This window comes from Eucyclogobius newberryi, unplaced genomic scaffold (assembly GCF_026437365.1).
Source record: "Eucyclogobius newberryi isolate DKJ021-1_F unplaced genomic scaffold, fEucNew1.0.hap1 SCAF_13, whole genome shotgun sequence".
Lineage (NCBI taxonomy): Eukaryota > Metazoa > Chordata > Actinopteri > Gobiiformes > Gobiidae > Eucyclogobius > Eucyclogobius newberryi.
This window is the reverse complement of record NW_027315757.1, coordinates 30,351,646-30,477,485: the sequence shown is the minus strand read 5'-3', so window position 1 is coordinate 30,477,485 and position 125,840 is coordinate 30,351,646. Positions and strand designations below refer to the sequence as shown.

General features: G+C 41.9%; 9 protein-coding genes across 12 annotated transcripts; 2 read left to right on the top strand and 7 right to left on the bottom strand.

The window, feature by feature from the left end:
* Positions 1-4,895: 4,895 nt before the first annotated feature.
* Positions 4,896-6,639, bottom strand: pvalb8 (parvalbumin 8). Its single transcript, XM_072443427.1, has 5 exons — positions 6,303-6,639; positions 5,865-5,930; positions 5,437-5,569; positions 5,149-5,258; positions 4,896-5,003 (listed from the first exon to the last, which is right to left on the bottom strand). The coding sequence occupies exons 2-5, from the start codon at positions 5,923-5,925 to the stop codon at positions 4,978-4,980; spliced, it is 330 nt and encodes a 109-aa protein (XP_072299528.1). The 5' UTR covers positions 5,926-5,930; positions 6,303-6,639; the 3' UTR covers positions 4,896-4,977.
* Positions 6,640-9,090: 2,451 nt separating this feature from the next.
* On the bottom strand, positions 9,091-10,731 carry LOC140358533 (parvalbumin beta). Its single transcript, XM_072443433.1, has 5 exons — positions 10,574-10,731; positions 10,226-10,292; positions 9,882-10,014; positions 9,439-9,548; positions 9,091-9,355 (listed from the first exon to the last, which is right to left on the bottom strand). Exons 2-5 carry the CDS (start codon positions 10,284-10,286, stop codon positions 9,330-9,332), a joined length of 330 nt encoding a protein of 109 aa, XP_072299534.1. The 5' UTR covers positions 10,287-10,292; positions 10,574-10,731; the 3' UTR covers positions 9,091-9,329.
* Positions 10,732-11,861: 1,130 nt separating this feature from the next.
* Positions 11,862-13,841, bottom strand: LOC140358534 (parvalbumin beta-like). Its single transcript, XM_072443435.1, has 5 exons — positions 13,693-13,841; positions 13,048-13,116; positions 12,659-12,791; positions 12,356-12,465; positions 11,862-12,136 (listed from the first exon to the last, which is right to left on the bottom strand). The coding sequence occupies exons 2-5, from the start codon at positions 13,106-13,108 to the stop codon at positions 12,111-12,113; spliced, it is 330 nt and encodes a 109-aa protein (XP_072299536.1). The 5' UTR covers positions 13,109-13,116; positions 13,693-13,841; the 3' UTR covers positions 11,862-12,110.
* A 1,474-nt stretch (positions 13,842-15,315) lies between these two features.
* Positions 15,316-17,205, bottom strand: pvalb5 (parvalbumin 5). Its single transcript, XM_072443432.1, has 5 exons — positions 17,040-17,205; positions 16,702-16,778; positions 15,756-15,888; positions 15,459-15,568; positions 15,316-15,382 (listed from the first exon to the last, which is right to left on the bottom strand). The coding sequence occupies exons 2-5, from the start codon at positions 16,760-16,762 to the stop codon at positions 15,360-15,362; spliced, it is 327 nt and encodes a 108-aa protein (XP_072299533.1). The 5' UTR covers positions 16,763-16,778; positions 17,040-17,205; the 3' UTR covers positions 15,316-15,359.
* Positions 17,206-18,691: 1,486 nt separating this feature from the next.
* lmtk2 (lemur tyrosine kinase 2) lies at positions 18,692-36,577 on the top strand. 2 transcript variants are annotated; one of them, XM_072443420.1, is made up of 13 exons: positions 18,692-19,190; positions 22,541-22,674; positions 23,758-23,911; positions 24,053-24,129; positions 24,208-24,326; positions 24,912-24,999; positions 27,473-27,603; positions 28,700-28,784; positions 28,873-28,994; positions 30,287-30,436; positions 30,608-33,440; positions 34,447-34,771; positions 35,048-36,577. In XM_072443420.1, exons 1-13 carry the CDS (start codon positions 19,097-19,099, stop codon positions 35,074-35,076), a joined length of 4,341 nt encoding a protein of 1,446 aa, XP_072299521.1. In that variant the 5' UTR covers positions 18,692-19,096; the 3' UTR covers positions 35,077-36,577. The 2 variants fall into 2 exon arrangements, with proteins under 2 accessions (XP_072299521.1, XP_072299520.1); XM_072443419.1 differs by having other exon boundaries at positions 34,447-34,775; positions 35,052-36,577.
* A 320-nt stretch (positions 36,578-36,897) lies between these two features.
* Positions 36,898-47,318, bottom strand: tecpr1b (tectonin beta-propeller repeat containing 1b). Of its 3 annotated transcripts, XM_072443424.1 has the most exons (26): positions 47,221-47,312; positions 46,972-47,081; positions 45,985-46,217; positions 45,729-45,911; positions 45,517-45,639; positions 45,325-45,447; positions 44,907-45,081; positions 44,649-44,749; positions 44,478-44,579; positions 43,325-43,452; positions 41,792-42,342; positions 40,795-40,901; positions 40,566-40,721; positions 40,126-40,275; positions 39,898-40,055; positions 39,670-39,776; positions 39,435-39,522; positions 39,265-39,361; positions 39,103-39,182; positions 38,971-39,027; positions 38,726-38,900; positions 38,498-38,633; positions 38,326-38,418; positions 38,145-38,251; positions 37,716-37,835; positions 36,898-37,595 (listed from the first exon to the last, which is right to left on the bottom strand). In XM_072443424.1, the coding sequence occupies exons 3-26, from the start codon at positions 46,207-46,209 to the stop codon at positions 37,458-37,460; spliced, it is 3,480 nt and encodes a 1,159-aa protein (XP_072299525.1). In that variant the 5' UTR covers positions 46,210-46,217; positions 46,972-47,081; positions 47,221-47,312; the 3' UTR covers positions 36,898-37,457. The 3 variants fall into 3 exon arrangements, with proteins under 3 accessions (XP_072299525.1, XP_072299526.1, XP_072299524.1); XM_072443425.1 differs by lacking the exon at positions 46,972-47,081 and having other exon boundaries at positions 47,221-47,318; XM_072443423.1 differs by lacking the exon at positions 47,221-47,312 and having other exon boundaries at positions 46,972-47,188.
* Positions 47,319-48,459: 1,141 nt separating this feature from the next.
* bri3 (brain protein I3) lies at positions 48,460-51,511 on the top strand. Its single transcript, XM_072443415.1, has 3 exons — positions 48,460-48,661; positions 49,172-49,277; positions 50,757-51,511. The coding sequence occupies exons 1-3, from the start codon at positions 48,511-48,513 to the stop codon at positions 50,887-50,889; spliced, it is 390 nt and encodes a 129-aa protein (XP_072299516.1). The 5' UTR covers positions 48,460-48,510; the 3' UTR covers positions 50,890-51,511.
* A 343-nt stretch (positions 51,512-51,854) lies between these two features.
* baiap2l1b (BAR/IMD domain containing adaptor protein 2 like 1b) lies at positions 51,855-76,264 on the bottom strand. Its single transcript, XM_072443414.1, has 14 exons — positions 76,156-76,264; positions 74,454-74,529; positions 72,801-72,887; positions 69,477-69,538; positions 68,664-68,735; positions 68,306-68,440; positions 58,635-58,787; positions 58,394-58,552; positions 57,578-57,644; positions 57,270-57,513; positions 55,599-55,661; positions 55,108-55,333; positions 52,740-52,789; positions 51,855-52,669 (listed from the first exon to the last, which is right to left on the bottom strand). The coding sequence occupies exons 1-14, from the start codon at positions 76,207-76,209 to the stop codon at positions 52,597-52,599; spliced, it is 1,521 nt and encodes a 506-aa protein (XP_072299515.1). The 5' UTR covers positions 76,210-76,264; the 3' UTR covers positions 51,855-52,596.
* Positions 76,265-94,312: 18,048 nt separating this feature from the next.
* Positions 94,313-107,788, bottom strand: nptx2a (neuronal pentraxin 2a). Its single transcript, XM_072443413.1, has 5 exons — positions 107,271-107,788; positions 103,772-104,030; positions 102,599-102,843; positions 96,561-96,740; positions 94,313-95,176 (listed from the first exon to the last, which is right to left on the bottom strand). Exons 1-5 carry the CDS (start codon positions 107,709-107,711, stop codon positions 94,949-94,951), a joined length of 1,353 nt encoding a protein of 450 aa, XP_072299514.1. The 5' UTR covers positions 107,712-107,788; the 3' UTR covers positions 94,313-94,948.
* Positions 107,789-125,840: the final 18,052 nt, after the last annotated feature.

Below are 125,840 nucleotides of genomic sequence, written 5' to 3'. Positions count from 1 at the left end.
CCACAGAGATCAATGTCGACATGTGAAGTGTTTCCTGCTGGACAAAGTGGATGGGAAGAAGCCCCTATCAGTGAGAGCAGAAGTATTTAAGAATATTGTTGTTTTTTGATGGAAACAATGAGGAAATCTTGTTTGTGTGTTTGCATTTTTGCAGAGACTTACCAGATTGTGTGTATTTGAAAGGGGCCCATTGCACTCGTGACAAGAGAATGAGCACGTTGCTTGTGTTTGGAGAAGTGTGCCAGTTGTGAGTGCAAATATTGCAACGATGAGGTTTGTGTAGAGAATTGTGTAGAGCCTAAATGCCCTCATTGGGAGGGACCTCATCGGACTGGATCTCGGGATTGTCCAAGGAGAGAATCCGAAATGAATGTTAGTAAAATCAGAGTGGAGGAAAAAATTAAAAAAATTAAAAAATTAAAAAATTAAACGAGGCAAAGAATGCAGATGTTTTCCAACGTTTGGCATTTTCTTGCATTTCTGATTGTTGTGGTCAATTCTTCAAGTGGACCACATAGAGAGAGGACCACAGTATAATGGATGTGGCAAAACTATATTTACATGTGAACTCTAACTCATGGGATGACCTGGTACTTTAGTGGAGAGGCGGGTCAAGAGGACATGTGATTTTGATCAATGGGACTTCACTTGGGTGAAGTATTCAAAAACCTACAAATTGTTCAAAGCAATATCCGATCAGGGTTAGGGGATAACCCTAACCCCCCCTCTCTCTCTCTCTCTCTCTCTCTCTCTCTCTCTCTCTCTCTCTCTCTCTCTCTCTCTCTCTCTCTCTCTCTCTCTCTCTCTCTATCTCTCTCTCTCTCTCCCTCCCTCCCTCTCCCCCTCGCTCACGAGTGTAGCTTATTTTAGTTGACTTGTCAAAAGGTGACCAGCCTCTGCATCATGCGATTGATTCCCAGCTGTGACAATTTGCTGAATGCCCTCCCTGCTCTCACCCCCGTTTCACACTGCATCTCGTCCTGTCTATCTAAAAAATCTATTGGCTTGCCTCTCCACAAACCTGACTTACTTTGCTTGGAGGGCCTCCACCTGCTTGTCTCATGGAAATGTTGACATATTGTTCCTTTGGCTTTAATATTTCACAGTATCACGTACAATAGTTTGCTAGAGGTTTTAACGTTCTGTTTTCGTGGAATCATGACGAGCATATCAGTGTCAACAGTAGCCCACAGACGACATGGTAATACCATATTCATTGCTTTCCCTGAATCTATGTGCAATTGCCATTGATAGGTGCATTATCATTCATTAATGAAGTGAGCCTGCGCGCACAGACATCAGAAGTAGAGGCTCAGGACTAATGCTTGTTGGTGAACAGAAGCAGTGTTGTCATCCTCTGCATTATGGATAGGGTTCCTCCACAGAGCTCATTCAGCCCATTCAGTCTTCCTAACACGCCAGTTAAATCTTTCACGATGTTCCTCCGCTTTTAGACTATCAGGTAGCCGCATCTCCAGTAGCCACAGCATCCCAAACGCCAAAATGTGATCACCTTTTGGTCCCATTGGAAGTACATTAACTCGTGAGCTGTGCTCACCAAAGGAACACACGCGTTTCTAAAGAGTGGTGGTGCACATTAAGGTTTCACATAGACTTAATCAGTAAGATGAGACGGACACTCCTTTCTTGATATGAGTTTTTGTGACAATGAAGAAAAGGCATCAATTATTGAAGTAGTCAAGCAGACAGGTAAGCTGGCTCTCTGTCCATCCATTAGAATGGAGTATAATACAATTCAGCATGGGAAAAACAATGGGAAACCATGCTGCGTTATGGCACACATTATGCAATGCAAAGAGAAACAAACAAAAAAACAAACAAACAAACAAACAAACAGGTCCACATTTCAGAAGGGTTTGTCAAGACAGCAACAAAGCAATGATATATCTGTGGAGAAAGCTATGTGGTTAGTGCGCTAATGGCTTTGTCAGGAACTTCTTTAAAGTTATCACTCAACAAAATGTAAAATACAACAGTGTTGTCAAATAGCTGCATTTACATTACACTGCATATTGTGAGGGGCATTCGCCTGAACTAGCAGAAAAAACAAGGTCAGGTACAGGACCTTTAAAGTAATTCAAAATATACGGTCAAAACATATTCTTTCAACAGCTTGAGTCTGTACAATTATGCTCCAGTCTGTGTAAAACTCCAGTTTATATTGCAACATGAGCCTGCATGCTGAGTAACCCCCATGTGTATTTACTGTATATAATGAGTTCAATTGTAAATGCACCAGAATACAAGAAGTACAGAGATTTTGATCATATGGGGATTATTTATAAAAGTACATGGTATGGTCTTCAAGAATCTCAAACACTGTCACTGAAATTGTTTTGCTGATTATTTCATGACCAAAATCATTATACAATAAACAGTGGATGGAAATGTGTTTCATGTGGTGGGACAATGCACCAGATGAGCCACCAAAGCATTCAAATGAAGGCATTTTAACAATGTATTCCCCCCACACAGTTTGAAGTTGCATGTCGTGTTGTACATTATCTCATGGATACAGCTGACAGTATCTCCAGTTGAGTCTTGGACATGTCACTCTGCTGTCTCACCTGTGGCCTCTGGTCCAGTATGTACTCATCACATTATGGGGTATAGCTGTACCTGCACTGCAGCCCAAAGCAGTTAGTGTCAAGAGCTCACATTTCCTTCCTGTTACAACTCCTGACCCACCGGTCACAGCACCATTGTGTATAAGTGGCGTCTGTTACCTGCTGGCTTCTCCAACGCACAGGGCAGTAGAATCACTCACTGTAAAGACTCAAGTGCAGCTTGCTGCCGTATGAACTTGTAGGTCTATGATGAGAAATCCTCTCCACTGTTCTCTGAGAATTTACAAACTGTATGGTCAAAAGAAAAACTGTAAGAAGGGGCATAATAAGATGGCTTAACATTCAATGCAGAAGCATGAGGAAGGGGGAGGAGACCCCCCAATAAAAAACAAGACAAAATGAGTCAAAGAAGCAGAGTGCAGAGGTTAGACCATTCAAACTATTATTTCTTTCATAGAAGTCCCTCTATACTATTACAATAACTCAACATTATCGTTGATCATCTCTCTTGTTCCCTATATGCCACTTATTGCAATTCACTTCCCCCTCAATACTTTTAAAAAATATATATATTATTTTTATTTTCCCATTCTTCTCTCATCTGTTATTTGTCATGCATCATTTGAATGTTTGAAATGCATATGTTGTATGTGTTTTAAAATGAAAAGAAGATGCATCTGAATGACTTCTTATTCCTCCTTCACAGTATTCCTCCTGTGTAAAGGCTACCCTCTCACTCTGACTTTTACATTTTTATGTAACTGCTCGTGTGGGTGCAAAAGAAACAAAAGTCATGGTGCACACTCTAAATCAAGGCTCCATCTCTCTGACTTCATCTCCTCCATGTGTACCACTGACTTCAGGTAATACCTGGTTTGACTTGTAGTGGTGAGCATCAGGAGACTGTTAATTGTCAGCTTCTACATATAATCATGATCACATAGACCTTAGGAGAAGGCCTATTCTGTGAAAGATGTGTTGCTCTACTCTGTATTTTGGTGCATCTAGTGGGCGGTTTGACAGTGAGGTGGTGGTTAATTTTAATCCGGTAAGTGTAGGGAATGGAGCTACATACTATTTAAAGGCAAATACTGAGTTTATGTGTCTATTGGACATATCTCAAATTTTCCATTCAAACTCAGTGTATGGTTGTCAAACAAAAATAAAATGAAATGAAAATTCAACTCAAAAGCTGGTTAGAGATCTAGTACATCCAAATATAAATGGAGTAGAAAAGTGAATACACAGAACGTGAAAGCTCTATAAGGGGCTCACTACTCTTACTCTTACTCACAGCCATGCAGTCATGAGGATCACACCATCACAGTAGTTTACAACTATTTACACAGAAAACATTTACTTGGCTGAAGTTCATGTCGGCCAGTGCACCTAACTGTGTGTGCATTTTGATCAATTCTACCTGATCTCCCATAACATTGCCTTGAATTGAAAATGCTTGACAGAAATCCATTTATTTGTATTATTGTTTATTGTCATCATTATTAATATTATTCGTTTATTGCAGCCATGAGCTGTATTCCATCCGTTGTTCCACCATCACTCTCACAAACGCATTGTCATTCATACACCATGTGTTCTTCAACAGGCACCCGGGTGTCTTGCCTAAGGACACAATCACCACTAAGTCACAACTACCACACCTGGTTTGCTGCAGGCCCAACCCTTCTACTTCACTTCTGAGATCGGACAAGATCAGGAATTCTCAAGGTGGTATAGCCAATATATGTGTAGGTTTTAAGATTTTTTTCATTTTCCAACTTTATGAGGAACATTGAACAAGACACTTTTCATTCTCACAACGTTGGTGATCAGAATATTCAGTTGTTTTTGAATGTTTTCACAATATTAATCTTATTTTGAGCTGCTTTAATAGATGTGGTTCAGCTCTTCTCAGGTTCATGTGGGTTTATTTACAAAGCTGAGGTCAGGCGTCACTCGATCCTGCTGTAATGTCACTCAGGTGCTCTTCAAGGACAACCTCTTCACTTTTGCCCCTCTCGCTGGACTCTCTCAGGGACAAAGATCCACTTCTGCCCTTGTTGACCTATGTCACTTCCTGTCTACCTTCCTGTCTTATTTACTCCTGTCTGAATCACTGTAGAGTGCTGTTAGCTGTAAAGATTAGCCTGTTTTGCATATGACCTAAATTCTAGCATTCATTGTGTCAATAAATATTTCTCAAAAATACACACCAGGCATGTTTCATATCAGTAAACACACAAAGACAGAAAGTTTAGATTTGATTTTTTATTCATTAATTTGGTAATTGGTCCTTTTTTAGGCGTGCATATGTAGTATTCAGTCAGGGATATGATTCACTACACCTACAGAGCCCTTAGAGCAGAGGATGGGGCAGATCAGGAATGATTTATGACAAAACCATAGCCTGGAACTCTGTGGAAGAGAGAGAAAGTATAATTAGTAATGAAAACATCCAGATACATGGCTCTCATAATAATAACTTCACATATTATTCAAGCATATCAGTCAAATATGTCTTAGGCACATGTTTTTTCCACATTATGTACAATTTTCTCACCATCAATTCCAATTCGCCCATCACTGTCGCCATCGGCAGCACGCAGGAAGCCTTTGGTCTCAGCGTCTGTGAGGGCTCGAGCACCGGCGGAGAACCGCTGCAGGAAGAACCTAGAGCACAAACAACACACAATTACATGTTAGAGAGAGACAAGTCAATGATGGTTATCACTGAGGTCCACCGTGAGATTCCACCAGCCATTATCCAAATCCATAATGCCTTAAGTTCCATGAATATCACTGTACAAATATTTTACAAATAAAGCACATTTTCTTTTCAGAAACTCACTTGAGCTCTTCCTCCTCAATAAAGCCGCTGTTGTCATTGTCTAGAATGGAAAAGACTTTCTTCACATCAGCAGCGCTCTTCTTGGAGAGGCCGCACAGCTGGAAAAACTTCTTGGGACAGAAGGAGTCTGGTGCTATAAAAACAAGAAAAATATTGTTGGTGTGAGTGAATGCGTAAATATGATATGATATTAATATATTTCACGAAGTATACACGAAATGGTGGTAAATATGTGTATATGTATGTGAGAGACACTTGGTCATATTCATCCAAGAATTTGACAGTGAAAATGTACTTAACCGTATAGTATAACCCCAACCCTATATACTATGTACTTAAATGTACAAAGTATACAGAAATGTTACAGATGAAAAATATGTTAGAGTTGACAATAGAAGTGTGCAAATGTTATTGGTGGAAGTCGATACCTTGGCAGTCCTTGAGAGCACTGTCAATGGCATCAGCAGAGAGGACAGATGTGAGAGACATTTTCCCTGTAAAGAAACATCCAAGAGAGTGCATCAGTGTATCAGGGAAACTATGGCGACAAAGTACAATCTCAATGAGACAAAAATCATCATGTATAAAAAGGGATACTGGTCCTTTAAGACGTTTTGCTGGTTAAAATGATGCACAACACTTCAGTCCCAATTCACCAAGTTGCATCAAAATTACATCACTTCTTTTAGAAATCTCTTCCAAATCGTGCAGCCAAGCAATCCCACTTTTACACACAAAACTTTTTCTTGCGTTCCAGAACTTCTTACAAAAATGTGCCAAAATGCAGTGGGAACTACGCCTGGCATCCTTCCTCCGCCGCTCACCCAGGAGCCCCGCGCATCCCCGCACCTCGGTCAGTCACTTACCGGGTAGAGTCGGTTCTCGTCCGGCCGGAGACGTGATGCTGCAGAGAGTGGTAAGGCTGTGTGGTGACTGCTGTCCGTCAACGTGGGATTTATATAGGTCTGATTACAGTGACAATGGAGATCGCTTGAGTTACCTGTCTGTGGATCAAATTCTAAAAAGCCCGCCCCTGATCCAATTTCTCTGCTAACTAATTAACCTTTACTATTTATAACGGCGCTAGGCACAGTCTACCAAATTAACAAAAACATAGATAAAACGCATAGTCCTCTGCCTTCTTATTCTTCTTCCACACTCCCTTCTGTCAACTCTGCTCCCCTCCTACTACCACCTCCAGCATTATGAAGTAGCCTAAATGCAGGGAAGTTCCACTGCAGTCTTCATCTCTCTAGCTCTCATTTTTACACATCCCTAGTTGTTTAACTGCAAATCCTCACCTCAAACATTGCAAAAATATATCTTTTTTTGTTTTTTATGGTTGGCTCAGATGGTAATAGCAGTCATACCTGTTCATCACGCTGTTCAACTGAATTGTTTGTGCATCTTTATAATCTGTTCACAATTACTGGGTGTAATGTCCAGAGAGATAGTTATTAACTTGCCAGTGTTTTAGCTGAAAAGATAACCTTTATAAACATGCATATGGTGAGTGGGGTTGCCTCCATAGACCTTACGTGTATCTGCTTGTCTCCATGGAGATAGATGAATTTGCACCTTTAGATATTGCCTTGGATTATCTTTACTAATTTGCTTTGTTATGCCATCTGCCAGCAATAATGATTCATAACATGTGCTTTTGGTTTTAATTATGTAGGAATTATGCAAATAAACTATAGAAACTATAGGGTGCACGGTGGCAAAGGCGGATAGCGCTCTTGCCTCCCAAGAAGGAGATCATGGGTTCGATTCCCGGACCAGACCTACATCACATGATCTCTCTGGGTGGAGTCTGCATGTTCTCCCCATGCTACCATGGGTTCTCTCCGGGTTCTCCGGCTTCCTCCCACCGTCCATGTGTTAGGTAAAATTGGAGACTCTAATTTGGCCCTAGTGAATGAATGTGAGAGTGAACTGTCTGTAATGTCTATGTCTCTGTCCCTGTCCAGGGTGTACCCCGCCTAAGGCCCAAAGTCACTGGGATAGGCTCCAGTCACCCGCGACCCAGAAAGGGAACAAGCGGTAGAAAATGGATGGATGGATGAACTATAGATATACGACAGAGTTAACGGCATGTTTTTTCCAGTCGCAGATTGCGCCACAGTGGAGGACATGTGTAGCCCCCAGCAGCTCGGACACTCCCAACAAACTGAAGGGTCATTAAGGTAGAGTCCTGGGAGAGTGGATGCTGCAGAAAGAGAAGGTTGTGGATGTAAGGTGAGTTGAAGGTTTGTAAATGCAGCATCAAAGGGGAAAGGCCAGTGCACTCATTATGTACGATACTATACACGTATTCTATATTAGATGCGGTTATTGTCCATAAGAGGAAAAGAGGTCCCACCGAGATTTAAACTGGGATCATTGGATTCCAGAGCGCTGGCCATTACACCATGGAACCACATGTGACCACCCTGTATCGCCTTCAGTTGTCACCAAAGTAGATCCTGAAAGTTGATCCGAGGGATATCCTAGACTACATTCACAGAGGGGGTGGAGCATGGGTGGACCATTGTACTGTATGTGTGTGTGTGTGTGTGTGTGTGTGTGTGTGTAGATAGTAAACAGTGTGGTTTTATAAATACAATTGTTTTGTCTTTGTAAAGGTAAAACCAAACTTTGAAACTGTTTTGATAACTTACATTTGTAAATCCACTGGTACTATTCTACTTGACAAATTGAAAATTGGGAAAAAAGACCAGTGACATTTTTTGAACTGTGTGAAATTCAGTCCATTGACCAGAAGCCCATCCTCACACTGCACCTGCATGTTTCCTGACACCTTGCACCCCTATAGTGTTACTGAGCGATCATTTATTCATTACATTTGCTAATGTTTTGTGAGCCCCAGCTTGGACCTATAGACCGGAAGACGTCCATTCTTGCTTCATTTAAATAAAGGTAATGTTACACACTTGACAAGCTCTGTTGAGAAGCATGGGAAAACCTCTGCATTTTGGACCGATTTTTCTAAGTAAAACTAAACAAGTGAAGCATTAGTTATATGAATCAAACAATAGGTGACTTGATTGCTGCAATCACTGTCGCCCTGTAACAAATAACTACATTTATTTATATTATGAGTAATACTAGCTCAACTATTGGTTTCTACAAAGAAATGTATTCGTTATATCCCCGCAACCAATTACTGTGTATCCGAAATGCATTAAAGTTGTTAAAATATACTGTGCACATTTTACAAAATGTTCCGCATGCATATCCATTGGGCAAGATGCTGTTTTGATAACTGAATGAACCTAATGAACCTGTGCAACCAATACATCTTTCACAGAGTTGATTTAATGCCATCTAGTGGAAGATTCTGATAGTAATTATTTCACCCACGTCTCAGCGTAAATAGAAAAGTATAAAAACAAACATGAAACTTCAACTAAAATCCCATTTTTTGTGTGGGTAAAGTGGGCACAAGGCTGTATTTTTCATGGTAATTTAATTGGTTTGTTTAGGGATCATCTTTGTGATCACGCAACTGTATTAGGTAGATACAAACTTTAACATAGTTAACCCATTGTGTTTGTGTATCCCAATTTTATTTTGGGGATACAAATTCATACTACTACTTATGAAGTATAAATGTATGATATGTATAGAGGGAAACGAAAGGAGATTCGGAACCATAGCAAAAGAATATTTATTCTTTTAACTGTTCTTTCCTGGAAAGTGCATCATAAATTTTACAATAAGCAAAATTCATATTTAAGACATGAACACAACCGAGCGACATTCACAGTCATGTTTGGACAGTGTGTTGCATAGGAGGAATTGTCTCTCAAGCAAATGTATAAAAATTATTTATATATTCAGATGAAAAGGGGAGGTGGTTCCATGAGAGCAGGTGTTGGTCGGTTGCCACTCTATGCCTTAACCATGACGCCGAACTCTGCAAGAGACACAAAGTACAGCACAGTTGGTCAATCTATTCTGCAACAATAATTCTGGGACTGTGTTTTACAGGATACAGACCATCAACTCCAATCTTGCCATCACCGTCACTGTCACCGGCCTTGAGGAAAGTCTTGGTCTCACCATCGGTCAGAGCACGTGCACCTGCCTTGAAGTTCTGCAGGAACAGCCTGGAGAAACATTCACAAAGTGGTCAGTCATATAATGTGCATGCACATGTTTAACAACAGTTATGTGAACACTCAGAGGCATTGTTTTGAGGAGGAGGAGCGTTAATATTCTATGAATAAGTGACCTTGGCTCACAAGGCATGCAAACTATACATTCTTTGGTTTCTTTAAGACACGGCTTCAACTTCACGGTTTTATATTGCAGCACTTGACATTGCACACTGGATATAATGTAATATAATGCGAGTGGGTATGCACCAAACATAAAATGTACTTTTTGTTATGGCTTTTAGGACTCTTTGTTCCAGATATGTGTGTGTTCGGCAGTCTTACTTCAGCTCATCCTCCTCAATGAAGCCACTCTTGTCCTGGTCAATGATATAGAAGGCTTTCTGGACATCATCAGCGGACTTGCCGGCCAGACCGCAAGCCTTGAAGAACTTCTTGTGGTCGAATGTGTCAGCGCCTGAATAAAACATGCTACAATGTAAAAGACTTTCCACAAACACAAAGATTAAAAAATAAAATGATAATAGTAATAATAGTGATAATAGTAATAGTAATAATAATAATAATAATAGTATGTATTTTTATATATATACATAAGTAATACATAATAAGATATATAAGTAATCATACACAGTAATAAGTAAGTTATTAATAATGATTTGTCTCACCTTTGCACCCGTCCAGGGCTGCAGTGATGTCAGCATCAGTCAGTACACCTGCGAAGGCCATTGTTATCTAAAGACAACAAAAAATATGGAGAAAAAATCAAAACAAAATTGAAATAGCAATTCATTTTGAAAACTTGACTTAGACTAAACAGAATTGAAATAATCCAAAAGTAGCAACTTCTATTTAAAGGTCATTTCCATTGGCTATCATGAAACATTAGCAGTTTCCGGGTGTAGTCCTTATTTCCACGCATTCCTCATGAATCCTTTAGTTCAAATGTTTCCTCGAAGATGATGCAGCGGGTATACATGTCCTCCTTTTTCTTTTCTTTCTTGTCTTTCACTCACCTCCTGTCTTCTGTTTGTAGGGTACAGATGATACGGACTAGACTCAAGTCTGCTGCAGTGATTTACCCACTGCTCCCGGTGACCTTTTATAGTTTCTTCTCCATCCAAACATCAGGCACTAGACAACTGACACCGCGTGAAGAAGAAGGGGGTCGGCGAAAAAAGACCAGCTCTATTTTAAGTTTCACAAATGAAGACGCTTAAAAGGTGCGTTTGAAGAAGTCTGTGATATCCCCCCCTCGGCCTGCGCTAAGAATAGGCCTGTCCACTGCTGAGGAGGGTGAATTGGAAATGCATACACCATGTTCTAGAGGGTGGACACTGTGTAAGTGACATTTATTGGTTGTTTGAGGTTTATTAGGTATTGACTATTGTTAAGTTCATTATAAATAGTTTAGTTCCCCTTTATTGGCCAGGTTATTAGAAATAACAAATGACTCTAGCACTATAGTAAGTGATTGCACGGGATATGTGGGAAATCTATTCTATGTAATGTAATTCCAAACTACAAAAATAAAATACAATTGTACAATATTTTCTTCAGAAGCTATCTTTAGCTGTCTACTTAACTTGACACACTGAGGGACCCTCTGTTTAAACCAGTAGGTGGCAGCACTGCATTGCTAAGCACGTTAAATGGGAGGCACCTATTCTCCCCACTAGTTTACAGTAACAAGACCAGAGGGTCATTTGATAATCTTTTAAATTATGATATAGCTTAACTTAAGTCCTCCACCTAAATTCTGAAAGACAAGCTGCCTTCATTCACATGCAGTTTCATGAATGTCTCCGGCACAAGAGTGGAGATACAGACAGTCCAATAGAAGATTTAGGAAGCCCTGAGTTTGCTAAAGATCTGCAACACGGCACCAGATTTGTGCTGCTGCTGGAAGGACTGCTGATGCAACAGTGACTGTGAATAGCCCTCCTGTTGCCACAGCACATCACCTAATTGACTACACAGCAGTTGGTAGGAGGAAAAAGCCCTTGGACCGGAGCAGCTCATTGCACTATGTGTGACAGCTATCGGGAAAAAAATCTTGTGAGTGAGTAAGTGAGTAGGGCCCCCCGCTATGTGGCGTGTGGTAATCTGGCTTTAGTCCAGTGGCTACTCCTCTGCCTCATTTACCAATTATTAAATCAGCCCATAAATCCCTCAGCACTTCCCAACGATTCACAAGGGCAATCAGAGGGAGCTGTAGGCTTGTTCCTCCACACTCTGTTGTCATCACTACACAGCTACAACAGTGAACAGTGTCCAATGCACAAAAGACCGCCTGGATCCATATCACTTTACAACCATTTATTGCTGGTTATTCACTCTTCCTCAAGTGCATTTGGTGTACAACTTGCACAAAATATTCCAAAACATTTACACAATAATATTTACATTGACAGTAAATATGTGTTTGAATGTTGAGAAACAGTCCGCAGGCAACTCATAAATAAGGTATAAAAAATATTCTTTCAGATGACGATATTGAGTCTTGGAGTTCGCAGTTCCGTGATATTGAAGTAGTTCTTGGTCAATGGGAATTTATGCCTTTACAAGGGCAGCAAACTCTGTAAAAAGTAGAATAAAATGTCTATTAGTAAGGAACAAAGCTCAATCAGAATGTAAAGTCAATAAAGTGCCCTTATTGAGGCAATTCTTTGACCAAGAATCTTTTAATTGGATCAATCAAAGTGTACTGTTTAGAATCAGGATTACTTTTATTTGATTCTAAAGATTTAAGTTCCATTAGAAATTATGTTCAAGAGATCTTTAAAGTAGACTCTTACCATCGACTCCGATCATGCCATCACCATCACTGTCACCAGCCGCCAGGAAAGCCTTGGTCTCCTTCTCGGTGAGTGCTCTGGCACCAGCAGAGAAGTTCTGAAGGAACAGCCTAAGATACGAAGCATTTTCAGTTAAACACAGCTGTGCACAGAATTTCACATGTAATTTATGAGCTTACACAAGGCCATTCTGATAAATGGTCAGTCAAAGGATAAATATCTGTTTTACGGATTATTCCAGTGACATTTGCATTGGGAATGGTTCTTCCCTGGCCTTAGGATCAGTGTGTTTCTAGTACTTACTTCAGCTCATCCTCCTCAATGAAGCCACTCTTGTCCTGGTCAATGATGAAGAAGGCTTTCTTGACCTCATCAGAGGACTTGCCAGCCAGGCCGCATGCCTTGAAGAACTTCTTGTGGTCGAAGGAGTCAGCAGCTGCAACACAACATTTGTTTCTTTACTCTGTTCAAACATGGGCAACTGGACAAGTTTCTCACTGCACTACAGTGTTGATGTAATGTGAGAACTGAGCCTGTCAGTTTGTGAAACACATTCCTGAAGTGAGGATTTGAGCCTTTGTGGATGCAGCTAATTAATATCAACCGATATAAATAAATAGATAGAAAATGCTTATGATATCTATGTTATGCTAAGATCTCCCGTGCCTGCTGGGAACAGAGAGGCAGCTTACCTGCGCAGCCATCAATGGCGGCTTTGACTTCAGCATCCGTGAGTACTCCGGCGAAGGCCATTTTTTATTCTGTAAAAAAAAAAAGAATTTGTTAGAAAATAGCATTATATGTGAATATGTCTATACACTGAAAACATCATTAAGTTGAAACCATACCAGTAGCTATAGTAATGTAATGAGCTTTATTATAGCATAAAAACAACAAACTTGCACCACTTGCTGTAGAGTCTTAATGACCAAAGCATCACAGGTAATGCTTTCGTTTGGCCTGTTTTATTATTTTCATGCAATTCAACCAGCATCACCAGGATACATATCAAGAGCACATTTACGCAAATACTCTAAATTGTTATAATTTAGAGTTTTTTAAATCCCAACTGTTGATCTAAAAAGATGGTTGTTCCTCTCTGGAGAGCCTCCAAAAAACCCGCAGTGACTTGCGTCCATGTCTGTACCCACTGCCAAGCCTGTCTACAGTAAAAAAGCGCTTATGATCCACAGATGCAGTTCCTCTGATCTCTTGAGTTATCAGACGCGTGCTCCATTTAGATGTTTACTCTGCTTTCACTAATAGTCCAAAGCTTTGTTCTTGTGTCTCAATCCCTTTGCTTGCAGCAGTGTACGTGTGGCCTCCAGTCCACTCACCTTTTGCGCTGCGTTGAGGCGAGTGAAAACCAAGGCGTACTCGAGTGAATGCCAGGAGCCCCTTAACCCTCTCGCTTATATATCCCAGAGCAATACCATTTACAGAGCTTTGAGTCTAAGTATCGGGTACCAAGATGCATGGGTTTCGAAAAAATGTGTCTACTAGTCTCTGCCTATTTTTAGGTGAACAAATGAGGATGCTACCATGTGTGCGGAGGCCTATAGCTAGACGTGTGGAAACCCGAGCAGGCCTTCTGCTAACTGACTTCACTGGCTCCTGGAACGCATGTGATTTACGGCCAACATTTAAGATGCTCGATTTGATGTCACAAATTTTTTACAGTATAAAATAGAAATGAAAATGGAAACGCTCATGTAAGATAGCAGGATATTGAGGCACAGTTTTAGATTGTGTTATGGGTCTGCATTGCCCAATAAGATAAGTGCAGAGATCATGTGTCTCTGCACTTCAGACAAATAAATACAAAATAAATAAGACTAAATAGCCTACTGGGGAAAAAAGTAATAAGTTCTAGTGTTGTTTTGCAGACAGCAGGCTTGGATTTCTAGCTGATTCTCATTGAAAAGTGGGGTCAAACCTCTGGTGTCTATTCCTGTAGTGGCAGGGTTTGAGCTGCAGTGGAACCCTGAGATGGTCATGATATATGGGCTGCCTGTCCTGCCTGCTGTCCTGTGACGTTAACTAGTCTATACCTAAAGCTTAGCTACAGTTTGTTTCTCCATATGGAGCCACAAGCCAATGCTGTGTCTTGAGTTTCAAGATAGGTAGGACCATACATTTTGTCCTTAAGAGGCAATGCAAACATATCTTTTCTGCAGCAATGACACCTGAAGGGTTGCTTTTTTCCCCACAAGCCTTTTAAGAAGGATGTTTTCGTCTTTTCTGACTCGTCTCCTAAATATGTCAGGGAACATATGACATCTTCATTGAGTTTTGGTCTCACACTTTATGACTTCCTCTAAATCATAATGAGCCACCAGAAACTGTGTCACAGAAGTTATATCACTCGTGTGTCTCTTGAGAGGGGTTTCCTCTTTGGCAGCTGCAGTCTTTGAATTGTCACGAATTCCAACCTAAAAAACAGGCTCCCTCTCCTGTCATGATAGTTATACTTGTCTTCCCTTAAGCTTAGTACATGTATTGTAACTGGAAAAGATTATGATTACACTAATTGCATCAAATAATTTGGAGTATATATTTGAATAACTCTTATCTTATCTTATCTTAATTTAAACCATTTTGTCCATCAGAGTCAGTTAGTTGACTCCTATAGCAGTGGCCTTTCTTCATGACAGAGAATTCTGTATCTGTTCCTCATATCACTTACTGTATAATGGTGTTAATACCCACATAGATGAAATATAAAAAGTATTTCTGCCCCAAAAATGTACGAGTTATTAAAAAAAAATAAGAAAAAAAATAGGATAGCTTCTTTTTTTACACACATTTATTTTTTCCATTCATGGGAAACTACTGGGAAAACTCACAATTTTTTTTTGTCAGAATCACATCATTTTTATTGTATCACATGCAAAGGACAAGTAGCAGGCCGGTACAAATCTCCTTATGTCTGTTGTCTTATTGCTTAACAATCTGGAAGGTTTATTTAATGATGTTTGAAAATAGGAATGGCGTAGTGATGTTGTCATTTCAGGAGGTCACAGAACTCTGCAGGGAAAGGTCACAACCAATATTAATACAAAAACTTGGATAATCCACCAACAGTATCACTTTTTTTATTTACCTTCCATACCAATCTTCCCATCGCCGTCTTTATCTCCGGCGTCCATCAACGTCTTCGTCTCCGATACAGTCAGCTCTCTTGCCTCTGGAGCGAAATTCTGCAGCAACAATCTGGTGAGAAAATTAAAAATAGCGTTATTCCTTATAACTTATTCCCTTTTCTGAGCTTTTCATGTCAGTCACTTGCACTCAGTCTGTAATGCATTTTGTTTGTGATTCTCAGCGAAATGTGGCTCCATTCACACCGTGACCTCTGCCCCGGGCCATAACACACATTATCTACAAAGCATTAACTTACTTGAGTTCCTCCTCCTCTATGTATCCACTCTTGTCTTGGTCCAGAACTGTGAACACTTTCTGGCCGGCAGCGTGGTTGGAGCCAGTCAGGCCTATTTGCTCAAAGAATGTCTTGTAGTTGAAGGTGCCTGGGGCTACAAAGGTGAATAGATAGGACAAAAGGCCAAGAGTGGAGAAACAGACAGATGGCATAGTGAGCAGGTCAATGCAGTAACCAGAATAGCATAGTGGCATGAAAAGAGTGTTCGCATGTACTCTTTCGCTCAGATGACTTTCATTCATCAGGCAGTGACATTTTCTGATATGAGCCCTGCAGCACATCTCTGTCCTCTGCCATTATATCCCGTGCCATTATGCCTGTGAAGCGGCCAAAACACTCTTAGCCTATGGCGCTGGTGGCGGGTGAAGCCTAAATGCAATTGTTGGGACATTTATTCGGCGTATAAGAAAGCGCAAAATGTCTATTTGGAGAGTAAATCATGTATGGGTATATAAATCACAGCATAAAATGTACTGTTCGGATATCATTTATGTTCTGTTTTGGTTCTAAACTACACAATGGGACTATACATGTACAGAACATGTAAGATGGTAACTACTGATTTTAATAGTATAAGAGCAGTCGTGGCGTATCTGCTTTGTCATGCTGATATAATTTTTAGAGATAAATAATTAAGTGATTTTTGTTAAAACGAAGAAAAGAAAGGTTATAGTCTTTTAGCCTGCTTTTGTACATGGAAGCTCAAACTAAGCACTGGTTTCTGGGTGGTAACTGCTCTCTTGCTACATGGCTGCTTGGTTACCGACAGGCCCCAGTGAACAAATCCAAGTTTTCCCTATAGGGATAAGGGATAATTCATTGGCTCAATAAATTGGTAGTGTATAATCACTCATAGTCTAATTTTTGAATTTTAATTACACAAGAGAGTGTGTTTTGTCTGACTCACCGTGACAAGCTTGAATTGCAGCTTTGATGTCCTCGTGGCTCAGCACCTCTGCAAATGCCATGGTCCTCTGTGGCTGCCTGAGGGATGTCAAGACAAACAAATATTACATTACAAAATTACAATAAAAGCTAGTGCAATCGGTTAAAATACATACCAACATACATTCCATGAAATAATGTGTTTCAAATAGGTAATAAGTAATAATAACTAAAAAGGAACAAAATGTATAGATATAATAGAAAAAAGAAAGAAAAAACACATACTTAACTGCAACAAATGAAAATGCTAAATGCATGGAAACATGATGAAATAAATTCAATTGCAATTCTTGTACTCACCGTACTTCTGAAGTGATGTTTGAGCTCTTGGAAACCTGTGTATCCTCTGCCTCTTTTGACTTGTCCCGGTCAGACACCAACAATCGCCTGCTACTTTGTGATCCACAGAGCAGGAAGCAACCAGACGTATCTGTCCTCAAACCCAGAGAGATTTCCTCTGCTACAAAAGCCCGCTCCTCCCTCATCACTTAGCTAGCTATATTATGCTCACTGGCCCATATTTTAGATAGGGGTACTGGTAAAACAGATAATAACTAATGTTGTTACTATATATATATATATATATATATATATATATATATATATATTATATATTTATCAAATTAAAGTAGGCCTATAGTAGGCCTGTAGGTTATTATATATATATATATATATATATATATATATATATATATATATATATATATATATAAAAGTAATCATATATATATATATATATACATATATATATATATATATATATATATATTAATTTATTAATTAATTTATAAATATTAATTTATTGAATAATGCATTCTAATCTAGACTGTTCTACTATGTATTTTCATTCAATAATATTGCTTAATTTATGAAAAATAATTTTAAGATGCACAACTGTTGGTCCACATTCAGTCATCTGCAGTGATGCAGTTGTTGTATTAGACTGTTGGCAAAAAAGTAGTCAAAAGGCAAAGCTCTGGATTTACCGGTCAATCTACGTTCCTAGTCTTACCTATTGTCATGAGCTTTGGGTAATAAGCGAAAGGACAAGATCGGGGATACAGGCGGTGGAATAGAGTTTCTTCCGCAGGGTGGCTGAGCGCTCCCATAGATAGCTATGTCGGAAACCATCAGAAAGGTCATGGTAACAAGCGTGTAATACTTTTTGAATAAGTAAATCATCCCCAAAAAACAAGAGAGATATTCAGGTTTCAAAATTGTCATATTCAGGCAAAAGTGTCCACACATTTCAGCCATAAAGCTGTGACCACTGCTGGCCAATGGTCAGTGCTGCTGCTTTGCAGGGGAGCTGTCACCTGTGTACAACCACCACATGATGCTGACTGACTAAAGTTATAAATGTATTAATTAAGGAGGCAACAGAGTCAGCAAACTAATATAAAAAAGCATCCTGAACAATAAAAAAGCATCTTGAACTATGCAAATATTTATGACCCAGTCCCGCGGCAGGCTGGTCACAGGCGGGCCAGCAGTGCTGCAGGACTGGATTCTGATATACCTACCTTAGAGATAGGATGAGGAGCTCGGGAGCTCGGAGTAGAGACGTTGCTCCTCACTGTGGAGCCGGGTGTCCGGATGTCTCCTGGATGCCTCCCTGGGGAGGTGTTCTTGGCTTGTCCCACCGGGAAGAGGCCTCAGGGAAGACTACTGGTGGGACTATGTCTCTTTGTGGCCCGGGAATGCCTTGGGTTCCTCAGATAGGAGCTGGAGGAAGTTAATGACTGTATAATAAATATAGACTACCTCGTTACAGGCCAATATGACCAGCTGAGCACTAATCTCACATGTTTGGCAAATGACTTTCTTTAATGATTCAAAGGATAAGATTTGCGTGACTGACGATAAGATAAACCAAAACGTTAGGCGCTCGGACTGGTTGGATTGGCCGAAAGACCTGTCAATCATTCACAGATGTACGCCTCATTCCTGATGTGACGTTGTCTGGGAACATGGCGCCGAGGATGAGAGGCGTTTCATGATAGTCTGGATTCTGGATATTTTCTTAAATATACTATAATTATATTTTCTTACCCACCTTTAAAATGACAGGTGGCGAAGTCATGGTTTACGCTCGATCTGTATGGACAACGTAACACTACACCTGACTGAGGTGACTGCTGTCGTCAGCTAAAACTGTTAGCATTGGGAGCTAACGTTAGGTCGTTAGCTGGTTTGTAGCCACAAGCTAAACGCTAAAGGTATGTTTGTCTTGTATGATACTCGTACATAATAAGAAGATCAAATGAATAGAACACTGTATTTAGTCACCAACCAACCGCCTACCTCTTCGGATGCGTTTAATTTGTAGCTAACATTTAGGTATCTTAGCTAAAAGGATGGGGGTCCGCACTGGATTTGCTCTGTTGCTGGTCTTCGGGATTTTCCTCACTGTGTCCAATGGTGCACCTCTTCACTATCACCACAAATCAGGTATGTGGACTGGTAATGGTCTGTCTAACTGCATATATATCTAACGTTGATATACAGTTTATGTGATTGACTGTTGAAACGAGTCTGTTGTTTCTTGGTTTGTGTTTAGCGCTGTTGCTAACAAGCTAAAGATAACGCGGTCTCGTTACCTAGTTATGTGTTGGGTAATAATCTATTTGTGGACATGTTCTGTATGTCTACTGCCTGTGATATGACAAGATTTTTATTTTGTATTAATCTTCACATTCACTAAAAAGTCAAGCAGTTGTATTGTCATAACAGCGTCCATAAGACTATAAACAAACTAGCCCATTGGCAGTGCAGGGGCAGGGTTGTTCCTGTTATTGGTACAAAGTTTATTGTACAAAAGGTGATGTTGGTCTTCCTACATGGAAACAGATCTTTTTGTTCCAATACAATCTCCTATTAACCTTTCGTGTGTTTTTGGTGGTTAAATTTGGGTTTATTTGTTTCACTTTGTCTTTTCTAGACAATAAATGCCACTCTGTCTGGCATATTGGATGATTGTTCTGTTTAATGAATGGAAGAAGTGAACCAAATGTTTTGCAACTCAGTAATGTGTAACTCTAAGACATACCAACCTTTAAAAACCTGTCAATGATTAGCTGCCATGTTGTTTGCTTAATCATAACATTTTACAAACCAGTATGGCAATATGTTTCTATACCAGGGCAATGTCTTTATTTGTCCCACATTCACCTTAATTTCCCTGATGACACATCAGGAAATGCGGAGTGGAGGGTTAAAATAATGAATAATCATTTTTCCGACTCTAAAGAGATTTAACTAAAATATAAATTGTTTAACCTGACTTTAATGTAACCTACCATATTTAACATTGACATTCAGCCCTGGATTTACTAGCCACTATTACAGTACAAGATTACAATCACTTTATGGTTTTTAGTTGACAGTTTTGTTGTTACAAAAACACACTTTAAACTGCGACATACTGCCACACGGAAGTTTACAATGAACAACCCCACATGATTATCCTTAAACTGTGTTGTTTAATATGTTTTTATTTTTATTATTGATGGATTGACCAATAACAAACACGTATTACCTGTATGGTAATAGCACTTTTTAACACTTTTCTAGTGTATATAATGAAATGAGTCACAGATATGGCATCCTTTGACCCTGTGTAGATCAAATGTTAACATACTACTCAAAATAATAAGTTTGTAACTATTGCAACTAACAATGAAATGCAATTAATAATGAGCCCAAAATAATATTGCACATGTAGAAAGAAATTGCTACATGTCTAAATGTAAGAACATTACGGTTTGTGTATCCCTTTTATGATCCGCAATAGTCCACAGATTTACAGACCATTCACAATATCTATGAGAAATGGCAAGTTATTTCATAACACCATGTTAAAGTGCCCATTATTCACAAGGAGTCATCCCTCTCAATTTTTAGAACTATGTACTTGGGCCTCAAAACTCCTGCCATGGGCACAATAAATGGATACGCTTGGAACGTACAATCGGTAGCAGGAAAAATGCCATCACAAAGAAATGGATGACACAAACCGCACCAACAATCAAGGACTGGACATTGTTACAGACATCAGACAAATGGAAAAAAAAATACATTAAGACTTAATTTGGAAATGGACAAATTCAGTTGACTTTGGACAAAATGAGACTTTTTAAAAATTCAATTGTGCCGTGATTTTGTTGGTTTTTATGTTTTGTTGATGTCTGCTTGTGTTACTATTTTGATTTGCACTTTCATTTTGTGTTGTCTTGTGCGTGTATATATATATATATATATATATATATATATATATATATATATATATATATATATATATATATAATTCATATTCAAAAAAGATAAATGGCATGACCAGATACTCAAACTAGACTAGATAACAAACTATAAGATCTCTGTGTAATTTTAACTCCTCTTTAATTTTAGTAGAATCTCAAGAAGTATCAGTTATAAATAGGGCGACGCAGCTTCTAAATCCAAAAGTGAAGAAGTGTAGGGTAAAAATTATAATACAGCATTAGAGCCACTTTTCATCTTGAAAAAAACAAACAATACAAATAATATATGGAGTGGGCTATAGGGACCACACATACTCACTTTTTAAACATTCTAAATTATTAAAACTTAAAGTTATTGTGGACATAGTGACAATTGTATTCAATACAAAATATTACTATCAACCCAACAATATGAAAAGTATAAGAAGGAAAGTATGACCTTTTGTCATTAATTCACTTGCTTTTCATCTTAAAAGTAAAATAAGAAAAAACAACAACAACCACCGACTGAAATCTATCTGTGTTAGCCTGCCATAAAGAAATAAATCACTATTCACTATAAATCACTATTTATAGACACTGTTTGATGATTTCTTCTTTATTTTGGCTTCAGGACACTAAATAAAGCAGCTCTTTAAATGTGTGTCACTGGTAGGGTTATGTTCAAAATATCGATATGGCTATATATCTTCACAGACAGTCACAGTATCAATATATTATTTTTTTATTAAGAAAAAAATATTGATACTGTGATATATATATATATTTATTATTTTTTGGTATCTGGATACGTATTGTATCACAAGGTTCTTGTTAATACCCAGCACTAGTCACTGGTAGCACTGACAGAAAGGAAAGTAACCTTGAACACTGCTGACGCTCTACATAAACTCCCTACTTTGTTTTCATTTATGGTCAATGTTCAGGCCTGTACACATTTCATATTTGACCATATTTGGAAGATTTTGTCTGAAATATTTATTCCCATCGTCCCTTGTGTATTTGACACAACAGCCACAGCAGTTTGATGTACCTGACGTGCTCCGAGCAGTGGAACAAACAGGCACTAGAGAAGAACTCAGAGCTCATTGCACATCTCCAGGGGTTAAGTGTCTGAAAAGAAGGGGAGAAAGATTATATTATTAAGAATGATTCATTTTAAGCATAATAAATGTTGATGTGAAGGTTGATGTTGCACCAGGATCCGTAGTTTGACATTTTTAAGTCTGCTGTCAGCTCTGATACTAGTTCTGCTTCTGCTGGGCTCAACCGTAACTACTGTATCCCACAGTCTGCCATAGACGAGCTACAACCACACGGGTTGAAGCAGATGATTAAGATGCTTTTCAGAAACAAACGACTCAAAATATAACAAATATTTTTGATTTGTACCTTTTACTTTTGTGAGTGAAAAACATTTATTGCCACATTGCTGTGTTGCTTGAGGCTTCTAACCCACGACAGGCCTTTTCATTCTTAAAGAGTTGTCTACCAGATTTGTAAACAACAAAGAAATCCATTGACTGTGATGTTTTATTTTAGGTGGTGCCCCGGCGGACTCTCTGTCCGTGTCCCTCTGCCTGTCTCTGGTGGTGTCCCTGACGGTGCTCGTTGTCTTGGTGGTGGCTTTGGTGAATTGTGTCTCCTGCTGCAAGAAAAACGAAATCAACTTTAAGGTAAGTCCAGGTGAAGTGCAGCAACGCAGATATAGATCATATGTTAGAATTACATTATAATAAGAGCTGAACAATATACAAATATTCAGATTTTATTACAATTTAATCATACTCAATTGTATGCGTTTTTTAATCAAATATTTTTTCTCAATTGAATTGTGACACCTCCAATCCATGTGATGATATTCTCACAATTGGCTGTAGATAAAAACCTGAATTAGCTGATAATTGTAAGCAGCAGTCGTTTTGATCCTGATTGCTTTGAATTATTATTATTATAAAGGTCTGTGTACCTGCTGGCCATTTGATTTAGTCTCATAACAGACAACGGCAGCACTTGCACGTTGTCATCCATGGAATTTGTGTGGGTAAATTTTTTTACAACATTCACAAGTTTTGGGACCGTGCATCATGGATCCATATGACACAGCACTGTCCTCGTTCTCGCTCGGTCCACTCAAAGATATTGTGTTCGGTGCTGATGCTTGGGGTGCCGTGGACAGGAACTGCTCGTAAACCCGTGATTGTTGTACTAAAAGACACCCACACAAATTTCATGGACAACAGTTGACGTAGACCTAAGTCCCATTGTCCATGACAAGGCTGCTGCAGCAGCAGAAGCTGCCAGCAAGGTCAGTCCCAGCGGAGAAAGTAGCACCGAAGATCTGCTCTCCACCAGTCCATTGCAGAATAGTGGCAGCGTTTGACAGACACCGTCACCTCTCTGCCTCTGACTGTTGGGCCCTGGGGTAAATAAACCATATATATGTAGCATGTCTTACGCCCAGAGCCCTTCACCTCTTTTAGAGTCACTTCTAAATGTTAAACAATTTTATTTACAGCGAGCTATTAAATAATGACTAATTTTCCGTTTTCCGATGTCTATCATATTGTGCCATTATTATTATTATTATTAAAAAGGATTAAATAAAACAATAACGGGTTATTTCCCTATATTCTATTTAATTTTGAGATCGGACAATGAGTAATTTTCAGATGTTTTTTTGGATTTCCCGTTTCAAAACGAAAATCAAATTGCCAGCAGCAGACCTAAAAAAACCCTCTGTTCTGATGATGTCTTAGGAGTTTGAGGACCATTTTGACGATGAAATCGACTTCACCCCTCCGGCAGAGGATACCCCCTCTGTGCAGTCACCTGCTGAAGTGTACACACTGGCAGTGTCCCCGGTGGCCCTGCCAGGACCCCCGCATCTCCAGCCTCTGTCTCACATCTCAGGTCAGGCCAAAATAACAAACTTGGACAAGGTTCTAAATCTTAAGTCAACACAAATTTATTTTCTTTTTCAAAGTGAATCTGTTTGTGTTCGTGTTGACAAGAAAATGTGTTGCATGTTGAAATTCAACCTTTGGTTTACAGAGGGGCCCACTGGAGCTCAAATTGCACGACATACTCTAAGTTACATCCAGGAGATTGGCAACGGCTGGTTTGGACAGGTTTGTGTTCTCTCAATTGGCAGACGCTCTGCTTTGTTGTTTCTTTGCTAAAACTAGACTTGTTTTCTGTCTGATTAGGTTCTTCTCAGTGAAATCTACACTGACCCCGGGGGCACCAGAGTGGTGGTGAAAGAGTTAAAAGCTAATGCTGGCTCCAAGGAGCAGAATGAGTTTCTGCAGCAGGGTGACCCATACAGGTAATACGTGTTTGTTATTGGTCAGTCCATCAATGGCTGATTATGGTACACAGTTTCTATTTTCTATTGTAATAATAAACAATTTACAGTCTCATACCCTTTTGAAGACTTTTGAATACCCCTTACGCCTACACATTTGTCTGTGACCACAAAGAGAGGAAACTTTTTCCCATTAAAGGAGACATGTTATGCAAACCATGTTATGATTTTTTTCTCTTATCATTTACTCTCTCAAAGTTGTATTTATGTATTTAGAATAATTCATGCATCTTAAAATTTAAGATGCATAAATTATTCTGAATACAACTTTGCTCTTAGAATTCCACTGTGACGTACTCAGTTTGTTCTCCGATTATTATTTTAAATCTATGATAAATGTAGAGTTCAGACTCTACTGTGACCTGCGGCTCTCCAGAGTCAACATGGTGTATATATATATAAAATGTAAATATATAAACAACCACAACAATTTCTCTATTCACACATTTTGACTTGAGCCTTTGATATAAAAATACTTGTACTTGGATTGTGTGTTTTTTCCGTATGCATTTTCTATGCTAAAAGTCTGTAAATCTATTTTCCCAGAGTGCTGCAGCACCCGAATATCCTGCAGTGCCTCGGCCAATGTGTTGAAGCGATTCCCTTTCTGCTTGTGTTTGAGTACTGTGAGATGGTAAGTCCCTACTCTGCGTGGTTGGTATTTTTTTACAATTGGGATATATTGTTGTGGAGTGCTTGTGAAAGGGCTCTAAAGAGGTTATATACAGTTGGTTATACTGTTGAGGCCATTCATTTAGATATTTGACAAATACCCTCCCTGTTAAGGCTACAGGTGCATAGGAAAATACACTTTCTAAGGAGCGAACCAGCAGCTGACCCACCCACATGAGCTTTCTATTAAAATCTTAATTTTGACATTTCCAATAACACAGCAAATGATTTGTTCACTCTTCTTCTTTTTTCTATTCCTTGGGCTTCTTGCCATCACCCCGACAGGCAGGACTCCCTCTTGTTTGCTCCTCTTGCCTAGAGCCCAGCGTTAGTCTAAGCCTGGGACTTCTCACATTCCCACCTCACACAGTAAAGTGGCTTCATTTACACTCCTCTGTTGTCAGCTTCAGCAGCTGCTCTGTTTGTGCATTTTTATATGAAGGACCTTGTCTGTGCTGGACACTGGTTGAAATGTTCAAGCTCTGAGAGCTTGAATTAAAAAATAATAATTAGTAGTATTAATAGACCTCTCATCCCTGTACTAACACCTTGTCTTGCCATTTGCCAAACATAGTAACACGTCGAGCCCATCTAGTTGAGCGTGTCGAGCCAGTCATTGCACTTGTTTGTTGGGCTCAAACTATTGTCAGCTGCCCAGGCCTGGCGGCTCTGCTGGCATTGTGCTGTGTGCTGTGCCCTGGCCAGCCCCACTTTGTGGCTCCCGTAATGACAGCACATGGAAATGAGTCAAGGTGAATGACTTATCACACGTGTGCAGGAGCCATTAGAAGAGGCGGTGTGAGGAGGAACCGTCCTGTAATTTCAAGGTGATAATGTGTTAGGGAAAGCACAACTGACTGATGTCTATGCTTGTTATTTAGTTTGGGATCCAAAATTTAAACCTCAGTCCAGCTTTAAAACTGCTACATTTGTCAAATTTAAATAATTGATGTAAATTATCATGACTCAGTGCTTCTACTAACACTACTCTTGACTTGATGTAAATAAGCATTTGTCTGTGGCTTCACACTTCTTTGGGCCATGTCAATCACCCTCTCGATGTCAAAACATGAAAAGTGACACCACAGCTGCGTAGTGGACAAGGTGAATCCCAAAAAGCTAATACAGTGTGACGTTCCCCCTGACAAGCTGCTGATTGATGGTGTTTTTTCTGTCCCATATCTCCCGTGCCAGGTAACCCTGACTCAAAGCATTTTAGACATCAAAATACATCAGGCAACTGTTGCAGGGGCATCAGAATGTCACATACCCTAATGTGAGTGACAGCATCTAATACAAGGCTCTCCAGCTTGGACCTGGGCCAAGACAATAGTCAGAGCCTTCTCAGGTTCATATTGGTTCTCTGACTTCTTCAATTATTGTGGTCATTAAAATCTGTCGCTCCAGCCTAATGTTTTTTCTCATGAGAGATCAATTAATCATAGTATAGGCTAAAATAACTGGAATGGGTTTTTTTATGGAGCACAAACATGTGGACCAGACTAATGTGAATTAAAACTCTACTAATTTGTGCTAATGAATGACATCACAAAAGGTTTAGTTGTTTTCACCTAATATTGTTTCATAAAGCACATTGAGTAACTTGGAACACAACCTAATCACCTGCTGCAGGGTCTTCACCCCTGAAGTACCAGTAAAGTCCCAGTATCGGTTACCATACATTTAATATAGCTCTTCTGTGAAGGGCTCTTCTGAGAGCTGTGCTCTAGTCACACGCTGTGTGCCTAAGCGTTTGTTTTGCATGGGCATAATGTAAGACTCAAGCCAACCTCCCGTGATTACACTAACTTAATGATCTGCCTTCTGCAAAGACAATTTGTAAACACATTGAGAAGAATAATTCCAGTGCATTGGATATGATGCATTTTTACTTAAACTAGTTTGTGTAATGTGTTTTGGTTTCTAAAGGACACAGCTGAATGAAAAGCACAGGTGCCTGCTCAGATTCTTGAGCAGCTCTTCTCTGTGAACTGCTAAGCTTAGTGACACAGTCTCATTTACATTTGAAGATCCAGAATCTGCAGAAGCGCTGTTTTCTTTTGATCAGAACACGGTACATTTCACCATGTGTTCACTGCCTCCGCTCACCATGTGGTTGGATCCCCTTTTCTTAAGAGCTGTCTTAACTGGACATGGACCGGACACCGAGTGCATTTGACCAACCTGGCCAACCTGACCAACCTCTTTTATTTATAAATCCCTGTGACACTGCATCAGGCTCCTCTAAACTGGGTTGTCCTTATTTGGTGCTCTTCCTCAGCAGCTACAGGATGGTTTGCTGCCCCTGTGTGGCAGCTCTACATAGTGCATTTTTTGCTAATGCTTATTTTGGGCTCAAATGGTTCATTCCTTTCCATGCAGTTACTGTATGTCCTATGTTCTGCGCTTGACATTTGGACTATATTTCGTTTCAGGGTGATTTGCGAGGCTACCTGTCTCACCAGGACTGGATGTACCGCAGCGCTGAGGTGTTACAGCTGCAGAGGATGGCCTGTGAAATTGCAGCTGGTGTCACTCACCTCCACAAACACAACTTCCTGCACAGGTAGCATTTCAAAAGTCAAACATGATTTACCAAATTATGTTGTAAGATTTGACTGTAGAAATTCAACACTACATAAGACAGCACCTCAAAGTAATCTTGAGGAGTCATCTATGATTTTATATTTTATTATATTTGAAACATTTTGCACGCTCATATTGTAAGGAGTTGGTTGCGTGCACTCTCAGTCTTGGTGTTCTCCAAAAAAGGTTTGTGCGGCAGAGGGGCTGCATTTCATTTTCATTTTTACCCCTGCATGTATGGGATGTCTGAGTGCGAGCAGCCTGCAGCTACAGGGGGTGTGAGGAGTGCGTGGATTGGGGGTAACATACGATGCTCAACTCATCAGCTCTATTTTGCATGCTCAGAATAAGCTGGGCCGGCTCTGATTACACAGCTCCCATGCACTGCCCCTGTGTCAGCTGTCAGTTGCCAGAGGGATATGATGATTCTGCTATTAAAGTGTAAAAGGATAGCCTCATATTTGGGGTTGTTTCATGCCATGTGTTTCAACTCAACAGCGCTATACTCTCTATACAAAAGCAAGAATGAATAAAGACTGTCATGATGTATTGACGTAGAAAATGCCATGACATTCTTTTGAGGAAGTCGGGGCGAGTTGGTATGTTTTTCTGCTGGAGACGTTGATGTCGCCAGACACAAAACATACTCAACATGTCTGGAGCAGGCTTAAACTTAAATCATGTATCGTGATGTATGAATAATAATAAAGAGTTCTTCATAAGAACACTGTATGAACATTTTCTTCTACCAATTTTTGTTTGTTTTTAATATAACTTTTGGAAGACGTGACCGGTGTTTTTGTGACACAGTTTGTGGTAGTTTTATTGGTGGATAAGTACATTGTGGAATGTTTTAATGTGACTTAATAAAAGTATCAAATTGACTTTTGCTACAGAATACAGGTCAGGCATTGGACAAAGAAGTGTGCTTCTGAGTCAGGATGGTACATGCACAGATTAGGCTTCTATTTTTTAAAATGAATCAAAATCAGTTTTATGATGTCTCCACGTTTCCTTTTACTTTCCTGTCTATTATTTATTAAAAAAAAATGTGTTGTCATTTGTCTGCCTTACAGTGATCTTGCACTGAGAAACTGCTATCTGACTGCTGACCTGACAGTCAAAGTGGGAGACTATGGCATTGGGCCTTATAGATATAAGGTCAGTGTAAATACTTCTGCAGTAATAGTAAATGTTGGGGTTTAAATACCACTGAAAATAACTAGACTCTGCCTTTTGTTTTTAATAGGAGGATTACATCATCACAGAGGATGATGTGTTTGCCCCTCTTCGCTGGTTGGCTCCGGAGCTTGTGTGCGAGCGTCATGGAGGTGTCATTACATTGGAGCAGACCAAGGCCAGCAATGTGTGGTAAGTACCAATCTGCTACACTGACACATTTAGATGTGTGTCACTAAAATGTGCACTGTGAAGATTTTAGATGGCAGCTGTCTGTTTTTTCTTACTGTTAATCTGCTGACACGCACAAGCATTTTCTATGTTAACCCTATGTAGAGGTGCATTGACACGTGACCAAATCGGTGCCGGTCAGGCAGGCAGTGCAATGGGTTTTCTGCGTTTCGGGCAAATTGAGCGGCACGAATGAGGAAAACGGTCGTCAAAGCGCGAACAACATGTGTGAACAATGGACGAGGCGTTTAGTGTGTTGGAAGCTCAGCGTGATCCATGTAAACACAACATTCAACATGCTCCAGAAATCTCCTTTTTCACCATGTAAAGGGTTTGTCAGTGAAACCCTGAGCTGTGAAATAAATCATATGTGCAATGATGGAAAATGCTTCCATGAAAGTTAAATGGCTCCCACAAGCATCATCTTATTTGCTTAAATGTTATGTTAATTTCATGTTTAATTTTTAAGAAGACCCAGGCCTAAAAATAGCCTACATACCGATAATTATCCGCCTGGAAATGATTAAGTCTAAATGGGTTTGTTAAAGGCCCACGCTATTTAAGCTTTTTTAATTTTTATTTTATTTCAGTTAACCATATAAACCGTAATAATGACAGTCCAAGATATCTGTGTATTTATTTCCAATGCCAGGGTCATAAAATAGGCTTAATGACTGCCTTGGTCTGAGCACAAAGTGAGAGTGCCTGTCCTGTCTCTGTGTCACCTGTTCACAGTAAGAACTGTACAACTGTTCATTTGGCCACAGCGTCATAGTGGATCACCACGGTTGACGAACTTCTTGGCAATACGTGTATCTGCACAGAGATGCGTATCGTAATACTTTTAAAGAGTGTGTGTGTGTGTGTGTGTGTGTGTGTGTGTGGGGTGATGGCTGGGGTGTGTGTGGACACCTTGTATGTGCACCTAGCTTAAAGGTTGGCTTTGGACCCAAAAAAAGACACTGACATTCCATCCTCAAGCATCTCACTGTAAACACTTGTCAGACCCCCTCACGACTCATTGCCCAAATGCTTTCCGGTCATAAATTGCATGGTTACTTAAGAAGGTCCAGTTACAAGAGTTGCATATCTCAATAAAAAAGCACATGCTGTAATTACAAAAATCTGAATGTTGAAAGGAGAACTATCTAAATAAATGAAGTCTTAGTAAACTAAACTCTAAGTATCGAGACGAACACATGAAGTCCTGTCATGCCTTGATTAAGATGTCAGTTTTGTCCTACTTTGTGCAGGGCCTTGGGGGTGACTTTGTGGGAGCTTTTTGAGAATGCCAACCAGCCGTATCCACATCTGTCAGACCGGGAGGTTCTCAACCATGTGATCAAGGAACAGCAAGTCAAACTGTTTAAACCACAGCTGGATCTGCCATACTCCGACAGATGGTGAGTAAATGTGCAGTAAATGTGATTATGGTAAAAAAAAATATTATAGACGTTTATTAGAAACTTAACTTGAATAATATGGTTTATTACAGTATTGGCCATTATCACAGAATTAATATTAGATACCTGATACCTTCTCACTTTGACGTGCTTGTCTGAATGTATTTCCAGGTATGAGGTTCTGCAGTTCTGTTGGCTGTCCCCAGACAAGCGTGCGACGGCTGAGGAGGTGCACCGTCTGCTCATTTACCTGCGCATGCAGGGTCAGAAGGACATGGAGGAAGACTTTGAGCAGCGCTGGGATGCTCTTAAGCCAAACCCCACCATGCGGCAGACCACCATCAGCCATTCGTCCTTCCCCATCCTGGACCAGTTTGCAGATGACGCACTTCGCCAGGAGATAGACGAAGTTCTCACTGTCACAGAAACCAGTAAAGGTCTGAGCTTTGAATACGTCTGGGAGGCAGCTAAGCACGACCACTATGAGGGCACCCATGGGCACTCAGGCATGGACACCACTTTAAACTACCACAGCACCTTCTTCCCTGTGTCCACAGAGGATATTCAGGCACATTTCCCTGTAGCATCGAACCGAGCTGAAGACAGCAGCAGCACTCCTTCAGGAATACCCAAGATCCTCTCAGTGTTTGATGCACAGAAGCCATCCAATGGGAATGAGTATTATATTCAACTAGAAGAACAGGGGGACAATGGGGTAGGAGAAAATGACTCCAGTGGACACAACATGGGCAATAGACAGGACTTTATTGTTCTTCAAGATGTCCGGCTTGATGAGTCGAGCACTGATGCTGACTTTTTCCACCAAAGTATTGACTCAAAGGATTCTTATTTACCTGATAGTCACATTTGGTCATCTCTAGAAAATGACAGCCCTTACCACACTAATATTTTCACAGAAGAAGAATCAAAGCAAAATGACTCCCCCTCTTGGAGACAGAATTTCATGGAACGTAGTAGAAACCCTTTTCATGGAGACATTGCTCCACATGTCGACACAGATCGGAACTATGGAATTTCATTTTTAGGGAGTAGCTCAGAGGCCCGCACTGCAGATTTGGCACAAGTTGGTAAAGAAGACGCGGATGCGACAAGGCTTCATAACACTGATGATCTAAAAGACAATTTTATGTTTTTAAATAACCACAGCCTCCTGAAAGGGTTCTCAAGTCCACAGCAAAACTTTCTCTCACCTGGAGCAGCCCATGAACCGGAGGAAAGGTTTAAAATGTCTTCATGGGACAACTTTGACCATTTGGACAGCTTGAGCTTTGCAGATTCATATTTGAAACCAACCTTGAGTAGCACAGGGCAGAAGGGTTTGCACTCTGAGGAGGAGTTCGATCAGTCGCCTCTAGGAAGGGTGCCTTCGATCACCGTGGTAACTCAGAACAACGTAACCCCAGTTCAAAGCAGTTCTGAAGACTTGAGTCCCCTACAGTCTGCTGCCAGAGGGTCAGACTCTGGTTTAGATTCTACCTCGGATAGATCTAAGGTGTTAGAAAGCGAAGCAGATCAAACTATGTCTAATAGTGCCACTATAGAATCCTTGTGTGTAGAAGCCAAAACGCCCAGCTCTGAAGATGAACTCTTTGCCTCAGACAGTGGCGTCCAGCCCTTAGACCATAATATACCTGAAAGTATGGGGCATTGCGAAGATTTGACTTGTAATGATCTTTTTAGCGAGTTAATCGAGGATGAAGACACTGAATTGCAAAGTACTCTTTCTGATCACGAGGAAGCTTTTTTAGACTGCAAACAACTGGGCCGATCAAGTTTACTGGTCTCCGATCCCTCAATGGATCAAATCAGCCAGGACAGTTTACTTGAAGACAGCATATCTACAACAATAGCAACAACAGAAAATACAGCAGAAACGCCTGATTCTCTAGACTCTTATGATATCCAAAGAACCGAAGAGAAGCAAGAGGATGCGAACGCTCAAGCGGCTTCTAGCAAACTCCAACCGCCGTATAAAATATCCGATAGTGGTTATGAAACAGAAAACATGGAATCTCCCGAGTGGAATTCCCTACCTGGAGTCAAAGATCCTGTTGAAAATGGCCTAATCGGTGAGACTGAAGCTGATCAAGGGGCCGCCGCGTATAGTTTGGCCCCTCCCGAAATAGTCATATCAGACGCGGAGAGGCTTGACGATACCAACTCCTCAGAAGAAGCCACAGAACAGCCAGAAAATGACATCCCACCTCAGCCGCTAATCATGAGCAGCCATTACAGAGACTCGGCCTACTTCTCGGACAACGAATCCGAACCGGACAAGAAATCGGAGGAGACGGCAGCAGCGGAGGCCACGTGGCTGAGCAATACTGATGGACATATCAACGGGGAGCGAAGTGCAGAAGAGAACGCAAATTGGGTAACATCAAATGACTTGGTACTTGAAGTTGGAGTGGAATCTGAGCCACAAATTGACAGTTCTGTAAATGTGGAACCTGATATTCCTGTTAACAGTGAGGAAGCAATAGACCACCTCAATGTTGAAACTGATAATACCGATTTTTCTAGCAATCTGGCAATCGTTGAACAATCAGAAGACGAGCCCACCGTTGACGATCTTTCTCCTCCATCGGAGAACACTGGTCACGGCAATCTGACCCGACTCCACCCCATTGAAGGTCCCAAAATCAAAGAACCGGACATGGAGGGGCGTTATCTGGGCAGGTTGGACGGCCACGAGGACGGCATGGAGGCGGACGAGGAGGACGAGAACAGCGACGATTCCGACGACGACATGCGCGCGTACCGGCTCAACAGCTCCAGCTCCGACAGCGAGGACGAGACCGCACACCCAGTACCGCTCATCATATCCGACGACACCAGCGCCAAGAACCTACGGAGCTTACTGAAGCCCACCTCGCTCAATCTCGACACCGCCTCGCCCGGCTCGGCTATGACGGGCAACACAGACAACTCCAGGAGAGCCGTGTCCTTCTTCGACGACGTCACCGTGTACCTCTTTGACCAGGTAATGTGTGAAGGGATTGTTAGTACACTCAGAGGCGTAACGTCGTGACTGCCATCAGATTTTCTCTCATAATCAATCAAACTATAATCAATCGGTGAATACTATTGGAAGCATTTGTTCTTGAAAGTAAAAAGCACAAAACAAAGTCAAGCATAGGGGCAAATGCTCAGAGTTTTTAAATCCCAAAGACTGCGATTCACCCTGGAGAGATAGAAGGAAGATTATGGCCGTGACAGGTTAGATGTATATGTATAGGAGATGTCTCCCCACAGGGCCTGGAAACTGGTGGTAGTAAGAGATGATGCCGGGCAAGAAAATGGGGACGATGAGGAAAGGGTGTGGCACAGCAGGTGAGCTCTGGTGACGCTGTGGACGTAGATGGGATGGAGTTAGGTCTTCCTGGCTGGACTTACGCTTAGCTCCATTTGTCAATTGGTGACTGTAAAAACCTGTTTTCTGTTTGAGGGAACAGTTTCTTTTTATTTCACTGCAGTTGATTTTAAACTGCTCCAGGGTTTGAACAAAGCTGTTTTAAAATTTGAAAACTGCACAAAAATGATCGGTGAAGTCTGGCCTTCTTCTAGAGTTCATTTTAGACATACATTATTAAATTATATTCTCCATTCAAATCTGGGCCTACATTTTTTTGCGATCAACTGATATTATTTAGCGTGATGCTGCTTTGTCATCGAGAGGCTCAAAGAAAGTCCCGATTTTTGCTTTTTGTGTTTGTGATGTCACACTTAGCAATCCCATAGAACAGTGACAGTGTTCTGGGAAATTTGGAGTCCCCTCATCCCCCTCTAATGCAATCAATGTGCGAAAGGTGCCATTTTTTATTTCTAACCCTAATTCTAATATTTTGTTGAACCTCTTTCTCTGTGTTTCTGTCATGGACCTGTAGAGGGGGATTGGGGGCTCAGAATTCCCAGTAACTCCAGAACTTCTGTGCGATTCTCCCAAAATAATGCACAGCAGTTACATTTTTTTCTTCTTTTTTTTTTAGGAAACGCCCACCAAAGAACTCGGTGACCACTCGGGAAGCTCCAACAGTCACGTCCCAGAGTTTGGCAGCTCGAGCCCCAACGCCAGCTATTTGAACCGCTTCACCAACTCGGAAAGCTCCACAGACGAAGAAGGAGGCGGTTTCGAGTGGGACGACGACTTCTCCTCCCCGGGGCCCAAAGCTCTGCCCACGTCGGGAGCTGGGGGCCTGGTCAGGGACTCGCACTGGACCACCACCTCCAGCTACTCGCGCTTCTCCATCTCACCGGCCAGCATCGCCAGCTTCTCCCTCACGCACCTCACGGACTCGGACATGGAACAAGGAGGCAAGTGCGGCACAAACAACATCATTGTTCACATGGCAACGTCTACGAATGCTCAGAAATATTTACCGTAACTATATTTAGCTTAAAACTGTTGAATAAGAGTGGGTGGTATGTTATAAAAGATTAGATGGAGCTTATGCACAATAGTTTACTTTTTAAAGATCAAGAAGTATCTGACAACAGTTTACCCAACACTATGATAATGCTCAGTATATTGCCGCTCTAAAATGCTGTTAAATGTTTTTTTAAATGTTGCATTCTGTCCTGTCCTTTTAGGAAGTGGAGAAGATGGAGAAAAAGACTGACGGGGAGAAGACGGGAGCATTCAGCTTCACACAACTGACACGTGAACGTTGCACTTTTGTCGACTAAATCCTTGGCTGAAAGGACAGGTGTATTTTGGGATTCAAAGATGATGTTTTTCTCAGGCAGAATTGTACTTAACACTGACAAGACCATGATTTCAATGGCTGCAATGAACTCAGTCAAACAGACGAGGCCCAGTAGCAATCTGTGCCACACCCTTTTCTCCTTCTATGCGTTTGTGTCATTTTTCATGCATTTTCTCATGGAATAAAAAACATGAAAATAGGCTCGGCACCCAAGTGTTTGCTTTATGGACTCAAGCACATTCCAGGTCTGTGGGCTTTTGTCTCCATGCGCACTTCTGTACTGTATTTAATGCAGCTTCATAGGATTAAGCTTTTTCATTTGACTATGAAAATATGCTGTTTTCTTTATCATTGTCCATTTTGGTCTTTCATATTGTGTAATTATTTCAGTGGTTGCCTTTCTGAAAGAGTAAATTATTGTTTCATATCCTCCAATTTGGAGATCCTCTGTAGCATTACATGGGCTTAAATCCACGTTTAGGAAGAATCACTACTTTATCTTTGCACTTGTGTTTGAAGAGTGCAGTTTAAGACTGAGATTTCTGAGAATGTTTGTTTGGCTAACTCTTATTCAAGAGGAAAGTATGTCTTCATGTTGCTTTGTGCTGTTTACTGGGTTTACTGCAGTGCCTGTGTACTGTTCAGACGGCTGCGCATCAAGGCAGGAAAACTATTTCAGTTTGGATTCTTTTTTTTTTTTTTTAAACAAAATGAAAAAATCCAGCTGTTTGTTTACAGTACTTCATTGGACTTCTTTATTATCAGTTGTATTTGTCCAGAAAATGAGCTGGTTTGTGCAGAACTCAGGCATAATGGGAGAGACACTAAGAACAAAACTCAGCTTTATTATCCTGCTTCAACAACTGCCTTTATTTCGGTCGGAGCTCCTGTTTTCTTCCTATATGAAAAAGATTCACGTGTTAAATGGTTTGCATGAAGCAGCACACGCTGGGGTCAAACTGTAGCTCACAGTTTGACCTTTGGCCCAGAACAGAAGGCACTGTATCCACGTTGACAAACCTCTGGTAAACCAGCCGCTTGTGTTTCAGTTAAACTTGAAGATTATTTAAGGAAATCTTGTTTATTTGATCACAGTATACATTTTTGCTTAATCTTGCACATTTAAAAAATGTAACTTAATGTTGAACTGTACTGATGTATAAAAATGTTGATTTTCTGTTTGTGAATGGGAACAGTGTATTTGATTTAAGGTATGAGGTTTCATTTTATAATTTAAATGATTTCATTCAAACATATCAGTCGCTGACTGAACAGTTGAATTGAGACATAATGCAGATGTGAATTGTCCTTAAAATAGATTTTAAAACTAATATTTTTACTTCATATTGTTCATGCTTAGTGTAATTAAATTAAGTGTTTATAATTACACCATTTAATATGAAAATAAAGTAAATATACTCAATACTAAGAAATCATTTATTGTACATTTATTATGTTTACTCTTCTCTGGATCATAAGGGAGACATGAGTGGATAAGACTTCTGCATGTGATGAAGGAAACCCGTTATGAGAAGAATATTCAAACTTTCAAATGTTAGTTTTCAGGTATCAGTTTTCATACAAGCTTGCATCCAGCACCCCAAAACAACCCAAAGTATGATAGTTTGAATCCTTTATTTTGCAGTTTAATACTTTGTATATAAAATGAATGTCAGTAGCAGAGATGCTGGCCGTCTTATTAGAAATCACAATTGAATTACAGATCTTTTCTTACTAAATGTATTTTTTGTGACATTGTAATACATTTGACAAATTCACTTTGTATTGTATTGAACGTTTTTGTTCAAAATTGTCTTGCAGGAGGAATCACTTTATTTGTTCGGGCAGAAATATTGACAGGCAACACAGATGGACAAACAAATGCAAATAAATAAATGTAAATAAATAAATCATTCTGAAATAGACTGGTCACGTACAATTCAACAACAGGCAAACAACGCAACACCAAACAAACTATAGTGCAAGACGGAACATGTTGAAGTGGGTTTTGTGATGCCCAAGCCTTAGCCCTTTTTAAACCATTCACAGGGTTTTAAACAAGGAAGTCTGAAATATTGCTAAACCCAAAGACACCCAGTAGCCAAGACTTGTAGAGCTAGCACACACATTCTACTCTTCATAAGATAATTCCTTCTTGTGGTGCACGCTTGCATGACTTCTGCCTTTGGAAACCGTTTTAACATTCATTCATCGACCAAAAGTTTGTGCATTCCCTTCCTTAAACCTCTTGAGGACTAAACTGGAAGATAAATCCGGGAGGAATGTGTAGGTAGTTAGACACCCACAGCACTGCCATTTTCCAGGGTCGGGAGGCGCTGAGGAACTGGGCTACGAGGAGGGCCAGCGGGAAGGGTGTTGGCCCGAGGGGCTTCTGCTGAATTTCCCCTTACACTGATGTGCTCCCATCCGCCCTAAAGGAAAACACATTTGGATGTGATCAGCACAGTCTGAAGATATGACTTCCATAGTGAACACTGGCTGCCATCTCAGTGAAGCTAATACATGAATAAATCAAATAAATAGTGACATACCCCAACACCAAAGTCCCAAGAATGTCCTTTTGGCTGCATAGGTCCAACCCCAACTCTGTGGCATATGGCCCCGGGGAACTCCAGAGGAAACCCTGGCACCCCCTCTGCTATGGTCCACACCTGAGGACAACGTTAAGAGATGATGTGTGAAGGGTTTGGCTGCAGCTGATGAGGGGAGCTCAGTTTGATTTAAACCTCAACTATCAACCCCAAACCCTAACCCAATGTAGCTATCGCAAATTAATCATTTACCCTGTTTATTAAAAATGTATTTCACATTCAGCCTCTAGATCTGGCAGCCTGGAGCTCCACTCAGCAGCCAACAACATCCACCCGCCACTATCCAGCGTCTGCAGCTGGACTCACTTGGATGTGGCTAATGCTCCGGACACCATCACCTGAACCTCATTCATGCCAAGTTAAACTGACCTGGTCAAGAGGGCCCACAGAGACTTTAGTGACGTTATTGGAGATGAGCTCCCAGGCCGAACCCTGAGGGTAACTCGGGGTCAGGCCCTGTCTGTACCACAGGTTACCTGCATACAACCAAAATACACATTTTATCTAAGTGCCATGCAAAGGTAATATCACTGGATGTGTAATTATTTACCATTTTCATCCACAGCAAACACTGATGTTCGCCCCACTGAAAGATGTTGAAGAGTTTGACGAGGAGGAGATGGGATGTGGTACCAACATTCTCCTGTAGGGGGCGCGGAGACATTGTTCATTGAGAGACACAAAGTAACTTCACAGGTAAGTATTTATTATTTAAGTCTAACCAGCAGGGTTCTGAGGTGACACTGATCCTCGGTAAAACACAGACCCGTCCTTGGCTATCGCCCACACCTGGTTGGCTCCACCAATAGAAACAGACTTAAACGGCTGGTCTGTGCCCACATGCAGCCAGGAGCTTCCCTGTGGAATACAGACAATACATTTCCATTATCTTAACACTTTGGTAGGGTTTTGTTACTGTTCTGCAGGAAAAATGAAAAAAGATGTTTTACTGCAGGGTTTTGAGGGACGACTCCCAGTCGACACAGGACGTCCCCCTTCTCGCTGATGGCCCACACAGGCACATGCTCCATCCTGCTCTGAGCCAGGCACGGCATCAGGGAGATGTCACTCAGAGGGATAGGCGGGACCTGTTGCCATGGCGCTTGCAAGGCAATCTTACACTTTCTGTAATGAAAGAATCTCAAACAGACCAATGCAGAACATGTCATTACAATCACAGGATTGCTAGTGGTACCTTATCCACCTTCTTCTCCTGACAAAGTCTTTAATAGTTTTGTGCCCATGGAAAGTCCTGAAAGAAAACGGTTTCATGTTAAGTTGTGTCTTCATTCTTTTTTCTTATGTGTCAACTTCTGGAGCTACATACACTGGGAAGTCTGCTGCATATTGCCACCCATCTTTGTCTGTGCCACCAGGAACATTGTAGTCCACAGCCCATTCTGAAACCTAATCCATGAATAATAACAGATGTACTTTTACTGTAGGAGAAAAGTGTTTTTAAACACACTTTATTTTTTATTATTCCTACCCAGGACCACTGAGGGGAGGGAGGTTGTGTTGTGCTTTTGGTGCATTCCTTTAGCCCACTCTCATCGCTCCACATCGCACGATCTGTAGGAAGTCCCCTGAAAAAACAGATAGGGCATGGCTATTATATTTTCAGGAGAAACATAATAAAATGTAAACGTAAACTTTTACTTGTCTGTATATCCTGTCATGGGATTCCATCGTTGATTTTCATACACATACACATTTCTGACATCTGTCTGCTGGTGCATCTCATCTCCTAAAAACACAGAGATCATTAAGATTATGTGCATTTATCAGTTAGTGATTACTGGCCTCATGGCTGCATAAACTCCCACCCACAAGTTACTGTTCTGACGTTGCTCTTTGCACATAGCAGGTGTTATAGCAAACTGTAGGTGTTTACCCAGCGAATTGTAGACCCAGGCAGTACCGTCCCATCCGACGCCCCAAACCAGCCCCAGACTGTTTGATTCTACACAGCGCAGGTGTCCCGGGACCTGCCGCCAGAACCTTCAGCACCAGCACCACACAAGCAAGAGCACATCCCCATCACACGTGTTAGTCAATTGTTAGTTATAGCCGTGTTAGCATGTTAACTTTGGTTAACTTGTAGAGAAGGGATAAGTCTTACATGAGATCACAGGGGATTGCAGTTACAGGGGATTCCAGTGTAAACGAAGGCTCATGCACCATAATGTCTCCTTTTGAGGTGGTGGACCAGAGGGCGTGTCTGGATGGCGGGCCGTCGATCCCTCGACATTCACAGCAACAGTCAGACAACAGGGACAACTAAATATATAGAAGATGAATTAATTTACATTCTGTATGAGACATGATGAGCTTTTACCAGGTATTTTACCCAGTCAATCAGGTCCTTTTCAGTTTGTGCAGCAAGAATCAAAGGCGACCTCTGCTTGGTTCTTTGGGCAGTGTACACAGCAAAGGCGTAGTAGCAGTCCCTGATGACGGGCACCAGTGCTGTGATTTCATTTATGAACACTTGAAGGTACTAAAACACAGATAAACAAATATACTTTAAGTTATGATTATGTATTTCAGTTTGAAAGTTAAAAGAACGTATGAGATGTTTAGCATGGCTATTTGGTTTTTGCTTAGATACTTTGCAATTTTAAGTAATTTGTAGCAAACTTCAAAAGCAAAAACTACACGATAGCATCATTCAGTTAGTTTTTTAATCAAGATGTGATTAAAAATCTTTCACTAAAAATAGCAACATTATATCCAGAGCATATCCATTTTATGCAACAGAAACTCTGTGTTTATTGCTGTAATACCAACCTTCTTCTCGTCATACTGTGTGTAGTAAACAAAGAAAATGCTGTCTTTCTTGCCATCTGGTTTTGTGGACTGCTCCAAAGCGACACTCACGTCCACCCAGCGCTGAGGCTTCCAGTCCCTCCACCAGCGCAGAGTACCTTTACACACCCACACGGACTGATGTGGAGAGCAGAGGATACAGCGGTGAGCGATCGCCGTCACAGTAGGTCAAAGTAAAGGTGAGTCTTACATTGCTTCTCTCCTGTGGTTTTCTGCTGCTGGCGTCTCTGCGTTCATGCTCTTCACTCCAGGCGGCGGATTGGACAGGAGTGAGAGACACGGAGCTTGTGAGGACGCCTGCCAGAAATGACAACTAATTATTCATTGTTGTGAACTGTAGGGAGGGATGTCAAGATGATTGGGTTAATCGTGATTAATCCTAAGAATTGAAAAAAATAATACATTTTAGAAGCACCAGTCATTTTAATTTACTCTATCCTTTAAAAAGTAAACCTGAATGTACAAAGCGTTTATATCTGGCTAAGTTTATTTAGTTGAAATTTAACATAACATGTAATTTAGCTCAAAAAGGAGTGGGATGAAGTATAACTTATTATCTCATTATTTACAAGTTAATAATGACCAAATGTCATGGTCACCTTCTTATACTTTTCAAAAGTAATTACTTGAAATGCTTTTTAAAAGTTGTTTTATATTTAGATATCAGTTTGATCAATAGTTTTACTCAAGCCATCGTTCAGAAGGTTTGATTTCATAAAGCTGGTCACATATTAGAGATGAAAAGCAATCTATAGGAAAGAACGAAAATGTTTGATTTTGTTAACCCTGTGAAGAGCTGGCCCCTGTCCAGGATGTACCCCGCCTAAGGCCCAAAGTCACTGGGATAAGCTCCAGTCGCCCGCGACCCCGAACGGGAACAAGCGGTATAAAATGAATGAACAAATGTTTGATTTGACTGTTGTTTAATCATTGTTTCAGTCATCGAGACTAAAATGTGTAATCTTTACTCTTTACTCTATCTCTGTTTTAGATGCTCATTCCACCAAACTAGAGACTAAATTATGACTTTAATTGTAAGGCAAAGATTTCATGATAAATCAAAAATCCAGTGGTTTACAAACTTATAATTTGATCTTTTTTTGCTTAAACATGTTGAGCATTCTGTACATCGTGTTTATTCCTAATTACTCGTAGCACTGAACATTTGGCACGTCTCTGATGATTACCTGTCGGACTGAGCCAGCTGACTTTAGACTCGGCATCCACGTCACAGCCTCCACCGGAGATCCAAGCCCACACCGGTCCATCTTCTTCTCCCACTCTTTGAGGATTCTCCAAAGCTAACACACCTGTGCTACTGTCCACCACAGCGCTGCCTGCCGCCTGTGCACGCGCTGCTTCCGCCCCCTCCAGGTCAACGTTGCTCCACGGCGGGTCGCGTGCCGCACCGTCGGGTGTGAGGAGCACAGGGGCGGGGGCGGGATGAGGGGTGTCCTCTTGTGGGACTTCTAAAATTGAAGGTTGACCTGCAGATGTTTTGTCGCGGTCAGAAACCAGACTGTTGATGAAGCTGTCACTCGCAGGGATAAAGGGTCTAGGAGCAGTTTGAGGGGTATCTTTAGTGTTCTCCCCTCCTAAAGGCACCACAGCAGGGGCAGCTGCCTCCAGGACAGGCGTGTCAGTCGTGCTGCTCTGTGCTGCTACTGGGCCCAGCTCAGAGTCCGAGTCTGTGCAGCTCACAGCAGAGCTTTGGGACGCTTCCGTAACCTGATCATCCCTAGTGCAAAGACAGAAAAACTATTACAATATGTATTACCCACTGGACAAACTCTGAGTTTCCAGCAACTTCATTATGTTGTGATTATTCAGGTCACAATATAATAAAAAAGTAATAAAAGCAAAATGAAGTCACATAAGTAAAGTGCTATTTATCAGGCAACACATTAACGTAATCATTCTAAAAGTCTGATTTCATAAAGCTGGTTGCATATTAAAGGAAAAGGTGAGACCGGGACCGTGAAGCTGTCACCGTGGTAATCATTTCAACATGAAAAATGTGTTCAATCAGGTTTAATAATGTTCATCTCAATAATTTATGGTTGACGATGCCTAAGCTCATGCCTCACGACCCGGACACAGGGAAACACCGGAGTAGACAATATAAAAGTTGTTTGGTCATGGTGTCTGGATGAGAATAATTGTAACACTAAAATCTGAGCTTGTGACATGCCTAATATATACACTGTACTTTTTGATTTATGTACAACTACAACTATACTTCTATATATATTTACTATGCTGTATTTTTTTTTTTTTATACTGTAGTAGTTTTTATTAAAGCCTTGACAGCCCTCACTTCTGTATATTTACCTGACAAGCCTATTATTATTGTTATCATCATCATCATCATCACCATCATTATTATTATTAGCAACAGCCGCCAGAGTAATAATTTCAATCTTAAAGACAGGAGAATGTATTGGATGTGCAGCTGTAAAACATTCTTAGAACTGGTTAACAACTTTCTCAGTTTCTCAGTTTCACTTTACCCGACAACTGAATTCTCAGTTGTCGGGTAAAGTGATGCGATGTCTGTGAAAACCTTGAGAGCAGGAATGCAGATTTAAATTAGACGCTCTGAGTGAGAAACTCTGGTCCAGTCGGATGTAAGGCAATATTTTCTGGGAGCTTCCTGGTGATCATTTTACATTTTACACTGTGTACTGGAAACAAAACTAATGTGCATTATTATAACCAACCTTTGTGAACCAACTTCTTTTTTACGTCCCCATTGGGCCGAAATTAGGATCCAGCCATTTCCACTCGGCTCAAATGGCGTAACACCCATCCTAAAATACAGCCCTCTGTCTTCACCCACAGCCCACACCTGTCAAAAGATGTAAATAAAACTGGTCTTATCATCATGTTTACAATTATGCTTCACAGTGAACATGTTCCTGATCACTATCCCCATAGCAGCAGGACAGAGGCAACTGTTACTTTTTAAGGCCATATCCTGTAACAGAGACACCTGCCACTTCCCACAAGCCCTCTCCATAACCGCAGGCCTGAAATATGAAATATGGGACGTGAAGATGACAGCTTGGCCAGCTTCTAATTAGGGAACCTCCCATATGTCAGGCCAGTAGGAATACACTCTGGAGATATATAAGGCTGAGGTCTGAGATACGACTGCCGGGACATTGGCTGGAACGCCGGGGTGCTCGGGTTACAGGGTCCTGGGGCAGGAAGGGCTGAAGAGGGTGAGGTGCACTGGAGGAGGAGGTGTCAGCTAAGGGAGTGCAAAGTCCTCAGCATTGACCCCGGCTTTAAGCTCATCTTGAAATTACATATGGGTAGAAGACCGCATGGTTTAAAAAAAGCATCTAATAAAAGATACATGCTTAAATGCTTTTTTTACACTTATAATTGCATCGCTGGGTGCACGGTGGCAAAGGCGGTTGGTGCTCTTGCCTGCCAAGAAGGAGATCATGGGTTTGATTCCCGGGCTAGACCAACATCACATGATCTCTCTGGGTGGAGTCTGCATGTTCCCCCAGTGTTACCGTGGGTTCTCTCCGGGTTCTCCGGCTCCTCCCACCGACCCAAGACATGTATGTGTCAGGCAAAATTGGTGACTCTAAATTGGCCCTAGTGAATGAATGTGAGAGTGAACTGTCTGTAATGTCTATGTCTCTGTGTTGGCCCTGCGATGAGTTGGCCACTGAGGCCCAAAGTCACTGGGATAGGCTCCAGTCACCCGCAACCCCGAAAGGGAACAAGCGGTGGAAAATAAATGAATGAATAATTGCATTGCTAATGTTTTAATATATAGACATTTAGTGTATCCAAGTACGTAACGTTTACAAAGATGATGCTAAAAAGTACAAACTACAGCAGAAATAACGATACCTGGTCGTTGAGGCCAACATCCACCGTCATCATTTCTCCTCCAATGCTGATCCAGCCTGAGCCACAAGGATTGTGGGAGTTCACACCTCGTCTGAACCACACCTGAACACAAACGTATATGATTACATCAAGACACAACAGTAAGTAACCCAGAGATAGTGACCAGTTTACCTTATAGTCTTTGGTGACCACCCACACCACACTGACCCCCACAGAAACATACAAGGCTTCAATCTCTTTTCCTGGTGACTCAACTTCAGTCCATGTTGTGCCTGCAGACATTTTCACATCATTTTTCACACCATTATGTCCATAGTTGGCAGTAGCAACTTAGTAAACAAACTTATGCAAACACAGCCAAAGGAGACAAAGTGAGGAAAACGTAGTTTAATAAATTAAACAAACAGACAAACAAACAAACCAACAAACCAGTTGGGCTGTCCAAGCTGAGGCCAAACCGGACCAAGAGGTTACCATCCCAGAGCACAGCCCAGAGCAGGTCCCCAGGGCCAGCTGATAACTGAGCCACCTCCTTAGGGACCTCCACCTCATCCCAGCTGGTGCCCTCTGGGACCCGAGGATGAATGCCCTCCCTGAACCACACCTAAACAATACACAGAGGTAGAAAGATAATCAAAAATGGATTGATTCAACAGGCATGCTTTTGCCATGCAAGCTATGTTTAGAAAAAGTAGCACAAGAGTTTACAGATTTCTCACGGAGCAATTGTGCCCCCATGTGGCCATAAAGCGCGTGTGAAATATTGAGCAGCTTCAGTAAACTGGAGGCAGTTTGTTTCAACTATTAACTTGAGTATTACAGTTAGTTTTGATTGACTAAGACTGACCTGGCCCTGCTGTGATACTCCCCAGAGGTACGGGTACCTCCCAGACTGGTCACTCATCTCCCAGCCGCCACAGCTGATTTCACAAAGTGGCAGCGGTGTTTTTCTACTGTTTTCCAAAGGAATCTACAAGACATATATTTGATTATCTTATTCTAGAATGATGGATTGCAATTGCAAGAGACAAAGACAAACCTTTGCCCAACTCCCTGGTGCAATATATCTTCTGTAACGTATCCAGCGTCTACGTCGGACACAAGAATTCCATTTTTTATCTGGGGAAAAGTTGGCTGGAAAATCCACAGCATACTCCCAGCCCTACATGAGGAGATAAGTGGGTTATTGGTCTGTCAGGAATATATTTTGCAATTTTAGAGATAAAAAGTCCATTATTGTAGTGCTCTTACCCCAGTTTCGCTGGGTTCTCCACTGCAGCTCTGATCCACGTACCAGTCCCCCTCCCATTCCCAGCTACGGGACGGGAGCTGGAAGCTGTGAAGAGGTTGAGCGTTCAAGCCTGTTACGTCACTCCAGGGCCAGCGGTCAGTAGGCAACAGGACATCAGTGAAGCCATCCACTGGGTTCCACCTCTACAATGCAGGGATGTCAGATGTTTCGCTATTTCTTCACAGATTATGTAAAGTTCATGGCAATCGTCTAAACCTGGTTTTCGTAGGTCTCCTCTCTGTAGCGAATGGGGGTCTCGCTGGGCATTATGTTGAGGTAAACATGGTGGTCGCAGCCTACGCCCCAACAGCGACCTTTCCCTGCGGACACTCGTTTCAGCTCCAGCAGCCTGTCATCAGCACGCTCCCAGCGCTCACTGGCTGTGGACAGGCTGTACACTCTGCCGTACACGTCCACCGCCCAGAGCAGAGTGATGGGCATGATGACCCCTGGACAGAAAAACAAGTCATATAGAACCAAGTCATGTAACCACTGTATTTTAGTTAAATATAGTCATGTATGTCAAAATATAAAATGTGTTTAGTTGCTGCAAAATTTGATCGCAATTTCAGTGCCCAATGTAAATATGTATGGATGTGTGTATGGATAAATGGATATATTGTGTATATGTGTATGGTGTATATGTATAAGTGTAATATGGATATGTATGTGTATATGCATGTGTATACGCAATGCAGTGGAAAAATAAATTGAATTGAATAAAGGTGGACACACATGTCTTATTATGTATAAAACCTGAAGCTAACACTATAGTATCCTCTAATATTTAACAGTATAATTTTGAGACCTTATTTGGGGCTCATGACTATAACACGCTTCGTTGTTGGAGCTGATGTGATCGCAATCGACACTGCTTTTAATTTGAAAACAACCGGAAGTAGTATTAATCCCTCTTTTTTTTTAGTTTGCTTTCCACTTAGCAACTGATACAGTACTAATCCTCGACAGTCCCAAAGACGCCTCAGTATTGATCTTAAACCCCAGAGTCTAGTTTAACCTGAAACATCATCACTGTCAACTCCAGTTAAACAATAAACCTACCAACGTCTACGTTTTAACTGCATCCATCCCAACTGGCTATTTCAATTTAGTCCGACTTTATTTGACTTGGCGTTGGTGAACCAAACCAGGCTAAATCCCAAACCCAAAAACAAAGTAAAATAGAGTGAAGCAGCGGTGTACCTGCTGAAGCTGCTGACGCTATCCGAGCCGCGGTTGTCAAGGGAGAAGCAGACGCCACATGATACAGGTGCACACACTATTATTACCTGCAAGAGCCGCGCCAAGACATCCTACTCCAAACACAGAGAAACGATCACACTTTTTATGAACTTGGCGGCTAGCATCAATACAAAAGCCCGTTAAGCTGTTTACGTGACTGGAGGAAAGACTATTGAGAAGAAACAGAACAGCACAACACACTTGACTTACACCGGATGCCCGCTCACGCCCGAGAACACGCGCCTCGAGGGGGAAAAGTCCACAAATTGGACATTCACGCAACGGTCTTAACTCTAAAGCGGAGGAATATGCTCGGTTCAACTCCGGGTCCACAACAGGAAATGGAGGGAAAAGCGCTCTTCTGATTGGTCCAAATGAGAGATGCTCTGGTCCTATTGGTCGAGCGCTGGACACACGGGATATTTTCCGCCCGACTCCGCTGATGGACATGCATATTTCAATAATTTATTCAGCATCGAATTAATTATTGAAACGTGAGATTGTCTTCACCTGTTCAGTTACAGTTTGGGCTTTTCCATCAGCAGGTTGGCTCAAACACTGAAGAAAAGCCACTGAAGACACCGCTCTGGACTTCAGCACCTTGGATAGAGGCTGTCCATGGGTTTCACAGCAGGACCGTTGCCATAGCATTAAGAATTTAAAACAAATATCCTGTCTTTTGAATGCTGAAAGCTCCTGCAAATGTTGCCTCTAACGGGAAGGTGAACCCCATGAATGTACTGACCCAATGCAAAGTCATTCAGAACGATGCAAACAATGTGTAGGCGATACAATTTGCTTTTATTTTGTCTTTATTTTATTTTTTCATTTTCTTTATGATCTTATGTCACTCACCACCATTAAAACAATGTAGACCAGAAGTGTTATTATGAAACGTGAAGGCTTATGTAAGTGTACCACCGCATCGCCCTCCAGTGTGTGCAATACACTCCAGCCTCTCCATTATCTAACATTACATTAGATTTAAGGTCCATAAGGCATAAATATGAGCAGAAGTACAGTTAGATAAGTGTCTGCAGCAGTGTAAACGTCTCGTGCAGCTGCTGCCGGCGGCGGCGCTGTGGCTTTAAGAGCGTGAAAGTGGCGCTGTGGCTTTAAGAGCGTGAAAGTGGCGCAGAGGCACAACAGCGTCACATGATCCTTCTCTTGTGACACAGAGAGGAAAAGCCAGAGTTCATAGTTTCTGGTGTTGTGATGGCTCTTACTTTACTAGTGCCAAAGGACGAACTGTGAGGAGGGAAATGGAGCTGATGTGACCATTACCAGAACATTCTTTGCATTCCGGTTTGAGCTCTTTTTGGGGGAATTGTTTTTGTTTTTTTTCTTTCCCTCGCGGCAACAAAGTTGGCGCATGGAAAGAGACGAAGTTTTCCTGTTTTGCTTCGTTTGTTGTTGACCAAGTGTCACATTGAGCTCGTGATCGTCGCTCTTAGTTCCAGTTAAAGTGCAGATTAGAGGACATTTCGTTTCACAGCTGAGATGGTGGACAGTAAACCTCTGCTGCAGGACAGACCTCCCGCCTATCACGCTGTCCCGGGGGTCTACGAGTGTGGCCCCCCGCCACAGCAGAGCTACGGGGCCATTCCTCCCACCGTCCCGCCGCCGTACCCGTTCCCCCCCGAGGGCCAAGGCGAGTACAGTCACCCCGACCCACCATGACAGGGCTCACTGTCCTTTATCCAACTGTCAGTCATCTCACCGTGTGCAACCGTGTGATTGTGGAGAATACTTTAGAGTAGTGACTTATGTAGTGACAAAGTCTTCAGTCTTCAGGCCGTGACTAGACCTGGATCTAGTATAAATCCTGGCTCCGATAGAAGTGAGTTTCTATAAAGGAAGTAGTGCGGGTTTTCTCATAAATGTGGCCTCATGTGTTTCCTGTTTGCTGCTGTGTGAATGTTGTACATGTCAAACATTCACTGAGAACAGGTTCAAAGTTCAGTTACATGCGCAACGATTCAATATTTGTTATTTTGTCCTGTTTTTGTCATTCATAACAAATTTGGTTAGTTTTAGAATAAATTTATTTTGTTAAATTTAGCTTCTGAAGCTTGTGTGAACATTTAGATTTCATATTGTTTTGTGATGCTGGATATATGTGAGGAAGTTAATAAATAATATTCCATTTGGTTTGATCCAGGGTACCCTGTGGCCCACACGGCCCCTGTGTCCCAGCAGCCCTACGGCGGGACCTATGCCATTATTCAGCCCTCTGTGGTGGTGGTAGGAGGATGTCCGGCCTGCAGGTGAACACACACACACACACACACACAGACGCGCACACACACACACACACACACACACAGACGCACAGACGCGCACACACACACACACACACACACACAGACGCACAGACGCACGCACACACAGACACACACACACACACACAGACACACACACACACACACACACACACACACAGACGCACGCACACACAGACGCACGCACACACAGACACACACACACAGACACACACAGACACACACAGACACACACAGACACACACAGACACACACACACACACACAGACGCGCACACACACACACACACACACAGACGCACAGACACACACACACACACACACACACAGACGCACAGACGCACGCACACACAGACACACACACAGACGCACGCACACACAGACACACACACACACAGACACACACAGACACGCACAGACACACACAGACACACACAGACACACACAGACAGACACACACACACACACAGACACAGAGACACACGGTTTCATATTATGTTGTGTCATATGATACTATTACTGTTGTTTTCACACAGTTGGGGTTGACTTAAAACTAGGTGTACTGGTTGACTCGTGTTCTCTGTAATTTGGCTCTTCAGGGGTTTTCATTTGGCCCTTGAGAGATGCTGAGATTTGTCCCTGATTCAAATGTCCACTGACAGTGTCTATAGTTAGAATGGAGACCAAACGTCTTTCACCTTTCAGCTCAGTAATTCAAGTTATAATATAAAAGTTACTGAATAAAACAAATTGGATACCTCTGATTTAGACTCATATTTCACTAATGAACATTGTGAAACTGTTAAAAGCCGTGAGTCATTGTTCCATCAGCTGATGTCATCCACTGTCATGTGATGAAGGGCAGGAATAGGTCATAAAATGCATGTTTTCTTTGTACTCATTTACATGTATGTAGGCTGTTTGTATTGCATTGTTTTAAGAAATGTATTATAAAGGTTTGATTATGATTTAATACCTGGCTTAATGAAATGCATTCTTTTAGAGGTCAAACCAGTATGATGGCATTTTAAACATCACTGGAGGGTGTTACTTTTGTTATTCTATAAACCACAATGGAACCATTTACGTCAACACAAACTCTGTCCACTCTTTTGTGTAAATGAGTCTTAATAGTTTGTGATCTTATTGCTAAGCAGTAGAACCAAGGGATTTCCACGCTCTTCAGTCATAAACTTCCTCATGTAACCATAGGTTACAAAGGGACAAAGTTTCAAAGCTGATTTTCTGGCTTGTTGCAGTCATGAGACCGTAGATTGTGCTTATTGGAGGATTAATGCCACAGTAACACAGCCCCAGATTGACTCTCGAGTGTTGTTACACTTGTCACAGACTGTTTGTGTTTACATACACTTTATTTCTTTAAGTTCATTATAAACATTACATGGTTTAACTTTCAGATCGTGTCTGATTGTAGTGTTTACTGAGATGAGCGTTTTTGTTGCAGAGTGGGCGTATTGGAAGATGACTTCACATGCCTGGGCATCTTGTGCGCCATCTTCTTCTTTCCCTTGGGCATCCTGTTCTGCTTTGCGCTGCGCCAGAGAAGATGCCCCAACTGCGGGGCCACTTTTGGTTAGAGGGGCCAAATGTTTCAATCAACACAGTACGACGCTCAATGTGACATATTGGTGTCTTTTTTTTTAATCACTATACTTAACTGCCATTGTTATTTACAAAATATTATAATTAATTATTCATTTTTGAGCATGTTATGGTATCTCCCTTGCAAGAGATTATATCTAGCAATGGTAATTATTAGTGCCTTCATGTCATGCTAATCATCAGAAATTCCACTTGTTGCCAATTGGTTTGTAGGTTTGCTTTACTGTTGTACATTATATACCTAATCTTTTTTGGTAAATGTGTATTTCTGTTTGTGTTTACTTCTTTTTTTCTTAACTGCACACATTTCTGTTATTGGACTGTTCCGGCTCAACAGGCTAACACAAATATTAGTCATATAGCAAACGATTATCTTTGTATGGGATTTTTCCTAAATGATAGGATTTACATGAATACAATATATTAAATGTGTAAATATTTGTATATTTTTTATTGTTCTAGGGGGCCATATTTGCACTGATCTTTTGACAAATAATCTGCTAAGGTTGTGCTCTTCCAAGGCCAATGCAGACCTCAGGAACATACAATCTGACAAACTCAACTTCTACAGCCAATCACTGTTCGGCGTTTTATCTTTCAGCCCCACGTACGACAAGTGGAGGGGAATCACTGCACATGGATTATGCTGCACTTTCCCCCCAACCAGACAATCAAGAGTCTGTGTTCCTGTTCATTTCTGTAGTCGAGGTCTTCCATTATTGTGACCATGTTAAGTTGTCTTGTAGAAATGGAGAGGGAAAGAATTGTAAATCTTAAGAGCACTGCACATGCTGTTCGAAGTTCTTTTATATACAACTTATAGTAATTAAAGAATGCTGCGCAAAATATGACTGACTGTCTTTACTGTGATAAGATTGTGTTTTGTGAAATGTGTTCATCAGATCATAATTTCATAAAGTATACCAAGTGGAGGACACGATGGAGAAATAAATCTTTATTCTCAAATGCAATATTGGACTTGGACCCAAAAGGTGCATGTAACTGGTCATAAAAACACCATGTTAAAGCTAAAAGAATTGCACTATTATTTGTCCACAATCATAAATATACATGTTATATTTAGGAATTGTAAGTGTCATTAAGGCAAAGATGTGGTTATCTCTAAAAATAAACAACCTTTAATGGCAAAATCCAAGCTTTTGTCATACGAGTTTAAGACACTTAGAATGGAGATCACCTTTGTGCATCACTTTGAATAAAATGCAGTTATTTGTGCAGTAGACAGTTCCCTATGAGAAACATTTTGTAGCAACATAAACAAGGGACCCGAATATAAAATGTAGTCTTTAACTACATGAATCTACCGTCCTATGGCAACAATAAGAATCTGTAACATTCTCTATGCAATGCAACACAAATATTCTATGACCATATTTATTAAACTTGTGTCAAGTGCAGGTATAAATGTGGTCACTTACAGGTCATCACCACCACAAACAAAAGACTGAACATACATATAAAATACATCTTAAATAGAAGGGTATTGTAATAAAATGTTTTTGAGAGTTTGCAGTCAGAAGGACATCCCATAATCCAATGGCATTTTTTCAAGTCAGTGCTGGCCAAGTATAACCCAGACCTAAAGTTTCTGAACCACAAAAGTCTGGATCCGGCAGCTTGGATGGACAACAGCGAGTGGGAGACACAAAAGTGGAGCGTCATCAAATGACCGGTGCAGAGCGGTCGTTGGTGACAGTGGGACGTAGTCGGATTGTGGCGAAGGGGTTTCCTCCTCTGAAAACAGGACATCGGTATGAGAACAAATGCAGAGGACAAGCGAGAGAAGAACCCATCAATGACTTACGCTAGATAAGGGGCAGCTGCAGGTTTGGAGGTGCCATTCGACTGCGAGGACTGTAGAAAACAAAAACATGTTTTTGCAATTTTATATATATGAACATGATGACACTTTATAGCCTTGTTTGAAAGCCCTTTATGATTGCAAAACTGTAATAATGTTTTGTTCTATTCACTTGGTGGGCAATGAAAATATGTTGGAATTCAGTCGAATGAAAAAGGACACTTTAGTTTCGTCTGTTATATTTAAATAACAGATTGAACCAACACTCAATTTACTTATAAAATAGGTGTAATACTTTGATAATGAAGCTGAGCAATATTCAACCTGTAATTCGTTAGATCTACCACAACATGTCGCCAGAGGGCAACAAGTCAGACGTGTGAACTAAACATACTCTATTGTCCACCATTAGCTCTCAGTCTGCTTCCTTCAACTTAGTTTTGTAAAAAAAAAAAAGACCATGTAGCAGTTAATCAGAGCAGGGAACAATGTTCAGCCACATTTATTAACGGAAATAAAACCATTTTAAGTTATCCCACTGTTGGCCTGTCTCTCTGAAGCCATTAGGCTGACACATGTTTATGTTCTGCCTCTTGGCATTCGTGCCACTGTACACATGCCAGTGCTGCTTTCAAACAAGTTTTTGTTCCGTCTTGATCCACTCTCATATCTTTGACCCATCCCTGAAACATACTCCTTCCTCTTCATTATCAGCAGCACAAAAGGCCAAACCAGCAAGGGAGCATTTTTCCTTATCGTGACAGAGCATTCCTTGGTAACCCCACCTCCCCAGTTTGCCACCTCTCACCTTTCGCTCTCTGAACCAACCTGCTGGGTCGGCTTTATCCACATATGATTTAATTATGCCAAAACGTCCTCAAAATTCAATCCAAACTCAAGTCTATTCAAGCTCTGACTCTCTCTTTTCAGTACAATTTAATTACCGGTAAGTAAACTATGGAAAGTTACAAATACCATACACTAAAACCATTTTGTATGAGGAATATGCAGATTTATGTTGCCAACTACCAAAGAGACACAGGCACACCCTCCTCTGTCCCCTCTGCCAGAGTAAGGAAGCCCACCCAGCAGCACTTTCCTCACAAGCAGCTCTATTCTGAGATGTGTTTGTGGATGAAGGAAAACTCCAGAGTCATTGCAAACACTGGAAACTAGGCTCAAGTGGAAACAACCTTTGCTAGTCTGGACATAGGTGTTGTGAAATGGAAGGCGTGCAAGAACAGGTGTGGTGATGTGGATGTGAAGAGACCAAATAAAAAGAATGAGGAAACGGGTCATTATAATGTTTGTTTAAGAGGGGGCCAGCCCAGGTCTTTCATCTTTTAAGTTGAATTGTCAATTTCTGGTGAACTTTAACATTTCCTTGTATTTACTATTATTTTTTTAAGTTACCGGTTGCAAAGACAATGTCCTGTGGGTGTCCTGTGCTACTTCTACCAACCCCATTAAAGCTCAGAATTAACAGGACGGACTGTCAATTGTCAGCAGATTATAATATGAAAACACAGCGGCCTAAGGGAATCGAAAACCACACCACATTTAGTGTTAAAAATGTTCCTTTCCACACGTAAGTGCACTTAAGCCTACATTAAATGTGCCCATGCATAAACATAAAGGTTGCGTTATTACACAAGCAGCCCACTGTGGCAGAGAAACAGAAATACCATCAACAACCCACAGCTTTTCTGTGAAGCCAGTGTTTTCTACACAGTGGATGGAGCAAATATGATAAGCCTATTTAACAAGCTGGAGAGAATTTACATTTATATAAACAATCTGAAAATAAAACCACAACCTTTGCTGCTTCTTTACATAATATGTAAATAATGCTTCATAGTTACAGTAATAGGCATGTCAGTGTCTCAGACCAAACAGCCATCTAAAAATAGTTCCTGAATTCAAAGATGTTTTAACACTTTATTAATGACTTATAACATACACTCTGTGCTATATATTTCCTGAGTGCTGGGTTAACACTGTAATTGTTTACTGGTATGTCAGGTGACGCCGAGTGTATCACCGAGGGCTCAAGTTTCCAACACAATAAAGCTTATACTGCACCACCGATTCATCCTCAAAAGCCATCACTAACAGCAAGTGCTGAGGAAAACGCCCCTGTCGGCACGTGACAAGTTTCTAGGAAGGACAAATGTTATCACAATACACACTATATTAGGACTAAACACACAACCAAACCTTGACAAGAACAATCAAACCAAGTCCAATACAAGAGTTTACTCAAACCAAACCAGAACATGAACACGCAAATAATGTACAGTAGCTCAGTTCTTTCTGGGTCACTTCAAGACCCAGCATCACAGAAACCCAAAAGATCAGGTAAATGACTAACCATGTTCGGGTCAGAGGAGGACGAGGTGGCAGAGGGAGTGGGTGAATACCGGTGGTTGTCATTAGCGGTGACAGAGTTGTTAGATGACATGCTGGTTTTGACCGGGTTTTGATACGATGCGTTACAATAGTCTGTTGGGGGCAGCACCATAGTCGCCTCGTCTGTCTCCGTGTCCTGATGGTGCAGGTTCACAACGCTCCTGCTTCGGTACGGGGTGGCTGACACACTACAGAGCAGAAGACAGACTTATGACTGAAGGACAACTGAACAGTCTAAACACATATATTTATTCTACATTTGCCCATACACCATAATACAAATTCATACTGCATGAAAAGATGTAAAGACTATCAGCAGCTTGAGTGGAGGAGAGTCCTGCGCTGGATTACAAAGGTTATCAGTCTAACGGGAGTAACTGGAGGAAGTCCTGCCAACAATACAGCCGGGTGCAACATGAGCACTTCACCCAGACACTGGACACGTTTCTTTACCTGTTGTTGTTCACGAGTGGCTCTGTGAGTGCACGGCAGTAGGACGAAGGGAACCAGCCCCTCCTGAGGAAACAAAGAGCACAGACAGAAACTGAGACTGACAATTCAAGTGGGATTCAAGCCAATTTCCTGAAGTTGGCCGACAGAAAAGCAAAATGAAATGATAGGCAATTCGTTCTTGGTTTGCCAAATTATAATTAGATTATTGTAAATTATATATACACACAAATACTAAATGACGTAATGGATGTATCACAACCACAGGGTATTCTGATATGGGTTTTATGTGACACATATTCATGTGCAATTACTGTCGTGATCACATGCAATGGTATTTATGTATTTATGTATTTATTTATTTTTATCTTTATTATTTTTCCCCTCCATCCCTTGTTGGGAAATGGGAGGTTTTGTCTATGGGAGTTTTTGTTTATAGGAGATCTTCTACTGAAAGTGTTTTTCAGACTTCCTATAAGTGATCTGTTCTTTTCTTCTGCATCTACCTCTGGATCTACCTGCGTTGCAACAATGAAATTTCCCCATGTGGGACAATAAAGGATTATCTTATCTTATCTTATGTTTGTAGAGCTCAAGAGTTTAATTAAAAAACACTGACATATATATGTATATTATTTATATTTATGCACGCACAGCGGAATTGCAAAGACCCTCGCGATACGATACATATCCCAATACTTGTATATTACAATACAATTCCCTCATTACAATACGTATCCAGATACATTTTTGAAAAAAGGATCTTAAAAATGTACCAAATGGGTAATGTATTTACTCTGGATAAGAAAATTTATGAAATTTCATGTTGATGCACTTATCTATAAATTCATTATGCTTTAATAACTTCATACATCCAACCAACTGATCCAAATAGAAACATAAGGAACACATTCTAATAAAGTATTGCATGTTTATGAACATGGTCTGAACATGCTGCAGCAGCATCTTCTACACAGATCAGCTTCTGATCAGGTCCACAGCTCCTTCTCACCTCGGCCCAGAGGAGCAGCACAAACAGCAGATCAAAAGAACTATTCCACCTCGTTTGAAGCCTACGGGCAACACTAAAAAGAAAATATTGATACTGTGACTCAGTGAGTCCGTGACGATATATTGCCGTGTTGATATTTTGAACACAACCCTACTATACCGTATGTGGAACACACATATGGTAAAGCTCTTATATGTTTGGGACTCACAGGAAAACGTGCCCTCTGGTTATTACAGTGTGAGGCAAACACCAAGGAAAACATGTTGTTTTCATCTGCAACAACTTTGAAGACACCAGACATACTGGCATCTATGAGCCAGATTAAACAGGGGCTTTTCCTTGTTCCACAATGGGAGAATTTTAGAGAATAAATTGTTGTGCCTCACTGTGCCTCACTCCAGGCACCTGCACTTCTGCCTCGGGCGCTTTACTTTGATTTCCTTATCAGTAGAGCTGTATGCTTTATGTACAAGGCCTGCATAACAATCAGACTGCAGAGCATCTGGCTCCCAGGACAATGCAGTCCCAACCACATCAATCACCTGGTGGTCCACAGAGGAGCTCCTAAATAGATGGCATGTTTAAAGTAGTGAAGACAAACAAGCAAAGACCCGATTCACAAAACAAGCTTAAGATCATGAGAGTGACAGTGTCTGACTCACTTTCCATCCTTTTCCAGCTCTCCGTACATCCATCCATCTCTCTCATCAGGGATCAGCAGAACTATAAAGTCTCCGTCATCAAAACTGATCAGGGTGGAGTTGTTGCCGGCGTTGTGTGGGAAGATGGTCCGTACTCGAGGCCGTTTCACCACATTGTTCAGACCTGTTGCTACAGACACAGACTTGGAGAGGCCTGCATGGTCACCATTCCCATAATCTGAAAAAACAAAAGCATTTCTTTTATGAAGTAAACTTGTTAAAAGTTCCACATAATTCAGCACTGAAAGCATTACCAGGCTCTTGGGTTCCTTGTTCAAACAGGTTTGCAAGAGGGCTTGTTTGGGCCTTTTTTGTAGGGGGATCCAATGTTATGTTCTGTAAGAGTATAATGAAGGTTTAGAAATTTCCCACATATTCCATCCTCAATTGGCTATTTGACGAGTGGAATAAAGCAATCTCAAGATTTGTATGGCAAGGCAAAAAAAAGGATAAATGTACCATGTAATGTTGTTTACATGGTCTGAAAAATACTTTATTTCAGTTCAAATCAGATTGTTGCTGCACTGGTGTGAACCAGAGTATGAAGCTGAATGGAAATATATTATTGAGAGTAATGCGATGCCAGAGGTCCAGGCGCAGAGTCAAATGGAAGTACTGGAGAATCCCTGGGTAAAATCTGCGCTTACAACCTGGAAATAGCGACTCAAAACATATAACCTAAACAAATATGTTAAAATCTTTAAGTGGTTGTGTCATGATCAGGGTGGAGTTGTTGCCGGCACCAGCCTGAGATTTAAGTTCTGAATAAGAAAGATTATAAATATTCCAGATCGTAAAAGAAAATTAAATAAAAAGCTTTGATATGTTAAAGGAATCCTCTGGCTTGGAGAAACCGGACTTGTGTCATTATACCCAAGAAATAAAACAAAACGACACTAACCGTTATAACCCTTTTTTTGTTTAATTAAAAGACATATAGTGCTTTTGTTTATTTTGCTCTGTGTCACATTCCGTGTTCTGCTTTTCCGTTTAGTCTTAAATATTGAAAAAAAACTTGAAAACATTGAATAACATATTTAAAAACACATTTCCCACGCCCGAGTTTGAACATGAAAAGTGAATACACTCACACTGTGGCGTGAGGGCGAGGGCGAGGGCATTGGCGTGATGGACACTGGCTTACGCAGCTCTTCGATCAGAGTCAGCACACTCTCTGGCATGTCAGACGCATCGTTGCACTGATCCTGCCATGTGCTGATCTTTGCTTTCAGGATATCCTTGGCCTTCCCAACAAAAAAACACAAACATGGATTTTGGACACATGGATAAAAAAAAGGTCTAACTGTATTTGAGAGTTGTAGTCACCTTCTCGTGATAACCAGCAGTTTGGTAGGAGAACATGCAGTGTTTGTCCACGAGGAAACAGTAGCGCCGCTTCTCTTCCAGCAGCGCCTCTTTGCAGCCGTCAGCGATGAACAGCTGCATGTCCGTCTGACGAGTCGTTAAGGTCTCCAGGCACTGCCCACACGTACCAGGAGAGAAACGAGTTGATATTACAGAACATACATAATATAGCTTGCTTATCTTGTCCGCCACATGTTCCGCACAAATGTTACCACCTTTGTTGACAATACAAAAGCAGCACAAAGGACGCAGAGTAACTGAAGGCGATGAATTCCCGCCGAATGGCTGCACTCTGGTGATTGAGCTATTATAAAATATAGGTTTGCGCTTGAAAGCAAAGAGAGACGGCCTTATCTGCTTCAACAGGTTGTGTCATTTGAACAGCAGCTAGTTGTAGAGCTGCGTGGCATATAAATAATTAAAAAAGAGCAGGAATTCATACAATGCGGTTACTAATTGTGGTTGTCAAATGAGCCAGAAAGGAAAGAACCCAGGCAACAGGACAAGCCATCTGTACGGATCAAATAATGTGTCTATACTTTTTTTTTTTTTTTAAATTGGTGCATACTTGATTAATCCAACCCGATCTTCTAACCTGACGAATAAAGTCTGGCGGTAATGCAAGATTCTAGTCAAAGTCTGAAGAGCGACGAACAATACCTCGTGCACTTGGATGCCAACTGCCATAAAAAACAACAACGACAACAGTTTGGATATTACGGCAACATAGAGGAACGCCTCGGTCCGTATGACGGGGAAGAAGAAGAGGAAGCGTGACCTGGTCGGTGACGATATGAACAGCGGGGAGGACTCCCCTGGAGCCACTGATCCTGTGCAGCGTAGGGCGTCTTCTTGCTCGTCTATGGAGGGCTCTCTCAGTGAGGAGCAGGGCGGGGGGGTTGCAAATGTCGGGGATGTGAGTTCAGAGTGTAAGGTGTTCATAAAGCTCGCGCAGGATAATGCGTCCTTTAAGGGGTGGGATCCGATGGCGTTGACAAGGAGCCTGACTGTAGCTGTGGGAGTGGTCAAGCATGCGAGTGTCCTTAGGGATGGCTCGCTGCTGGTCGTGTGCAAGGACGTGGCTCAGCAAAGGAAGGCGATTGAAGCTAAGTGTCTGGGGGGGAAGGACATTCTTGTGTCTGATGTTGTAAGAGGCACGCTCAGGGGAGTTATAGTAGGCGTCCCTACGACGACATCTGTGGATGACATAAAGGAGAATTTGACTGGAGCTAAGGTGGTGGATGCTAGGCGGTTGAAGATGACCCGGGATGGGGTAAGGTGTGACAGCCTGTCGATAATGATTAGATTTGAAGGTGGGATCCTGCCTCGTGTGGTGTGCGTTGGGTACATGCGCTATGGCGTACGCCCATATGTTCTGCCGCCCCTGCGTTGCTTCAAGTGCCAGCGCTTTGGGCATATTGCAGCGGTCTGTAGAGGGAAGCAGAAGTGTGGTAAATGTGCAGGAGACCACGAGTATGGGAAGTGTGACGACGGAGAAAAACTCAAGTGCTGTAACTGTGGGGGAGAGCATAGCTCTGCCTACGGGGGATGCGTGTTCAGCAAGAGGGCTGCTGAGGTGCAAAAAGTTAGAGCCTCTCAAGGCATATCCTACGCGGATGCGGTCAAGAAGGTGTCTGGTAGTCAGGTGACGGTGGATGCAGTGGGGGCTGCCAGTGCTGCTGGTGTCCTAGGCGACAGGGGAGGGGGCAGCGTTGCCCGCGGCCAGGGGGAGGTCCCCACTGGGATGCCTGAGAGTGTGGCTTCCACGGGCAGAGGCCCTGTGGGTGCGGAGGATGTACTGGTTGTGAAGAGGAAAGATTTCTTCCTCTTTATAGTGGAAGTGATTAACTGTACTGGGCAAACCAAGAAGAGATCCGAAAAGACTAAGATCATCGCTAAGGCTGCAGGGAAGTACTTTGGAGCTGGGGGCCCCGAGTGGACGGAGATAGAGGATGCGCTGCGGGAGGGCGCCCTGCCCCATTCTGGCAGTGGGAGTGGGAGGGCTCCCGATGCGCCGTCAGGTTCCGGGGGCTCATAATGGCGGTGGTTGTCTTGCAATGGAATGCGCGTAGTCTTCGTGCTAATGGCCAGGAATTTAAGCATTTTGTCTCTACCTTGTTGAACAAGCCTCACGTTATGTGCGTGCAGGAGACTTGGTTACGACCTAGGTGGGGTTTTGGGATACAAGGGTATGTGTGTGTTAGGAATGATAGGGAGCAGGGTAGAGGCGGAGGTGTGGCTGTGTTTGTCCGAGATGACCTAAATTACGTTGTTGTCAGTGTGAGTAAAGCGCCGGAGGCCCTGGCGGTGAGGGTCTGGCTGGGTGGTGAAGCTGTTACTGTGGTTAACCTTTATAATCCGTGTGGTGAGTTAACGTTAGAGTCCTTACATAGTATCGGTAAGGATGTTCGGGGAAAGGCCGTGTGGTGTGGGGATTTTAATGCGCATAGCGCTTTGTGGGGCGGTAGTGGTACCGATAGGTATGGGCAGGTGGTAGAGGGTTTTATCAATCAAAGGGAGTTGGTTTGTCTGAATGATGGGGGTGGGACCCGTTATGATATGGGGACCGGTGCGGAAAGTGCAATAGATCTTACACTTGTGTCCAAGGAGTTAGCTGGTGTTTGTAGTTGGGAGGTTCTTGGTAATCTTTCTTTTGGTAGCGATCACTATCTAGTCCGCACCGTGATTGGCTTTGGGAGCTGTGTGGTCAGGGGGACGAGGATCCAGAGGTGGCAGTTGGCAAGGGCGAACTGGGGGGCTTTCCTGAGGAAAGCTGATGATGGTTCTAGGGTTCTGCAGGAAGGAGGATTGACTCAGGTGGATGATCTCAATAGTGCAATTGTCTCGCTCATCACGCAGTCAGCGGTAGGCACGATTCCTAAGAGTGGTGGTAGTGGACATAGGAAGCGGGTGCCGTGGTGGACTGAAGCATGTGGTCATGCTGTTAGGGCGAGAAATGCGGCGTTTCGCCGGCTAAGGGTTGCCCACACTGAGGGTGCCCTCATTGACTACAAGAGGGCCCGCGCTGTTGTGCGGAAAACTGTGAGAACGGCCAAGAGTGCCTATTGGAGGCGGTATTGTTCCAAAATTGGGAGAGAAACGCGTCTCGGGGATGTTTGGGGGATGATTAAGCGGATGCATGGGGTTGAGCGCCGTCATGGGACCCCGGTCCTAATACTGAATGGTGTTGAAGCAGTCAGCGACGTTGACAAAGCTGAACTGTTGGCCAGCACCTTTGTGTCGGTGCACAGCTCTGACAATCTCTCACCTGCGGAAAGGCACTACAGGGAGAGTACTTTGGCCCAGAATTCTGAGCTGATTGGGCACCAGCCTTCGACTCAAGATGACCTTGACCTTCCGTTTAGTTTGTTTGAGCTAAGGAGAGCACTTTCTAAGGCGAAACAGACAGCCCCGGGTAAAGATGAGGTGTGCTATGACATGCTCTCTCATTTGACTGATGACACGCTTGGGCTAGTCCTGGGTCTTTTCAACCGTGTTTGGGATTCAGGTTGTGTTCCATCTGCGTGGAAACAGTCTACGGTGGTGCCGGTTCTGAAGCCGGGTAGGCCAGCGTCTGACCCTTCAAGTTATAGGCCGATTGCCTTGACGTCGCAGCTCGGGAAAACGATGGAGCGCATGGTTACCGAGCGGTTGGATTACTTCTTGGAGAGTCAGGGTTTGCTTCCCGCGCACCAGAGTGGTTTCCGTAGGGGCAGGAACACCATGGATTCCGTGTTGTGTTTGGAATCTGATATCCAGCTGGCCAGAGCTCAGAAAGAAAAGGTTATTGCGGTGCTCTTTGATGTGGAGAAGGCGTACGATATGGTTTGGAAGGATGGGCTCCTCATTAAGCTGCGGAAGTGTGGTGTGAAGGGTAAACTGTTTAACTGGGTCCGGAGCTTTCTGTCTGGCCGGCGTATCCAAACCAGAGTGGGCGCTGCTTACTCTGGGGTCTATGGGGTGGAGAATGGGATCCCGCAGGGGAGTGTGTGTAGCCCTATCTTGTTCAATGTTATGATTAAGGACATCTTTGACGACGTGGATGGGTCTGTTGGGAGGAGCCTTTATGCTGACGATGGCGCTCTATGGGTGAGAGGGAGGAATCTCCGGTTTTACGAGGCGAAACTGCAAAGGGCAATACAGCAGGTGGAGCAGTGGACCCTGAAGTGGGGGTTTAAACTGTCCGTACGGAAGTCTCAAGTGATCTGTTTCTTCAATGGGCATAGGGACGTCTCCCTTCGACTGCATGGGCAGGTACTCGAACAGGTCAGGGAGGTGAGGTTCTTGGGGGTCACCTTTGACGAGAGGCTTAGTTGGCGTCGGCACATTGATGAGGTCAGTGGTAAATGCAAAAGGGTGAATAACTTGCTTCGTTGTCTATCCGGCCAGGACTGGGGGGCCAGCAGAAGGTCGCTCCTGGGTATTTATCGGGCCGTCATGAGGGCGGCTATTGATTATGGCTGTATAGCCTACATGTCTGCGGCTGAGACTAACTTAAAGAAGCTTGATGTGGAGCAAGCCCAGGCCTTGCGCATCTGCTGTAGGGCTTTTAGGACCTTCCCTGTCTCGGCGCTGCAGGTTGAGTTGGGGGAATTGCCGTTACGGCTCCGGAGGCTAGAACTGTTGGCTTACTGGGTGAATGTGCAAGGTCATACGAGCTCTCACCCGGTGAGGGACTTTCTCAGGGTTGATGGGGGGCAGAGTGAGGCTGGCGGTATGGTTTTCAGCCAGGTAGGAAATGCGAAGGCGCGGCTTGCGGGGGTTGGTGATCTGCGTGTGAGCCCGTCGGTGGCTTTGTCTGCTATAGCTCCGTGGAAGTTTGTCCCGGCTCCTGTTGATGTTAGCTTGCATGGCAAGCTTAGAGGAGTCGCTGGGAGGGCACCGCAGTTTGCCGTTCAAGCGCTCATCGATAAGCACTCAGGTGATGTGTTTATTTATACCGACGGGTCTAGGGATCCTGAGAGTGGGCGTACTGGCGCCGCTTATTTTGTGCCTGACCTGGGGCTAGCGGTCAAGAAGAGGTTGACAGATCGCCTTTCTGTTTTCACGTCGGAACTTATAGCGATACGGTTGGCGTTGGAATGGGCGGAATCTGCTTTGCAGTGTTGCGGCATTGTGGTGGCCTCTGACAGCCTTTCTGCATTGCAAAGCATTAAATCTGGTGAAGGTGAAGAAGAGTCTCCCTGGAATAAAGCCGGTTGGTCTCTGACACAACAACTACTTTTACGGACTACGACAGAGTCTGAGGACTACGAAACGTCTGAGGAATAAAGTCTGGCGGTAATGCAACACTCGGATGCCAACCGCCATAAAACAACAACAACAACAACAACAACAACAACAACACAACAACTATTCTAGTCACAAAAACACATCATGACCTCATGGGCTTTGTAACGCCAAAGCAATGGGAGGAGTACTTTTACGGACTACGACAGAGTCTGAGGACTACGAAACGTCTGAGGAATAAAGTCTGGCGGTAATGCAACACTCGGATGCCAACCGCCATAAAACAACAACAACAACAACAACACAACAACTATTCTAGTCACAAAGTCATATCATGACCTCATGGGCTTTGTAACACCAAAGCAATGGGAGGAGTACTTTTACGGACTACGACAGAGTCTGAGGACTACGCAACACTTGGATGCCAACCGCCATAGGGCAACAACAACAACAACAACAACCTTGCTCAACACCCGGTCTGGAGAGACGGGAGATGGCGGAGGAGAGTGGATCGGGGATGGAAGACGTTCTGGACGGCGTGGAGGAGCAGCCTTTTCTGCCTGCACGTGCCCGGAAACGTAAAAAGTCCCTTAGCTCGTCCGAGGGTTCTGGGAATGAGCAGCAGGATGAGGCTGAAGCTATTGATGTCCGGGGTGAGAGCAGAGACTGTAAGGTGATCATAAAGCTTGCACAGGATAGTGCATCCTTTAAGGAGTGGAATTCAGTGGCATTGTCAAAGAGCCTAACTGTAGCTGTGGGAGTGATCAAGAGTGCGAGTGTCCTTAGAGATGGCTCGCTGCTGGTCGTGTGCAAGGACGCGGCTCAGCAACGGAAGGCGATTGGAACTAAACGTCTGGGTGGAAAGGACATTCTTGTGTCTAATGCTGAAAGAAACACGGTCAGAGGAGTTATCGTAGGTGTCCCTACGGCGACGTCTGTGGATGAAGTTAAGGAGAATTTGACGGGAGTTACGGTGGTGGACGCTAGGCGTTTGAAGGTGACCCGGTTTGGGGTAAGATGTGACAGCTTGTCGGTAATGGTAACACTTGAAGGGAGGTGCCTGCCTAGTAAGGTGTTCATTGGGTATATGTGCTATAACGTCAGGCCATATGTTCCGCCGCCCCTGCGTTGCTTTAAGTGCCAGCGCTTTGGGCATATTGCAGCGGTCTGTAGAGGGAGGCAAAGGTGTGGTAAATGTGCAGGAGATCATTAGTATGGGAAGTGTGACGTGGGTGCAAAACTGAAGTGCTGTAACTGTGGGGAAGAACATAGCTCTGCCTACGGGGGATGCAGGTTTAGCAAAAGAGCTGCTGAGGTGCAGAAAATAAAGGTCTCTCAAGGTATATCCTATGCAGATGTAGTCAAGAAAGTTTCAAGTGACGAGTTTAGAGTAAATACAGAGAGAGGAGCCAGCGCTGCTCCCAGCCAGGGCGAAATGAGAGAGGCCAGCGTGGCTCCCAAGAAGTGTGAAGGTTTCAAGAGTGGAGGTCCCAAGTGTGCAGGTTCCAGAATTAATGAGAATACCCTGGTTGTGGATAGAGAGGATTTTGTACTCTTTATGGTGGATGTTGTAAACTGTGCTGCTCAGACTCAAAGCAGAACTGAAAGGATCAGGATCATTGCTAAAGCTGCAGGGAGATTCCTTGGAACAAAGGAGCTTGATTGGGCAGATATAGAAAACAGGCTAAAGGCGCTAAATGGGAGTCGGAGTGATGGGGGTCTACTTGTGGGGAGTCAGAGTGATCAGAGTGACGAGATGGGGGTGGGGGTGGTCTCCTGTCCTCGCCCAGTCTCGTAGACGCACGGCTACCAAGCGGCGACATCAGTGGACATATTAAAGCCTATAGAATGAAGCCTGAAGAATAAAGCTGTACGGTGGAAGCACCGAACGTCAAAGAAGGAGAGGAAGATGAAGAAGAGTCTCCCTGGAATAAAGCCGGTCACAAAGACATATCATGACCTCATGGGCTTTGTAACACCAAAGCAATGGAAGGAGTACTTTTACGGACTACGACAGAGTCTGAGGACTACAACAACATCTTTGCCTCCCTCTACAGACCGCTGCAATATGCCCAAAGCGCTGGCACTTAAAGCAACGCAGGGGCGGCGGAACATATGGCCTGACGCTATAGCACATGTACCCAATGAACACCTTACTAGGCAGGCACCTCCCTTCAAGTGTTACCATTACCGACAAGCTGTCACATCTTACCCCAAACCGGGTCACCTTCAAACGCCTAGCGTCCACCACCGTAACTCCAGTCAAATTCTCCTTAACTTCATCCACAGACGTCGCCGTAGGGACACCTACGATAACTCCTCTGACCGTGTTTTTTTCAGCATCAGACACAAGAATGTCCTTTCCACCCAGACGTTTAGTTCCAATCGCCTTCCGTTGCTGAGCCGCGTCCTTGCACACGACCAGCAGCGAGCCATCTCTAAGGACACTCGCACTCTTGATCACTCCCACAGCTACAGTTAGGCTCTTTGACAATGCCACTGAATTCCACTCCTTAAAGGATGCACTATCCTGTGCAAGCTTTATGATCACCTTACAGTCTCTGCTCTCACCCCGGATATCAATAGCTTCAGCCTCATCCTGCTGCTCATTCCCAGAACCCTCGGACGAGCTAAGGGACTTTTTACGTTTCCGGGCACGTGCAGGCAGAAAAGGCTGCTCCTCCACGCCGTCCAGAGCGTCTTCCATCCCCGATCCACTCTCCTCCGCCATCTCCCGTCTCTCCAGACCGGGTGTTGAGCAAGGTCTCCTCAAGTGCTGTAACTGTGGGGAAGAACATAGCTCTGCCTTCGGGGGATGCAGGTTTAGCAAAAGAGCTGCTGAGGTGCAGAAAATAAAAGGTCTCTCAAGGTATATCCTATGCAGATGCAGTCAAGAAAGTTTCAAGTAACGAGTTTAGAGTAAATACAGAGAGGGGAGCCAGCGCTGCTCCCAGCCAGGGCGAAATGAGAGAGGCCAGCGTGGCTCCCAAGAAGTGTGAAGGTTTCAAGAGTGGAGGTCCCAAGTGTGCAGGTTCCAGAATTAATGAGAATACCCTGGTTGTGGATAGAGAGGATTTTGTACTCTTTATGGTGGATGTTGTAAACTGTGCTGCTCAGACTCAAAGCAGAACTGAAAGGATCAGGATCATTGCTAAAGCTGCAGGGAGATTCCTTGGAACAAAGGAGCTTGATTGGGCAGATATAGAAAACAGGCTAAAGGCGCTAAATGGGAGTCGGAGTGATGGGGGTCTGCTTTTGGGGAGTCAGAGTGATCAGAGTGACGAGATGGGGGTGGGGGTGGTCTCCTGTCCTCGCCCAGTCTCGTAGACGCACGGCTACCAAGCGGCGACATCAGTGGACATATTAAAGCCTATAGAATGAAGCCTGAAGAATAAAGCTGTACGGTGGAAGCACCGAACGTCAAAGAAGGAGAGGAAGATGAAGAAGAGTCTCCCTGGAATAAAGCCGGTTGGTCTCTGAAACAACAACAACTAGTACTTTTACGGACTACGACAGAGTCTGAGGACTACGAAACGTCTGAGGAATAAAGTCTGGCGGTAATGCAACACTCGGATGCCAACCGCCATAAAACAACAACAACAACAACAACAACAACTATTCTAGTCACAAAGACATATCATGACCTCATGGGCTTTGTAACACCAAAGCAATGGAAGGAGTACTTTTACGGACTACGACAGAGTCTGAGGACTACGACAAAGTCTGAGGAATAAAGTCTGGCGGTAATGCAACACTTGGATGCCAACCGCCATAAAACAACAACAACAACAACAACAACTACGACAAAGTCTGAGGAATAAAGTCTGGCGGTAATGCAACACTTGGATGCCAACCGCCATAAAACAACAACAACAACAACAACAACTACGAAACGTCTGAGGAATAAAGTCTGGCGGTAATGCAACACTCGGATGCCAACCGCCATAAAACAACAACAACAACAACAACAACATCTAACCTGACCACCGCCGATCACACATACACCTCACATCGCTTCAGTAACGACTCAAAAGAGAATCATTATTTGGTGGAGATAAACCGATAAACTTTTCTCTCTCAAACATATTGGTGCAAAAACTATTTAAAACCAGTTCGCTCGTCCTTCACTTTCAAAGCTCATTCCTCGTCTATATAATGACAGACTTTAGAGACGCACCCAAGCGACCTTTGCTGTTGACAAGACCGACTTTTAACTGTTTAATTAACATACGCCGAAGTCAAAGATGATGTGTGATCGAGTGATGCAATGTATTATTGATCGTCACAACACAATAGTCTCTCCGAAGTCGCTCTGCACCCAAAACAATACGAATTTATAAATCTATGTAATGTCAAAGTCCAACGATCCTCACATTCCATATGAAAACATGCTTTCGTCTCACCTCACTCTCTTTGTTTTCGTACTTGTTGGCATTCTTGCCTTGGCTTTTTCTTCTTAGTTTCTTCAAGTCTGACTGCGACTTCTCCAGAGAATCCTGCTTCGTCTTGTGCTCCATTTGATATCTCTTATAAGTGGCCTGGAAAAAATGTCAGAGCACTGTGAGTTGGACTATTTGGAAAAAAGAAAAAAGTCACATCATATTTTGTGTACTTTACTGTATATACTACACATATTTCCTGTGTATTGCATACTAAATATACAATACAAACACAAAGTCCACAATAATGGCGTTTATGCTACAAGATTGTGTTGGCAGTGGGAGAGTGAAGTGCTGACTCGGGGATAACATGACTACTCACCGTCATGTACTTGACGTCCATGTCAGTTTTCTTCTCGAGCTCAGCGACAATCTCCCGGTGAAACCTTTTAAACTTCAGGAGAGGCAGAGGGCGCATGAGGAGAGACACAGAGACACAAAGACACACCGGTGACTACAAAAACAATGTGAATGATGGGACAGTGTGTCAGCTTGTCTGTCAGAAAAATACTTTGAGTCTCAGAGTGAGAAGTGGAGAGTGATATTGGGAGAGTACGGAGCATGTTTGTGTGGGGGTGAGAGCCAAGTCCAAGGTCGAGCGTCTGAGTGAGTCAGTGACAAAGCGTGGGAAAGCCCATAGTCTTGTGCAGCTGTTTTAAGTGTGAGGGTGTTGAAGGGCTTCATCACTGGAGCCGTGTTGTCATACAGTTAGCACGTCCATGCTTTCTCTGCGTGCTTTCACACACGCTCAGCCGGGCTCATCAGCATTTCACATTCATTTCTCCTTCTGCACTCATGATTCACAGACGCCACAGCCTCCGACAGCAGCACTTGAAACTTTGTGTATTCACAAAATCTCTCCTCCCATAAACAGCAACTTTCAAATATAAAAGTAGAACACATGATGTAGTGTCTTTATGTTGCAGGCTGGTACTGAAGGATATTCCTGTGTCTTATGTGTGTGCATTGTTTTGCAGTAAGTAGTGTACACTGTGTTAAACCCAGATGGGCTCTTGGGCATGTTCAGGCCTGAACAGAGAGTGGAAATAAAGCACAGGTGCATCTAAAGCATCTAGTGCTCTGTATCCAGTGTCAGAGGGGAACGGGATGCTGGACAAAGAGGGATTTAACTTACATTTTCTTCCAGCTCATAATGAGCTTTACGATGAACCTCTGAGATTTCCATCAGAACCACACCTGCCACAAAAAACAACAAAGATTAGATGAATGTCAGATTAGAGAAAGGACAAAAAGCAAAACAAAGGGCTTTAGTTTTGCTGTTGTGTGCCAAAACCACTGCTGTAATTGGATGACGATGTCGTGGTCACAGTCCAAACCACATGGCCTCCCCAATGAAATTTCCCCATGTGGGACAATAAAGGAATATCTTATCTTATCTTATCATATTTGGCTCGAGCCATTGCATGGAATGGAATTTGACGAGTCTTTGTTCTTGCCTGGTTTCTTCTTCTTCTTATTATTATTATTATTCATGGTCATTTTGCCTCAATTCTGGCATTTTTGACCCCCTAACATTGATGAATGTCCCACATGGGGTCATAGGTCACACATGGGGCATAGACGCGATCGCCTCGGCCCGAACTCGAATAAAATGGAGGTTGTGAGAACGCCCGTCGCAACAGCGCCGACGAGTTCAAAAAAGAAAAAACATGAAACGCTTAATCTTTGGCCTAGGCACATGAGACTTGGGACAGTGATAGAGCTACCTTTGACCTCTGACCTTTGACCAGTAAAACACACCTGGCAGCATCGCTCTATGATAAACAGGAAGTCAGCCATGTTGAATCAAAGTGGCACCGCCACGTTTGACTCTTTTTTTCAAAATCGTACTCGTCCTAGGTTTTTCGTCCAATCGAGCTCAAAACAACACTTTTTGCATCTAGACATTGAAATTGAATACATTTTCAGAGTAAATTTGTTACATGAGTATTAATTATTTCCAATCAGACCATAAAAACGCATTAGTGAGTCAAATATGAGCTCCGTAGATCAATTCCAATAGGCGTGACTTGTCCTTGAAAAAACAGGAAATTAAACCTTTTGAGGAATATCAAATTTGAGGAATATCACATTTTTTGGGAAAATGTATTAATACTCATGTAACAAATTTACTCTATAGCGCCCCCTACCCATTGTGTGAAAAACTCAACATTGTCTGATTTGTGTGAAACTCATGGATTATATTCTCCTCGAGACGCCATGAAAAAAGTGCATTGCAGATATTGTGTATTTTCACAATTGGCCAGCAGAGGCGCAATGAATGCTTTCACTTCCTCTTCCTCTTTTATTTTGATGGGACATTTCTTCTTGCGCCGCGGTCTTAGCATTAGCGTTAGCATTAGAATTATTATTCTTTAGACTTTATTCTTTAGACTTTATTCTTTATGCCGCAACTCGGGTATTTTTGACCCCCAAGAGCCATCATCGCCGCTACCACGGCTTTAATTTGTCTTTGACTTTGTCATTCTTGAAAAAGCATGCTGTTCTAGTACAGCTTACATTTGCATGGCAGCTCAAAACTGAGCAAACTACGCTAAACTAAAAGCATTCATCCATTTTCATTTTTCATCAACAACCACAAAAACATATATAAACATGTTAGCTGTCATTTCTGTAGGCTGAATAGTATTTACAATCATCTGGAAGTCTTACAAACCAGTAGAAAACAAGTGGACATTCTGGACCACACTCCTGTAAATATGGATCATTTTTAAAGATGATTTTAAAACTATACATAGAACACATACTTTAGGGAACTGCATTTATGTCAACTCAGTACAATAATGTAAAGCCAAAACCAACGGAGCTGAAGCTTCTAATCTGATCATCTTATTCCATTATGTTTATTGTGATGGCAGTTGCTAAGCAACAGTTCTACTAGGTCAGGTAATGTGGAGGCGCGCAAGTGTGTCACAATGTGGACAACCTCACAAGCCATTGCCAACACTCAACAAACTGAACCTTGATAAAAGAGGCCGGCTGGCCACGGTCCTGTTTGGCCAGGCTCTGCACACTAAAGATCAAGCCTCACTGAGCAGAACAGATATATTTCATTGTTTAAAAAAAAGAACTGGACATATTTTAGAAATATTCAGAGAAATTATTACGAAAACATTTAGGATAAAAAGTTTGTCTCCAAGTTCTGATGATAAAAGGTGAGACTGATCTCTGGGCCTACAGACCACAGAGGGCCCACCGTCCTTCTGTGGTCAGGCACATGCACACACCTGACGCAGCATGCAAACATGAACATGAATTATGTAAAGTGGCTCTGCTGCTGGCTTTTCAGCACAAGATGACCAACAGATTCTACAACATAGACCAGGGCAGTGAAAATTAAGAACCAGAGTTTTTCTGAAAACTGCTCCCTTTCCACTCCTCGGATATAGATCCTGATTCCTGAGATTTTTGTAGATTTGTGATTCTCACAGTATGAAACAGGCGTATACTGAAGTGCTTGAATGAAAACCAGTTGACATCTAAACTGGGACACAGGAGCAGGAGGGAGGCAAAGGTAAAGGAGGAGGCGAGGAGCACCATCCTCCAGTGACTCTCAGAGGGTCTGGTTTCGAGCCGGCTCCGCATCACCAGAGCTCGGGTTTCAACAGATCGGCCCCTCTACATCCAGGAGCGGTCTCAGTCATCCACTCAATTTAACCACACCATCCAGCTCCTGCTCCACAGAGTATATAGAGCTCTAGAGCACATGCATGTGTTAGCACTATACACACCATGATGACTTAGGCTGAATCTGTGCTCCGCCTGTCTGACCAGATGAATAACGTACATATTATTTTATTCCATCCACATCATAACAGTCTTGAGAAACAAACATGCCCTTCGATTGCACAGCCAGAAACCAGACACTGCAATGCCTACTTTCCACTCAGGCTGAAATTAAATGGAAGTTGTTTTCCTTCAATGGAGAGAGTAACAGCAACAAACTGGTTAAATCAAACGGGCCTCGAGTGGGAGCGACTGATCGTGCCAAACATGACTGATTTCTACATTAGACATGGGAGAAGCCTCCGGATAAAGACATCTCTAATCATTTACCATATTAATATTTGCTGGTTATTAAAAAAAAAAGATAGTCACTCAGAAAAATACAATATGCACGGCACTGATGTGAAAGTAGATCTTAAATCTTTTGTGTGTATACTCAAAATCAATATAAGCAGAAATTCTGTAAAATATGGGCCACACAAGGGCACGAGAAAATATAGTCTGTGCAAACCTCAACTTTGTCACTTAACACAACTGTTTAACTCACTGTGTGGGAAAATATATCATTTTGAAAACAGAAACCAGGCAACATAGATGTAATCTAAATCACATACTTCACAAAGCAATGGGTCTTAGTCACCTTGGTAACTACGTTTCCAAAGAAAATTGAAAAGATGGTGATGCTAAAGCTGTTAATAACATAAAAACTTACCCAATTCTCTAGAGACAGGGGATGGAGCAGCATTCTCTCCAATCTTTGACACAGCATCAAAATACAGCTTCCCTGCCAGAATCATGGCTGAAAAGAAAAGATTTGTATACTTATACTTATATACTGATACTTGAATGATTGTATAAAAGTTATTGCAGTGTTATTGTAGATTCTATAGGACATTATTATTGAGGTCTCGGGGTAACACAATGACCATACATTTATAAGACTTTTGACATTTAGACCCCTAAAGCAGAGGGCTTTTTCCTCAAATACTTTCTGAGACACTCCAATCACATAGTAAAATGTATTCATGACAAGTATTTATTTCAGTTAAATAAACAACAATCGGGGGGTCATTTGTTCCTACACTTTGCAAATAAAAACTGTGGTACCGTTTCATTTGCACAAATGATGTGTTTGATGATGTGACTCTGACCAATCAAAGCTCTGGGGACCCTCTGCCATCTCTGGAGCCCCCGCCAGCCCAAGGTTTGGAACCACTGTACTTAAGAATATGTGACTAAATTAATGTAAACATTGTAGTTGAAGCATGACCATAGCCATAATTTCACTTTCCTCAGTTGATTCCATTTTCAATTTCTAAAGAAAAAGGGAAGTAAATTATAACGATAAAGACTTGATATGAATAAAGATAAAAAGGGACCTTGACAGGTATCGGGGGGCCAGGCCAGGCGCAGCTTGTGCTGTCGCAGAGGCAAAAACCCAGGGCTGGGAGGAGTTTGGAGAGGCCATGGAGGAGGACTATCGGTCGGCCTCAAAGAAATTCTGGCAAACCGTCGTACGGTGGAAGGAATACTTTGAGGATCTCCTTAATCCCATCGTCACATCTTTCGAAGAGGAAGCAGAGACTGCTTCATCTCTGCTGTTTGCAGACGATGTTGTCCTGATGGCTCCATCAAACCCGGACCTGCAACATGCACTGGGACGGTTTGCAGCCGAGTGTGAAGCGGCTGGGATGAGAATCAGCACCTCTAAATCCGAGGCCATGGTTCTCCACCGGAAAAAGGTGGCTTGACCTCTCCAGGTGGGTGGGGAGTCCTTGCCCCAACTATCTCGGGATCTTGTTCACGAGTGAGGGAAGGATTGACAGGCAGATCGGTGCAGCGGCTGCAGTGATGCAGTCGCTGCACCGGACTGTTGTGGTGAAGAAGGAGCTGAGTCGAAAGGCAAAGCTCTCGATTTACCGGTCAAACTACGTTCCTGCCCTCACCTATGGTCATGAGCTTTGGGTAATGACCGAAAGGACATGAGAGCGACCCAGCTGAGGTGGCTCGGGCATCTGTTCCGGATGCCTCCAGGGCGCCTCCCTGGAGAGGCGTTTCGGGCATGTCCCACGGAAAGAGGCCCCGGGGAAGACCCAGGACACGCTGGAGGGACTATGTCTCTCGGCTGGCCTGGGAACGCCTCGGGATCCCCCGGAGTAGTGGGAAGAAGTGTCTGGGGAGAGGGAAGTCTGGGAGTCCCTGCTTAGACTGCTGCCCCCGCGACCCGGCCCCGGATAAGCGGAAGAAGATAGATGGATGAACATTGCGGTAATTCAATCATTCCTGTTCTTCTCATTTACATTTTATACTGTTCAAATCTACTGCTCGTTATCAAAATAACTGAAGAGAAAAGGGAACCTCTTACCAGCCACAGCTTTTTCATAATTCTTGCCCAGGTTGATCAGGTTCCTCAGCCCTGGGTTGAACTGATCCATTACATTCTGTTGAAGAAACAAAATGGCATATAGCCTATTTTAAACACATGTCCAAACTATGGCCCTGGGGGCCCTCTGGCCAGATTTTCTTGGCCCTCATGCTTCTTGGCACAATATACCATAAGCATTACTCATTATTGCAAATTAAGAAAACCACCAATATTAGAACCCAAGTATCAAACATTTTAGTGCGAGTCAGACCTTTTATTTTGGTTCTAAGCCTGACTAAAGGTGTGGCAGCCGGGTCACGCTTCTGCTGTACATTTAAATGATTCACTGTATTGGCCACTAAGCTGTGGCGCTTCGTGCACATTTCATGTGGCCTTCCATGAGGAAAGTTTGGAACCCCTGCTTCAAACAATAAGGAATGGAAATACTGGAAATTTGACTGTTCCTTATGATAAAAGGCAATGGCTGAGTGTCTTAGGAACATTTCTAAACCTGGATAAATGTAGAGGATTGTGTAATCACAGACCAGCCCAGATCACAAAGACCTCTGAGGTAGGAGTGAGGTGACTCACAGAGAGCTCATAAGGCAGTGTGCCGTAAAGGCTTGTGATGGCCACTGAAAGCTTCAAGTATAATCTTACCTCACAACACACACAACCAGCTAAATTATTAATCCAAGAGTCTTTTGGGTGTTTTTCATCAAACAAGGAGCTGTTGGCTGTCTTCAGACACAGCTCCGGGGAAACGGAAATAGTTTTACATTTATACCAGTTAAGTGTGCCACGAAGGTTAATCTACAAAGGTTGGTAAATACAGTTATGGCCATCATGTATTTGACCAGCGGATGACCCAAAACACAGGCAGTTAAGTAGTAGACTCACTGTTACAAAAAGCGAAAACTAAAATAATCAATGACACTTAAAAGCGCCGATATAGGCACCAATCGTACTTTAAAATAACTAAACAAAATGATCAGTTTTTAATGGGGCCCATCTCAATTGCAGGGTGTTGGGTAATTCTCTTAATTCTGCAGTACAAACTAAAGTTCAACCAAGAAATTTAGTATATGACAAAAATGACATCCTATGGAGAAAAGGATTAAGTATTTAACTGAAATATGTTGTCCACCTATAACAAGACCTTTGCTCCTACATGGATTACTTGGTCTAGAAGAATAAACAAAGCAAATCAACAGCACAAAGAGGTTTTTGTGCTGCATTGGAATGATATCATATGTAAAATACCAAGCCACAATGCAAAGTGTTTCCATCTAAATGAAGCATGTCAAAAGACGCGCATGCCATCACCTCAGTGTCACACAAAGGGCGGTCAGGCAGGTTAAAGCCCGGGGCACTCCTAGGGTGGGGCCATCCTCAGCAAACCACTGCCTGATGACACATTAACTGTCAAATTCAGGGCCGTTTCCAAGGAAAAACCTGTTGCATGCGCACGACTTCAGGAACATCCCTGGATTTCTCTTTCAAAACAAATAAACGCCTGTTGTAAAGTTCATTCCATAGACTTTGTGACGCTACATTATGACCAATTTTGACTGTGTTTTTGGGGAACGTCTGTTTCTGGGATTAATGCAAAACACCTGAGACCCCCAGGAGCCACGGCGGGACGGAGGCGCGTGCGCTCCCGGGGGGACACACGCTCCCGGTCACGGGTCACTGCGCTCACCTTGTACGTACTCTCCGTGAGCTTGTTCACCTCTTCCGTGGCGCTTTTTGCCATGTTGAAGCTTTTGTCCGCTGACTTCCAATGGTAAAAGTTGAATAATATGCAAAGAAAGTCCAATATTCAGCCAGAGGGACGTGGATTTTTTATTTTTTTTTCAACAGCAGATTCCGATAGTTCCCCATAGCTAAGACGCGAAACCTTTACGTGTACAATAAATACCAGGGAGGGTAAAAGTAGTGAGAGTTGTTGCCTGTTGCCGCAGTCCAAATGAGCCGAAGCTGTCAAACTTGTCGCGGGGGGAGGGGCCTCTGGAGGTGGCGGAAGGTGGGCACGTCAAGTTGCGCCCGGTGAAAGGGTAGGCACTTCCGGTAAAAGGTTTCGATCGCTACAGCCCTGAGTCCATTATAAGATCCAACGCGCACAAATCAGTCCAATCAGTTCGGATTAGTGATGATGAAGCGTGTGCAAGGAATAGCGCCGGCGGAAACGGATGATGCAAAAAAAAAAAAGAAGCTTGGTGTGAGATTGTTTTAGACTGAAAGGGTTCAACTCGGTTCTGAAAACGTTCGCTTGACTCATAAAGTGAAGTGGAAAGAGGACGCACGGATTGGTTGAGCGCGTGGGTCTGTTATGAACGTGAGACAGCGCCCTCTGGAGGCCAACGTGGTATAACGGGACAGAAGTGCGCTCTCCTGGAGACAGAAACATGGACTTTTAACTTTTTGCACCAGTGCGTAGCCTCACGTAAGAGTAGTGTTACTGTAAGATAATATACTCAAGTAGAAATAAAACAAAATAGCCAAATAACTACTCAAATAGCCTCAAGTATTTGGTGAAACTTCCACTTGAGCACTATAAACAGACAAAATAAATAATGCAAAACAAAATCGTATGTGTTCAAATAATTGATTCTTAACAAGATAAAGCGTCTGCAAAGCGTCTGTCACAGAGAAAAGTATCAACGACTTTTACTCGAGAGAATTATTGTAACTAAATATTACTCCAGTAGAAGTAAAAGGATGATGACAGAAAAATTGTCGAGTAAAATATAAATGAAAGTGAGCACACACAATCTCACCACGAGCTGACAGCTTTTATGTACAGCCGGTCCAACATAGTCCTCTTTTATTGCTATCGTTTATCATTATTGTTTTACTGTTTAAATGAACATAGTAAGTGGCGCTTAAAATGTTGTAAAAATGGGTAGTATACGATTGACCACCAGATGTCCTCCTCGTTTAAGTAATAAATACACTCTTTCAACCCAAAGCCAATTATATCGATAAAGTGGTGGTTTATTATCTCAAAAAAATTTTGAAAAAAAAAAACACTGTGATTCTTCATTACACATTTATCACTAAACTTCTGACATTCATTGACAATAACGACTGTGAAGCCACAAATGTCACATGAATGTGTGACTAAGTAATGTCTTTGGATGGTGAGAGGGTGTGGAGCTTTCCACAGTAACACAAGAAGCCAATAAGGGCCCTGGGCCCTGAGTATTATTTAGTTTTTTTGAATTAGTCTGTGAAACTGCTGTTTCTCTTGACCACCTCCTTCCCAGTTAATAACCTGCAGAAATAACAGTGTTCTCTCAAATGTTCAATAAAAATGGTAAATGCTTTAATTAGCACAAGGAAATTCTGTTATTGTGGGGAAATAAAAACAACATTGTTATGAAGTTAGCATTTTTAATACATTTAGTAAATCAAATTGAATATTTTTTATTTTTTTACCAAAAAAGATTGAAAAAAAAGTGTACATCATGGGACCCAATAACATAATTGCATTGCATTCTATTTTAATGATACATTTAGCTGACAACAAGTAATTTAAAGGTTAAATATGATGCATTGTGTGTATTGTTATTGACCTTTAAGCTTGCTCTTGAGTACCTTTAGTTTTTAGAATTATTGTTGTTGTGTATAACAATTATAAATTACATTTGGACCTCATGGACTTATAGCATAATTTCCTCTGCAGCCAGTAGGTGGCACTCAACAAAAAAACATAAACATTTCACAAAATACAGCATGGCTCTCATTTCCGGGTCTCTGCATGCAGTTGCAATGATCATGATCAGATGAAAGAAAAGCACAAAATGATGCTGATGATTTATGGACTTAAAAATAGCAGAGAAGATTCTCAGAGCCACGTCAGACCTACATCGAGGAAACGTCAGTTATGGAGGAAACGTCAGTTATGGAGGAAACGTCAGTTATGGAGGAAACGTCAGTTATTGTGTGTTTTTGATGGTCGGAGGGGAGGGGATTCATCAAACTAGCGTGAATAAAGATAAATACTACTCCAGGTGTGTTTTTTGATGAGGGAACTTTGTTAGAACATGGTTAAATGGTTTTAAACATGGTTTATGAAATTTCCCCATGTGGGACAATAAAGGATTATCTTATCTTAAAAGCTCAAAAAAGTCAATTGTGCCTAATATGTGTCCCTTAGTGAAAATATGCAACACTGTATAACACATTGTCAGTCCAGCAGATACATTTGTGGCCAATGGTCACTGTGCATACTGTGCATACTGTGCATACTGTGCATACTGTGCATACTGTGCATACTGTGCACACTGTGCATACTGTGCACACTGTGCATACTGTGCACACTGTGCACACTGTGCACACTGTGCATACTGTGCACACTGTGCATACTGTGCATACTGTGCATACTGTGCATACTGTGCACAGTGTGCACAGTGTGCACACTGTGCACACTGTGCACACTGTGCACACTGTGCATACTGTGTATACTGTGCATACTGTGCATACTGTGCATACTGTGCATACTGTGCATACTGTGTATACTGTGCACACTGTGCAAACTGTGTATACTGTGCACACTGTGTATACTGTGCATACTGTGCATACTGTGTATACTGTGTATACTGTGCACAATGTGCATACTGTGCATACTGTGTATACTGTGCACACTGTGCATACTGTGCATACTGTGCATACTGTGCATGCTGCAACACTGCTAGAGCTGGCCAGTTTCTCATCTCATTCATTGTTTCTGATGTACAAACTCTCCAAGGACAGCCTCTGAACAGCTTTTTGTGGTGCTGCTGCTGCTGACGTTTTCAATACAGCCTCCTTCAGCTACTCTAGCAAGGCCATCTTCTTTTCAGACAGTTTTCCAGCAGTATTCATACACAAGACTATATAATTTTGCTGTCCGATGAGTCTAAGTGCTGGTTAAACAGGTAAGGCTTGTGCGCCTCTATCATTGTTTTCCATCACTAACATAATAACACACCAAGGATGCAACAAATTGGAAACTCATTCTTTATTCATTTTTGCCATTAGCACTGTGCTGTTTGTCATGCCCGAGATGACACTCATTATTTTCCAACACAACATGAATAACAAATCTATTGTGTGATTTTGTAGACCTTAAGCAGAAAAGCAATTTTTTGGATGAACACCCTGGCACAATGTAGCTGATTTGTTCAAATATGAATTAAAGCATCTGTCAACAGTGCGAAATTAAGCAGAATTTTATGGAATTTGAGTTAAGGGTCCACCTTCTGATTGTGGTGGAAAACCCAAAACACTACTAAATGAATACTAACATTCGAGGCAGCGCAATAAGATCTCCATTGAGACGAGCAGGAATTGTATACAGAAATGTAATATTCAAACCAGCTGGATCTTTCCCCACACATGCAAAATGTATAAAGATGATATCATTTAATACCCAAATGAAATGTAAATCATAATTGACAAACTGTCAATTATGCCTCGAGCAAGTCCAGTCATTTTTGCACAGAGAAGAAACTGCTGCTTCACAGATAAAAGTGCTGAGTCACCTGTTCACACCCACGGCCTATGCGCAGAAACACAGCCTAATATGATGTATAGCATGCTAGATAGAGTAAGGAGTTCTTATTTAGCTACATTACACTCCACATTCTGTTTTCCACTGATGTCGAATCACTCATTGATTCAGCAGCATTGACAGCGTGCGCTCGTGGTGTATCACTATTGTGCTGCAAGACAATAAACATGACACGTCTAACCAATTCCATAACATTCAGATTTTTCTAATCTCAGTTTAAGATATTGTTACAAATGTCAGGCGTTACATTATTTTGCTATTCAATAATAATTTCCATGGGGTCAGATGTTTTGGAGGGCTATTTTCTGGGGGCCGGACTACCAAACACATGTATTTAAATCCAATAACCACAAACAACTCACAATCGTACTATTTAATAGCAATCTACAGTTTCACAAGTAAATAGAAAAATAAAACATTATTGCTATTGACAAATCAGGACCAAGCAAAGACAAGCCCAGTGTCAAATCAAAGAGCAGACTTGACTCAGAGCAGATCATAGCAGCAGATCTAGAACTAGACCTAGTCCTGAACCAAGACTAAACATATTGTAGGTCACATCAGGCTGAAACAACATATTGAACAGGACTAGACCACGGGATCTGAACCAGGACTATACATGGTATTACAACATCTGATTCAATTGAAGTTAAAAGCATAGACCAGAGTACTGCATAACTGAGCTTTCATAGTGCACTAAGGACAAACACAGCTTACCAAGCGAGGGTCAAGGCCAGAGGACAAGCAAAACTAGAGGACAACTATTATAGGCTAGGTTCTGGCGCCCCCCGCTGACAAGAAGGGTGAACTGTACCTCGGTCTGTAAAACCTAAACATTAACTTAATGGCATTAACATTAACTTTAGGCGCAATGGACGATTTTTCGGCGATTTGAGAACTCAGGTGGAAGTGCGCATGCGCACTCCCCCGTGCGGACTGATACAACACACACGTGCGTTTGTTTATTAGCGCGACGGATCGCATCGCTTCTCTCGTCTCCCGTAGATTTCCGTCTTCTTCTGAGTCACCTCGAACTGTCTTACTCCATCTTCGTTTTGTCCCGTACACTGAGGGAACTATATTATGATAGATCAATGCGCTTAGACACGCGGAACCGTGGGACGAGCCGCACGCGGCTGCAGGTGAGCGGTAGGTGCGTTTTATGATTGATACGTGGCAGGACTAATTAGCAGTCCACGCCACGAGGAAATAAGACTCAAATTTGGGCCCAAAAAATCGTCCATTCAACCTTTAAGCAATTACCTGTGTAGTTTTGCTACACTCAACATCACTTTTCAGGCATGGTACCTGATTTTTATATAATAAAAACATGGAAAAGACAGAACTAGTTCATTTTAAACTGTTTGCAGTGATACAAATGTATTCCTTTAAATTGCACCTTTAAATGTCATCAACATTCTCAAAGAATGGCTGTGGAGTTCTTGAATCACTCTGCTCCTGTCATCCGTGCAGTGATGACTGCATTTCCCCAAACAAAGTTATTCAGGCTCAGTCACTCGCATGCCTGAGGGTGTTCTTGGATGTGTGCTCCTGTTGATATTGTGGTCAGCAGTGTGTGAATATTTAATAATACTCTGGATGTTCAGTGACACCTCTCCCTGGATGGGCAGAGGATCGGCGTTGTGGGGATAGACAGTTCCTGCCATGTACTGGTCCACCAGGCCTCACTCACACCACAAACATTTACCAACACCAGGCAGAGCGGTCATGATCCCACTCCAGAGCGCTGCTCCACTGAGCCCTGGACTCCAGGGTTTAGTCCAAAATCTAGGAGTTAAGTTATTTATGTTTGGAGAATATGAGGTGTTCCCTGTGGTGTTGTATGTCAAAGTGACATGTGCAACTGCATTTGAACTGGGATATCTGCAATTGTATTGTTTTTCAGAGGTAATAACAATAAATACAAACTAAGATCTAATACATTTTGTAAGTTATACTCTGCTTCCTACTGTTTGTAACAAACCTGTGTAACTTAATGCTCTCCGAGCCATCTCTCTGGGTGGCGTTCTTGGTTTTATTTATTTCATTTTAACTTAACACATATATTACCACAATGTGTTACTTATTTATTTCTTTGTAAAGGGACAACACATGAATGAACATTATGCATGTAAATGTAAATATTATTTAGATTTCAATATATCTACAGGGCAATAACAGTCACACATCAGCAAATCCACACAAATAAAAGAACAATTCATTTGAAGCTAAACAAAAACTCATCAATATTAAAAAAAAGTCATATTCCTCATGATAGCTTCTTTGACCCCCAAATATTTTTAGAGCCTTTGAAAATGCTGCAGTGTTTGACAGCTCTTTAGCAGGCGCTGTGTTCAGGCCTGAGCAGCTCCATCGACAAACAATAGTTGTCTAAAAGCACTTTTTCTAAATGGCACAGAACAATCCCCTCTTCTTTCCCCTCGTCTGGTTTGAATGAGTTTGCTAAAGATGTTGACTCTTCGTGCCTCTGGGTTTTGAACTGATGGTAAATAAACTTCTCTTGTGTGTTAGACATTCAGTGTTTCCCGCCAGTCTCTACAACTCTCTCGTACTAAATACTTGTTGTGTCTTCCTTGAAACACCTTTGAAAGGACAGTGACCACTGCAGACAATAAACCTTTAACAAAAGAGGTCAAAACAAAGCGCTCATTTATTACAGCTCATTTTAAACAGAATGCTTATGCAGCTTGTACAATGTTTTAGCCCGGAGCAGCACGCCCGGTAATCAGTAAACACTTCTTATTTAGAGACACAACTCTGTGCCTCGTGGCAGCATTCACTCAAAATCAGATCACGGAATCATCGTGTTTACACCGGCTCCTTGTGGAATCCAGATGCTTTTGATCCACACAAAATGTTTCAGAAGCAGTAAAAGCTTGTGCGCAGCATTGAAACCTCTCGCCCACAGTGGTCGTCTTGAAGAGGTGTCATTCTCTTACAAAGCTCAGGCTCTGGAGTGTCTGCCGCTTCTCAACACAGTCACACACACCTTAATTGCGTTCTTTAATCACGATGCCTTTCATAATCTCAAGGTTTGTATCTTGGTTTACTTAAGGTTTCATCAAAACATGCAAAATCCATTTCAGTTTAGTTTCGCAAAGGGACTGGTGCAGTGGAGCCTGTCACTTGGACACGTTTAGTTGCTGACGTTTAGCACATCATTCACTTACACATAACGCATTCATTCACTTCTACTATAATGGAGATCAACACACCATCTTGGTATGTCCTCCCACAGTGGGTCCTTTCTGCAAACACCGCCATGTGTTCAGGGCCCTTACAGTATAGGAGCCACAAAATACAGAAATCTGTTGAGGTAAAAAAGAAAAGAAATGGCAGGAGCTTTAAAATCCATCTGAAATTGTGTCAATTATTTTATCCCGAGTGAACGTCCAGGGAGAGTGTCAAGCGTGTAATTTATATTCACCTTACATTCACCATGTTTCAATGCAAAGAGAGAGAACTCTGGGTGTTCTCAACATTCAAATTCTAAGACCACTCTTGTCCCTGTCTTTAGCAGATTCAAGAACCAATCAGGTGCGAGCGGGGAATATGAGTTCAGGGCGTCTAATCATGTTGCAATAGCGCTAAAACCTTTAAGCTATAAAAACGGCTATTATATATAACCAGTCTTTTAGCAAACAGACAAGTACTCGTTTACATTGAGCATTTGATTTTCAGACATGCTGCGAACTGCACTGCTTTGAAACACACGGAAACTTCAATAGTTTTAACTTTTACTTTTAAGCAGCATCTCAACACAACACGTGGTAGTTTGCAGTGTAAAGACCGTCGTTTGTCATCTTTGCTGATGTATTCCTGGCTGTTTCTTACCAGTTAAATGTCTGCTCCTGGTGTGGTCGGATGCAGCAATAATACAGACGTCTCCACATGTATTTTTGGGATCAGTGGGATTCAAATCAAGGCATCTCAATCATCGTTCCTGGTTTTACATGCATTTTGAAAAATCTGTTTGAATTGGACGATAGGTTTTCCTGGTGCACATGTAAACGGAGAGACTGATCTCGTCACAGTGTGTTTAAGTCTTTTTTTTAAAACAAATTCATACATAACAATGACAATGAATTAGAGAGTGCATTTTGCCTGTAGTCAGATGGTTGTAAACATGAGCTGGCTTCAGGGGAATGTCCGACTGTGTGACCGACTGTGTTCCCCTCACTCTCAGCCTGAAGTCAAGGGTCCGCACTGTCCCGACCACCTGAGACCTCCTTAATGCAGCATTGATTTTCATATATCTTGTATGAGAGACAGATAGTTGCCAATTACTTGCCTTTGTAATCTGTGTGTCGGTTTCACTTTTTCAGATATTTGTCTCTTAACACATATGGCCTTCTACTGCTATCGTAAGCACAATGGTTCTGTGTCATTGGCTCATCCATTACCATGGCAACAAATGCTGGTGATAAACACATATTGCTGGGTTTCAGATCACGTTACAAAATGCTATAGGCTAATACTGTTTAATACAGATGGGGGAAGCTAAAATGAATATTGATTTCCATTGTTTAACTGAAATCAGCTGTAAATTATAATTATTTATAGTTATTGCAAGAAGTAGGCAACAATTTGGCATTTCCTTGGTAGAAAGGCCTTTTCCATTTGATTTTCTATACAAAGGATGGAGAAAAAATACAGTTTTCTTGCCTTAAAATTCTGATTGAGTTTCACAATAGTATACTTAATATATATTCATCGGTCTCTCTCAAAAGTTGGAAGTTTATTCACGTGCACAGTGGATAAACACCCTCTCTCACCCTAAGACAAGGTCGTTCTGTCCCTACCTAACTTAACAATTTACAAAGTACACCTTTTATAGGTGGTAACAAACATAACATAATCACAACCCAAATCAGCTCAAAAAGAGATAGACCAGACTATCACGTCTGTGACGGTTCCAGCCATCTCTTCAGAGGTTTAATCAAAGACCATTTCCACACCGAATCCGGTCCTGACACATTAATTGATGATTAAGAGGCGCCGGACAGTAGATATTCAGTATAATCAGGACCTCATATTCTTATCCCATCTGCACACAGGAGAACAACACAGATATTAATTCCGTGACATGTCATGGCCTAAAACAACATTAGAATGACATGACATGACCTATTTTCTGCCATTACACCACACAGAGATCACAGGCACAACAATTAGAAATGAACACTGATTTGATGCTCTTTTGAAATAAACCACTCTTAAATAAACTATTAAACTGTCCTAACATTAGCCGCTAACCTTAGCTGTTAAATGTTAACCTCTCCAGGCAAAAAGCAGAATAATCCAGTCGGTTAGTGTGAGATCCATCGCGACTAAAGCACGTATGGTTATTATTAGTCCATAAATACTGGTGTGTAATTCAGATTTGATCAATATTTATATTATATAATAAATGCATCTTTACCAGAGTTTAGCTGACATTTTTCACTCAAACGCCAGAGTTATGAAACCTGCAGCCAGGACAAAGTAGTGAGTGTCCAAATTGCTCTGTGAATGAAAGCACTAAAGTCTGATAATAGTTCACATTTATTTGATCAGCACCAAAGTTTGATAATAATGCAGCCACTGCCAAGAACGCCATTCTCGAGTCACTTGTGCTCATCTTTTGTGCTTTCAGCCATGTTACAATGTTGTTTCCAAATCAAAACCGTGAGTTGTGTTTTGCTTAATTCTCATAGGCTGAGAAGTCCAACATAAAGTTTACAAAGATGATCATATTTATGTATCAGAATTTATGTATTAAATCAAATCAAATCAAATCAATTTATTTTTGTAAGGCCCAAAATCACAACAACAGTTGCCTCTGAGGGCCACAGGGAGAAATGAATCAACAATGTCTGTGGTGGCGATGAAGTCAGACAATGTCTGTGGTGGCGAGGGACGATGTCCCAGGGTCCTCTGTCCTTAGACTCTCCTTCTCGGCCAGGAAAAACTACAAAAAAAAACCTCTTTGGGAAAAAAACGTAGAAACCTGGAGGAGAGTCTTGTGAAGCCTGTTTTCACTTATGCAAAATTTATTGTCCTTAATGCGGTCGACCTTGAATATGCGGCATTGCGATCCTCCCGTCCTCCATCGTGATCGATCATGGCCGCTGTAGCTCAGGTGGCACTCGAGCCAGCTCTTGGCACTGAACCAGCATCGAGAAAAGTGCTACTCTCTAAACCGCGCACATACGGCCCTATATTTATGTTTAGGCTTTTTAAACAACGTAGTCTCGGTATTGTCTTCATAGCACAAGATTAAATGACTGTTTGTGTCTTGGAAATACCTCAAAGCCTAAATTAGCATGAGATCTGTCCATGCCAAACCCCACCAGAGCATCTGCGGGTGCAATAAAAAGAATGGCAACAACTTTCATTTTTCACACGGAAATGAACAACTGCACTTTGTCCAGAGTGTTCCACAACAGGGCAATAAACATGTTCATCGCCATGATGTGCATGATGCCGCCAGGCCTATTTATGGATCATATTTCAGAGAGGTTTTCAAAGCAGTAAAAACACTTGTAATTGAATAATTGTGAGCTTGCAAGTAGAGACAAAAAGGAATATCTCAATTTATTGTTATAATGATATTCAGTCACTGCAACATAAATGTGTTAAAACAGGTCTGTAAATGTGTTAGTTGAGATTTAATTATCAGACAAATGTGAAATGCATGAAAAAATGTACTTTTTAATGTTATGTTTTTATTAAACTTTTCTTTTTATCAGCTCTTTTTGGAACATTTTTTACTATAAACAACGCAGCCAATTGCCCACGTCTATACAGTATATACAAGTTTATCACATACTGTGGAACATTCCAGGCAAAGCAATAACATCTCCATGGAGACAAGCAGGTGGCAGCCCCTCCACCAGAAATGTTACATAGTGCACCCTTAAAACAAACCCATACACCTGATGCCTCGTGCTCAGTCTGCGCCCCCAGATGAAGCTGCAGAAAAAGAATGAATGGAAAAAACGTCGCTGTAAAACACAAACCCTTAATCCTAAACAGATCCTTTTCCAAACTGAGAGCACCTGGATTTGCATGGGATCAGTCAGGCACACTTACATTTCCATGATAAGCGTTACACTTTGGAACAGTTAAGCTCACGCCAAGACCGCATTTGCATCTTGTTCGGCCTTACCCAGCATGCAGTCGGGCACACGTGGAGCAAACAGGGGGGAGCATATGGCCATAGTGCTGACCTTGGAAGTGAGGCTGCTGATCTCTTATCGTTTCATAAGCATTCAAGAGACGGTTCTCGCGCACGGACCAGGTTATTTGTCTGCTTCTCGTTTCCGTGGGTGATCTGCGGGGTCTTCGGAGTCAGCGGATCAGGCACAGAAAGCTCAGGCCTGTGGTAGTCTAGTGTTGTGTGACCAATGGCGCTGCTTATCAATGCGCCGCTGTTTGTCCTTTCATCTTGCAGGTCGCGTCACTCGAGAAAGAAAAATGGTGGTTTGGATTCGGAGTGCGCGTTCTCCAATAAAAACAGCAGTATTGAGACATTTCTCCTGTGAAAATACAAGTATTTGCAGTTGGTTTGTAGCTCTCTGTTTAGTTGCACTCGTGACATTGAAGGGTCAAGGGTCAAAGTCAGAGGACACATTTACCACAGGGACAATAATGTACATTTTACAATACTTACTTTAGCTTCAACATCAGCTTTCTGACAAGCTCTTCATTTGATTTTCTATTGAATGAGGAGCACTTGTCTATAACCCCCCATTTATCTAATAATATTACATATATAAACAGTCAGTAACAATATACGTTGCATATCGCAATAACTATAACCAAAGAGACACAACATTTATCTGCACTGCCTTGTTCTCTCATGAAAAATAACATTATGGTACCATGTTTTACCTTCTGCCTTTTTCCCCCGGCCCCAAGAAATCAAACTCAAATCACCATTATACTAACTCTGTAGAATATAGACTAATAATGTAGTTCTAAAGTTCTATGGTTCTATAGCTTTGAGGATAATTCAGAATGTGAAAATGTGACCCTCAAATTAATATCATGTTTCTACAAATTATCTGATAATGCTGCTGTCAGAAAACAATAATTATTCTTACTTTTTCAGATTTAATGACAAATTGTTTGAAACTCAAGAAAAGAACTGAATGTTTTTCTAAATAATGATTGATCCTGTTTTAATTTGTTGTCATTCTCTGCACATTCGCCCTGCTTCATAGTTCCATTTGGGTTTAGTATGGCGCACATCTAATCTGGGACAAATCCCGAGATTAAATCTGGACTAAACCAAGTCTACCTCAGGCCAACACTGTGCTCAAATGAGGATGAAATGAGGACAAGCATAAACTCACCCTGAGAGAATCATTTGCATTTATTTCACTGAATCAGCAAAATCAAAAAACTTCCCAAAACCTCCACATATTGCTTACCCTCTGTCAACAGGAAGTGTATTCGTGCATCTATAAATAGAGAGGATTAACATGCACAAAAGATGTCGGTTGATCCTGTTTGTGTGGTCACATGACGCCCCTGTCAGCGGGCCTTAATCACACTGTTACTCTGTGAGGGTGGCCCGGCCCGAGGGAGGACGTTCTGATGTTGTTAGCCGGGCCGGAATCATCTGGATAATGTGCTTACCCACAGTCCCTCTGGGCGAATGGAGAGCCACGGACCTGATTAGATTCCACCAAGATAAAGGCTTCACGGGAAGTCACATGTCTAGTTTATTACGAGGTGACTTTGAGAGGCCGGGCCCGTTACATCAAGATAATAAAGTGTGGATCTGGAACTGTGCTTAATCTTGATTTAGGAAGCGCTGATTTGTTTATATGGAAACAAAATGCAAGTGCTCCTGGTCCGTTACCCCTCGGCTCGGATCGCATTCCACAGCGACACATTAATAATCATATTTTCTGTGCGATCTGAGATCTTACAGAACGCCTGAATATTTGAATAATTGTTGGATCTGAAGACTTATGGTGTTTCGCTGCATATAATCAAAACATAAACACAGTCTGAAAGAAACTATTCTTTAGAAGGACATATCATTATAGCATGTGGATACCACTTTCTGGGGTTAATTCTACATTAAGATTCTTCAAATTTAGGCCAATTCTGTAAAAAATGTGTCATATTCTAATCCTATTTTTCTGTAATAGCAGGGCTCTCATATTCATTCACTGAAGGCAATTGGAATATCCTGGTCACCTTATATGTTTGGTTGTTGTTATAAAAGTTGGGTGGTGCAGTGGTTTAAGGCGCGTTATCACCTCCCCTTGTGGGTTTGCTTCCGGACTTTGACCAATTGTTGAATGTTTCTGTCCTCTCTCTCCTCATTTCATGCTACAGCTGTGTCAAATACAGCCCTGGGTCTTCTTAAAACTAAATTTGATTGAAAGTTAGACATTTTACTAAAACGTAGTGAACTTGATTATATTATAGAACATTTTACATAATTTCCCCCGTGTGTGACCATTGGTGACGTGTACCTCCTGGTTGGACATGTGCAGCAGATATAGTAGGCGACCCCCAAAATAACAACCAATGGCATTCGCGACCCCCAAACAGAGAAAGTAGGAAACCCCCCTCCATGTTTGATTGTTTGATTTTATTATCAAGCCTTGTTCAAGACAAAATAACAGTTTTAAAAAGTTCCCTCATATCCTTTGGGAACCCCCTGAAATCATTTTGCGACCACCATGGGGGTCCCGTCCTCTAAGTTGAGAACCACTGTATCACACATTAGTTAGTTTGTCGTACTATTAGCTGATAACAGTTTCATTTTGTTAGGTGATTGTTTAAACTGTCAGAAAAATGTCTTCCTTGGGCAAAAATGGTCCTGTCTTTTGGATGGAATATTTATTTATGACATAGAGAGCGGGATTCTGTTTTAGAACTGTTTAAGCTCTACTACATGCCATTTTAACTTTTATTTTTCAAATTTTCTTCACAAACTGACTGATGTAAAACTATGATAAACATTTACCAGAGGAACTTTCCCACCAAACTAAGTCTTAATTACAAAAAAACGTATGCACTTTATCGTTCCTATGGTTTACACAACATTGTTTCATGTTTTATATAAGCTAAAAACTGTGTGGAAAGCAGGTGTTATTTAAAACCTACAGCAGCACTATTGAAGTGACGTGGCTCTTTAACAGCCGAGTGGTGGAGAACAGAGAGGTGGCGGCTCACGGCTCACAGTAATCGTGTGTGACTAAGGAGAAAACACTTCTTTGCCTCAGCGATAGTTCCCTTAAAGCGACAACTATCTCTACCATGCATCCTTTAATTACTGAGAAAAGACTGTGCCTCTCCCTGACCTCGTCTGTCAGCATGTCTTAGATGATAGAGGCTCCATAAGGACACGGTTTGAAGGGTGCTGGGGGCAGAATGACACTTTCATTTTTACCCCTTTTTCCTCACACATCCAACTGCTCCCACCCCCTGCCGATCTCTGTCAGAAACACACGGCCGTTTCATTAGAATTATGGATCCTCCCCAACCGCTGGCGCTGGTGGAAAACTCAACCAGAGACAGATATATGGACCACAATCAAATTAGGTGACAAATGATTAGTTATAGGCACTCAGGCATTGATAATTTGCTCGTAGTGATGTAGCGTTATCATTACAGCAGAGATTGTGTCTTCGCCGAGCCCTCCAGGATTCCACTTCTCACAAATCTACCTTTCAAACTCCATCGCGGACAGACAAAAAACTCAATAACGGCGGCAAATTTCCTCCTCCAGCCCGCCAATGCAGCGCGAGCGCAGCCTGCGTTGTGTGGAATCATAGGGCTGTCATAGAGACGGATGATATGACTAACGCTCCTGGATGACTGTTCAATTCCCTTCTCAGTCAGATTTCATTAGTTCCGTGCTACACCTTCTGAATGTAATTTGTCTTCCATCAGCGACGCGACGACCGCCAGGAGTGTAATGAGCCTCAGAACAAGAATTTAGTCAGGTGCGTGTCACTGTCCGTCTGAGATCGCGCCAAACAGAGACAGTGATGTGAAAGTGATGTTAGCCTAATGTTAAACCATCCATCCATCTACCACTTGTTCCCTTTTGGGGTCGCGGGTGACTGGAGCCTATCCCAGTGACTTCGGGCCTTAGGCGGGGTGCACCCTGGACAGTGGCCAACTTGTCACAGGGCCAACACGGAGACATAGACATTACAGACAGTTCACTCTCACACTCGGGCCAATTTAGAGTAACCAATTTTGCCTAACACATGCATGTCTTTGGACGGTGGGAGGAGCCGGAGAGAACCCGCGATCTCCTTATTGGGAGGCAAGAGCGCTAACCGCCTTTGCCACCGTGCACCAGTGGAGATATTAAGGTTAAATATGTTGTGGCCACTCAAAATATTCTGAAATACTATATAGTGGGATATTTAGTGGCCCGGCAGTTTATGTATTATTCCACCGCGCTTTTGTTTACTTTCAACGTTGTTTTTGACAAATGCACAACATGGACGATTTTTTCAATGTGTGAGTGGGGTCGTCAACGCCATGGTGACCTGCAACTAGGCCTTATGTTTTTATGTCCTTTTCTCCATGGAGGTCCCTCATTTAATGCTGTAACATCTTCATAAGACACGCAGGTGGCAGATCCTCATTGTGCAGGTAAAGGTGGGAGATATATTGAAACATGTGTATCATCTATAGTTGATTAAAACTGAAATGAGATGTAAAGTGGAAGCTGAGACTGTTTGTGGTTAATTTGATGGTCCTTTCCCATCTTTGTGTGATAATTACAACCTCAACCAACACATTTACAGGCACATTTTTGTCATTCCTGATATATAAAATGTACGATATTAAAATGTATCGATGTCGTCCAGCGCAGTGTGCAGCTTTAAATAATAATCCTGGGTCATTCTATGTGACCTTGTGTATAAACCCAGGCCTTCCCTCATTTTGCTTGCTCTAAAACAACACCATTTACATCATGTTTCTGCAGATTATTTATCACCCAGAGGAAATGTTGTAAAAATGTTAATGAAAAATGCATTTGAGTGGGTTGTATTTGATCATTATTCCCCATTGAAGATACTTGCATTTGCAAACCCATGTAATATTATAATGTTAAGTGAAGTGGTGAAGTGGTCCCTGCCCTGTGTGGACGGTCCCTCTTCTGCCTGAAGAGTGGGTCCAGCTCGACTCAGACGGTCCCTCTTCTGCCTGAAGAGTGGGTCCAGCTCGACTCAGACGGTCCCTCTTCTGCCTGAAGAGTGGGTCCAGCTCGACTCAGACGGTCCCTCTTCTGCCTGAAGAGTGGGTCCAGCTCGACTCAGACGGTCCCTCTTCTGCCTGAAGAGTGGGTCCAGCTCGACTCAGACGGTCCCTCATCTGCCTGAAGAGTGGGTCCAGCTCGACTCAGACGGTCCCTCTTCTGCCTGAAGAGTGGGTCCAGCTCGCCTCCGACGGTCCCTCATCTGCCTGAAGAGTGGGTCCAGCTCGCCTCCGACGGTCCCTCTTCTGCCTGAAGAGTGGGTCCAGCTCGACTCAGACGGTCCCTCATCTGCCTGAAGAGTGGGTCCAGCTCGACTCAGACGGTCCCTCTTCTGCCTGAAGAGTGGGTCCAGCTCCAGTCTCCTTGTGTCCGTCTGTCCGTCTGTGAGAGTCGGATCTCTCCTTCACTGGAACTCCTCCAGGTTTCTACGCTTTTTTCCCAAAGAGGTTTTTTTGTAGTTTTTCCTGGCCGAGAAGGAGAGTCTAAGGACAGAGGACCCTGGGACATCGTCCCTCGCCACCACAGACATTGTCTGACTTCATCGCCACCACAGACATTGTCTGACTTCATCGCCACCACAGACATTGTTGATTCATTTCTCCCTGTGGCCCTCAGAGGCAACTGTTGTTGTGATTATGGGCCTTACAAAAATAAATTGATTTGATTTGATTTGATTATATTCTGTCATATGTACATGGAAACTAAACAGAAATAATATCTAAACAGCAAAGTAGAGCTGTGGTGTAAAACCGCTCCCACTAATGCATTACTGCGTTTTGACTATTATTGATTTAAGATTTCTGTCATGACCACACAATAGTCGTGTCTGATTGTGAAAACTCCCTTTGCTTTGTCACAATGCGCTCAGAATGCAGACACGCTCACACTCCTTTGGCTTTGGCCCTGATAATCCTCAGATATTTTCATTTGCACCTGGAGCTCAGCCAGTTCAGAGGATCACCAATGACAGCAGCACAGAGAGAGACAGAGAGGCACTATTGCAATATGCTTCAGTGCTACAAAATACACTGACATGTTATTTGTTCTATTGTATATAAATGTGATGGAGAAAACCTTTAAAACTTTTTATTAGGTTGCAAAAAGACATTCAACCACATGGCAGAGGTGCAAAACATACTGTGAAGAGTTCGCGCACATGTAGGTGGCTTAGAAACACAAATGCATCGTTTCATTATGTCGCTCTTCGTCTGTGCTCTTTTTAGGGCTTGAAAAGCTGACCAAATGTTCCCATTGTCCACAAGCAAAAGCACATATGGTGCTCACAAAAAGGCCATTCACCAGCGAGACAAAGCAATTTTTCTAATAGTTTTGATAACTCTTTAACAATATTGCAACCACCAATGAATAGAGCAGAAAAAAGCAACACATAGATCTCAGGAAGTAAATGGTTTGTCAGACACTGAAAAGACACTCCAAGAACAACATGACACAGAGTGACACAACAAATCATTTGATGTGCACCTTTAAAAACATTCAGCGCTGTCCAGTAACACATCTCGTCTCTTTAAAATGCACAATCGAATGGCTTTTGTATGTAAAAATAAATATATATTATACAAGTAAGTAATAAATGTGTGTTGTTTCTAGTTTCTGTCATATTTTAAAATCAATAAAAATACATTTACAATAATGTTGTGAGCTTCAGTTGTGGATTACTTACTGACTTTTTATAACAGAGAATAAAAGTACCTCATGGCAGCTTGTTCTACCCTTAAAGATGCACTATGTAACTTTTCTGAAAGCCACCTGATTGTCTCCTTTGCTTAGAATGTTCCACAACATGGCACATACCTTTTATTTAATGCCCCTACTATTGCAGATTCCAGGCAAGACGGCACGAGACAAGCATGAAAATTTGCATAGTGCAGCTTTAAGATAACTTCCAGATTATTACATCGGCTGAAGAAACGTAAAACTATAATAAAGTAAACCAAATCCCACCACAAAAGCATCACTCTTCCACCAAACGCAATGATGAGCCCAACAACCCTTTTCAGTCTCAATCTGCGCTGAACGGATGAAATTAAAATAGTTTCTGACATGGCAGCTGCTCAAGGGGCAGAGAGAGGCATTAAACATAGATTTTCCAGACTGAACCGTGGCCTTATAATCTCTCTAACCGCGTCACCGTAGCCCAACTCTTATGTAACGTCTATACTGCCAAGCTCCCATGCATTGTCATGTTTCCGTTGACTTCCATTTTCATCTTCATACATCATATCCCGGTCCCAGAATAATCAGGTCTAGTCCAGATTGAACTCCTTTCCCCGGGTGCGGCGTGCAGCTCCTTCAAACACGACCAAAGCTCACAGCGTGTAATAGCGGAGCATGTAACTCAGGAATAGTGATCCGCGGCACTTCAAAGCCCCTGCGCTCCAGCTCGTGCCTGAGATGCGATGAATACGGCACGGCGTTGTCAGTACAAAGAATGAAAGAGGCATTTTTTTCAAATAAGAATTCAATGAAAGCAAATCCGGTGAAGAGGAAATGATGGGTCACGGCGTACAGCGTACTCTGATGCAACTGCCCGTTTTCTTTAAAGACGATGCCTTTTTGGAGCATGTAAAAAGGAATCAAAATGTTGCACCCTTTTCAGTTTAGCAGCAGTAAACAGGAAAGTTGCCTTTGTTTTGCATTCTCATCTTCTTTGGTCTCGTAGGAGTCCCTTTAGGAGTCAAACGCCCGGTCTTCGCAGATCTCCAGCGGGGCTTTGCTGGCTCCCCCGAACACCTCCACGTTGGCGTCCACCCACGGCACCACGTTCCCGGGCATGTACGCCGAGCAGTTGGCCAGGCCCACAATGTCCACTGGCCGAAGCACGCGGTCCCACATGTTGAACTGGCTCAGCTCGCCCACGAACGCCTGCGTGGCATCGAAGCGGCCTCCGACGATGTCCTGCCGAGAAGACGGTGACAAAGAGAGAAATGTTTAGCTCATTCCTATTTATAATTCAAGCCGGACTGTTTTGACTCATACCGCACTGTACTCGATTACATGTAGGATCGTGTTTGACTTGTTCAATGTCGGATACGTCGAGGAAATTAAGAGTTGTGTTGGTGTTTCTTTACCTACTGTATAGTGCCATAAACACTACAGGCAAAATGATTGTTAGTTTGCTCTCTCGACAAAAAGGCTTCCATCTGGAAAATTTTCCAACCCACACCTAATCATGTTTTATTGTTCCATTTGCTAAACTTGCATCATTGAATTTATATCAGGAATTTGAACTTCCCTTTTCACACCAACCTTTACGCTCTTGTACTTAACAAGATTTTGACCAATCATACGGAAGGATTTGTTGATGAATATTCTAATTCTGATTTCGTTTTTAGTTTTAACTCCAACCCATGATCAGTCAAATCTTGTTTACTCAAATACTAAATAAGATATATACAATTCCCTGTCCATATGGAGTACGACGACTACAGTGGCTCTCAAACCTCACATCATTATAACAACAAGAAGACATCTGGCTTTCCGAGCGCCACCGGAGCCAAACCAGGTCCAAAACATGACAACGCATCATGATCGCAGTATTTTTTAACAAGGAATAATCCAAAAAAGTAATGCAATTTTACAAAAACTACATATTGGAACCTTAAACCATCTGAAGCAGCCCAACTGGAGTCCAGCCCACGAACGTATGAAGTGGTGGGAACTGGGATCGCACCTCAAACCTTCCACGAGCGAACACCTACAAACTAAGTTACAGCTGCCCATGTTCCTCGCCATACACCTATATCCTAACTCCTGCTTTCTTCACTTACATCTTTCCAAAAACGAAACTAAAAGTGCTTCGTGTCAGTATCTTCCGTGAGACTCTCTTATTAAACGCTGCAGGGGGCTGTTCATCACTTAATGTCAACCCTCACTCCTCTTACGCCCTCACGTTCAACACTTTCCACAACTTGTCCGTCTATTCCCCCCCCCTGAAAACAAAACCCACCTGTTCTCTCAATGTTTTCAAATTAAAATAGATCAGGTTCATTCCAATCAAACTACCTGACAACACCGACTATCAATTACTGCACCCAACTTTTTACCGGAGCGAAAATGAATCGTGACAGACTCATAAAACTCCAAAGCAGATGTGGTGCGAATTGATGGCGTACCTTAGGGCATATTTCACTGTACATTTAATAAGAATATACGGGGAGGCTGTCAGTGAGCTAAGTGCTAAAATGACCCGCTAAAGCAGCCCCCAAGGGTGTTCCGGTGCCATTCGGAGCTAGATGAATGAGGTAATAACGCAAACGGCAACTGTGGTGAAGACGCTCACCTGCTCTTGGCCCAGGATGATGACTCCTCCCGGTTTAATTGGGTGCCACGGGGCGAGATTGTCCCCGGTGCCCAGGCGCTCCCCGTCCTGGTACGCCTCCCAGAAGCCGTCCCGGGTCGTCCACGTGATGCAGATGTGGTGCCAGCGGCCGTCGCTCACAGAGAGGGGCAGCTGGGCCACCTGGGGAGGAGCACAGGTGAGATCAGGACAAAGGGCGACGGGGCCAAGGGTGTTTGTCGAGGCAAGTGTAACGCCACAGAAGGGAAATAGTCATCAAAGCGGATTTTTATCGAGCGGACGGGGAAGAAGTCTGGGCTTTTCTCTGACTGGATCCAACAGCAGTTTGATTTCTCGGCTCGTTTCGCTGTTGTGATGCTTTTACCAATCAGATTCAAATATTCGTCATGACATAAGCCTTTTTCCCGACTGCTTTCTGCAAGAGCCTGTCCAGATTAATGTGTAGAACTCAAGGTCAAAGGGCTCATTTATAAAACAGTATGTGGAACTCTGTCTTAAAGAGTATGTGAGGACAAAACCCAAACTTAGCGTAGAAAAACATTAAAATTGATAAAACCTTCTGTTTGCACCCTGGCAGCTCATTTCCTCCTTGCCACACCTGGAGCAGAAACCTTCGCCTCACGCCCTCCACTCCTCCATTTCACCATTTAAGGACAATGCAAAGTAAATTATGAATGAGATTTACCCAAACATGAGCCGATAATGAGCAGGTTTGATTGACACGGAGACCAAGAGGAAGGGACAGAGTCGCGCGAGCAATTGGCAGGTCCACCGCAGTGTGTTTGCGTGTGTGAATAACGCCTCTGTTATGCTATGTGCCCGTTCTCATTCAATTTAAATTATGCAGCGATCGTGTGACAGCAGAGAGAGCCAAACGTGATCAAAGCAGACTCTGGGTCTGAAATGCACGTGTGAATAGTGGTTGTAACTGAGCCTTTTCTAGGAACTATTTGTTTTTCTATTACTTTGCTAGGTGGAATAGAACCTTTGGTAAATATTTATCATAGTTTTGTATCTGTCAAGTTGCAAAATGACAGGAGCTGAGTTAACAGAATCTGAATAAAAAAATATATGGAAACAATTTACATGCAACGAACACATTTTAGTTTAGACAGTGTAAACAATCAGCTATTGTTTTCAGGTATTATTATAAGGCATGTTAAAATGGTCTGCAAGTAAGCTGACGTTTATTAGCATAGCAATAATGTGTAAACTAGCATTAGCATTAGAAGTGGTGCAGATTTGCTTCTCTCCACAGAACAAACGAAACACGCTGCAGATCTGGATTGAACATGTGCTCCGTGACAAAACTCTAACTTGTCTGTGTGTCTCGACTGATGGGTTTTAAGTCTACATTTAACCATGTGCTGTCAGCGCTGCTCCTGCTTCGCTCAGACTGTCCTCACCTATAACGACATCATTGGTCTTTTTGTTAGATCCCAAAATAAACCTGAGAAGTTTGACGCTAGCTCTTTAGGGTTATTATCAGAAAATATGTACAGTTTTTGACATCTCTATTGACTTGAGTGTAGTTTAGACTACATCTGCAGAGGGGCTGTTATGGCACACGACAAACAACTCACAAAATGATGTTGGTTTGATTTGCAGGACTTCGTCTATTTTCTGTGATTAATTTACTTTTATATACTTCGATATACGTAGCTTTTCTTTTGCTAACCCTGCAAAAAACAATTCTACCTACATAGGTACTTCAGTAGATTGTCTCAAAGTAAATTGATATTACACACTCTCAGTCAAATGAAGGAACTCCGCTCTAATTGAGGCGTCTTAGCGACATGTACGGCAATTAGGCTGTTGCGGGCTTCAAAGCGACAGGCCTCTTGTTTGTGAAGGCTCCAGCTGAGCCCGTGGACCGCATGTCAAATTCAGATTACCCAGGTGACATCAACGCATCCTTCAAAGCACTTTGGCCTCGCTCACTAGCTCTTTGTGCTTTGTTCACGTATCAGAGAAAAAACAGGCAGTTATTTTACTAACCTGGAGGCAATGACATCACAGTCCACTGAGAATACACTCGTGCTATACGTAATCATTTGCATTTATTTATTTATCTTTATTAATGTTGCACTGTAAAGGAAAGTGTCAAGTGAATGTTTGACTAACGAACAAAGTATTGGTAACTTTGAATGTCGTTAAAAGGCCGTGCAATTTAAGTACTGATAATAAACACTAACGTTTTGGAGAAGGACGTTTTGCTGAAGAAAATACGTGCAGTTTTGGGGTTTTTAGTCAATTGCGTTCTTGTCCAATCTTCCCAACAGTATACAGTAAAGAGTGTGATAATACAATGCCGTATCCACAAGGCAACTACATACCACATGACTCGCTCATTATTCAAATGAGAATGACTGATCTCATTTTCACCAAGACACACTTTTACACTCACTATGCAGATAAAGTTGTGCTTATTTAAAGGCTTTTCGATTTACCATGAGACAAAATACACTGGAAACAGCATCACAAGCCGTACTATTTGTGCCATTTATCATGGTTTAAGATAGCCTAGGCCATGATAAATAATACAAAGAGGTACAACTTCAACAAAGGCAGCGTGTGTGTGCCTTGTTACGTCATAAGCCTTTCTTTTTATATTGTGTTGTAACTAAAACATGCCTCGAGTTGTGTTTTGTCCCATTTACTCGTTTCAGTAATCCAACATTGACTCCATCTCTCACTTCAGAGCTGAAAACACTTGCCCAAATTTACTATGCCGGCATGTTATAGTTAATGATGGTCCTATGTGTTTTTAAAGGGGACATATTACGCAAAATCAACTTCAATCAATCATTAGTTTACTCAAAGTTGTATTTTGATTCCTGCATGTTTGAGTGATCCTGTAATGTCCTGCAGCTGAGGCTCGAGTCCTGCAAAAAATCCAATTTCAACCACCCCCTATCCCCAGCCACATCTTTGTACTTTGTTGTGATTATTTGAAAAATTTAGACTCGGAACAACGACTTCCATAAAATCAGTTGAAGGCCAGATTGAAAAGATGCATATTTAGCAGAGATTTAAACTGGTTGATGGATGTGGATTTTATATGGAGTCGGAGGCTATTTGTTGTCTAGTGTTTAGGTGACACAACAGAAAGTCCTTTTGTTTTAAGATGAAACGACGGGACTGATAATAGGCACTGGGAAGAGGACCCGAGGGAACGAGGAGCAGAGTATGGTCTTAACAAATCAGCAATGTAATAAGGTGCAGAGCCATTGAGTATTTAAGAGCAAATAATAAGATTTTCAAATCAATGCTAAATTTAATCGGGAGCCAGTGGAGCTTGATTAAGATTGGAGTTATGTGTTCATACTTTTTTGTGCCTGTTCAAAATTTGGCTGCAGTCTCATGGGCGAACTGTAATTTGGAAATAGCTGTTGGAGGAAGTCTGTGTAGAAGGAGTGGCACTGCGGTAATCAATTCTGCTTGTTATGAGAGAGTAGATCATTATTGCAAGATTTTTATAAGAAAGAATTGGCTTTAATTTAGCAATGGACCTGAGATGAAAGAAGCTAATTTTGACAACATTACAATTTATTTTTCAAACTTTAAAGCAGAGTTAATGTCAAATATGTCCAATATTTCAAATGGCGAAACAGAACAACTTAACAGAAAATGTCTGGCCACATAAAAGGGAATAGAACCATTTCAGGGCGAGGTCGCAGTGCCTTATCTCTGTGCTGGAGTTATAGGATCTGATGGACCCGGGGTCTACAGTGAGGAGGACGTCATCAATGACTTTCTACAGCGCAGATTCCATACCGTGGAAAACCTGACGGATATTTGTCGAAGATATTGAAGTCAGTGATGAAAGCTGTCAGTCATAAAACAAAAATGTTTCTAAAAGCTTCGAGATGAAAGGCAGGGAGGAAATAAGCCGGCAATTTGATTCTTGGTTCTTCAGCGTCCAAGGCAGGTTTTTTAATCAGTGGTTGGACGATCGAGTGTTTGAAGTAGGCAGGGATTTCTCCATTTGATGAGGTGGAGTTCATAATGCATGTGACAGATGGGCAGGGCGCAGGGAAGACTCCTTTGAATAGTTGCGCAGGTTGAGTTTCACTAAAGCTGCTTGTTGTTTTAAAGCTACAACCTTAGCCACAAACGAAGGCGGAGCTTATCCGTTTTTGAAAAAGAAGTTGATGTGTCAATATGATCAAGCCATTTCAGCTCAATATTGCCTTTTCTTGCCCGAGGACACAACGGCAGTGTTCACCTGAGGGAGCTGGAACCACAGTGGATCCGAGCGCTCAACAACGAGATTTGAACCGCTGAACTTTGAATGTGAAGACACCCATGTACTGCTAGTCTAAGTGTCGCTGGCACAGGGGTTCTCAGCCTGTTTTCTCTTGCCAGGACCGGTACTAAACATTTTGCTTTCTGTCGGGGACTGAGGGTAATTTCAGGGGCTAAAAAATCGGCATATGCACAGGACCTTAAGTGCACACAAGTCACACCAGATGCCCTTCCAAGCACCGTCTTTCCTTTTTGAGGCTTTGTAAATGCTCGTTTGCTTGTTATGGAATGGTTCTTGAAGCTTACCACAAATTGTTAAGATGAAAGACAAACAAAATAAAGGCAGCAGCAGCATGGTCATGGGCAGTAATGTTTCAAATGTGTGAATGTCAGGCTTGTGGTATAGAAATATGTTTCGAAAATAGAATACAAACTTAACCCAGCAAACAAAATCAATGCAGTCTTCTATTGTTGAAAAATAAAGCATAGTGCCAGCCAAAGCCAGACACTGGTGCACTTTTAATCATGTTGAGGCTCCTTTCATCCCACTCAGTGTTGATCCAAATGAAGCGCATAAACAATCTGCCCCCTTGGACCCTGTTACCACTGCCAACAAGTTCAATACATATTCACCTATCCCAGCCTCCTGGTCAGCAGCGCTCGCATTATAACTTCCTTCTTATATGGCATCTTCTGATCTTCTTCTTCCCCCTCTCTTCAGCTCGATCACCTCAAAGGCTTTGCCCTTTCTGCTTTCCTCTCTTCACTCTCTCTGCTCTTTTCCTGCCGCCATCTTTCTCTAATCTGTCTGACTTGCTCACATGTATAATGCATGTATGGGGAGCTGTGAAATGTGCCAATAAAGCTCAGTGTAAATACGGTGCTGGGGAAACAGGCCATAACCTTTGAAGACTCAACCAAACAAAGTTTGAGTAAAGCTTTGTACGTCTCTTAATTTGCATCTCTGTTGACAGACAAGGGCCGGATTACAAGACAAAGAGAAAGAATAAAGAAGCTAATATCTCACAAAATATCTAAACCTGTGGATGAAGATATTAACTACTCTCAAAACAGAACATCAAAGTCCTACCAAACTACTTCAATGTGACAAATGCTCTTGCAGCTCTTAAGTATTGTGTTGAGTCACCTATACAGCCCTACACGTCTAGTCAAACCAATTAAAGATTGTCTCCACACTAAGCAGAAATGTTCTGATGATGAATGACTTTTCTCCGTTATGTGGATAAATGTTGAATGTGGGTCAATGATATGAAATCTTAATAAGGAGCAGAATTATTTATTCAGTGCTGATAGCCCTTAAATTTGTACTAGACGGTGAGTACTCATTGCATGTATGGTACATATTGACATGCAGCAGTGTGCTGCTGTGTGCTACATTTCACCAATACCATACACTATTCATGTGCTGCTGGAAGCTCATCGGCATCTGTGTCCTACATTTGCAGAAATCATTACATTGTCTAGGCTTATATAACCGAATGCCGCGATAATAACTGCTTTAACGGCACAATAGAGATGTTATCGTGAGATGGACAGTAATTATTTGATAGGTTGGACACAGCAGCATTGAGATAAAATAGGATTTACAAGCTGCTCAGTTTAAACTCATCAAAACACATTCACGTAGGCATAGGGGTGAAAAGTGTCTTGCCGAATTACACAAATGAAAGTACACAGACATTGATCTCTTAGCCATTACATAACAGACTCCCAGTGCCACTCTCAACACTAATGATATTCAGATCACCTACCTTATCGTTCACAAGAAGTTCTATAGGGTTATTGCCCCACTCTATGAGGACTATCTCATTCGCCTGTCCCGGGACGCCATAAGAAAAGGGGGTTCCAATACCAGGACTGGCGCTGGACTTGAGCCACATGCAGACAGTGAAGGCATACATTTCTGGAAGGCTCTTCTTAATCTGTCCATATAAATAATTAGTGCGAAGAGGCAGGGACACCTTGAAATCCTCGGGTGACTTGAAGGCATTGTTATCTGTTGATATACAATAAAGGCCAAAGGTTAGCTGTATGCACAGATAAACCCATTGGTCCAAAAAGTACATTCATGTTGCATAGTTTGTAACGGGTGCTTCTCGTGATCTTTAACTTTTGCAAGTTGCTCCAGTGTCTCTCTTGTTTATTTCAAATCCCATTTCCAGTGTTTGAAAGCATGTATTTCTCTTGGTCTGCTCACATGCATCTGGAGCTGCGGAGCAGCTGGGGAAAATAGCAGACTTCCAGCTGACAGATCACATCCACAAAGTCCAAATTCATTGTGAAGAGTACATTAGCATGTTTCTGACACAAATGTTGATCGTAATGGAACGCAATAAGGCCCGGAGAAATTATATTTTTCCAGAATCTCTATTCAATAAAAGCTTTACGTCCTTTGGGATTTCTTATGCTATTATTCACGTCACTCAAACAGAGGTTTAGCATTTGTTTTTTCTTCTCAAGAACTGTGGTGGCTTTTCAGTATTTTCTGACCACTAACTCTAGCTCTTGTTGTGTTTCTGGTTGATTGCTATTCTCCAAAGTCAGTCATTTCAGTTGTTCTGGTCGATTCTGCTGTCACATGCCTCAGCTGTGTTATGTGACAGGCCATGGCCGTGATCTGAGCTGCTTTGTCTCTTTTTTCACCTTTTATTTTTTTGTGCAATGTTTTAACGTGTGTGTTTAGCCATTGCATTTGGTGTGGTGGGCTTTATAGCGAAAGTGTGAATGGGGAACTGTGAATAAATTGTACTGAAACAATAGTTTACCTGGTCAAATTATACTTAAAGGAAGGAGGAATATTACTAAAATGTTACTGACTTTAATTTGTAATTATGAATCTAAATGCAAGTGGCAGTAATTAACTTGTGTCCTTTAGCTTAACCCATTGAGTGACGTTAATCACTTGCAATGTCACACAGACTTACTTTTCTCCAGTTCCGTGATGCGTTCCATGAGTGTGTTGAGTGCGTTCTCGGTGCGTTGGCGATGGGCAGCGGTCTCATTGTACAGCTGGCTCTTCTCCTCCTCCAGCTCGGCCACTTTGCGCAGCAGCTGTGTCTCCAAAGCACCCAGGCGCTGTCGGAGCACGTCCCGCAGTTCAGGGGGCAGAGGGGCCAGGGCAGACGACACGCTATTGGTCAGGGACATGCTGGATGAGGAGTTGGGCAGGCGAAGACTCTGCTGCTGTAGGGTAAAAGACAGGTATGCATGTAAATATGCAAATTTGTATATATATGTATGTATATGTATGTATATATATGTATATATATGTATGTATATATATATGTATATATATATATATATATATATATATATATGGTCATGGGAGCTTGAGGGTTCTGCGCAGTATCTTTGCTGTTCCCTGCACTACACTTTTCTGGACCGAGATGTTTGATGTTTTTCCTGGGATCTGCTCAAGTCATTCCTCCAGTTTGGGGGTCACTCCAAGGTATCGGTGGTGCTCCAATCACTATGGGCACCACCGATACCTTCACCCTCCAGGCCTTCTCCAGCTCCTCTCTGAGGCCTTGGTATTTCTCTTGTTTTTCATGTTCCTTTTTCCAGATGTTTCCATCCCACGGTACTGCAATGTCCACCACCACGGCTTTCCTCTGCACCTTGTCGACCACCACTATGTCCGGTTGGTTCGCCATTACCATTCGGTCTGTCTGTATCTGGAAGTCCCAGAGGACCTTAGCTCGGTCGTTCTCCACCACCTTTGGAGGTGTTTCCCACTTTGTCCTTGGGGTCTCCAGCCCGTACTCTGCACAGATGTTTCTCTACACTATGCCAGCCACCTGGTTGTGGCGCTCCATGTATGCTGTCCCTGCTAGCATCTTGCACCCTGCAGTTATGTGTGGGATGGTCTCAGGGGCCCCTTTGCACAGCCTACACCTTGGGTCTTGTCTGGTGTGGTAGATCTGGGCCTCTATTGATCTGGCGTTCAGGGCCTGCTCATGTGCTGACATGATCAGGGCCTCTGTGCTGTCCTTCAGATTCTTTGCACATTCAACTTCTAATTTTTTATTGTTAATATGTATCCATATCCATGTAAAAACTATATTTTGAAAGGTTAAATATTTTTGGAATTACACAATGAACATTTTAGCTCTTTCCGTGCAGCAAAAAACTGTTTTTGACATGGCATCATTAAATAAACCTAAAGTGATCAATGGGTTTCAGAATGATGAAAAATTAACAATCTAAAACAAAATATCCTTTACTTTATGGTGAAAAAGTCTCAAAAACAAAACATTTTATTAAATATTTCATGTGTCCAAACGCTTGCAGGAAATTACACATGCAAAATAATGTGGTGTGATTAAGGCCTTCGGGTGAGAGGAAATTGAACTCTAACACTTGGCTAAAGCCCATGGCCTGGATTGCTGGCAAAATGTCCAACAAAGTGAAAGTGAAGAAGTAGACTTACTGATAACACTTCAAATCAAAATGTATGTCAAATGTATAGAGCTTCAATTAAAAGAAAGATACAAATGCACTTCATTTCACTAAAGTTACTGTATATTTGCAGAAACAGAGGAAAGATAATCCCAAGCCTAGTAGCTCATCCCTTTTATGAGCACAGTTTTTAAAAGAGCTATCCAGACGAAGACTGTGTTCTGCAGAAGACAGTGATTGGTGAAAGTCCAAACCCCCCATGGCTGGGTCAGGTAATCAAAGCCATAGTAGGTGCCATGTGACATCATGGTTCACAATAGGGCTGGATGTGTGTGAATATGTGAGGATGATGGACGGACAGAGCAGTCAAATACACTTCCATGGGCTTTAGGCATTCAGTCGAGATCTTTCCAGCATTTGTGCAAAGAATCACTGATTTTGGACGGTGAGAATACCCAATCTTATTTAGTGATGTCTCTATTATTCCCCTCTTTTACAATTGATCACACTTCCAGATTCATTAAACCTCTTTCTCTTTCTTTTTTGTGATTTAAAATTAAGATTATTTGACTTGATGAGATTAGACAGATGTCATTTTAGTCAACCGTAATCACAGGCTATTTAGTTCATGTCTAATGGGTTTCAGCTTCCTGTTTATAGATATTTGAGTTTTTTTTCTCGTTCAAAAGACAACGTTTCGTATGTGAAATGCCAGTGCAACTGTGCTAGATTTTCATCACACTAAAACCCATGGCTCGCCTGCAGAAATCCATTGTCAAATTGAGCCCACATTTGTAATGATGGCCTTGGAACAACTTCAAAAATGTTAATACTGTCTCATCAAGTTTACATAACATTCTGAGACCACAGCCCAGTTCCCAGTGTGTGAGGTCCAGATGGTTCTGATTAGTGCGCGAGAGAAAGGTCCTGCAGGAATACTATCAGCAACTGCAGCTTTTGTAATCATCATTATGTTAAGCGTATGTAGATCAATAGCAAAACGAATAAAGTGCAATATACAGTAATATACATCCGTGTGAGCTGCAGGTTTACAATAAGGCAATGCCTGATTTGATCTGGGTATTACAGTCTCTAATCAGGGCAAAACGCTCTTAGATAAAAGATATAGAGCAGCAATGCAGCAAATCAAAATAACCTTGTGTTGACACAAAAAACAACAGTGTTGTCTATGCGTGTGCAGGTCAGATGATGAAAAATGTACTCCGCTCAGACTATGACATTGGAGATAAAGCTGCTGTTGTGACCTCAATTCATGTAAATATAATCTTTGTGGAATTAACATGCTTGTCAAATCGGCTGCAGGAGACCAAAAGAGATGGATTAGGAGATACACATAATTTTATTTACAGTTTAATTAATTTAGGTTAGATTTATGAATGCCTTGTATCAGCTGCAAAGAATTAGTCACATAACTGCAGATAAAACGTATGCAGATCCTCACACATACACACACAAACAGAGACTCATATATTATTCATGAGTTCCTTAGTAAATCTCCACAGCGCACGCTATCACTCCTATCGCCCCTGACTATAAATGTGCTAATTAATGACTAATGATATCATCTTTTCCTTCTGTGATCGGTCCTTTAAGTGACCCTTTGATCTCACACCTAACCAACTGATTCACGCATCTTTAGCACGAACCTGCTGCGCTGGCTCTGTCTGCTGTTTGGAAGCGCAGTGCCGTGGGAGCGCGGGGCAAAGTCCACTCCATCTTTGGACAATATTTGGGAATAAAGATAAGATTTGCTCAACTAGAATTATATATATTTTCTTTTTCCTCCCGCAATTTGTTACTGGGCAGTTCATTCTGAGCGCCTCGTTTTCAATTATTTGCCTACTTTTCGCCATAAATAACAAAAGTCATGCAATAGCCTAATAGCGGGTCCGTGTTTGTATCACAAGTGTATTTCATAAGCTTTCATATAATAAATTATACATGTATTTGATAGCAATGTTGCACTTGATTTTCTCACGTGTGCGCGCGCTCGTTGTTCCGTACCTCCAGGCTCTCCAGCCGACCTTTTAGGCTCTGCATGGTCTTGCCCAGCTGGTCTATGGTGTCGCCGGGGTCCCGGGGCAGGTCTCCCATCGTGTTCTTGCCGTAGTTCTTGCGTCTGGAGCCCTGACCCCGGGGTTTGCCCTGAGAGTCGTCTGAAGATGCCTCGCAGCGCGCCAATTTGGAGTTGAGCTCTTTTATAGTGCCCTGCTGGCTCACAATCGTCTCCTTCTGCTGCAGGATCGTCTCACGGAGCTGGATGATCGTGTTCCGAAGCTCTTCCTCAACGGAGCTGCTCAGGATGCGGTTCCCAATCTGACCGTACTCACAACCCGGTTCCGCGCCAGGAGGAAGGGCATTGCACACGAAACGACTACCTGTGGCATCTTGAGTCCGCACCAATTGTCCACTCACCAAGTACAAAAGCCCAAAGAGTATAAGCATCCCGACGAGGCGCACCACGTCTGTAAAACTCTGAATGAGTGGCTTCGAGTTTCTCCTGAGCCCCTTAAAAAGTAATCAGTTGAAACAATTTGATCTTGTTTTAAGCGTCTCTACGACTGTAAGCAACCCAAAGCGCAAAAAAACGGCAAATTATACGACTTATTTGTTAAGTGCCACCTCCACCAATCACGCACAAAATAACTCGCTTGTTATCCTTGAACAATAAAACTAAAGTTTACTTTCCAAAGAAAAGCTACAAAGCACCATAAAAAATAATCAAATCTCCATTTTGTCGAGAGTTGTCCCGTGAAGCGCAGCCTCTGCACGCGGCTGGTTTGCCAGTGAGTGGTGCTGAAAAGACAGCGACGCTGCTCCGCCAGATTATTATACCGAGATGCGCACTGACGCTTCCGCGCTCGTACGCACTCTGCACGTGCGTCATTAGTGAACCACAATGTGTCTAAGTCGTGTAATGTTCGATTATAAGGGACTGTATCGGGCTGTAAAGCAATAAAGCATAAGGGTGCTTTGGAAACTGCTTTCAATGTTCCTGCGTAAAAGCATGTCACTGTCTACCCGTAATATTGAAGAGCTTGTAAATATGATCATTGATTAATAAAATATATTGTGGAAATGAAATAAGGGGTCCAGTCAGAGTTTGTCTGCACCAATCGGAATCCATTCAACAACCATTTTTACATGATAAAATACAGTTGCAATTTAGACATTCACACAAAAACGTTTATTATGAATCATTCTTCACTCCTGTGCATGGTGACTTTAGTTTATTCAAGATCTTATTCATGGGTTTCAGCTTATGCTGTAGGCCCTATAACATTTTGAGATATTAATTTCCATTCATAAGATATCATATTCAGTTTTAAATTGTTTACTCATGATATCAATCACTTAGCAACTTTGTCCTGTAAGATTTGAGGGACTCCATGGGTTTTTTCCTATACCCGTTAGCATTAGCCAGCAAAAATGCTGTTATGAATAATCAGTTGGTACCAAGTTGGTCGAGCACATTTAAGTGAGGGCAAAGCCTAGTTAAAAGTAATTGTTGAGTGCATAAGCACTTTGGTATTTTATTCTAGATAATAATCATCGTGAAAAACTTGAACCTGAGCTAAAGGCTGACTTAATCTGATTGATCTGTGTGCTTCTTTTAAGCATCTTGAACATCCACTTTTAATTGTTACTTGTGATGAGACCAGATGAATATCATGACATTGTATATACTGTAATATGAGGATTGGCTCCACCATTCATAAAGGAATCGCTGGCAAAGATGTGTCTGAGTTACGGGTAGAGAGAATTTCAGGTCTATGAATGTATATGGATAGGATGAGGTCTTCTTCCTTGAATTTTCACAGGAGCCTGTCTAACCTGTCATACTTTCAGAGAACTCGGTGAGCTTTTAAGAATAGGGTCCTTTTCAGGGGAAAATCCATTGAATAAGGAACACTATATTTCACAGCAGCAGATGTACTGCTGGAACAAGCCCTTGTGATTTGTCTTTCACTATCTACAGCATATACAATATGTAGATTAGCGTGTCCAGAACCCAGCCTTACACAAACACAGCAGATATTGTTTGGCTTTACAGAATCAGAATTGCTTATTTATTTATTTATTTGTTTATTTATTTATTTATCTATCCGTCTGTCTGTCCATCTATCTATCTAACTATCTATCTTTCTATCTTTCTATATTTATTTCATGTTTCTGTAAAAAAAAAAGAAATAAGAGTGAAATAAGAAAACTTCAAAGACATGTCGGCTCAGTCAGGATTATGAAGCAAGATTTCCCACCACATCAATCAGTATTTTCTGTTTAAATATAAAGTGAGAAGAGGCAAGAAGCGGATGGCATTAAGTTGCAGAGAAAAACAACAAAACTCAAGCAATGCAATTATTATATTAAAAGTGACTGCATGCTAAAATGTTATTATTAATAGGCCAATGATGTATTGAGATTTTGTCACAGTGAGGCTGGATTATAATTAACAATAGCAAAACAATAAAAGCGGCTTACTGTCAAATAAAACTATTTTCACAAAAAAATTATGTTGACTGAAGTAATTCATAAAAAATAAATAGTAATAATACCAATACTGTGAAGAGAAAAATAGCAACATTGATAGCGCTAGACACACACATTATGCAGGGAATATCACAGCATTCTGAAATGTGTACAACTAAATATTGCTAAATATTTAGCCTGTATCTGACATCTAAAAGAAGAAAATGATAATAAGTAAACTGTTGTAGAAAACCAGATATGCAACCAAAGACTGCAGCAGACCCACATTTACCACTGGTACAAACTTCATCACACATTTCTGAACTGATTACCTTTCTCGCCTCAAATGTTAAAAATATGTTTTTCTGTCTGTGTGTTGAGGAAATTAATTATTCTGCAGCAGTTGAATTGTCGTAAATATCAAACCGCTGCTTGCAAACAAGCTCTGCAGAGTCAGAGCAACAACCGAGAAACTACTTCCAGTTTTAATTTTGCTGTATAAATTCAATTTGGGCAAAACATATTTTATAAATTGTGCTGCTCAGTCAGAATGTTGAGGAGTATTTTTACATGAAAAAATGTTGGTGCATAACCGGTATTGCATAACATAAATCTGATTCTTCTGATTCTTCCTCACCATCACTCCGTACCTGTTCATGGGCTTTTAGAGCCCAATGTCCTCCTGTATTAACGCACAGTCAGCGAACACTGCAGGATTAGTCATTTCTAGAGCCGAGAGTGACTGCAGGAGCACACCTGGACAGGTCCAGGTGTCGGTGCAGCCAGATTTAACGTTCAATCCTTACTTATCCCGCCGCAGTGAGGAGATGACAACCCTCACTTCAAAGTTGATGGGATTGAGCTATTTCGCTTTCATGTTGCAACTGGTACGAGCTGAGGCTGAAGCAACTTTTAGCCCTGTTTTTTTCTGCCCGCTCTTGGCAATGGTTAGGAAGTCAGAAGGGATAGAAATCTTATCCCTACTTCCTTTTCCCATCTTAATCATTTCATTTTAGAAGTGAGTTTGACTTTCATTTTTGATCTAACGCACAGGTATCAGTTTAATCCTCAGGCATGAAAATACTAGCAATATAGAAGCAAACCTCTTTTAGGGATTACATGAGTTTGAATTATTTTAGCCTGTTATATTTATGTTAGAGGCTCTATTGTTTAAACATATTTAAAAATACACTTTGTGCCAGCCCATAGCTCGGAAAATGGAAGGAAATGTATATATATATATATATATATATATATATATATATATATATATATATATATATATATATATATATATATATATATATATATATATATATATATATATATATATATATATATCCATTTCCTATATCTTCTTATATATATATATATATATATATATATATATATATGAAGATTTACTCTTGATTTTATTCAAATCTATTTTACTTCTTCTTTGGGTTATAGCAAACTGCTTTTATGCATACAATTGTCCAAACAAAACTGAGGATAGTTGGCTTATTTTATTTTTTATTAACCTTTATTTAACCAGGTAAGAATCCATTGAGATTGAGACCTCTTTTTTAAAGAACCGAGCACAAAATCTAAACGTGACAAAGTCTGTTGTGTTTATGATGGTAAATAAAACTGTAGATGTAAAATAAGACATTCAAACACATTCATTTCATAACTGAGGGATACGTTCTATTTTATGAAAAATCTTACATGTTGGACCTTTAAATGTGCACTTTTGTGACTGCCATCCAGAAGTCATTTTCAATCTGAAGGCACTGGTTCGAGCAGCTGATCTGAGATTAGTCCTGCACCAAGGAGGGGCTTATAGCCTGAGACTGTACCGTCTATTTTATCTGATGACCCAGTTTGGAATTTAAAAAACATATACAGTTGGAATTATGACTTATGAAATTCTGACCTTAAATATTTTTAAGGTGAAAATCCATGACATTCTGGCAAAAGCAGCATCTGTAATTCACTGTAAATTGGTATTTTCTTTCCTTCCAAGTGGCTGTGGAGAGACGAGCCCACTCACACTATTATGTTTGCAATAATAATATTGCAAAAGTTCTAGCAAACTTGTATTTTCTTTGCAATAAAACATCAACTTCAATTGATTCAAGATTGATCTGTTTAAAGCCATACTGTGAAACATTTCTTGTAAAGCCTTAACAAAAGTCAGCGCCCCTTTGAGCTATACACCGCCTTTAAAAAACAATTTACTGCTGAGTTTAATAAAAGAGTTCCTTTGTTCTTTGTTCTGCCTTGAAGTCCACGTACATCATTACTTTAACAGAATGGTTCTAAGGTCTTACTTTTGTGGTGGTGGGTTTGCTGTCTGGTTGTCTCCAGGCAGATGTGGAATGTTTTAAAGTATTTTATCATGGAGACACGCAGGGTACAAAAGTATGCCACCTCACATTCACAGGTGCATATCTTTTCAAGGATGTTCGAGCAATAAAACCACCTGTGATAAAAGAAATACAAGAAAGATTATAATGCCATGCATTCCAGGCAAAGCAATAACATCTCCATAGAGACAAACATGTGGCGGGCCCCCCATCAGAAAAGTTGCATATAGTGCACCGTTGGGTCCCTGACTAATTGATGCAAATGTCCATGATTGCAGTTTAAATGTCACGTCTGATGCAAAAAGCCATCTTGAGTTACTTAAATATTTCTACATCAAAATCTGTCTTCTGGCATCAGGGTGAATTTGCAGCATAAATGAGGTGCCCTCCTACTGCTAATTGACTGACTCATTTCATAACGTGTGAATGGAAGTCAGGTCATCAGATTAACAACATTTCTGCTCCCAGGGCTGACTAATTCGGATGAACAAACAGAGCCCTGGACCAGAGCCAGTTCTCCCAGCCCTCTGCGCTCCTGTGTACATTCTAGTCCAGAGATTACAATAGATATTTAAAGTCTACATTCAACAACAGTTTATTTAATCAGTCTCATTGTGGTGCGTGTCATTTTGTCAAGTTGTGCTGCCACTCACTCAGTGTTGTAGAACCTCCACAAAGAGTTATGAAGCTTTGAAGATCGAACTGTTCAGTCTTTTTGCCCTTCTTCCCGTGTCAGTGTCAGTCAGTCAAACCCTGATTTTTCCTCTTAAATCCTTCATTTAAATACATCTGCTATCTTCTTGTTTCACCCATTTCCCGCCCTTAGTAGCAGAACCAAACGCCTCCTCAGCTTCTCCAACATCTAGGACGTGCTTTATCATTTTATGAGTAACAATGGAGCTTTTGCAGTTGTCGTCACACTTGATTCCGTGCATGACCCCGCGGCGCTACTTCTGTGTGACTAGCTTGTCCAAGACCCCCCTCAGTTCTGTCCTTGTCATTACTTAATAGCATTTTATACATTGGAAAAAAAAGTCTTTGACCCTTTTTAAAGAAAAGTAAGAAAAGAAAACCAATCTTCTTTTTTTACTCTCCTGTCATAACTGCTGCTTTTTTGAGCCACAGACTACTGTGAACGTGAAGGACGTTTCAAGAATGAAAGGAACAATTCACATTCTATTTGACAAAAGACATCCGTAATTACATGGACGTCTGCAAAAGTGGAGTGGTAATGAAGCGGTTCTGAGGTAGTGCATTGTTTGTGTTGTAGTTAGACGTGATGTTGGTTAGAAGAAAAAAATACTCTATTAATTCCGTGTCGTACTTCATCATCAAAACAAGTAGAGTCGTGACTGAACTCGACGAGCTATCTCACAGCTCTGAAGGTCGTTGGACATGTTCTGCAGCTACAGCTCAAAGCTTGTCAGCCAAAGGATAATGCCACTATTTAGCTCGTTACTTACTATTGCTATTCTATTACTATGCTATTACTACACTATTACTATACTATTACTATACCTTTTTTGTTTTTTACTCCAGCATATTGCCTGCCTGTCTGGCTTGAGCCATGTGGAGCGAGCACAGGTGCGAGGCAGGTGGGCCAATAGGAGGGGAGCGATCCGGGTACTGCAGGACTTAAAGTGGTCTCACCTTCTATCAAAACTCACTGGGGGTCTATAAGACGGGCTCAGGGAAATGCCTAAAGCGCTTCGGGAAATGTGATCCATTCTTCCTTTCTACACTTTTCAAGTTACGACTTTAGTAAGAAGTGCACTATGGGTCTCATCCTTTTGAACCCTGCAGGAGGCTTCACTCTTTGCAGGTTTTTGCGGTTTGATGGTAAACGTGGTTCTGGCTGTAGGAGCTGGTGACTTCTGCTGTACGCCAGCCAAACACTGAGACTTACCCTGGGGCGGACAACCCCGTGGTAAGAGAAGCTGAAAGTAACAAAGTAGAAATTAAAGAATAGCACAGACCTTTAAGTGCATATGATCACAAAATACATATTTGACATAAAGTATTCAAAGATTTTACTAAAAATGCCGTTCTGTAGGATCAGGCTCCATGTCAGGACAGGTGAGAGTTCTGCCATAGGAAACAATGTTTTCAGGTTTCACTAACTTTTTGATTTCTTTTGGATTTTGTATGCACAGACACGATTGTGAAGGTTTATCTTTTATAAAATAGAGTTTTTATGTAAGAAACAAATACAAATAAAACATTGGTATTAAAGAGTGAAGCTGAACAAGCTATAAATACCCAGACAAACAATAAACACAGTAAAACAGTCAGTGTTTAATGTGCGTACTGTGTCAATGCAGAACCTTTCATTTCTTTGTTTCTGGCAGACCAAAAACAGTGTCGGATATCAACACCGGGGCAAATCACATGGATCTATTATATTATTATTATGCGATAATATAATAGATCCACGGTCAAATGTCAGACGCACCTTTGTTTACAGTGGGATTTCAGTTTTTCTCTTAGACATAGTCAGCATTCATCTTGTAAACTAAAGTCATGGGACGTTTCAAAAAGCCAGCGTGCGCCAGCTCTGAGAGCGCACGGCTTCACTTTTTAATTTCATCTCATGACGGTGGCTGTGGCGGCACTTGTGGAATATCGAGGCGAGAGAAGGCACTTTATGGATTTACAAAGACTAACACAGAGGAGGAGAAATGGAGGAGTGGAGGAGGAGAAATGGAGGAGTGAGGAGTGGAGGAGGAGAAATGGAGGAGTGGAGGAGGAGAAATGGAGGAGTGAGGAGTGGAGGAGGAGAAATGGAGGCGTGGAGGAGGAGAAATGGAGGAGTGGAGGAGGAGAAATGGAGGAGTGAGGAGTGGAGGAGGAGAAATGGAGGAGTGAGGAGTGGAGGAGGAGAAATGGAGGCGTGGAGGAGGAGAAATGGAGGAGTGGAGGAGGAGAAATGGAGGAGTGGAGGAGGAGAAATGGAGGAGTGGAGGAGGAGAAATGGGGGAGTGGAGGAGGAGAAATGGAGGAGTGGAGGAGGAGAAATGGAGGAGTGGAGGAGGAGAAATGGAGGAGTGGAGGAGGAGAAATGGAGGAGTGGAGGAGGAGAAATGGGGTAGTGGAGGAGGAGAAATGGAGGAGTGGAGGAGGATAAATGGAGGAGTGAGGATTGGAGGAGGGGAAATCGAGGAGTGGAGGAGTGAGGAGTGGAGGAGGATAAATGGAAGAGTGGAGGAGGAGAAATGGAGGAGTGGAGGAGGAGAAATGGAGGAGTGGAAGAGGAGAAATGGAGGAGTGAGGAGTGGAGGAGGAGAAATGGAGGAGTGGAGGAGGAGAAATGGGGGAGTGGAGGAGGAGAAATGGAGGAGTGGAGGAGTAGAGGAGTGGAGGAGTGGAGGAGGAGAAATGGAGGAGTGGAGGAGGAGAAATGGAGGAGTGGAGGAGGAGACACACGCACACACCCAGCCACAGGTGCAACCAATGTTCCCTCTAATGTTTCATGTGTCTGGGCAAACACACGAGCTCCTTGGGCACACTGAGGACCACTGTGAGCAACAAGTGCCCCCTGTGGCCACACACCAGTATCACATGCTCACACTCTTGCTAATACAAAGCCATGGCATAAACTTGTTTTAACCAGACAAAGTAGGGGTTTGGGGTTAGGGTTATTATCTATATTTTTCATTTATTTCAATAACAAATTACCATGATGACGATCAATACAACGTTAGTTCAGGGGTTTTGGGGGCATTCTTCTTTAGTCCTCTTTTACTATATGTAGTTGGAGACGAGGGAAAAAAATGTAAGGATTTCACGTCAGGAGTCAATCTCAGGACCGTCTTCACCCAAACCTGTGTCTCAAACCGCTGCGCTAACACATGAGACAATTTGTCGCCGAGACAGGAGTTCTAGTGTCTGGGCTCCAGAATCGCGATGACACCTTTCGTATAACCGCACGTTGTCAAACGCTTGTGCTTCCTGCTAGATTGCCCCCGGTGGCTGTTGTAGTGAATTTTATTTTCTGCGCTCCATGGATTTTCTTGTGGGAACAGTGGGTGCAATCACTGAACACAACCACGTCACCACAACGTCACATGTTCATTACTATTACCTGATTGTGGTTCACACACTTGAGACTTATCCCTGATGCACATACTCAACTCAATATAAATTGGAATCTGTGAAATGTCCGTATGGGAGGATGGAGTTGGTATAACTGAGGGGTGAAGTGACTGTTCTGAAACTTACATGTGAAAAGTTTATCCATTTGTCCTGGCTTCATTGTTTATAGTGTCAAATGACCAAATGTGAGACGTGACGTTAAACGCTCTGTGTCTCTCTGGAGCCGCGGCCATCTCGGGACGACAAACCATTGCTGTTTCTAAAGTCGCTCCAGTCGCAGCAGATGTTAAACAACTCTATAACTGTTACCTAGCAACCATATTGTCAACAAAGGCCAAAATCCATTAGTTATGATTTGACTAACAAGAAGACCTGATACTCCTTTATTCAGATTCAGTCCTAAAGATTCAGTTGCAACTGTTACTCAAACTCAAAATCAGCACAATTATTTATCAAGATCACAATATTTTACCCTAATTGTTCTGAAAATGTGTGTGAAATTGTTTTATTTCTTTACTCCAAGTATATACATACTGCAATAGAGTACATCTTCCACCACCAACTATACTACTACTACTATTATTAATTCTACCTTTGCACGTTTTCCTTTAGTCTTTTTATTCCATCAACTGCAACATCAGAATATTACTTCATATACATACCTAAGGCGGTGGGCAGAGTAGCCAAAATATGTACAGTAACGCTATTTGCTATTTAAGTAGAAGTAAAAAGTAGTGGCCCAAATAATGACTCAAGTATAGTACAAAAGTTTGTGGAGTACCTACTTGGACTTAAAAATGCATTTAAATAGATTGGAGTTAATGTAATTGAACAGACAAAACGTAAAATGAAGCATAAATTCTGGTACTTCCAAAGAATAGACACAAAAACAAATCACATGTGAGGTGTAAGGAAAAGTATGGTGTCAGAAAACGACTCTATTTCACAAAGTACTTTGACACAGCCCTGTGTTCCACCGAGGGCCCGAGCTCCTGCCATATATCTGTGAACTTCCATTACATCACATTACATGCCAAAACCGATGCCACTTCAGGACATTCTTACTCTTTGTGGAATAGCCCATTTTACCCGGCTCCCCTTGTCAGGCGTTCAAATCGCCCGTCACGTTGCCACCTGAAGAAAATTGCTCATAAGTCTCAGCTTTGTGTTGCAACTCTCTGCACGTGTATCATAAAGTATGGCGTTCTTTATTGTTCCGCTGTGGATGCGTGTGTAGGCCAGGTCTTGGCTCACACGCTGGTACTTTTCCAGCCCCGTGTCTATTGTAATAACTGTAGATCCATTACCGTAGGAATTCAATTGGTTTGTATCTTTTATGTGTAAAGAAAATGAGCAGACAATTATTTTACATTTACCTCTGTACTTTCTACTCCACTGCATTTTTAACTCGACTGAAATGGCTGAGGGAGGTTTACTTTTTTTTTTTGCACGTTTATTGTGACATCTCGCCTCCAAGTCCCGTCTTTGAGCGAACAAAAATGGACTTAGGAAATAACCACGGAAAGTAATTTTGATACGCAATAATCAGAACAATTCTTTACGCTTTAATAGTTCTCAAAATCCGTGTGAATTCTTTAATACTTTTAATTGATATTTTTCATGTGATACTCTTACTTGAGAATTTTCTTGCTCCTGGATCTGTACTTTTACTAATAGAATGGAGTACTTCTTCCACTACTAGTAAAGATACACCCGTTCAATTTATTTAATCAAAGAAATATAATTTGACTTTACTTCTGTTACTATAATAGATACTGCAGTCATTCTACGGTTACCTTTACTATTTAACCGCTGTTGGGCTTTCTACTTCTTGAAAAAGCAGCCTTGAACTACGACACTGCAAATATTAGATGTTAAAACTGTTTTAATGCCCTTTCCTTATCTGTATTGATGGAAGTTATGTCGGTGTTGAATTTACACGAACTCTCCAGTGTATTCTGGGACTCTGCACGCTGTGTGCCACACATCTTACTCAATAGAAGTTTGACCCTCTGGCCCTTTCCAAGCAACAAATGTCACATGTTGGACTTTTTCCATCTATGGATTTAACATTAAGCAATAGGTCAAGCTTTGAATAAAAGATGTGGAGATCTATACTAAAGATTTTTCTCCTTAAATTGCTTTTCTAAAAGTCTGGATTGTTTCCATTATTATTATTGTTCATCTAATTAAATCCAGATCTGGGGGACAAATCTGTCTTAAAAGCAGACAATTATTTTATTCCCTTTGTGTCAGCTTTGGCTTTTTGTAATCCATCTTGTAGCCGGATGTGGGACAGCTGCTTCCAAAGAGAAGTGAGAAAGGACTTTGTTCCTGCACTACTTTCTTTGATGTAGTGAGTGGCGTTGACGGGAGGGAATGATCCGGGTCAGACGCACCACAATGTAATCTGGCTTTCGCTCCTCTGGCTTATTTTATCAGCTTCCTCAGTCGCTGGCCTCGGAGAAAGTGAACATGTGAGCGAGTTTAAAAGAGACCTTTCTTGGCCTTTTGGGACGATGACTCTGTGACACTGGACTGGGACGGACAGGGCTGGAGCCGCTCTCTGTGCAGAGCCATGTAGAGTGTTTCATAACGGTCTGTCTTCAAGGTGATGAGATTTGTGGCGACGCAATGAAAAAAAAAGTGAAACTAAATTATTAAGTCCTGATGGAGACTTGCTTTGGTCCTGTCCTAGTTCTGGATTATTCCAAGTCTAGATTTTGTTTCAAGGTCGATGCGTGAAGTGTGAACAGACCCTCAAACTGGTCACAGCAAGAATGAATGTGATTTTTGATTTATCTTTGAAATAATGTTGACTTGTGTAACAGAAATCTTCTACGCTTTACCTGGTGAATAAGAATGTAGATCTACAGCTCATATAAGGCATCTTGACAAGGTCTTTAATACATGTTTCCCCTTTCTAATGCACAAGGATGTTTTCAGTCCTATTGTTCCTATTAGGGTTGCAACGATTACTCGAGTAAATCGAGTGATTTGATTACAAAAAAGTTTTGATTATTATTTTATTGCTTCGATGATTCATTTGATTTACATATTTAATAAAAAATGTGAATCTGTGGTGCGCGGAGCTTTTGTTTCACACAGAGCTTGTTACGCAAATAAAGCAGAATAGAGGAGAGAGCGGCGTGTTTTAAACTGGGACGTGTGACTGGGAAGAGTTTTGTTGTGTGAAAGAGGACGTGTCCCGAGCTGTAACTCTGCAGACATTTTGCATCTTTAGCACTGTGTTCCGTTCACTTTAGCCTCCGTGTCTTGGCCCCGTCATCCCGGACTTTCTGTTTCATACTCGCGGCCCTCCGTGCTCTTTCACACAAAAAACTCTGCTTACAAGTTACACTCGTAAGTTCAAAATATGCATCTCTCTCCTCTGTTGTACAATACATCCCTGGAAACAGCACGGAGCACTGTGAGGCAGAATGTCCGCCAAGACACGGAGGAAGTAAGGGTGACCGGCACACGGAACTATCACTATCACTGGTCTCACTCAACATAGTTTTACAAACCTTTACAAAAGTTTCTTATTTTAAGGCTCCTGTAACTGATTACAAACAGTATAGTCCTTTAAATATATTCTTTATATACAAACAGAACTGGACTGGTGAAATGAAATGTTGCTGTTTTGGGGAAATACTTATGTGAAATTAACAAATTACAATTACAAATGTATTAAAAAAATCGAAGAGAAGAATCAATAGATTACTTGATTACTAAAACAACCCATAGCTGCAGCCCTAGTTCCTACACTTTTCCCTTAAATCTGTTGTACCTGGTTTTCTCTTTTCCAAAAGGAGAAAGTATAAATCTGTTCTTAACTCTCCCAAACACCTGGCCACATTACGAGGCCTCACATGCTTGGACTTTTTAGCAACAAGCACAGCTTAAAGACACAATTCTCTCATTTAGAAGAGCAAAGTTGTGCAATACAACTTTAAATAACCTGAATCTGCATAAACAGTGAGGACCTTGACCTTTATTTATTTGTTCATATCAGTTAAAACATTGAAGACATTAAAACACACTTTTTACATTCCCCTGCTCCTTTGACTCCGGCACATTGCTCGTGAGACTGCAAGCCTTACATCATGTGGAGGGCAATAAGGCCTTATTCACTGTCAGCAGCTGTTAATGACCAATCCGTAAAATGAAAACTAATAGTATGCATGGCATTATGTAACTGCCATGCTGCCATACTCACCCACATACGCACCATACACCGAGTCACTAATGCGTGTGTACGAGGAGTTACACATAATAGCCTAATAAACTATGCAGTTGGTCCTGTGTGACCGGCTGACACTTTGGAGAGTAATAGAAAGTAAGTTTTATTATGGACTAAAGCTATCAAACAGGTCTCTAACGCTGTGTGAGTTGTAATAATTGGGTGGTGCACACTGAGGATGAAGATGCCCTGGTCATTTGACGTGACTGCAAACACAATCGCCTTCAGACTTAATCGTTAACCTTCAAGCAAGTCAATGTGGTGCTGGGAATTCTTGTGGATATGTGTTATGCAAATTTAAATAGTGAATAAACTAAAAAGTGTTCTAAAGTAAGTGTATTATGTTGTAATTAATACGTATTTAATATTGTAATGCATTAATATACCTTTCATTGTTATTGCATACTGGACACACACACACACACACTCCAAATTCTTGCTCTGTCTGCTTGTGTCTGTTTCTACTTCCCCCAACTCCAACCAACCTCTCTGTCTGGGTCAAGGGTCACAGCTCACGACCATGTTAGGATGTCCTGGAAGGTACAGACCGGTCTGGGGGAACTTGAGGGACAGGCGTGTTTTAATCTGTTCGTTTTGTAATTCTAGGGATTACATTCTTTTATTTTAACGACCATATCTTGCCTTGTTATTCTCAGTATATTAGAACCTAACAATTACTTCAAAACAGTAATACTGAAGACGATGTACCAAGTGGTGGTCCAGACATTGTTTGAGAAAACTGTGGCTCAAGTAAATGTCTACCAGGCGTACCAGTGTCCAGACTGTGGCACAAGAGTTATTATTGTATATTTAAAACGCCTTCACCGTCATAACCTCAATATCAACTTCTGCTTTTTGAATTATTGACTACCATTCTGTGGCTTTCACCTTCATATATATTTCAGAGTGCAACCCTTAGTGGAAACAAGTTTGGACACCTCTAACATCCGATTTAAAATGCGAGGATATTTTATTGAAATGACAAACGTTATATATATTGTAAATAGTGCACACAAATGAGAAGGACGACATTGCGTTCGAGGTTGCAGTGCAAGAAACACACATATTCAGAGAACATTGAGATTTTGTCACTTGTAGATTGGAAACGTTTACTCAACAGTATTGTTACACTGTTCACTACTCAAGTATGTGCCTGCCAGTTATTGTAATAAATGTTCTTTCTTACTATTGTACTAATGGTGGTCGAAAGGTAATGATTATAAAACAGAAATGACCCGGAATAACCAACAAGAAATCTGTTTATGGGATTTATTGGATCTAGTCATTATTTACACATGTTTCCAGCTTCTATTCTAAACTTCTACATCACCTCCTTCCAAGTGATGAAGAAATCACCTCAGTCCGTCTTCTGTCCATGCACATTCTGCCCACAGGTTTTTATCGTCTGCAGTAAATAAGTATAAACAGCGGCGAGGCTATTGACTTCTGTGTTTTAAACATCCATAAATGACGAGAAGAGTTGTTTGCTTTCATAAAAGTTAATTCTCTGACTGCAGACACTATTAGAAAAGGTTCCTATGAGTCAAATAATCTGTCATGCCTTTTATGAGCTTTCATCCTTGTTATAGCGGTGTTCCCTCATCATTAGCTCACTCAAAGTTGACTCATGTCCTTCATTTAAAGCTTTAGTGCTTGGAAAATGTCTTACTTCCTCTCCCCTCCTACCTACAGAGTTGCAATGATACATGTAGGGTTCTAAACGGTCACTTTTGTTGCCCGTAGGCTTTATTAGACAGGAAAGGACAGAGTGAAATGGGGGATGAGAGTAAATTGTTGGAGTCGGGATTCAACACTGCACTTGGAGCCTGGCATACGTGTGCTGTGCCTCAAACACTTGAACTGACGCTTTTCGAAATGAAAAACATGTCCATCATGATCTTCTGCTGGCTCTGCTGAACTTATCAGCTCTACAGTTTTGAACGGAAAGTCAATGAACCTCATTATTAAGCCATTATAGATCAATATTGCGGTTTCAAGTGCACATAATACATTTACCACAGCTACTTTGATACAAATTAATATAATTTACCCACACTTTGGAAATTAAAACAGAAATGCCAGTTCATGAATACATAACCGGCCAACTTACCAGAAAAATATTGATGTGAAAACACGTAACATAAAGTATCTTACTACGGTATCTTTTCTTGATTTTTATTTTAACTAGTCTATGCTTTGAATGTCCCATGAGCTCGTACAATCCCCGGCCCATCGTGCTCTGCATATATTCCTAATGTTTATTGTCTAATTGACTCCGCACACGCCAAAAGAAGAGCCATTTGGTGGAGGCAGTGTTGGACACGGCCTGGCTGAAGCGAGGGCGAGCACATGATTCACTGGGCACAGCTGCAGGCCGCTCTGCCACATGGACTCTGCTGCTGGAGGCTGGACCTGGACAGCCAGATTCCTGCCAGTCCATCACTGAGCGTTTGAGTCACATGTGCACCAAGAATACAATGTTGTCATTATCCAAAAGAAACGGCCAGAGCGTTAGATTGAGGAGCGTGAGGGGGTGAATTGTGGAGCGGTGGTGACGGTGGTTCACGCGGTGGAGCGGCGTTTCGATCACAGCTTCGGCGTCCAGTGGTCTCTGGCAATTTTGTGTTATTGGGAGCGGCCTCGGAGGTCGCTTGGAAACATCGATGGCAGTCAGCACTTTGAATATTCCTTTGTAAGAGTGGACCAAACGTCAAATATGAGATATATCCGTGAATGTTGCTTTGAAGATATTGTCTATGGTTAAAAAAAAGAAAAATGTTATGTTGTAAACGTACAAATAAATGTTTTGTGATTCATTTTACAGACATTTCACATTTCATCTGAAAATCATTATCGAGCAACCCTTTTTTTTTTTTTTTTGATTTTTTGCCCCTAGGCTTTATTAGACAGGAGAGGAAAGTGTGAAATGGGGAATGAGAGAGAGGGTAAGACATGCAGTAAATGTCAGAGTCTGGATTTGAACTCATGACACTGCGAGCGGCTGCACATGCGCCGGGCAGCGCCGCTTAGTTGAATAAGTGCTTTATTGTTATTATTAAGGTGAGTAAGGTAAGTATTGCCCCCGAGAGGAAATTTGTCTATGGTTCATGAGCCTCAATATGATCATAATTGTGTCCTGATGAAGTGATCTGCAAGACAATGTAGAAGTACAATGAATTAATGGGTAGTTCCCATCATCCGAATTGTATCAGGATTATCAAGTTAAAGGTGCTCTACCTGATTTGTCTTGAAATGTGAAAAAAATGAAACTATTTAAAAAAAAAACTCTTTGCCTTGTACCTATTCAATCGTGACGCTCACACAACAATTGCTGATGCATTAATCAAAACTTTAAAAAATCAAACCATTTTACTGTTCTGTACAGGAGCATGACGTCCACAAGGATCCATGTATCGAAGCATTTGCTTTAAAAAGGTTTTCTCTACTTAAAATTCACAGTGTAGTTCTGGGAGCGGTCCCAAAATAAGTGACCGCTCAGCAGGATCTCCAAAGGTCTGCTGGAGTCATAATATCAGAACTGCAGGAGTGCCTGCCAACTGCCCAGGGCTGTTTTTGATTCCAGACTAGACCACAGGGGACTCGGTGTGCCTGTGTGCAGCTGCAGCAGGGACGAGCGGCTGGACGGGCGGCCGGCTGGAGAGGAAGGTGTGGGGGTCGAGCTGGAGACTGGCACGGGCCGCACCCATGGGACCGGAAATAGAGACAGAACCTTCTGGATGTTTGAGGGTGCCAGATGTTGTCTAGTGCAATTTTTTGCATCACTTGGATCAGCAGAAATTTGGACAAGAAGCCAATAGTGAAACTTCGGTATTGCTGTACCAGACTCACACTAATGTGCACGATTGTTAAATTAAGTCATTCTAAACTCTTACTTTGATCAGTCCATAAATAGTTTGATATTTACAAAGTCTACAAAAGTATCCCAGAAGAATCCCTTATTGGACGTAACTATGCATCTCACCATATGGAGGAAGGACCAAAACAAACCGTGCACCGATCATCGAGACCCAGATCTTGGAGCAAATAATGATATTCACTCAACTCCGCTCACCTCTGAAGTGCAAGACACACTCTCAACCTGGTCTGTCATCACACCAAGAGGACAGCCACACCGGGAAACACAACCACTCCACCACGGTGCATGTGCACTGGACGCCTCGGAAGCGCATCTGCTGGTGAGTTTATTTTTTCGATGCCCGTCCAGCGTCCAAAGTGTCTCCCTTCAAATGTACAGACGTCCAACTTGGGCGTCCGGCGTGAATTTAGACGCAGCTTAAAAGACAAACTGAACATCTGACACAGACGGATCAGTGCAATCTGCTGCTGTTTGAGTGTGTTTGGCACAAAACAATGAAGAAATGGACCTTAAATTAATGCCTTGACTTATAATTTGTATGTTATGTATGTTTTATGTTAATTATCTACATTTGCCATAGCAGTATCAATACCAACATTTAAGTCAGTATCCATACATCAATATTTTGATATCGAAATAAACTGGCTGTCATTGTATGACAGCCAGTTTAATAAAAGCATCTTCCTTTACTAGCTTTTATCTGCAAACCCACCGTCATTATTTGCACATAAAAAAAACTTTCCTGTGGCTTAATCAGACAATTTTTGAGAAAAATATCTAGGTTACCCCCAGCAGGGGCTGCCATTAATTGACTGCTGGCAAAGCTACAAAGGCATTCTAAAATAACAAACTGATCTTCTGTCATCTACAATGAAACAAAACTTTTCAGATTTTTTTTCCCTTGGGTTCCATTTCTCTTCACAAAGCACTGTTTGAAAATGTGAAAAGTCTACTTTTCATTTTGTTACGCTGGCTGTAATTGTAAAACTGTAAATTATGTCATCTTAAATATTTATGTAGCAATACAGTTTTTACTATCAAACATTTGCAAACACCCAACTCGCCCTATGAGCTTTGGCCTGATGATCAACCACACATGAAAGTGGAAGCTGTTTTTGAACCCTTTGGAGAAGAAAAAAATAACCGGGGTCTGTGTTTTTATTTCTGCAGTCACTTTACTTTACGTTTAACATGTTAAGCACAGAGGAAAAACAAATTGTTTTTCAGATTTACATTTTTGGTGAAAACAGGCGTGCTGCTGAGAGGTATGAACTAAAAGACAGTATTCAGCTTCAAACATAGTTGTACAAAGTTGTACAAAGTTGTACAACGTAATACATATAAAGATAAAAACATGTCAAACATTGAACTATGCTTTTGCTTGTATTGATGCATCTTAGAATGGTTGAATTATTTTCTTTCACATCAATCACAGAAGTAATGATTTAGCTACAAACTCATAAAGTTACATGTTTGCGTTTATTGATTTAATACATTTCCAGCAGAGATTGTGTTCGCATGCAATTTTCTATAATTTACCTAAA

Bases quoted from the DNA above. Each gene is read 5' to 3' on its own strand.
- pvalb8 (XM_072443427.1), bottom strand. From the start codon at position 5,925: ATGTCTCTCACATCTGTCCTCTCTGCTGATGCCATTGACAGTGCTCTC. The intron at 5,570-5,864 runs GTATCGACTTCC...TTGTTTTTATAG, and splicing joins TGCTCTCAAGGACTGCCAAG to CACCAGACTCCTTCTGTCCC. The intron at 5,259-5,436 runs GTGAGTTTCTGA...TTTGTGCTCTAG, and splicing joins ATTGAGGAGGAAGAGCTCAA to GTTCTTCCTGCAGCGGTTCT.
- lmtk2 (XM_072443420.1), top strand. From the start codon at position 19,097: ATGGGGGTCCGCACTGGATTTGCTCTGTTGCTGGTCTTCGGGATTTTC. The intron at 24,130-24,207 runs GTTTGTGTTCTC...CTGTCTGATTAG, and splicing joins GCAACGGCTGGTTTGGACAG to GTTCTTCTCAGTGAAATCTA. The intron at 25,000-27,472 runs GTAAGTCCCTAC...ATTTCGTTTCAG, and splicing joins TGTTTGAGTACTGTGAGATG to GGTGATTTGCGAGGCTACCT.
- baiap2l1b (XM_072443414.1), bottom strand. From the start codon at position 76,209: ATGGCAAAAAGCGCCACGGAAGAGGTGAACAAGCTCACGGAGAGTACG. The intron at 57,514-57,577 runs GAACCCAAGAGC...CAAGTTTACTTC, and splicing joins TGCAAACCTGTTTGAACAAG to ATAAAAGAAATGCTTTTGTT. The intron at 55,662-57,269 runs GTGAGTCAGACA...TTGTTTCCTCAG, and splicing joins GAGCTGGAAAAGGATGGAAA to GAGGGGCTGGTTCCCTTCGT.
- tecpr1b (XM_072443425.1), bottom strand. From the start codon at position 46,209: ATGCCCATCACTCTGCTCTGGGCGGTGGACGTGTACGGCAGAGTGTAC. The intron at 45,082-45,324 runs GTCAGTCTTAGT...TGTATTGTTTAG, and splicing joins GAGTATCACAGCAGGGCCAG to GTGTGGTTCAGGGAGGGCAT. The intron at 38,901-38,970 runs GTACCACTAGCA...CTTTCATTACAG, and splicing joins AGGAGAAGAAGGTGGATAAG to AAAGTGTAAGATTGCCTTGC.
- LOC140358534 (XM_072443435.1), bottom strand. From the start codon at position 13,108: ATGGCCTTCGCCGGAGTACTCACGGATGCTGAAGTCAAAGCCGCCATT. The intron at 12,792-13,047 runs GTAAGCTGCCTC...GTTGTGTTGCAG, and splicing joins CGCCATTGATGGCTGCGCAG to CTGCTGACTCCTTCGACCAC. The intron at 12,466-12,658 runs GTAAGTACTAGA...TTCGTATCTTAG, and splicing joins ATTGAGGAGGATGAGCTGAA to GCTGTTCCTTCAGAACTTCT.
- pvalb5 (XM_072443432.1), bottom strand. From the start codon at position 16,762: ATGGCATTTGCAGAGGTGCTGAGCCACGAGGACATCAAAGCTGCAATT. The intron at 15,889-16,701 runs GTGAGTCAGACA...TCACCTTTGTAG, and splicing joins TGCAATTCAAGCTTGTCACG to CCCCAGGCACCTTCAACTAC. The intron at 15,569-15,755 runs GTAAGTTAATGC...TTTTCTCACCAG, and splicing joins ATAGAGGAGGAGGAACTCAA to ATTGTTGCTGCAGAATTTCG.
- bri3 (XM_072443415.1), top strand. From the start codon at position 48,511: ATGGTGGACAGTAAACCTCTGCTGCAGGACAGACCTCCCGCCTATCAC. The intron at 48,662-49,171 runs GCGAGTACAGTC...GGTTTGATCCAG, and splicing joins GTTCCCCCCCGAGGGCCAAG to GGTACCCTGTGGCCCACACG. The intron at 49,278-50,756 runs GTGAACACACAC...TTTTTGTTGCAG, and splicing joins GGAGGATGTCCGGCCTGCAG to AGTGGGCGTATTGGAAGATG.
- LOC140358533 (XM_072443433.1), bottom strand. From the start codon at position 10,286: ATGGCCTTCGCAGGTGTACTGACTGATGCTGACATCACTGCAGCCCTG. The intron at 10,015-10,225 runs GTGAGACAAATC...TGTTTTATTCAG, and splicing joins AGCCCTGGACGGGTGCAAAG to GCGCTGACACATTCGACCAC. The intron at 9,549-9,881 runs GTAAGACTGCCG...ATGTTTCTCCAG, and splicing joins ATTGAGGAGGATGAGCTGAA to GCTGTTCCTGCAGAACTTCA.
- nptx2a (XM_072443413.1), bottom strand. From the start codon at position 107,711: ATGCTTATACTCTTTGGGCTTTTGTACTTGGTGAGTGGACAATTGGTG. The intron at 104,031-107,270 runs GTACGGAACAAC...TTTACCCTACAG, and splicing joins GTCGGCTGGAGAGCCTGGAG to CAGCAGAGTCTTCGCCTGCC. The intron at 96,741-102,598 runs GTAGGTGATCTG...GCTCCTCCCCAG, and splicing joins AACTTCTTGTGAACGATAAG to GTGGCCCAGCTGCCCCTCTC.